At 34.6% G+C, this 144,179-nt stretch overlaps 16 protein-coding genes and 1 pseudogene across 19 annotated transcripts; 5 read left to right on the forward strand and 12 right to left on the reverse strand.

Moving 5' to 3' along the window:
* The first annotated feature begins 4,681 nt into the window (after nucleotides 1–4,681).
* Nucleotides 4,682–8,198, forward strand: LOC141695167 (rho GTPase-activating protein 2-like). The gene is made up of 4 exons (XM_074499431.1): nucleotides 4,682–5,135; nucleotides 6,075–6,195; nucleotides 6,273–6,623; nucleotides 6,725–8,198. The coding sequence occupies exons 1-4, from the start codon at nucleotides 4,810–4,812 to the stop codon at nucleotides 7,550–7,552; spliced, it is 1,626 nt and encodes a 541-aa protein (XP_074355532.1). The 5' UTR covers nucleotides 4,682–4,809; the 3' UTR covers nucleotides 7,553–8,198.
* A 12,524-nt stretch (nucleotides 8,199–20,722) lies between these two features.
* Nucleotides 20,723–25,841, reverse strand: LOC141698207 (RNA-binding protein BRN1-like). 3 transcript variants are annotated; one of them, XM_074502861.1, is made up of 9 exons: nucleotides 25,513–25,841; nucleotides 24,432–24,514; nucleotides 23,561–23,612; nucleotides 23,316–23,441; nucleotides 23,074–23,153; nucleotides 22,534–22,716; nucleotides 21,432–21,726; nucleotides 21,194–21,337; nucleotides 20,723–21,111 (listed from the first exon to the last, which is right to left on the reverse strand). In XM_074502861.1, the coding sequence occupies exons 1-9, from the start codon at nucleotides 25,670–25,672 to the stop codon at nucleotides 20,993–20,995; spliced, it is 1,242 nt and encodes a 413-aa protein (XP_074358962.1). In that variant the 5' UTR covers nucleotides 25,673–25,841; the 3' UTR covers nucleotides 20,723–20,992. The 3 variants fall into 3 exon arrangements, with proteins under 3 accessions (XP_074358962.1, XP_074358961.1, XP_074358960.1); XM_074502860.1 differs by having other exon boundaries at nucleotides 21,447–21,774; XM_074502859.1 differs by having other exon boundaries at nucleotides 21,432–21,774.
* A 2,249-nt stretch (nucleotides 25,842–28,090) lies between these two features.
* LOC141697682 (uncharacterized) lies at nucleotides 28,091–31,990 on the reverse strand. 2 transcript variants are annotated; one of them, XM_074502176.1, is made up of 9 exons: nucleotides 31,829–31,990; nucleotides 31,339–31,455; nucleotides 30,529–30,590; nucleotides 30,206–30,442; nucleotides 29,972–30,139; nucleotides 29,263–29,312; nucleotides 28,887–29,019; nucleotides 28,679–28,716; nucleotides 28,091–28,530 (listed from the first exon to the last, which is right to left on the reverse strand). In XM_074502176.1, exons 1-9 carry the CDS (start codon nucleotides 31,848–31,850, stop codon nucleotides 28,434–28,436), a joined length of 924 nt encoding a protein of 307 aa, XP_074358277.1. In that variant the 5' UTR covers nucleotides 31,851–31,990; the 3' UTR covers nucleotides 28,091–28,433. The 2 variants fall into 2 exon arrangements, with proteins under 2 accessions (XP_074358277.1, XP_074358278.1); XM_074502177.1 differs by having other exon boundaries at nucleotides 31,339–31,488; nucleotides 31,829–31,953.
* A 62-nt stretch (nucleotides 31,991–32,052) lies between these two features.
* On the forward strand, nucleotides 32,053–35,316 carry LOC141697683 (U1 small nuclear ribonucleoprotein C-like). The gene is made up of 5 exons (XM_074502178.1): nucleotides 32,053–32,195; nucleotides 32,296–32,338; nucleotides 33,047–33,088; nucleotides 33,170–33,416; nucleotides 34,745–35,316. The coding sequence occupies exons 1-5, from the start codon at nucleotides 32,188–32,190 to the stop codon at nucleotides 35,050–35,052; spliced, it is 648 nt and encodes a 215-aa protein (XP_074358279.1). The 5' UTR covers nucleotides 32,053–32,187; the 3' UTR covers nucleotides 35,053–35,316.
* Nucleotides 35,317–37,414: 2,098 nt separating this feature from the next.
* On the reverse strand, nucleotides 37,415–39,278 carry LOC141696771 (putative indole-3-pyruvate monooxygenase YUCCA10). Its single transcript, XM_074500896.1, has 4 exons — nucleotides 38,611–39,278; nucleotides 38,288–38,521; nucleotides 37,899–38,021; nucleotides 37,415–37,774 (listed from the first exon to the last, which is right to left on the reverse strand). Exons 1-4 carry the CDS (start codon nucleotides 39,226–39,228, stop codon nucleotides 37,610–37,612), a joined length of 1,140 nt encoding a protein of 379 aa, XP_074356997.1. The 5' UTR covers nucleotides 39,229–39,278; the 3' UTR covers nucleotides 37,415–37,609.
* Nucleotides 39,279–45,536: 6,258 nt separating this feature from the next.
* LOC141698402 (heat shock cognate 70 kDa protein-like) lies at nucleotides 45,537–48,407 on the reverse strand (annotated as a pseudogene).
* Nucleotides 48,408–51,907: 3,500 nt separating this feature from the next.
* Nucleotides 51,908–56,198, reverse strand: LOC141698403 (protein NETWORKED 3A-like). The gene is made up of 3 exons (XM_074503086.1): nucleotides 55,980–56,198; nucleotides 55,285–55,386; nucleotides 51,908–52,798 (listed from the first exon to the last, which is right to left on the reverse strand). The coding sequence occupies exons 2-3, from the start codon at nucleotides 55,370–55,372 to the stop codon at nucleotides 52,098–52,100; spliced, it is 789 nt and encodes a 262-aa protein (XP_074359187.1). The 5' UTR covers nucleotides 55,373–55,386; nucleotides 55,980–56,198; the 3' UTR covers nucleotides 51,908–52,097.
* A 9,153-nt stretch (nucleotides 56,199–65,351) lies between these two features.
* Nucleotides 65,352–66,143, forward strand: LOC141697532 (uncharacterized). The gene is made up of 2 exons (XM_074501951.1): nucleotides 65,352–65,357; nucleotides 65,451–66,143. The coding sequence occupies exons 1-2, from the start codon at nucleotides 65,352–65,354 to the stop codon at nucleotides 66,141–66,143; spliced, it is 699 nt and encodes a 232-aa protein (XP_074358052.1).
* Nucleotides 66,144–80,913: 14,770 nt separating this feature from the next.
* On the forward strand, nucleotides 80,914–84,529 carry LOC141695123 (protein TRANSPORT INHIBITOR RESPONSE 1-like). The gene is made up of 3 exons (XM_074499380.1): nucleotides 80,914–81,945; nucleotides 82,730–83,222; nucleotides 83,332–84,529. The coding sequence occupies exons 1-3, from the start codon at nucleotides 81,491–81,493 to the stop codon at nucleotides 84,133–84,135; spliced, it is 1,752 nt and encodes a 583-aa protein (XP_074355481.1). The 5' UTR covers nucleotides 80,914–81,490; the 3' UTR covers nucleotides 84,136–84,529.
* Nucleotides 84,530–85,674: 1,145 nt separating this feature from the next.
* LOC141695124 (bidirectional sugar transporter NEC1-like) lies at nucleotides 85,675–87,541 on the reverse strand. The gene is made up of 6 exons (XM_074499381.1): nucleotides 87,383–87,541; nucleotides 87,256–87,292; nucleotides 86,948–87,158; nucleotides 86,713–86,874; nucleotides 86,358–86,477; nucleotides 85,675–86,257 (listed from the first exon to the last, which is right to left on the reverse strand). Exons 1-6 carry the CDS (start codon nucleotides 87,438–87,440, stop codon nucleotides 85,904–85,906), a joined length of 942 nt encoding a protein of 313 aa, XP_074355482.1. The 5' UTR covers nucleotides 87,441–87,541; the 3' UTR covers nucleotides 85,675–85,903.
* A 26,043-nt stretch (nucleotides 87,542–113,584) lies between these two features.
* On the forward strand, nucleotides 113,585–116,577 carry LOC141696800 (uncharacterized). Its single transcript, XM_074500922.1, has 2 exons — nucleotides 113,585–115,896; nucleotides 116,000–116,577. The coding sequence occupies exons 1-2, from the start codon at nucleotides 113,775–113,777 to the stop codon at nucleotides 116,347–116,349; spliced, it is 2,472 nt and encodes an 823-aa protein (XP_074357023.1). The 5' UTR covers nucleotides 113,585–113,774; the 3' UTR covers nucleotides 116,350–116,577.
* A 2,640-nt stretch (nucleotides 116,578–119,217) lies between these two features.
* On the reverse strand, nucleotides 119,218–122,870 carry LOC141698276 (zinc finger protein CONSTANS-LIKE 13-like). Its single transcript, XM_074502948.1, has 4 exons — nucleotides 122,090–122,870; nucleotides 121,435–121,641; nucleotides 119,996–120,279; nucleotides 119,218–119,630 (listed from the first exon to the last, which is right to left on the reverse strand). The coding sequence occupies exons 1-4, from the start codon at nucleotides 122,642–122,644 to the stop codon at nucleotides 119,540–119,542; spliced, it is 1,137 nt and encodes a 378-aa protein (XP_074359049.1). The 5' UTR covers nucleotides 122,645–122,870; the 3' UTR covers nucleotides 119,218–119,539.
* A 6,130-nt stretch (nucleotides 122,871–129,000) lies between these two features.
* On the reverse strand, nucleotides 129,001–129,753 carry LOC141697875 (glutaredoxin-C13-like). Its single transcript, XM_074502433.1, has one exon. The coding sequence runs from the start codon at nucleotides 129,599–129,601 to the stop codon at nucleotides 129,299–129,301; it is 303 nt and encodes a 100-aa protein (XP_074358534.1). The 5' UTR covers nucleotides 129,602–129,753; the 3' UTR covers nucleotides 129,001–129,298.
* A 2,119-nt stretch (nucleotides 129,754–131,872) lies between these two features.
* On the reverse strand, nucleotides 131,873–132,589 carry LOC141698099 (glutaredoxin-C13-like). The gene has a single exon (XM_074502712.1). It carries the CDS (start codon nucleotides 132,417–132,419, stop codon nucleotides 132,117–132,119), a length of 303 nt encoding a protein of 100 aa, XP_074358813.1. The 5' UTR covers nucleotides 132,420–132,589; the 3' UTR covers nucleotides 131,873–132,116.
* Nucleotides 132,590–134,562: 1,973 nt separating this feature from the next.
* Nucleotides 134,563–135,212, reverse strand: LOC141698321 (glutaredoxin-C13-like). Its single transcript, XM_074503005.1, has one exon. The coding sequence runs from the start codon at nucleotides 135,051–135,053 to the stop codon at nucleotides 134,745–134,747; it is 309 nt and encodes a 102-aa protein (XP_074359106.1). The 5' UTR covers nucleotides 135,054–135,212; the 3' UTR covers nucleotides 134,563–134,744.
* Nucleotides 135,213–136,585: 1,373 nt separating this feature from the next.
* On the reverse strand, nucleotides 136,586–136,903 carry LOC141697533 (glutaredoxin-C11-like). The gene has a single exon (XM_074501952.1). It carries the CDS (start codon nucleotides 136,901–136,903, stop codon nucleotides 136,586–136,588), a length of 318 nt encoding a protein of 105 aa, XP_074358053.1.
* An 843-nt stretch (nucleotides 136,904–137,746) lies between these two features.
* Nucleotides 137,747–138,402, reverse strand: LOC141698407 (glutaredoxin-C11-like). The gene has a single exon (XM_074503092.1). The coding sequence runs from the start codon at nucleotides 138,296–138,298 to the stop codon at nucleotides 137,990–137,992; it is 309 nt and encodes a 102-aa protein (XP_074359193.1). The 5' UTR covers nucleotides 138,299–138,402; the 3' UTR covers nucleotides 137,747–137,989.
* Nucleotides 138,403–144,179: the final 5,777 nt, after the last annotated feature.

Here is a 144,179-nt window from a genome sequence, read left to right on the forward strand (position 1 = left end):
AAAAAGATGACCAAGGAAACTCTGGAATGGGTGGAGGTCATAGTCAAGGTAAAAGATTCTCATCAAGAAATGCTGAAATTGCAAGTCACAGGATAAGTTCTGATACTGAGAAGAGAATAAGTTCTGATACTGGTAAAAGAATAAATTCTGATGAACTTCTAGATCTTGATGAAGAAATGTCAAGACAGTTATTTCTTCAAGAAAATCCAGGAATGGACTTGGAAAGTTTAAAGGAAGAAGAAGCTGGACTTAAATCAAAGAAAGCCACATCTAAATCTGAAGCTTCTGGTAAAAAGTCACTTCCAAAACTTAAAGGCATTGTGATTAAAGAAAAGGCACAAACTGAAGCAACATTTGCTAAATCACAACCAAAGATAGATCCAAGATCCAAGGGTAAAGAAAAGGTTGGTGAACCTGTTAAAGTTTATGTACCTCCTGAAGATGAAGAAATTACTGATGACAAAGATAATCTTGCTCTCACTTCAAGAAAAGTTCTTAAAACAACCTGTGACACAGCTCAAGTTGTTCAGAGTCAAGAAATTAAAAGTTCTGATATTCAAAAGAAGCAAGTAACCTCTGACACAGCTCAAGTTAACTTGATATCAGAAGGAAGATCAAAAACACTCCTACCAGGATTCACTAAAGCAAAACAAACTCAACCTTTGAAGACTACTGCAAGTCGTTTTGAAGCTAGAGTAGTTACTGGAAAGGAAGCAAGAGATAAAACTGGATTGGGAAGTGCTGATGAAAGAAGAGTACACAACACTACCAATGATCCAACTTCCTTGAGTGAACCAGGTATTGGAGCAACTCCTGAAAGATTGAATCAATTGGAATCTGTACAAATGGTTTACCATACCTACTTGAAGGAACACATCTTGTTGTATTTCATGACAGATGGTAGGGTTTATCATATAAGACAAAATGTCATTCCATTGAAGTATTTTGAAGAATTGGAGCATGTATTATTCTTACTTCAAGTGGATGACAGATTGACAGGGACTGCTGCAAACTATTTGAAAGAACAGATTCAGAGACAGAAAAGACTTTATTCTGTTAAGTCTGACAGCATATATGTTCCAAAGTACAGAAATCACAATGGTGATATTGTTGATATGAAGCCTAATACTGCACAGATCAGAACATATCTTGGTATTAAGGGGCTTGAATTTAATCTAGAGTCTGACAAAGCTTATGTCATAAGACTAGATCAGGAGTTGAGAAAAGCAAAGATTAATGATCTCAGAGCTGCAATATTTCAAACTGGTGAAGATACTGCAGAGCTTAAAGATGTCAAACGGAGAATGATTGATGAACTCAGATATGCTGAGAAATGTTTGTTGAAGAATTATCTCAGAACAACTCCTGACATCAGAGAGATCAGAAAATGATGAAGCCAAGTCGAAGATCTACAACTGCTTAAATTCTGATGTGTATACAGACTAAAGTTGTTATCAGAAGTTGAATTGGTAAAAGCTTTAAGGACTGTAAGTTGTAGTTATCTTGTCTAATTCTCATGCATTTGTACTAAATGTTTTTGACATCATCAAATATCTGTTAAACTTGTATATTTTGCTAATTTACAAGTTGGGGGAGATTGTTAGATATATTTGATAATGTCATGGCTAATATGTTTTATGTTTAGATTTCAGATCTTATTTGAACAGGACAAATCAGTACTTAACTGTTGATCAGTACTTATACTGGAAGTCAGGACTTAAGGGATATCAGTACTTATGTTATCAGGAGATAAGCATCAGGAGATAGATATCGGAACTTAAGTGTTGAAGGACGATCAGATAAGGACAGTAGCTGATTAAAGTTAAGAATATCAAGATAAACATAAGAAGAGATATGCATGAAGCAGGAATTCCATAAAGAATGGAATACTTGGAATAAAAGATATCTGATTGATATATATTAGGAAGCAGAATTATATTCCATATCAATTAGCGATTATCTTGTAACTGTGTAATATATAAACACAGACATAGGGTTTACACTAGAAGTGTTATCATTATCGAGAATATTATTTACTGTAACCCTAGCAGCTCTCGTGATTTTTTGTTCATCATTGAGAGATAACAGTTCCAGATTGTAACAGAGTTTATTGTTTCAATAAAGTTTGTTTTCTGTTACATAAGTTCTTGAAGTTTGATTTGATTGTAATAAACACTGTATTCACCCCCTCTACAGTGAAAGTGTGACCTAACATATTCATTAATAAATTGTATACATAATATAATGAACAAAAACAGGGCATTTCTTTCATTCAGAAAGTACTTATCATCTAACCGAAGGTCATGCAAAAATGTCCCCAGAAATTTAGATAATAATACCTCAGTGTCTGAAGAGATTACCCACAAAAAGGCCTCGTTAAAATCTCCAAGAGTAAAACCCAATGAGAAAAAAGGCTCACGGAGGAAAAAAAGTGCCTTCATCAAAGAACATTTTATACACAACTAGTAAAAAACTAGTGCCTTCCGATAGAGGTAAAAATCGCCCGTGTCATCAAAATTTATGGTTAAGTTGCATTGTACTCCGAAATTCTTGGCTATATGATTGTGCTTTAAAATCTGAAACTCTTCCGATTATCGAGAAAACACCATATCATCAAAATTATAGCAAGATTGTCTTGTACTACGAGTTCCATTGTAGCTTATTACTTTATTGTCTTATAATAGAACACTCATTTCTATTTTTCAAACATCCTGAAAATGAGAACAAAATAAATAAGAAGAATATTTTAAAATAAAAGAAAAGAAAAAAATAATACCCAGTGCGTATCCGAAGGGTAGCGGCTGCGGGTTAGCTACAATAAAAAAATAAATATTTACTCAAAACGTGTAATCTAACCAAAGAAAATCTTTAGTTAGACACAAAAAGCCAACAAATTGGCACACGATTGTCTTTAAAGGCCAAAATTATGTCATCAATAAGCCACCCATAAAAGATACAATAACAAACCACTAATGGCACAAAACCTCTTCAAGGTAGCAAAACCATCTTTTATGGTCCGGGACACAAATAATTAAGAATAAAAGTTATAAAAATGTATTGCATAATTTTAAAATTTGAATTAAAGAATTAAAAAATAATGTAAAATCGTTTAAAATTTATATTTTAACAATGGACAAACAAATATCAGCAATTATGACAATAATAAAAGACAATTAAAGTCCTCTGGCTAGAACAAAATTAGATATTTTAACTATTTATTAGTCACATAAAAAGACAAAGACGCCAAACGACATAAAAGACAAAAATACCATCAATCATGGCCTCCAAAAATGGTAAAAATTTTCTTTTAAATTAAGGCACAAAGTCATCAATCATGATCCCCAATAAATATACAAATATTTCTTTAAACAAAAAGATAACACATAATTAAAATAACTATTTAAAGAGAGTTCAAATTATGAATATAAAATCTAAAGTTTAAAAAGGTAACTTATAATTAGAGATTCCATCTAATACTAATAAAAAGGTAATCAATAATTAGTCATTAATACCGTACACCTCATAATCATATTTAAAAGATCCTATTTAATAAAAGTCAAATGTATATACACTAAACAACTCGTTTATCTAAATCATATTTGGAAAGAATTCAATTTCAAATTTGAAGGATACAACTCATAATTACTAAAATTAATACTTTCCACAAACTTGCAAAGACTAAATAATCAAACTAATTATATTAAATGTTACAAATCTAAATCGAAAGTATTGAAATATTTATAGAAATAATGGTTAGTATAATTTATACAAAAATAATTTTAAATATTATTTTAAAAATAAATCTCCAAAAATATTTACTACACATTGAGATTAGGAATTTGAAAGATCAAACACTAGGGTTTATTAACAACTCTGAGAGAATATCAAGAACACAGTTAAGATTCTGATTATGGAAGATCAAAAACTAGGGTTTAATAACAACTCGGCGAGAATATCAAGGAGCACATATCACCAATTAACACCAAATATAAAAAATTGAAATATAATCAACACCAAAAAAAGAATACATAATATAAAAAATATTAAGACTTACATGCATGGCAAAACAATACAAATCATATGAACTATCTACATTTGTGCCAACGTAAATAAATAATTTATAAAAACATAAGATTAAAACAAGAAAAGCATACGTGATTCATAATTTATAAAAACATAAGATTAAAACAAGAAAAGCATACGTGATTCAGAGTTGGCAACCTAATCATATCTTTTACACAAATATGTTTAACGTACGTGAATGGCAAATTTTTGTACTAAATATGAGGATTAATTATTGAAATTAGAAGTATCAAAGCTCGAAAAAACTAACCCCTAAGATAAATCCTTATGTTTATGTAGCTTGTCTCTGCTGGATGCTCAGTGTCAATGTATTACACTTATAAATTTGAATTTTATAGAAAGCCTATGTATACAATTTTAGTTCAATGATTTAAATTTATTAAAATATATGTTTTTTCATCCGGTAGTCCTAAAAGCAATAAACGGCAAGGAGAAGTACCAAATTTGAAATGAAGTGGCCGTTTGAACTTTAAACTTACCCCTTCAAAACTGAAACCCCACACCCTCTTTTCATTAATACACTCAAGACAGACACACACACAGAAAGAGAGAGAGAGAGACAGACAGAGAGAGAGAGAGAGTGCGAGAGGGGAGAGAGAGAGAGAGGGAGAGAGGGAGAGAGAGAGAGAGAGAGAGAGAGAGAGAGAGAGAGAGAGAGAGAGAGAGAGAGATTTGAGGGAGGGAGGGAGAGAGAGAGAGAGAGAGATTTGAGTGGGAGAGAGAGAGATGACAGGAATGGTGGTGTTAACAAAGGGAGGTGGATGTGGTGTTGGGAAGATATCAAGAAAAGCTACAACTGAAGCTGAAGAGCAACAAAATCAGTTATCACTAGTGAATTTACTTCTTGATGCATTGAGAAAATCCATGTTTTCTTCTTGTAAATTATCAAGTCAAGAGGGTGGAGAAGCTGCGTTTGATTCTTCATCTTTTGAGATTGGATGGCCTACAAATGTTCAACATTTGACCCATGTTACTTTTGATAGATTTCATGGCTTTCTCGGTCTTCCTGTTGAGTTTCAAGTTGAAATCCCCTGTAAAGCCCCCAGTGCCAGGTCTCATTTTTTCCTCAAATTTCAAGATTTTTTTTTGGTTCAAAAAAATTAAATTCTTGTTTTGGGTATGCTTAGAATTGTAAATCTTGATGTGGGTTCAAGTGATAATTTGCAATACTGAATTGTAGCTATATATGTTCTACCATGTCCAAGAAAAGGGATAAAGATTGAACCTTTAGATCTGTTTAAATTAGTAAGGTTAAATTGCGGGTGCGTGTTTGTTTTGCTAGCTTGATTGAAGTTAGATTTCAGTTGGTATTTGAGTTGTGATGTTTTTAGATTATTTGTTAAATTTTTGGGAGTTGTGTGATTGTCTAATAGTTGGAAAAAACTGTCTTTCTGATATACTTAGCATACAATACAATACAAATGTGGTTAAAGAAGATAAGAATCACATTAGCTGTGTGATTTTTTGAGTGTATTGATTTGGTTGACATTAGGTTTAAAAGGGATGTTTGTGTTAAGCCAGTTGTGATTTAAAGCAACTCATAGTCAAAACCGAAAGTCCTCTCTTTTACTATTCACTCAGTACACCTGAAGTCAATTGACCAAGAAATAGTAGACTTGAAAAGGCTTATAATTGTTTGATTACTGTGATCAGCATTCTAAGGTTTGTGGTAAAAGGAGTTATACACTGCACTACCACTGAACCAGTGGGCTATCTGAGTCCATTTGTCGCATTAATGGCTATTGTATCACACTCTTCTACTCACACGTGACGCTTCCGTTAAGTTCTTGTGCGCCATTACCTGTTGCAGAATTAGATTTTGCATAGTAAGTAGCATGTAAATCTTCAAAAGGGCTTTGTTCTAGTCCTCCCTGATAATTTAGCTTGCAAATTTAATAGCTTGGAGTCATTATTTGCCTCTCTATGTTCTGTGTATCCTATCACCTGTCCTCTGTTAGTGTGTGGATGCTAAAGTATTAATATTTTTGCAGTGTTAGTGTCTTTGGCGTCTCGGCTGAATCAATGCAATGCTCATATGACTCAAGAGGGAACAGTGTTCCTACAATACTATTGCTAATGCAGGAGAGATTATATTCACAAGGAGGCTTAAAGGTAATATCATTATTTATTTTACTCTATGTAATAATCCGAAAGAAAGTCAGTCTCTAATTGCTTCATTCATTTTGTAGTCGGAAGGAATTTTCCGTATTAATCCAGAGAATAGCAAAGAGGAACATGTGAGGGAACAGTTAAACAGAGGCATTGTGCCGCAAGACATTGATGTTCACTGCCTAGCAGGTCTTATAAAGGCCTGGTTTAGGGAGCTTCCTTCTGGTATTTTAGATGGAATTTCGCCTGAAGAGGTACTGCAGTGCACTACGGAGGAGGATTCCACTGAGCTTGTAAAACAACTAAAACCAACTGAGAGAGCACTACTCAACTGGGCAATTGATCTCATGGCTGATGTCGTTGAGCACGAAGATGCCAACAAAATGAATGCTCGGAACATTGCAATGGTTTTTGCCCCAAACATGACTCAAGTAAGTCATAATGAGTATATAAAGTTTTTCAACTAACTTGTGTTGTTAACCAAATTAAACTTGTATTAGATCTTTAACTTTATTGTGTTTTGTTGGATCAGATGTCTGATCCTTTGACAGCCCTGATGCATGCAGTTCAAGTAATGAACTTGCTCAAAACCCTGATAATGAGAACAATACAAGAGCGTGATGAAGCTTCAACAGGAGATTCGCTAACTAATTATTCGCCTACTTCAAACTATTCTTCTGATAGGCTGACCGATTACGAAAACACCAGCTGTGAACTCCGAGCATCTCCTTCAGTCCATGCAGAACAAATTGATTATAATACTGACAGTGAGATTGAAGAGGAAATTGAGTCGGTCTGTGAGAAAGAAAAGTGTTTTTCGGAACAAGATGATGATGACAAAGAAAACACAAAAAACAGTTTTGAACTCAGAGGATCCCCCTCAAGCCATACTGAACAAGTTGATTACAACACTGATACTGAGAACAAGGATGATATCGAATCAATTTGTGAAACAGAAAAGTGCTTTTTGGAACAAGTTGATGGTGACAAAGAAAACACAAGGAACAGCTGTGAACTGGGAGGGTCTCCCTCAAACCATACCGGATTACTTGATTACCACACTAATAGTGAGAATGGAGATGAAAGTGAGTTGCTTTGTGAGTCAGAGAAGTGTTTTCTGAAACAAGTTGATGATGACAATGAAAACACAAGAAATAGCCCTTGTGAAGAATTAAGAGATTTGCAAGAAACAAGTCTTAGTACTCATTTGACTACAACTGGTGAAGAAGTCCTAGGGTTGAGTTCGGTAGATATTAACGAGTTCAAAGTTAACCAGAGTACATCAGAAATCGGTGAAATTACCAGTGATGTGAACAAGGTAGACAAGCTGGCGGATTTGAGTTTGCCTTTGCCTTTGTGAGTCTGAAGTAATAAAATTATCATCTGTGCTTAGGAATTGTTTGCTTTTGGTGTTTGTTCAGCTGGGGGCTGAACCTTTTGTTGCATGTTCTCAATCTCTGATAAGATCAATTAGGAGTGAAGTGTGTGCTTTGTGAATCTTTGTTGTTTAGCTTCAGTTTTAGGCTGAACCATTTGCAGTCTGTTCTCACTAGCAGTAAAATTCTAACCTCAGATGTTGCAGATCGGGTATCGTATCCAAAAGATACCACGACTGGTAGATGAAAAAAACAAGATCATTTATTTATCTGTACAAGTGACATTTTTATATTTGAATGATTTGTTTGCAAAAGTTCTCTCTTGCTTGTGCTTGAAAAAGACTTCTATAGCAGTTTGACATCAAACTGCTGCGATACCAACCTGCAGCTACTATGCATCCTCCTAGGTCCACCTTCATTGTGCGCTTTCGCATCATGCTTTGTCCTCAGGCCGTGTCGTTGAGTTGTAATGTGAGTTACCTCTCTGAGCTTGTTTGATGTGCTTAACATTTGGATTTTCAGCCAGCAGCAGGAAAAATCAAACAAATAAATATCCATATTATGTTCCTTTTGCAAGTACTAGAACCCAAGTAAGTTTCGTGAGTGATGCACAAAATTTCTGCCATGTGAGCTCCTAGAAAGATTGATCTCGTGACCTCCACCAAGGAGACACGAGCTCAACCACTGCATTAACATTTTGTTAGGCAATCTGAGCTTCTTCTGCTTTTATGTTCAAAAGGAGACATAATTATTTATCTATTAATCTATAATCTTCGTATAAGAATTCCATTTTCAGATAACATGCATAGAGAACATTACATTGGCGGGATCATGGAGGACTAACCTGCCGACCTTAAAAAACCAGTTGGAATTTTAATCGACGATCCAGTTTTCTTAAAGAAAATCAGTGAAAAGTTTCTTATGATATAGTTTTTCAGTTCCGGGTCTTCTAAATTGTTTTCCCGAACATTTAATCTACCTTCTCTAGCTGTCTCGAATAATACTCATAATGCATAAGATCTTGACGTTTAATCTACCCACTACAAACTCTGTAATACTCCATGTGTTACATTTTTGAGAGAGTGTTCGGTACTCTCTTCATCCCATTTTAGTTGTCACATTTTTTTTATAAAAGTAAAATTGACCAATTTTTGACCAAAGATTAAACAATACTCTTATATTATTTTAAAAACTAAAAATTATATATTAAAGTAGATTAAATCTACTTTCCGGTGATGTAATTTTTTTATTTTGTTCAATTATAAATTATTAATAAATTTCGGTCAAATTTAAGTCAACTTGACCGGCACAAATCCAAAGATGACAACTAAAATGGGATGGAGGGAGTATAGTTCTATATTTTTTTTATAATTTTTTTTTCTGAATAAAAATTAAAATATTCAAAAAAAAATTATAAAAATAAATTACATAACTATACATTTATGCACCTTAATGCGTTCCGGACACTTCACGTAAACAATTGGAATCACTACTAGAACGAAGGAATGTCAAAGAAGACTGCAGTATTTTAACGACTTGTACTATAATTCAAAATAGATTTCTGTACAGCCTATATATCTGATGTATATTTATAATCCCACGAGGGGCAGGTGAACAATGAGAAATGACAGCATAGTTTCATAAGAAGCAGGTGAACTTCAAAATTTGATTTCAGACTTATCATTTAACTATTTTGTTCTTTCCGAATTATAACTTACGGGTCCAGATCTCGGCAGATGATCGTAATAGCATATTTAACCGTCTTTATTATAATTAGTAACGAGCAGTAATTAATTTTTGATTTTTTATGTGAATACAAAAATTGTACCTATCTTTATCATACAACTTCAATATTTTAAATTTTCATCATTTCCGCTTTTTTACGCCGTAACGATCATCACATGGAACCACGTGCCATGATTATATAAGTCAAAACTCAAAACGTTGATTCGATAGATATTTTAAGATGATATCAACACATAACTGTTGTATAAATATATGTACAACTTCTTGTTTGTGAAGTCACAGCGATGACAAATGACTTCATCAAACCAATGAATTTAAACACAAACAAACTACTTGCTAACTTGAAGAACCAGGGGAAACTTCAGACTGAATCAAGTGAAACTAAGAATCTTATGAGTTTTTCTGCTCATAAAATACTAAGAAGGCATCAATCAAGAAGCTAAACATGTATCCCAAAACAACTTATCTTTATCTTCTTTCTTAATTGGCTCCATTTTAGAATCAACACATCCCTTGCTCTTCTTCAATGTTCTTGAAAACACACATCCTTTTTTGCTACTTTTACAGTACTGATTAATGGCACCATCATCTTCGTCGTCTTCATCTTCATCGTAATCATACCGATCCCTATACTTGGGATTATATTCATGACCATGCATGCGTTCTTGATCGCTTTTCTTGCCATTTAAGTATTCTTTAAAACAATCACCGCGATCATTTTTAAAAATCTCAGGAGGATCGGAGCAGCAAGATAGAGCATCATCAACCTCATTACCATAACTTACCTCCATGTTATTATTATCAACTGAGTACATATTTATTTCCGAATCCTTTTCGGAATCCCCAGTAGACTCAAATAGCAAGAAAGGAGATATATCAATCAAACCATGCAAATTCTTCCAATTCATTTCTATGATCAACAACCAACAAAGAACTATATATTGCTGTAACCTCTTGGTTATATACTGAACAAAAAATATCAATCTCCTCGATGTCGGACTGGGGTGTTACCGTCGTTCCGAAACCATGTGTATAAATGTATAAGAATGAAAAGGTTGGAGGTGGAAATATGAAGATGGTTTGTTTGACACTTCATTCTACTTGTGTAGCCATCCTTTTATACTTTCAAAAATGGGGACTATTTTAAAGCATAGATGTGTATGGGGGTGCATAAGCATGTGCTAGGTTGTCTATCTTCTAGATGAGGGCTGAATATAATATTATATAATATTAGCCCATCAATCATGTTAAATGAAGCAGTTATTTATTTATTTATTCTGTGACAAAAATATAAATGGGGAAATAAACAAGATAATCACTTTACCCAAATAACAGAAAGAGACAAGACGATATATATGTGATCCACGTAGTCTATCTAGATTCTAGAAGCAAATCATACTTGATTTGTTTTTGTTAGCACGGGTGGTGCAAATTGAATAAACCTCCTACTCACCAGCTAGCTCGTTTTGTAAAACTAGCTCTTTTCTATATTTTTTTAATTTTAAAGTCAGCAAAATATTTCATAAATTTTTATATTTCCTTAATATATTACAATATATTGGTAGAAAATGACTATGATGTCAAGATATCTGTTTTAATCTTCAAAAATTGTGGTAAGACTTAAGAGTAGGGTTCTAATCGGGGGTGAACTAGCCGAATTTCGAGCCCGGTGTAATTCAAACCAAGGTTAATTAAGTCGAGCTAAAATGTATCGTTTAACTTATCGAGTCTAAACATCTACCCGAACTCAACTTATTCAATTTTATACTTAATCGGGTCAAAATCTCTACCGAACCCGGCTCAATTAATTTTACGAATTAAGTCAAACCGACTCATTTAATTAAACGGAGCCGGAATCTTTACCCGAACTTGTCTCTTTTAACTAAACGAGTCGAGTGAAACCCACTTAAACAAGTTCGAGGCAGGCAAGCTCGCGAACCGCATGAGTTAAATTACAGCCCGAGATAAGATAAGAGTGAGTCGGTGACTTTTTTTAGAGAAAAATAAAATATTTTTTAGCTATTTTGAAAATAAAAAAAAGCTCATAATATTACAAATTTTAAATTTCGACCAATAAATACGGATAAAGTTTGCCCACCATAATTCACTTAAATTGAAGAACATATAATCCAAGTGTGGTGAGAATAGAATATGCAATTGAAAATCATAATATTTTAACGTGTGTCATGTACTCATGTCAGATTAATAATGAATAACATAATAATTCGAGAAAAGAAATGATGAACAAAATTCTTTGATGCATTGGAGACACACAATCATTCATTCAAGTTATTGACGACTACTATTTTCAGATGAGATGGCCGGTGGGGGTTTTTCATTATTCTTTTTTGTACTTTTTTACAATATGTATATTCCTTCTGGTGGCTTATACTGTTTTTTACAATTTACATGACCCTGACGGCTAATTATAATTAGGGATTTTTTTATGGTGTGCCCAAAAGCACACAATAGTCATTAAGGTTGTGTTTGGTATTGCTGTTGCAGACAGCAACAGCAGCTTTTCACTGAAAAGCAGTTAAAAAACTGTTTGGTAAAATTTAAAAACTGTTTTTCTGAAAAGTATTTTTGGCTTAAAAGCTGCTGTTAGACAAAGCAAGTTCCCCCATACTTTTAGAAAAAACTGCTTTTCAGCTGTTGCGGAAAGCAGATGCTGATTTCACCATCAAACCTTACCAAAAGTATCATTATTTTAATTTTTTTGCATCAAAACATATACGCCTCAAAAAAATTACCAAATAGTCATCTGATTTTTACAACAACACTTTTTCCAGCAGCACTTTTTTTAACAGCACAACATTTTTTAACAGTAATCCCAAACAGAGCCTAACTCTCATATAAATAAGCTCTTTTTATTGAAGATTGAATAATAAATGTTAATGGCCTCTTGCATTCATATCAATACCACCAATAAAAATTGCTCATTTTTATTGAAATTAGTAACTAATGTGTGCCCATTAAAAAGACCGTTATAATTAATTTTGTAACATCCAACCCCACCAACAATTCCTGTTAAAATGAGCTGCCAATTTTTTTTGCTAAATAAACTCACGTACACCTAATTTCGAAATCAAATTCTTGACGACAATGAGCTAACAATTTAATATACTCGTGTATTTCACTTAAAAACGTTTTTTAAGGACCTAAATACTCTTGCTCAGAATGATGTGCAATATTAAAAATATTTCGGGTCGAGTTTTGATTGAACTCACTATCGCTGCCCTTTAATGATATTATTTTTTAATTATTAGTATATTTATTATTTATAAATACCCTTGTGGGTGTCAATTTTAGTGTTTTTGGGTTTTGGCTACTTCCTAATTTTTAAAATGTATTCCGGAAGTGTGTGTTCTTTTACTTTATATATATGACAAAGAAGGCAATTAGTAACAACAGAAAAAGTGAAACTGAGTGCTGTTTTCAGAGGCAGCATTTAAAAAAGAACCAGTAATTGATTAAATATTTAATTTAAGACGTTTGAACTATTAACTATTAACTTTATTATTGGTTCATTTGAGTCACCGGACAAACCCTCAGTCAGTTTAATACGTCGTCTCCAAGCAATTCTATCTAAAATCATATCAGCGGTAAGATTTAAAATCACCATATCTAAATTTCCGTTCAAATTTTATGAGTTCTACCTCTTTTTCTTCCGTTACAGAAATACTTTTCACCTATCGAACCGGTGCTGATGTACACCGTGTCCGAACATGAACATACTAACATAATCGACTCTTCTATATTTTCTTATAAAATGAACACTAGCTATGTATATATAAAAAAGATAATAATTACTTTTCCGCCCAAAGTAGATTAATTTGTTCAATTGAATTGATTTCAGCGCCGAAACTGAAAGATTGAAAAGGCTAGACTAAACACAAACATATGAAAGTGGAGACTAGGGGTGTACACGGATCGGGTTGGGCGGGTTGGGAGAATTTAGCAACCCAACCCAATTAGTTCGGGTTTTCAAAATTTCAAACCAACCCAAACCGTTAAAATTTGTAACCCAAACCAATTTGTATTGTTCGGTTTGGTTCGGTTTGATCGGTTTATTAAATATACAAAATTAATATAAAAATTATAATAAAACATAAGTTTTCAAAGTTTAAAACACTTGAAAATAGTTCAAAACAATATTACAATCCTCCATATTAAATAGTCTTAAGCATCTAATTTTCAACATCAAAAATACTAATAATATTGCTTACGCTTTAAATATTGGAATGAATCATAAATGCAAAAAATATAACACTAATCAAACATCTATTGTTGTTACGAAATGAACTATGAACACGGAGGTTATAAGTTACATTTAGAGTTAGAGATATATGGATCTATGTAAATGGCCTAAACATAATTTTAGATTAACTTATTAGCATGTAAATATATATTTTAATCGGGTTGGGTTGGATTGGTTTAAAATTATCGAAAACCATATCCAAACCAATTAAATCGGGTTGACATTTTTTCAACCCAACTATATATCGGGTTGAAAAAAATCGGTTTGGATCGGCCGAAATAGGGTCGGTTCGGTTTGGATTGGTCGGGTTGACCAAACGGTGTACACCCCTAGTGGAGACTTATACAAAGCAATTGAACAGAAGAAAATAAAAGAAAAACGTGTACGTAAGTAAGTAAAACGAAGAGGGTAAAAACAAGGAAAGTACATTTTTTTTCCCTCCTGAAAAGTAGTAGTAGATGTGGTACAAAATAAAGGGTTACATACTTACAGGAGCTTCAGAATTCACATGAAACGCCTCTTATTTGATGGAACCTGGTCCCTACCACCATACCCATTAAACACAATTCTAAAAATGTACTTTTATATTATTTTGATATAAAACTCCTCTCCAACCCAATTCTAAAAATTACACTATTTTGGTGTGACGCCAAAAGTTACACCAAATTTGGTATCACCAAATTTTTAGAGTTTGTGTGTATTCGCATGTTGTACATATACTTTTTTACTAAAAATAAATTTGTTTCATTTGTATTCAACCACTTTATTACTTTTAACTTTACTTTTGTACTTTAGTAATAAAATAACATATATAGTACAAGACTGGAATAAAATATAGTATTGATGAGTTGATTTTTGAATTTAAAAATAGTGTAGTTTTTAGACTATTTTGGTGTCAAAATTACACCAATATATGGTCCGTTTGGTATTGCTGTTGCAGACAGTTACAACAGTTTTTTGCTGAAAAATTGTCAGAAAAATATTTGGTAAATTTCAAATGCTGCTGCTGCCTGAAAAAGCGTTTTTGGTCTAAAACTTGTTGTTAACAAAAACATATCCCCCATACTTTTGGAAAAAACTGTTTTTAGCTTTTACAGAAATTAGCTATCAGTTTCACTATCAAACCTTTTAAAAAATATTATTTTTATATATTATATCTCAAAATATGCATAAATTAAAAAAATTATCAAACAGTCATTTAATTTTCCTAACAACACTTTTTCCACCAGCAATTTTTCTCACAATACAACAGTTTTTAACAACACTCCCAAATAAAGCCACGGTGTGATGGGTTGAAGATGCTCTAAAATTACCTTTAAAGTCATGTCAGTTTTTAGTATTAAATTTTTCCGCTTCATATAGTTTTCATGATCGCAGGGCGAAAACTCTTTTGTGACCGTTGATTTGGTAAAACTGTAATAAAAAAAAATATAAGGTAAAATCAATCAATAAAAAAAGTAACATGTGTTAGGTGTTAGAAATATTTAAAGATTTCTTTCAACAAAAAATAAAAAATATGTATGAAGTTTATAAAATAGGCAATGAAAAATACAAGCTAAAATTAAGGAGACAAGATAAAAGCAAGAAACAAAATAAGTGAGAGAATAAAAAGAAAAGGACAAGTAGATGGATAACTGTACTCATCAACTTGTTAGGTCCTTCTAGATAGCTGCAGTTTCAGGAGGGTCACTTTAAAGAAAACACTAAGATTAAGGCCGAAAACGAATCCGAGTAATCCGGGTTCGAACCCGGATTCGACTTGCTAATATCCGGATCCAACTTGCTAATAATCAATGTAATTCGTATTTATATACAAAATGAGTGAATTCGAATTCTACTTTAAAATTCGAAGGAATATTGAGTCGAATCTCACCATTCTCATATTCCGTCATATTTATGTACTATAGTTCGAATAATTTCAGAATACTTAAATATGTATGTATTAAAAATATTTGATTCGATTTTGTTAATTATATTCATTACATATATATATATTACATGTCATACATATATATTTATTAAAATTATATCTATAAAATGACCACATTTTAGTTTTGTACTTATTTATTCGAGTATTCTTAAATTTTTTAGTATTATTTTAGACGAATTCAAATCCGAATATATAAAAACGAGTAATTCGGTATATAATTAAGTCGAACCGAATTATATACAAGTATTGGTATTCCAATTCGGGTCGAATATGAGCAAAAACTATAAATTTTAATTTGAATCTGGACATAATCAGAACAATTATTTATAAATTCGAACCGAATCTGACCTTACTACTGTTCATACCTATTCAACTTGTTTTCACCCTTAATTAAAATCTATTTTTTGTAATGAATAACAAGTTTTTCTTCATAAAAGTGTCCTATAATATTCTTTTGTAAAATAAAATAAATAAATAATATTATAAATTAAAAATTAAAAAAACCCGATAAGTTGGTCAATGAGGTGTCATTGTTGAACTGAAACCGCAAATTTGCAACACTCACCGGTCACACTAGGACGGTGCTTTCGCCACCAATACAAGTTGAGGCTCTGTTGAGAGAGTGTTGACAAACAACGTGTGGGTCACTTCATTTCGTCGTTATCTCTTTAAGGTCATTTTGTACATATCTCCATTAATAATACACTGTTGCATGTTAGGTCTTGTTCCCACTTCAACTTCCCCCACCAAATTCATCATGTTCAATTTATACTCTCAGACTCAGAGACGTCGTGGAATTGATTTGCTGCCGCCATACATTGAGCTACCTGTTGTTTTTGATCTTCTAGACTCCTCACCATTAACAAAATATCATCGCAGCGTGAGTTTACATTTCATTTTAAATGACGGATTTTAAATGATAGGTTTTAAGTTGTGAGTTCAAATTCTCATGTTTATACTAATATTTGAATGTCATGGATTTCAAATGAAATTTAAATCCAAATTTTCAAACAGCTAGCTTATTTGATTAAATCCAGAATTTTCAAATTAAATTCAGTTTTCAAACGGGCCATTAAGTAATTGATTAAGAATTTATATTATGTCGGAAATTATGGGCCCGTTTGGGAAATCTTAAAATAAGTAACTTATGACTTAAATGAAATAAGTGAATAATAAGTGATAAGTTGACAAATGCTTACAAGCTATACAATTGTTTGGATAATTTAACTTATAAGTTAATTTTTTTATTTAAATGAACTAAAATAAATAATTTTTAAATATATTATCTTAATTCTTATATTTTAAATTTGATTAACATTTAAAAAAATATATTTTAAAACTAAAATTGATAAAATAAATGAAAACGAAAATAAGTTGAGAAAAAGTACGTCATTACTAACATTCAACTTATCAGCTTATAAGTTATAAATTAAACTTATAAATTGGGTCGACAAACACTCATCAATAAGTTGTTGCGGGCTTATAAACCAATAAGCTGGCTTATAAGATTTGCCAAACAGGCACTATATATTCAATTTTCGCTTATCTCGAAAATTTATGAAAATATATACTCATTTATTAAGTTATATGTTATATTTGTTTAAAAAAATATAATCTAATATTTGTTGTTACAACATTAGTTTTGTTCAAATTATATCGAATGTATTTGTTGAAGGGAAATTTTAAGATAATTTTATAATATTTGAATATTCATTCTTAATTGTATGATTAGCGAACCGATAAAATAAAATAAAAACACTCAAAAGATTACTAAATAGATAACATACTTAAAAAGTTTAATTGTAAGAGGACTGAAATTCAAGACGTGTTTTAAATAACTTACGAGCTCTGATATCATATTAAATAATCGTAAAATAAATCATCACTTTGCAACTAGCAGATCATCAGGGTTGATGTTACCGACATTTTTATTCAACCTTATAGTAGGGATGTACACGTAAACCGCTCAAACGCATCCAACCGCTCAACCGCTCGTAACCGAACCGTATTTGCGGATAATCGCGAAACGCGGGTTTATTGTGGATTTAAATTTTAAAAATCGCTCATTCGCGGTTTGGATGCGGTATTAAATTCTTGAAAATCGCAAAATTGCAACCACAACCGCAACCCGCAACATATATTTATAATAAAATATATTTCCAAAAATGTAGTTGATATCATATAAATTAATAAATATACACATTTATCAACTAATCTTAGGTTAATGTTAAGATTGTGTTCATAAAATTCACAATTATTATAAGAGATATAACCAAACAAATGAAAAATATAATCAAAATGTAATTTTTTTAATCCTTTTCTTTTTTCTTTTCTCTCGTCTCCACATTTTTGTATGTTTTTAATATCTTTACTATACACGGAGCATTAGTTTATATTTTATTTTTGAATATAATTTATCACATAACTTAAACTTCAATTTATTAATATTCTGAATTTACTTTTTTTACAAAATATTAATTATTTTAAAATAAGTGGTTGAACCGCAAACCGATCCGCAATAACCGCAAATTCGCAACCGCAAATGACGCGGTTAACCGCCCGCATTTGCGGTTGCGGATGACAATTTTTTAAAACCGCTCTTCGCGGTTTGATTCGAATTTTACCGAAAACCGATCCGATCTGAATCGCGTACACCCCTACCTTATATGAACTAACACTTTAAGTTAACTTATGACCTTTTATGACATGCGTAAGACTATATACAACGTGTTGTTATCTTGGGAGTACGAGTGGAACAACTACAAATGCATTACATTAAAAAATTATTATTTATGCAACAATTAATTGTTCTTAAAAATATTATTTCTTTGGGCAAATATAGTATATAGAACCATGTGTACATTTTTACACCTATAATAAGAAAAAGTAGATGGATAAGTAGCCACTATAATGCTTTCTTTCCAAAAGCTTTAGATTTACAACAAAAAGCTCGCTACTTTTTTCTTTTTGTTAAATATAATAAAATCCTACATTGGAATGCATGGAGGGATAAAATCAGTGATTCATTTAAACGTTTCATCAGAATCATCACATCTATTCGTGGCCTAATTTTTAAATTATACTCCAGGGTTGTAGTTGGGATTAAACGAGCCGAATTTTGAATCGGACATAATTCGAACCGAGTTTAATCAAGTCAAACCTAGCCAATTCATCTTGTTTAACTAATCGAGTTTAAATCTCTGCTCGAACTCGACTCGTTTAATTTCACGAGTCGAGTCGAGCGGGTGCATTTAGCTAAACGAGCCAATTTCAATAAATCGGGTCAGTCGATTCGTTTAATTTTACACTTAATAGAACCTAAATCTGTAACCGAACTGGGCACGTTTAATATTCCCAGTTGAGTCGAGCCAGCTCATTTAGCTAAACGAGCCAGCGCATTTAGTTAAACGAGCCGGTTTCAATGAGTCGGGAGAGCAAACTCGTTTAATTTTACACTTAATCGAACCTAAATTTACAACCAAAATCGACTTATTTATTATTCTAAGTCCAGCCGAGCCAAGTCAAGTCGGGTCGGCTCATTCAATTAAACGAGTCAACTCGTTTAAATACGTTTAATTAAACAAGGCAAAATCTATGCCCAATATCTACTCATTTTAAATAATTAAAATGAATCGAGTCGAGCGAGTTCGTATCTGGTGATCTCGCAAGCCCCCGACTAATTGAGAGATGGGTTGGTCAATAGAAATATTTTCAAAAAGAAAGAGTAAGTTTATTTTTTATTATTACTATTATACACTATTGACCGCTAGTAGTCACACTTTTTAAGTCCCAAAACTATTTTTTAAGCGATTATTCGACTAAACAAATTCTTTTTATTTTTCAAGTATTCTTAATCTCGGTTTATGTGTCTGTTTGAGAAATTTTAAAATAAGTAAACTATTACTTAAAAAGAATAAGAGGTTTAAAAGCGATAAAAACATTAATACTTAAAGTTATATAAGTATTTGAATATTTTTACTTATAAATCAGAATTTTTTACTTAAATAATATAAAATATATTATTTTTAAATATAATTATCTTAATTCATAAATTTTAAATTAGATTAACATTTAAAAATATATATTTTTTTAAAAAATTAATAAAAAGCGAAAAAATCAAAATAATTTTAAAAAAGTACTTCGTTACCAACATTTAACGTAACAACATATAAGTTGAAAATTTAAATCGGGTCTTACAAGGGATAGGGGGGGGGGTCATAAGGGATAAGTTGCCAAACAGGCCCTCTGTTCAACCCAAGTGACCTTGTTTCAATACACCAATTTGTCCTTGAAGCTTTGAGAATCAATAGCCCTGCAGGATGTTGCCCTGAGCTTTTTCGACATCCCTGGTAATTTCTATACATTAAAAGACAGCCCTGTCCAGGAATATGATGTGCAGACGGACGCTACATATGCAGACCAAATAGATGAAGATGGTATTGATACTTCAGTGTCGAATATAGGCACACTACAAATTTTATTATCAATAAATCTAATGTCTTTCCTTACAGCCAACTTGTGGCATGTTTCTCTTGATTTTGGGTACTCTAAATTGTCAAGTGCTCTTGAGAGATATGATAACGAGACTGTACCCTGTTAAACTTTTTGAAATCTACAGCTATACAATCTCTTTCTCCGATCCCTTTCGTAAAAAGAACATCATAATATTAGTAAAAACGATGTTTTTGGCTTTAAACACTTTTTGTACTCTAAATCAACCGGACATATATTTAACACATCCATATCTTCATTGTCAGCATGAAGGCTGATCACATTCTTTTGGCCCCCGAGTCACAGCAATAAGACAGTGACCCAAGTGAGAATATCCCAAACAGGAAGCTGGGCAAGCAATGTATATAACTTTGCAGCTTGAAACACCGGTAAGGACACTGCTTCAGACCCCTGTGATTTGCAACTTGAACCCTATAATCTCATAGCAAGGTCATATATATAGTTCATGACAACAGACACAGATCGAAGAATGACAAGACAGATTTTGGAGAGTCTCGAAAACACTCAACGGAGTACATTTCGAAGCAACTATAGATACAGTCTGAGTTTTGTTGCCTTAGTCAACATCTCAAATATAAATTCAAATGGGAAAAATCAGAATTAACAAGGAAGAAAATCAATTTCCAAGTGAAGACAAATCATTTTTCTTTTTAAGTAACTTTTTTTACGAAAAAGATGATAAATGTGTATCACAAAAAACAGGTCTTGGGAGAAAAATCAATAAATTAATAATCAATGTCTAATTAAATTACATGTTACAACAAATTGGAAATTACACTTGCGCAGATGTGACCCAAGGACTAGAGCATCATGGACTTGATTACCATGCAATTAAGTAGGCCGGACCGACAGATGTAATGCAATTTTACAATCCTACCCAAAATAGCCGAGGGCTGCACTAAGTCGAGTTGCATGGATGTCATATATGACAGAGATAGCTGCTTTCTTCTTGAGCTTACCTCCGAATCAGAATGATTAATTTTGTTTATTGTCTCTTTTAAGTTGAACCTTCAACTTCTTACCACCTAACTGGCAACCATTCATCGTACTAATGGCAGCTTGAGCAGCTGCTGGTGAGTCGTAACTTACAAATCCTGTTATTAAAGGCTAGTTAGAAGCAAAAATAAAGATATCGCATACTTCAAAATCAAAAAAATAATATATGTAAACTTATACCGAAACATTTGCTCACTCCAGTTGCTTTGTCAACAAAAACTTTGGCACTTACGACTGTACCAAATGCTTGAAATGAATTTGCAAGCTCTTGATCACCAAATTCTTGAGGAATGTGATAGATAAATAAATTAGCACCAGGCGGACCTGTTTTTACGGTACATATTTAATAAATGAGGTCATATGGAGATAACAAAACATTAATGGAGATGTTTATCAATATCTAGCTAGCAAAAACAACCTTCTTGCTGACCACCTGAACTGGTACTGACACTTGAAGATGAAGCAGGGTAATTGTTGGCAGCAAGAGGTATAGGACTCGGAGGACCACTCAAGGACCTATTACTCATTATCCCCCCAGCATATGCCAAAGGATACTGCACTCCACTCACAGCTGGATAAGCAGAGGCAAGATAACTTGCTCGTGGCACAGGATAGTTTCTAGGGGTCAATCCCGGGGAAAATTCAGGTGCAGCTCCTCGGACTGCATTTCCTTGGGTTACTGATGATATCATATTATGATAAGCATGTTGATTCTGCAATGGTGGCAGGCGATACGGCATGAGTCCATAAGTTCCAGGACCCTACTAAGACATCAACTGTTAATTAAAGTGCACTTCCGTTTAATATAACTATCAATACAAGTGCAACAAACAATACAGAAAACTGGAAGTACAAACAGTGAAATTTTAAATATAACTTATGGAAGAGGACCTAGCAGCTTTTTTAAGTGTATTACCTCTGAAGTCAGAACTGCAATTTGACAACACGGAATCACCTCTCCCCACAAAATGTTTTAAACTTTATACCTCTTATTCCAGTTTCTCTCATATTCTTCTCGCTTATATCCCGACAACAATAATTCATACATCATGCTTTTCCGTAAAAATTACACAAAGTTTCCAGCGAACAATAAGCCCATGTTTGCGCAAAGTTACAATTCAGGGATTCAATTACCATGAATAATGATCCAAAATATTAATCTTAGGAGTGTTTATCCTTAAATTAAAGAAAAAAAAACGTGTTGGTTTGGTACAGGGTCTTGTGTGAGAGCATTCATTAATAATCGGACAAAAATGCCATTACTATTGTTAATAAATACGTGTAGAATAACATATTGTAAATATCTTCTTATTTGAAGGATAACAACTTTCTCAGGAGTCAGGAAAGTGCTAAATCCCTTTAAAATATTTAGCGGGAGAAAGCATCATATTCCTCCCCATTAACTTGTGTTTGGTACGCAAATAGTCCTCAATCAATCCCACACAATTTTTTTTAAGTGAGATTATATTCTACAGGATTAAAAACAGTGATCTATATGTAGCAAGTCCAAGAAAACAGACCTGGTATCCATATCCATTGTATGGGGGCATATATCCCATAGGCAAAGCTCCAAACAAAGACGAATGCTGTGGAGAGTCAGCATTTGCCATATTGAGAGGCTGTGATTGAGATTTCTGAGCCCTCCGAGCAAGTCTCTCCTTCTCAGTATCTGCCCACTTGACAACTAAAGGAACGGTTGAGCCCTAATATACAAATTTTACAAGAGCAAGTTGTTCAATTATCCACTAAAAAACAACAAAATGACAATGGAAAGCAAGCTGGAGTTCCAACATCAGACAAAAAAAATTAAAGAACATATTTGTTCAGAACTTTTATATCTACCAATCTGAATTAGGCATACGAATTTAAAGTAGATTTAAGCTAAATGTTCTACTTTTTTTTATAAAAAGCTCAAATAATGTTGGCTTCATTTTACATGTTTCAAAAAATAAATCATGCAGTACTAAAATAAACCTCAAAAGACCTTCCAGTAAAACTCTAAAGAAATTATAGTCAAAATTCATATAATTTTTATTGATAGAATGCAATTTATGTCAAACCTCCATTCTGTGATTTCCATTAAGGGCCTCTATGGCTGCAGCTGCTTGTTCTTTAGTCTCATATTTCAAAAAGGCACAGCCTGTGTTATTAACAAAACAAATAAATGAAATATCCAATCAAAAAATTAAATAAGAAGAAAGGCCTATCTTCTGAACAAGCACCGAGAAACATCAGATATGTAACAAAGTTTAAGGTTTTGACTTTTAAGATACCACTGTAAAAAAATACAAAAAAAAGGTACCTTTGCTCGTCTGCTGAGAACCTCGCAAAATTTGCAAGTCTTTTATATCCCCATATTGCGAAAATAAATCAGAAACTTCAACCTCAGTCACATTTTTTGGAAGCATACCAACAAAGAGCTTGTGCTCTGTTTAAAGTAAAACATATTTTTTTTGTTAATCTACATATAACATCATAAATTTGTTGACAACATAAATGTGTACATCTCTTACATAGAGAATTAAGTTTGTAAAATTATGTAATTACCTAATCTTTCCAATTCGCCATCTGCATACTTCACTTGCAGCGGGCTAGCTGCCTGTAAAAAAACATGGAAATTTGTCCTTTCAATTTAGAGTATAAAAAGTGCTTAAAACCAAAACACCCACAAGCCATAAATATTATGATGTTCTTTTTACCAAAGGGAATCAGAGAAGAAGATTCTATAATGTTAGATTTCAAAAAGTTTTACAGGATAGCTCATATAAAGCTCAACAGAAGGGAAATAGTTTAGTTGTCATATCTGTCCACAGCAATAGACCGTTCAGTGTGTCCACTACTCCAGTTCAGTTTCCAAATAAAAATCAACTATTATTAGTTAAAATAAAAATCCTAGTCAACTATTATGACTTACACATTTCAAATAGATTTGTTTTCAAGCTTATCACAGCTAAACACATGTTTTTTTTGCTACATGTTCCTAAAGCTTACGTTAAAATACCAACAACACAACATATGACATATAATAGTTTCATATTCTCATCTATGAACAGCAACTGTGCTGTTACTGTAATTAATTTCATTGAGTAAGCTCAATTGAGGTTCACTTGGAAATTATTTTTATTGGTTCCTGCTTTCTCTTTCCTTCTCTTGAAAGTAGATACTGATGGAGGAACCAAAATCCGATAAACTACCAAGTGAATACTTCCTTATGATACAACTGCATATTAAAGTTTAAAAATTCAAAATTTAACTCTACAGTTAGCAAATTTAATACAATTATGATAACGTGTCACTGTAGATCATATCTTAAATTTAAAATTACAACTAGTAACTTGAATATAGTTTAACATTGCCCTCAAACAAAGTCAACTACACTAATTTAACAAAAAAAGGCTAAGATATGGAAAATACTTACGCCAGGAAGAGTTTTCTTGTTGTGACAACCATTCACTGCCTTATCAGCTTCTTCCCTTGATGGACATATGAGAAAACAACAACCTGCAGCACCAAATTAGGGATCCAGAACACAATATTAGACATTAAAACAAGAAACTTAATCAACACTATTAACTGAACTAATCTCGTGCAAACTTGGCGGATGTCACATAGTCAGGAGTTAAGAATAAAAGAAACACAACAAAACAACATGAATCTTAACCAACATTAATGCACATGAATCTTATGCATTCCAACACAAATCCACTAGATATTTAGTGCACTGGCCTAAAAATTGTCATGTGCAAACCTCATGAATGTCTTGTGATACGGATTCAGAATGCAGTTATATTACTAAAATGGTCACGAATATTGATCAAATTTGTAAACTAAACTCGTGCATTGCAATCCAAATCTAGTAAATTAACTTGACAAATATGAACCAAATACATCTTCAGTGTGTGAAGCTCGTGAATGTCACCTAGTTGGGGATTTAAACCACAAATTTACTCACTAAAACAACACAATCTAATTTAACACTATTATCTAAACTACTCTAATGCATTATGATCCAAAACCTCTAAATTAACTTAACAACTTACACCAAACCCCACATTAACTCAAATCTCGCATAATTAACAATTCCGAGCACAATTACACACATCAAAACACCGCGCACCTAAATCAACACTCTAAACCAAACTAATATCGTGCATTATGAATTCACGATTCAAATCCCCTAAATCAACTTCACAACTTACAACAAACTACGCATTAACTCAAACCTCGCATAATTAACAATTCAAAGCACAATTACACACATCAAACCACTATAATTACCATGCATTATGAGTTCATGATCCAAATCCACTAAATCAACTTCACAACTTCTAATCATCTCAAACATCGCGTAAATTACAACCAAAACACAATTACAAACATTAAAACTCCGCACATCTCAATCAACACAACAAACTATCAAAATCACATACAATCACACACAAATCAACTACTTGAACCATCAAAATTAACTAATTAATCATGCTCTCGAGCATTTTCACCTCGCGAAGCTCTGGTGATCTTGTCCTTGATAATATTAACTTCATCAACAATCGCGAACTGCTCAAACAATTCAATAAGCTCCGCTTCACTCATTTGCTTCGGCACTTGACCTACGAACAGCTTCACGCTCTCTTCACCATGTCTCCTCGCTTCCGCCATTACTGTAACTGGTTTGTATGTATATGTCTTCAAAAGTCTCCTCTCTCTCTCTCTGCTTTGATCGTTTCAACAGAGTTTCTCTCTCTAACTGACTTTCTCTCTCTAGATTTGGCTTGGTTTTGTTTCTCTCTCTAAAAAGTGGGGGTTGTTTATTTATTTTTTGTGTGTTTATTGTGAAAGTTGGATCTTCACGGTGGAGTTTATTTTAATTGAATCTTTGGAAATGGGCTTGGAGTTGGGGTTTATTACGGAAGTGCCATTGATTAATGAAGTGCAGTTACAGTTAGTAACGGACTCGACAAGACATGGTTGTGAGGGAGAGTCGTGTTTGTATCTTGTGCTTGGACGATTTTACCCTTCTAGTTTTATGGTTGCATTAAATTAATTTCTTGTTCACTTGGCAAAAAAATTATTTGTTAATCAATTAAGACGAGGGAAATCTTTTGGGAAGTTTTTAATTAAGTTTACAAAACTGAACTGAACAATCCATCAAAAAATTAAAATAAACATTTACTCACACCCTTTCAATAACTTGTATTCAATACATTTTAAAATTTGTGTAGGAAGTAAAAGTAAATTTATGATATAAAATTAAAGTAGTTTGATATTAATTTTTGCACATATTAAGATTATCGGCACATATAATATTAGTGATAATTTTTATATATGATCGAGTATTTTTATCATTCACTGCGAGCAAAATGAAAAGTTTATGAAATTGTCTGCTTTCTCCATACTCTTTTAGGATATCGGGTCTTTTCTATGACTATTTTCAATAGAGAAAAATATTTGTGAGATTAATTCCGGAAACTTTTCTAAGGTGCAAATGTATTTAAGTATAAAATAGCAAGGATATTTTTGTAAAATATATATAATTTCATATAATTACTATAATACTCTTATATATTAATATGAGAAACTTTGACGATATAAAATTACCGGATAAATGTACATGAAATAATCTCGGGAACATCAATATTTTTTTAAGTGATGCTTGCAAATTAAAGATAAACATGAGTTTAACTCTAATTTAACAAACAACAAAAGAACATGAGTTCAATTAACTATCACTAAATTTGTCTAATAATGAACTTGAAGACAGACATAAGCACGTGATTATGTAGGAAAAGGACAAAAAATGACTTTGGTTTATCCATAAGAAGGGGCAAAAGCGGGAAAGAACATAAAGAGGGTAAAGTTGTAGTAAAGCGTGAAAACCAAGGCGGAGATGTAGTGACGCCAGACTGTCCCGCCAATCTCCAACCAATCACAACGTAGTCTCTCTCTTGCAACTTGCATGCATTACGGCTCCCATTATCTAATCCGGTTTTAATCAAAGACCATACGGTGCCGTTTTATAGTTTTAATAGTTTTTTTTTTCAAAATACTATTTGATTTTTATTATTTGGTAGGCATATTCAACAAATTGGAGATTAAAACGTAGTAAGAAATCCTTTATTTCTTATTTTATTTTTTTATTTTTTATCGGAGTTAACCCGCAACCGCTACCCATTGGGTACGTACTGGGTAAACTCTACGGTTTCCCGCAATAGCCTATAAAACACGTGAATCAAGATAAACCGATTCGAACTTGTGATCAAGAGGATAGTTATAGCCTCTTTAACCAACTGAGCCAACCTTACGGACTTTCTGTTTTTCTTAATTAATTTTTTATTTTTTTTAACAAGTGTTCAATTTATTTGAGTTTTGTTTGACCTCTCCTTAATTGTGAGAGTTTAAATTTTATTTTAATTTATTTTGTTGTCCATCATGTCTAGAATTGCAAATTTGCTTTCTTGAAATTAATTCAGTGGTAAGGATTTTTATTCTAATGCATCTATGTCGATTGTTCAAAACAATATTTGGAGAATTACTATATGTACATACCTGTTCAAAAAATTCTTGGATGCAAGAAATGATTCAACGACGATATAATTAACGTTTGTTCAATTTCGATTATATATGTAAATATTGTATAGCTTTTAATTATTGAATTTTTTTTTTTAAGAAAAACAAACTGAGTAAGCATTTTTTTTAATTTTTTTTATAACAGGGTGTCCGACCACAGTGGATCTCAAAATTGTTTTAAATGTCGTGCATTAATGAGTGATTCATTTCATTAATGAAAAAATAATTAAAATATTTTGACAATCAGTATTTAAAAATAGTTTTTGGAATGAATTTGAGAATTTTGAAATTTTTATTATTAAACTACCGGTTACAAAACAAGATGTAAAATAATATACTAAAGATTTCAATAATAATTGACTAAAAAATGTGCTTCACATTCTCATATCACACGATTTTTTATATTAATCTCGAAAAAAAAAATTGAACAACATTGTATTGATTTTATAAGCAAATTTTTAGTGTATTTCGACCCGGTATATACCAAAATAATACAAGAAGACATTAAGGTGCAAAAACAAGGATTTTGATTTACATTGAAGGGGAACAAGTAACTGATCAAAACTTGTTTTTACAGGAATAATGTTGACATGTACATTGCAGAGTACAACTGCCAGTTGAACACGCCTTATCCACAACAGGGTGTAATGCCAAAACCAAATTACAGTTACTTTAAATGATGTATGGTAGTTGACATTACTCAAAGAATGATTAACAAAATAACTATGACCCTGAAGACTGGGCTTCAAATTGGCTTTGCTGGTGCCAGTATGTCATTACTCGTTAGTCATTGGTAGAGAAAATATCTAAAAGGGGCCGCTGTTGTATTCTGAACAAGAATATAACGAGATAACTAGATTGCCTTTAGTCCAGCAAACTCGCGCAGCTTTTCACATAGTACAAATGTGATTGTTGTTTGCGGACCTAGTCTTGCGAAGATGGCAAACCCCCTGGCAATATGTCGAAGTTAACGCACCCCGAAATTTTTGAAAGGTATGACCAGGCATTCATTTACAATAGATGAGTTCATATACGAGAGGTTTTTTTTTCCTTTTAAATGAAATAAAAGGAAGATTAAAATGTAATAATGTATCTTACCCTTTGTAAAGTCCTCTAAGACCTTCTGTCCGAAGAACCTGAAATCGAGCATTTTAATAACATAAGACGCCAAGTCACAGAAATGATGAAGCCATTGCTACTGTTTGCAAATACTCCAAATATACTTTTGCCTTGACTCATTTTCCAAAAGGCTATATACTTGACGTAGCTAAGCCTTCAATAGATAGACCAAAGCTAGATGCAATACCTGGTATGCACAATGAAATCCATTCTGATAGGTTCCGACTACTTTAGATTCCCGTTGCAACATGAGACGGGTTTTGATCAGGTCGATTGGTGCAGTAACGAGGGTGCTGACACCTCCTGCTATTGTGCTTGAGCTTCAAAAGATGCAAACTAAGGTAAGTTGTGGCCCACAAGAAAAATAGTAGAGGAGCACCAGCATCAGTTCTCGTTTTTTTCAGCTAATATATTTTTTAATCTTCTATGCATCTTTCTGAATGTCAGTTTTCTAATCTATGTCAATCTATTTATTCAATCCAAATTTAACTAAAATAAATGGGTATACCATATAAGTGGAGGTATCATTAAAAAAGGATAAAGGGAAGGTAAAAGTTGCATACAATAGATGTAAATAAAATCCTTCTTCGAGAGGAGTCCATCTTGTCAAGACCTGTGTTGTGCAAGCTAAATTAAAATTTAAAATGGCAGGTAAAATAAGCACAAATTAAAGTTAGGCAAAAAGAAACCAGTAAAATTTTATGGGTAAAATGTATCTACAGTTCAACGATAGGTTATTTTCCTAAAGTTAGTCACTAGAACACTTGTTTTGTAGTATCTCTTAAAAAATGCTAATCACGTATGGATCACCTGAATGAAGTATTCGTGTTTTCAGTTATACATACTATCAAACTTCAATCAATCAAGAGTATATTTGAAATTGAAGGTTCAAAAGCACTAAATGATTATTTTTTTATTAAATACACTTATGACTATAAAATTACCTAGTTTTAGTAGTTACCTTTAGAAAAATAATCTACACTCAACTGTAGATACATTTTACCCAACTTTTATATAGTATAATAATATCTAATTAGATACACTAGAATGAATTATATAATTCAGAATCAAGGACAATGTTATAAATTAGTTGTTTGCATGATTCAAAATCTAATTTATTGATTTTCATCTAATCCTATATGTCGGAAAATATGATTCAGAACTGGAACAACTGAAGGGATTATTTGACAATCAAGCCATTCAGCCTAGACATGATTTATTTAAACTGTCCAGAAAATCTATTTTGAATTTATCAACATCCTTTGAACTTGCCTGCTTTGATTCATCATATGTGGCTAGTTGAGATGCAGTCAAAGCAGCAGCTCTGACCATTGCAGGACCAACTCCCTTCCAAAGAGCAGTCATTCCCTCCGTTGAAGATATTCTCCTCAACTCCTCTATTGGTCCGCTACTAGATTTTTGATTCATCTGCAACCTCACCTAAGGACGAGGAATAAAATGTAAGAAAAGGTTTGCCGGGTTTTTAGATTTTCTATATTAAGATACCTTTAGCACTTCAGAAGGGTTGGTTAATGCAGTGGCAAGGGCACCAGAGAATGCTCCAGATGCAATCTTCATCAAGATATTGTTGGACTCAAAAGCCAATTCACAGACATATTTTGATGGTTCATACAATCCTAAACGGAGACCACCATAAAGAACTGACCTCATAAGTGCAGGAGTTAATCCCCGATATAACGACTTAGCCCCTTCATTTTGAAGAACTTGAACAAAAGATTGACCCTGATGCATCCAGAGTGGAATAAATTGGGTACATAATGCTTTTATAAACCAGATATCATAAACTTTTAAGAACATTCAAATCGTACCATTCCCATAAGAGGACCCCTCTGGCCAACAAGTTCCATTTGAAGCCTAACTTTGAGAACATCTGCATTCCAAAACTAAATATCTAGATTACAGTAGCAGACAACATTATATAATTGATTTCCTATGAGTTCAATTGACAAACACTATCTGCAACATACGTGCATATAATATGTTTACAGTTTATAACATCATATACTTTGACATAAAAATGGGAGCTTCAGAATTTCACTGTATCCCATCCCCTGCAGTTTGTTGACACTCATAAACGAAGGTGTGCATTCGTTATACACTATATTGAGAGAACTAGTTAAGTGAAAATTCTTGTGCAAACACGAATATCTTCAAAATGATTACAAATACAAAAAACAAATCAAGGTCTGAAATGGATTTTTTAAGCAAGTAGATACACTAGTAATCAGGATGGAATGGTGAAAACTTCAGGATCTCAAGAGTGCACAATTTAACATGGCTGAGACAGAAACACAACTTTTCCGCATACTATAGTGCACCAAACATGTGATCTTAGCCAAGTATCCCAAATATAGATATCACTCAGATCAGCTAGGAACATATATTACTAATTTGAAACCAAATACTACCTTAAATGTCACGAAATAGAAAACAAGAGAGACTTAATTAACCCAAATAAGTCCCAAAATGATCCATTCATTAGAATTCTATTCCTTTAAAGTATACATTATTTTTATCAAATCTCTGTAAGTTAAAAGAACAACAAAACGCAAAATGAGCACATTTACGAACAAAGCCTAAAAAACCAAAATAACAACCGCTAAGAGAGAGCAACAAACCTAAAGGATGAGTAATCGCGGTAGCAGCTGCGACAGCAGTTCCACTGGTACCAAAATGATAAGCAACATTGGTTGGAGAAACCCACCAATTCTGCTTCTCATTAACTCCCATTGACCCTGTTTAATCATCCATAACAACAATATCGATATCTACATACACAAAAGACTCCAACCCAATCATCAAATCATCATAAAAATGCAAACTTTAAGCTCAAAACACTTATACAAACATCATTAAACAAACCAACTATCAAAACACATAGATTCATTAACTCTCATTGATCCTTTTTAAGCATCCACAACAACAATATCAATATCTACATACACAAAACACTCCAACCCAATCATCAAATCATCATAAAAATGCAAACTTTAAGCTCAAAACACTTGTACAAACATCATAAAACAAACCAACCATCAAAACACGTCAATTTTCTTGAAACATAACCAAAAAGATTAAATTTTTACACTTTCAAATGCAAGAACAAACCTTTTTTAGAATCCCCATCCATCACTTCAAATTCATCACCAAAAATTCATTACCCTTTTCTTGAAAAATATATACACACAATATAAATGAATCTTTAGTTCTTTACAACCATTTATCACATTTTTTTTAACAAACCCGTTTAATAATATTACAGCAGCCCAATTTCTATTTTGGGTCTTTTAAAACGACATCGTTTAGCTAATAAAAATAAGCCCACCAATTACAATTTAACCCCTTCCCCTTTAGGCTTTTTATAGCACCAATACTTACAGGTTTGTTGTGTGTATATATATCTAGGGTTCTTCTCAAATCTTGAATTTTAAATCTTTTGGGTCATAAATTTTTGCTTAATCTCAGCAATGCCAAGGTAAAATTATATAAAATTATAATTCTTGAATTTCTATTAACTTGTAATAGTTTTTATAGTACTTTTGTTTGTTTTATAATTTTTTTGTTGTTGAATTCAGGTACTATTGTGATTATTGTGACACATACTTGACTCATGATTCTGTAAGTTTTCTTGATTTTATTTGAATTTACTATCTTGGTATGATAAATTATATGTATGAACTACATATGTGTGGTTGTTTTTATGATAAAGATCGAAACTTTTAGCAGCTGTAAGATGCTAGTTGTGTTTAGTTCTGAAATAAGAAATCTTACCTGAAATTTCGATATTTATGAACTATATATGTGTGTAGTTCTATTTTTTTGAAAATGGTCAATTGCGTAAAAATAGGTTCTTCATTGTGTTTAGTTCTGATGTAAGAGATCTTACCTGAATTTCGATGTTGATTTACGAAGTTTTTTGTTTGAAATGGTCAATTGCGTAAAATTAAGTACTTGAATTGGACTATTGTGATTCCACATGGTTGAACTCTTAACCTCTTTGTAGTTGAGAGGAGAGAGGTACTTGATAGGCTGTAAGACTAGGGATTTGTTAATAACATATTATATTGATGTTAAGATAATGTAGGATTTTTTTAATGTTTTTTAGGTAATAGTTTGAACCTTCATCTTTAGAGAGTGATGGTATGTTATGTAAGAGTTGTCACTTTCGTTATTTATATTGTAATAATCTGTAACCTGAGAAGTGTATTTCTTTTCTTTCTGATCTAGTTGTGTACTTGCATATGGTACTAATTGTTTTAGTAGCCCTACTCACTGTTTTCTGCACTTTGGAAGCATAACAGTTTGCTTGTCAAGTTGTAATTTCAGCCTTCTGTTAGGAAGCAGCACAATGCGGGATACAAACATAAGGTATTTAGCTTTTATTTTTTTCTTTTCTGTATTTTTGTTAGCTAATCATTATTAGTTCTCTTACGAGCTTAATGTGTAAAGGCAAATGTGAGAGATTACTATATGCAATTTGAGGCGCAACAAAACCAATTTTTGGTTGACCAAAGGATTAAGGCACATCTTGGGCAAACTGCTGTCTACCAGCAAGTTGGTGGAGTTTACAACCAGATGAGACCCGGCCTTCCTGTTTTACCAGCACCTATGATGCCACCTATGCAAGGGAATATGCAGTTTCCTGGGAGTGCACCATTTGTCCCTGGAATGAGGCCTCCAGTCATGTATAGACCAGGTACCTTATGGTTTTAGCACTTCAAATGTTTATGCATCTCGATTGCTAGCTCTTTTATCCCTTCATAATATCTAAGAAGTGGATTGTACTTTGAATGCATGAAATTGGGCACAGAGGGAAGTGAATAGCATTGGATATGTTGAATGATATGTGGGTGATATGTATACTTTGGTTAGACCTACTCAAGAGTTTATCTCACTCGTATTGCTTAAGAACGTACCCAAGTCTCTAAGTTTGATGTGTGGGATAAACCATAATGCCAAAAATATTTTAAATATTTAATATAGAAATTAATAATTACGAGCCTCTAAAACCCAATAGAGTTGGATGACTTTAATGTTACTACGTGTCTGTGTCTGGTGTACAAGGTATCTGTTCTTTGTTTAAGTTATGTTATTCTTGAATGAACTAATAACACCATCAAGCTTGTTGAGGACATGTATAGTTATTTTTTTCCCGCACATTAGGTACATAATTAAGGGATTCCTTTTTTAGGTGGAGAATGGTATCTTTATAATAAATCTAAATATATGCCCAGTAAGGTTATAGTTGGTTCCAGTGTTCTGGACGAACTGTGTTGAAGATTGCTAACATATTTCGGTTCAAGTTCTGTTTAATTGCATTATTGCTGCATGGTCTGGATCGTAGAGATGCAATTAAACAAAGTTGATGATACAGACATACAGTAAATATCTAGGTTAGGCCTAAACCCTGCAGGAAGGTTTTACAAGGCTTATAGATGTATCAAGCATTCAATATACCTCACCACAGAATCATATGTATGATAAATGAATGGCAGACCTTCATTCTAGTGAATGTTTAATTTCGTTCTCATGCATGTAAGCTGTATGAACAGGGATGGATTTGTAGAGAATCTCTTCCAGTAACGCCATTCACTTCAAAGTTTGGATTTGAAAAAAGCAGTCTAAGAACAGGTACAAAAATCAATATTCGAATTTTCAGTGAAAATAGTCCTTTAAGCAAATGATTTAAATTTTGGAACTTGTTACATATTTACTTCAGCAGCTTTCCTCCGGATGATACTAGTTTAAAGTAGTATAGTAAGTTAACAGATTGGATTATAAACTTTTAATTCTTTATATAAAATTTTGGATCTGTTTACAGTGGAAAATTGCTTTGAAGGCTTTAACTAGATATCATGTAGAGTTATAACTTCTAAGTTATAATTAGTTGTGACCCCCCCCCCAAATAATCCTAAATCTTAGTCTATTATGACTACATAAGATTAGTACATGATCCTTCTCCTGGTATGTTTGTATATGTTCCACTAATATTATCGTGCCTAATTGTATGTTATTTCTTGACAGGTTATGGTCCTACCCCAGGCATGCCCCTAATGGCAGCGATACCTGGTCCTCCTTCATTGCCCAGTCAAGCTGATGGAAAAATGCCAATGGCAATGAATCCTCCACCAATGTTTCCAGGTAGCATTCCTGCTTCGAGTAGCGGCCCTCCAATGTTTGCACCAGCTATGCATCAAAGCAATCCAGCACCATCTATGCATCAAAGCAATCCAGCACCATCTATGCATCAAAGCAATCCAGCACCATCTAGTGGAGGCTTGGACAGTCCTGATATGGACGTCCAAACCCATGCTCCAGAAGTAAGTCATTAATCTTGTGATAGTGGGATTAGCCTTGGATGCAAAAGCTGTTCTTTATGGAGATCAAAAAAAGCAATGTTGCATCATTCACAGCAAACGTGCCAGGATTTAAGGCAAAAGTTCATTATAAGTTATCAAGGACTTTAGAATGCAATTTGCAGTTCAAAGAACATTTAAGTTTGGCATTATCTGTTCCCCTTTTTTCTGAGAGGGTGGCAGTGTGAACATTTTCTCAATTTTTGGTTTTGCATGCTAATCGACTGGTGAAGTTTCTTATTCTTGGATGTCTTGTAGTGGTAGCAGACTGTTTTTGCTCTTATGCTAAGATGTTAAGACTGTAAACATTGTGTACACTTAAAAATCATTTTCCTAAATACTTGTGTTTAAATTTTAGCACAAAAGTTTAGACACTAATTCTTTAATGTTATGTTTCTAAAATGAACCGGAGAATGGTTCATAAATTTGAATAGTATACGAAATATAGACATCAAGGATTGCTATTTTACTGGTGGTTTGTTCTTGTGTTGATCATTTAAGTTCCAGAAGTTTGTTATTCCAAGTCCATGGCATATTTTGCTATATATAACCCCAAAAATTGGCTTATGCTCTTAACAAGAAGGGAAGCTGCCAGCTGGTTATAGAATGTCTGGTATCTGATTCTCGATTTCTCTGATCTGAATATGTGATGGTATGATTTAAGAAACGAACGAGGAAGACGAAGACATAAAGATTATTAGGGAACTCGAAACTTTTAGTTACCAACTATCAAGAAGTAAATAAGGCTGTAGCAGCAAGTACTTGAAGTTGAGTAAAATACTAGTTTCTAGTGATGATTGTTATTACATATCCAACAAAACATTGATTGGGTTTTCAATCTAGTTTATGCTGCTGCTGAAACTGGTTCCTTCACTAAAACGTCTTCGGTGGTATATTACTTTTAATCATCACATGATTACAGTGGCTCCTGATTTCTCACTGTCTAAGTATGTGATGTTATGATTTGAGTATTTGTCTTGCATTTGATATTTGCTTATTGTAATGTAGAAAGCTAAATTTCTATGCACATTTACTGATTCTGTTCTCTGTATTAGTTGATGAAATTTTATCAACTTTCTGGCTTTATCTTCTGATATTTATCCTCCCTAGTTTCTGAAACTCTTTCTTATGGCTTTTCGAGCACTTCCTAGTTTCTTATGGCTTTTCGAGAGTTACCGTGTGCACAAGATTTCCGCAAAGGGTAGGGCAAATAGTAAACTAATAGATAGACTTTCTCAGAGTTTCAAACTTGCTAGTTAGCCTACACCTTTCTACAATAAGTGCTTCCCAGAAGGCCTGTTCTCGACATCGCAGTACTTGCAGCTGCAGCAGTTGACCTGGTTCAACTAAGAGCAACTCCAATGGCCGGCACCCCAACTTCGCCACATAATCATAATATTCTATTTCAATTTCTCTTTTTTCATATTATTTTTAGAACCATTCTTTCAAAAAATACTCAGGTGATAGAAATATATTTTATGCATCATTCGTACTACAATTGAAGTTGACACCCTATTTTATGGGATGCCAACTTTTGACACCCCAAGTTGGCACACCATGCCTACTTATTTAACACCTTAATGACATCTCTTAACTCTAATGAAGTGCTAACAAGTGTGTCAAACCACGGCATGTCACATGGTTTTGGCACCTCTTTTGGTACCCTCCATTGGAGAGGCTCTTATTGCATTCATCAAGGAAATCTCACATTTTAAAATATAACGCTACGACATTCATAAGGAGATCCCACAATTTAAAATACGATGTAAAGCATCATCAAGGAAATCCCGCATTTTAAAATATCACGTATGGCGTACTATATTAAAAACACAGATTACTCAACAAAATTCAATTTACATTATGAATTTTACTCCCTAACATATGGGGTAGGATAACCGTATTAAACACATTACTCCAAAATTCTTATATCTATATTTCAAGTGTTCAGATTCAATCTTTTATTCGTTTCCCGTAAGAGAGCGGAAAAAATTCGTGGAAAACAAAAAACCCTTTCCACGGAACATAAAAAAGAAAAATTGAATATGAATCTGGACCCTTGAAATATAAATCGGACACTTCTAAATCAGTGTGTTAGATAAAGTTTATCTAACTTCCAGGAAAATGACCCTTAAATTATTGACTATGTTACTAAAATTAATAATTAAAAATATTTAAGTATTCGATGCATGCACTTTCCGGTAGGTACACAAAGTTATAGTAATAATACGAATGATTTAACTGAAAGCATGATTTGTTGGTTGCATTGGGGTCAAAAGAAAACACTAGAGATCAAAAAGGAAACGGTTGAGGTAAAAACAATACAAGAACCAATAAAATATGAGCCTGAAATACTTCATAAAAGACTTCTCATACAAGTAATGTTTCAGTCAACATCTGGAGATCACAACAGAAGTAATGAACCAAACAAAGTCTTCCATAATTCCCATAAATTAAATTATATTCTAGAATACTTGAAACAATATTAAAACTTTGCTTACTATTCCCAACAGAGATAAAAAAGGCTGATCAAGGCTCAAATGAGTTTCTTGAGTTCATTAGCTATGTTCTCAGCATCCATTGCAGCTCCATACAATCCCCTTCTTGCCAATCCAACACAGTACAGTCCCTTCTCTCCTTTCCAGTGATTCGGAAAATTCGGTTTCGGAAACCCCTCATCATTCAAAAGATAGCTATCTCCCTGCAGTTTCAGTACCAAAAATTCAGTTTCTTTACAGAGCATGCAGACTCTGTTACTTAAAATGCACACTTGAAACATCATAACTTCAACTCAAAGATTGATTATAGTATAATTTGTGCGTTACCTTAAGCCACGTCTTGGTGGACCTAGTGAAGCCAGTTGCAAAAATAATCGAATCAAATTGATCTGATCTTCCGTCCTCAAACAATATTTCGCTCTCAGTTATGCTTCTCAGTCCAGGCAATACCTACACAAACAGTTCATATCGTAATTAACTTTACTTCTAAGTAACTGCATTGTACTTGCAGAATGCAGAACTCCTTATTCCATGCATTCAACTTTCGAATAAATTAGCTAATCGGTCACATTCATTAAAAATTTCGTAAAGATCTAATATACTAATGTGACCAAAATTAATCTACAAAAACTATTAAAGAAATCTACACACATGGAAAATGTTAAGAATCAAATGAGACGGAGGGAGTACTAATTGAAGAAAGAAGAGAAGTATACCTGAATCTCACCAGACTTTATTTTCTTGCATGTCCCTACATCAATAATAGGATATTTACCATTCTTAACTTTCAATGCAAAGGGGCCTTCTTGTGGCCTTTTTATACCAAACTTGCTTAAATCTCCATACTTAATCTTGCTAAGCAACACCATTAAAGAGTCTACCATGTAGTAAGGAAAATACTTCAATAACATTAGTCCCCAATACACCATTCCTCTTGACAGAACATGTGCCTAAACATTTTACAACCATAGATATGTTTAGTTTTTAAACTAGAAGCTTCTACAAAAGATAAGAAGTTTGATTATATAAAATAATTTACCGGTCGACGAACAACAATTGAAGCTTTAGCACCATAGTTGGCTAGATCCAAAGCAATCTCCATACCGGAATTTCCACATCCAACAACCAAAACATGTTTTTTTTCATAAGACTCACCACTTTTATATTGAGTTGAATGAATAACATCACCCTTGAACTTACTTAACCCTTCAACTTCCGGAATATAAGCATCACAAGTTTCACCAGTAGCAACAACCAAAAACCTACCATAATATTTCTCAGAGACACCGGAAACACCATTAGTAACCTCAACAGTCCATTTAGCAGAGTCTTGGTCGTAAAATGCAGACACAACTAGTCTTTGGTACAAAGGTCTTATGTCGAAATGTGTGACATAGTCATCCAGATATTGCAAGAATTGTTTTCTGGGCACAAAAGTAGGACAAGATCTCGGAAAGGGCATGTAGGGGAGTTGACAAAACTGCTTAGCTAGATGAAGGTGCAGGCGATCATATGCCTTTTGCTTCCATAAAGATGCAAAACAATCTTCTCTTTCAAGAATCATGTAAGGGATTGAATGTGTTTTCAAACATGCTGCTGTTGCAAGCCCGGAAGGGCCCGCACCAACTATGATTACTACTTCTTCTTTGAACTCCATAACTCAGAGAATAAAAAAGATGAATGTGCATGTAAAATGAACAAGGGTTGATGTATTTATACTCAGTGTGCTCATGAAAAGAAAATTACTCATGGATATTACAAAAAAACATTAGTGTACAAGTTAGTTAAGTCAAGTAACTCAATATTAAGACTGTTTTTCAAATCATTGACTTTGACTCTGAACAATGCCGATTAGTCTCTCGAGGTGATAAGATAATTAAAAAGTTTAAAATTCCAAAGAAACTGGTGTTTATTTTAATTTAATTATTGTAGTTCATAAATCATAATGCTATTAAATCTATATTCTAATTAAATGCCGACCATATTGTACATGAATGATAAAATATTTATAATATTTTGGCAATAAAAATATGCTGCAATAGTTTACAATACTTTAAATGATTTCGGTTGCAAGTCATATATAATTAAATATTACTTGTAGCTTATTAATACACACGTAAAGCAATATTAACCGACAATGTTTGCCTTTAAACAAGTAGGAACAAACAGAGTGGTTGGCTCTTATAAGGAAATATGAAAAGTTCAATGAATTTGTTATAGAGAAGTGTGAAATCTAATGAAATTTGAAGTACAAGTTTCGCTATCTGTGTTGTGTTGTTTATGAACTACATTGACCTACTAGGTTAATAGCTGTCTGTTTGTATTTCATTACTTTGATTTAAATGTAGCATAGATATTTTTTTTATGGAGTAAATGGTACATACATGTTAAATTATTTGATTACATATCAAATAATCATATCATATCAATTATAATTTTAAGAGATAGAATAATATTCCAATAAGTTTCATTAATTAAACAATGATCATGTTTAAACTTAATATATTTTAAATAATAATAAATAATTTAATTCTGGCAGACCAACATACCCTTTTGACTTTAAAATCAAGTCACTCCCCTCAAATCTTTAAAGTCGTTAAAAACAAATAGGACGTGGATCTATGAATTATTAGTAAAATTTTGTGGTGTATTTATTGTTAAATGTATATGTTCTTTTTGCAAAACATTTATTTAACTTGAACTTAAATGAAAGCAATAACTTCCAACACCAATTATAAAATACACTATCTTGGGGGGGGAAAGTTAAAATTATCAGATATAAGCAATATTAAAAGAATCTATTTTATTATGAAAATGTGCTTCAAATTGATTCGATTTAAGTTAACCATCAAATAAATATTAAATTATTTAGATATGATTTATTTATTTTATAACCAGTCAAATAATAATTTTCTACATAAATTTGAATTTTGAAAGTATTTATAAAGTAAAACAAGTAAAACAAACAAGACCCTTAACAAAAGAAGACAAAGCTAAAGATAACAAAGTTCTCTGTACTTGTATGATCCTCAAACAAATGGGCCAAAAAATGAGTACTACTTTAGAACCAAACAAACTGGGCCTTCCTGAAACGGGCTAGTATGCTTTCTTTTTAAATACCCATTAATTTATAAGCCCATAAAAACTGGGTCTTCCTTCTTAATCAAAACCCTAACAGTTTATATCAACTCCATATTATATTCGGATTCATAATTGCACATTGTTCCAAAACAAATACAACCCCTATTAATAGAGTATTACGTGGTATCGGATCTTATACTATTCAACACTAACCTACGTTAAATTATTTACTACTTCTTCTTTGAACTCCATAACAGAGAGAACAAAAATGATGGATGTGCATGTAAAATGAACAAGGGTTGATGTATTTATACTCAGTGTTCTCATGAAAAAAAATTACTTATGGATATTAAAAAAAACATTAGTGTACAAGTTAGTTAAGTTAAGTAACTCATTTTTCAAATCATTGACTTTGACTCTGAACAATGCCGATTAATCTATCAAGGTGATAAGATAATTAAGAAGTTTAAAATTTCAAAGAAACTGCTGTTTATTTTAATTTAATTATTGTAGTTCATAAATCATAATATTTTAATTAAATGCCGAGCATATTGTACATGGACAATAGAATATTTATAATTTTTTGGCAATAAAAATGTGTGCTACAATAGTTTACAATACTTTAAATGATTTCGGTTGCAAGTCATATATAATTGAATATTACCTGTAGCTTATTAATACATACGTAAAGCAATATTAACCGACACTTATACAAGTAGAAATAAATAGAGTGGTTGGCTCTTGTAAAGAAAAATGAAAAGTTCAATGAATTTGTATAGAAAAATGTAAAATCTAATGAAATTTGAAGTACAAGTTTCGCTATCTGTGTGGTGTTGTTTATGAACCACATTGACCTACTAGGTCAATAGGTGTCTTTTTGTATTTCATTACTTTGATAATTCAAATGTAGGGTAGATAAATTATTTTGATGGAGATACATGTCAAATTATTTGATTACATATCAAAAAATCATATCATATTAGTTATAATTTTAAAAAATAGAATAATATTTTGAAAAGTCTCATTAATTGAACAATGATAATGTTTAAAATTAGTGTATTGTAATTAATAATAAATAATTTAATTCCGGCCAAGTGCCAACCAATACATACCCCTTTTGAAAGTCAAGTTACTCCTCTCAGATAGGACTGGATCTAAGAATTATTAGTAGAATTTTGTGGTGTATTTATTGTTAACTGTATATGTTCTTTTTGCAAATCATTTAGAGTATTTAACTTGAACTTAAATGAAAGCAATAAGTTCCAACACCAATTATAAAATACACAATCTTGGGGAAAAAAGTTAAAATTATCGGATATAAGCAATATCAAAAAACTCTATTTTATTATGAAAATGTGCTTCAAATGAGTCAATTTTTTTTTGACAGGAAATTGAGTCGATTTAAGTCAACCATCAAATAAATATTAAAGTATTAAGATATGATTTATTCATTTTATAAACAGTCAAATAATATTTTCTACATAAATTTGAATTTAGAAATTATTTATAATAAAGTAAAATAAACTAGACCCTTAACTTAACTATAGATGAACAAAGTTCTCTATATTTCCCAATGTACAAATGAAAATTGTTGTATGATCCTCAAACAAATGGGCCTAAAAATCTACTTAGAACCAAACAAACCGGGCCTTCCTGAAACGGGCTAGTATGCTTTCTCTATTTAATACCCATTAATTATAAGCCCATAAAAACTGGGCCTTCCTTCTTAATCAAAACCCTAATAGCTTATATTAACTCAAATCTGAAATTATATTCGGATTCATAATTGCACATTGTTCCAAAACAAATACAACCCCTATATAATACAGTATTAGTTCTCGGATCTTATACTATTTGTTGACGGAGGATTTTTGGTAACAACAAAATTTGAGGTTCGTAGCCGGAAACAAGATCTGTGACGGTGGTTCTTTGTCGTAAACGTGAACAGTACCCGGTGGATCCGATGAACAGTATTCGTCGGGAAGTATGAACAGTGTTTGGTGGTGGAGATTATTGGGGGCTGAGATTGCTTAGTAGGGTTAGTGGTGACTCCTTTGCGCTCTCGCTTCTGACCCCTTACAATTTGCCTATGTATCCCTATTTATAGGGAATCAAGCCCACGTAGTTCCTGGGGAACAAGAAACCTAATGGGCTTAGATTTCTTATCCCGAGGCCCAATGGGAAACCCACTGGAAACCGTCTTCTACTAGCTTTAGGAATGTCCGCCGATGAGGCCCAACCACAAAGGCCCAAGGCTCGTCCGCGGCTTCGAGACTTCACGGATGAGGCATCTCCCTGGCCAAGGATAACCCTCTGCTACTAGCTGTTTCTCTAGTCCGTGGACGCAGGTATAGTCGTGGTTCACCCCAAATGTTGGACGCATCCTTGTCCCCCGATAAGGAGCCCCTACCAGATTGCAGGACAAGTGATCCCAAGCTTTTGGGTGCAAAGTGCAGGATACTCCAAAGTCTCCCAACGAGGACACCCGTTGACTACAGAGACAGAGCTCCCAAAGCACACACCAGATTTCACCCCACATCCCCAATGAGGACACTCATTGACTACAGGAGGAGGCCTTCAGTCCAGGCATACCCCTGGAGGTCTCTGACCACGGACACCGCCTTTCCTGTAGATATGCTACAGGAAGGAGTTCTTCAATAGAGTACCTGCATCAAATAGGTTAGTAATAATAATCTCCCTCTTCCGAGAATCATCCAAAGAACCCATCCAAGTACGCATGTTGAAATCCCATCCAAGTTATTTCTCACTTAGGGCGCGCCCTAATACCTTAGGGGATACTTTTAAGAATCAGTTGAACTCCTTTTTTCATATATTAATAGGGCGCGCCTCCTTCACCAACGAGGGCGCGCCTTGATTATGTAAGGCGCCAGCATTACTCTTTTCGTATGCATAAGGGCGCGCCTCCCCATACTTGTAGGGCGCGCCTTCTTCTTTTATAGTAAAATAGATGCCTTATCTTTTCTTTAATTTTAGGCACCGACATCCTAATTCTGACCAATTGACCCGGTTTTGACCCGAATAAAGTTTATACCAAATTTTGGGCATAACACTATTCAACACTAGCTCTATGTTAAATTCTTAACAAAGATGACTAAATATTATTTGCAAGACACAGAGGAAGAGGCAGAGCTCGCGAGCAAATTCGAATTTTTTTGTGAAATTGCTGGAGACCAAGAAAAATTTCAAGCCACAAAACAAAACAACATTACATCTTCTGTTGATCATTCTTCATCAGTTCTGGAAAAAATTGGCACTTGTTCATTTTTAAGGCCACGAGGATGGATTAAAGTCCCGAAGAGATCACGCAGCAAGGCCACTAGAGGAGAGGTTTTGTTGTCAGATAGTTTCTGCAAGTTAAACTTAAAAGGTTATGTGGTTGATCATGATTACTTGAACGACAAGGAAGTGTCGTCTGGTTCATGCAAGCTTAGTGGAAAGAGATCTGCAGATGATTATGATTACTCAAACGACAAGAAAGTGCTTCGTGATGTTAAAGGCAAGAAGATTTTAAGAAATTACTATGACAGTGATGAAAAAGAGTATGAATATTCTGAAAAGAAGAAGAAACCAGGGCACAATATTGTGGTGAAGAACAATAATGTTGTTGAGATAGCATCACTGCCAGTAGGGTTTGAGAATCGAATTCGAGAGTTAGGGGGTTATGATGTTAAATTGATCATTCAGAAACATATTACTTATTCTGATACTAACATAACTCAGAATCGATTTTTGATCCCTGTTAAACAGATTAGACCAGATGCTAAAGATTTTCTTACAGAAAACGAGATTTCACTTTTGCCAATTAAGGTTCCCTTGATTCAGCCAAATCTTTGTTTGACAAGGATAATGCTCAGAAAGTGGAACTGGTCGGACAAATCATCTTTCTACGCTTTGAATGGTCCTTGGACTGCGGTTTTAATGAATCATATTCTTCGAGCTGGGATGGTAATGCAGTTATGGTCTTTTCGAGTTGATGGAATATTGTTTATGGCACTAGTGAACGTCTCAAGAGATAATGAACTGGATCATGTAATTAATGCAAATGCAGGTCAGATCCATGCAGAATCACACAATCAACAACACGCGATGGAGGAAAACGAGTCAGATCGACAGGGTGCATGGGCATGTTGTTCTCAGGCTCAGGGATGCAGCAGCTCCAAGTCCTATTTTAATCAATTAGACGATATAGACTAAAAGAGTTATCTTGCTTACTAATTTGTCTTGATAGTTGAAGAGAGATTTTGTTAGATTATAATTAAGATTAGCATGGCTTAATTCTGTATCTTACTGCACTATATAAATGAAGTGTGTTATTTTCAGCTATTCACAGCATAATATTTACTGAATGTGGTTAATTAGCTTTTTTTAAAAAAGACTTGAGTTTTGTAAAACATTGGCCGAGTTTTGGCAACTGATTATGTAATGAGGAAGCTCAAAAAGCTTTGCTTTGTTAAAGACATTACTGCCTAGCAGACTGTCTCAGGAACTCTGAAGTCCGATCTTTTGGAAGGTTTTGACAGCAGCAAATGTGTCATCGCGGTCTTCATTCAAGATGACTAAATTTGATAGAGATAATCAGGTTCTGAAGCTTAGCATTCCAGCCATATATGTACTGTACAGAGTAATGTGTTTAGGTTAGGTTATTCAGGTTTTTCTCTTTTTTATCGACTTACTGGTAATGAGTTGCAGACCTAGTACAAACATCATAAGACCATGACACTGAATAACAAAAAAAACATCAACAGTTGTTTCTTAATGCATAAAACTTGTTTGAAGAAACTCTGTGAGCAATTAAGTGGCAAGCAAAAACAGGTACCATGCCAATTAAAAACACACCAAATGATAAGTCTACTGAAAAGAATCTTTTACACTGTGTTTCCGAACATAGAAATTAGTAAGAGGAATGAAAACGGTTTATATATATTTCTCTTCAAATCTTCTAAAATATTGGAGGAAGCTATAGGACACAATCTTGACGTCTGAATCACTTGAAACGACGGGGTTGCATATAGCTGCCAGTTCCCTCTTCTTGGCCTCGTACACGTATGCTTCAGCTCTCCTGTTAGCTTTAATCCATTCAATAGCCTTCTTGATAGCTTTCTCCACCTTCTTCGGTTTAGCTTTGATATCACTTCTCATTTTATATGCATACTCTTCAAACTCATTCATTGCCTTGATGTTCCTTTTGAATATCTCATCTTCAGCCCTGTACATCTCTGCATATTGTATCATCATCTCTATCTCATTCTTTGAATGCCTTGACTTGTTATTGTCTATTGTTACATCGGCCTTCATCCCAGTAATCTTACACTCAGCAGTTACATTCAGAACTCCATCTGCATCTACATTAAATGTGACCACAGCTTTAACTTCACCCCTCGGGGAAGGAGGAAGACCACGAAAAATCATCTTACCCAGTAAGTTGTTATCTGTTGCCCTCGGTCTCTCACCCTCGTAAACTTTAATAGAAAAATTAGTCTGATCATCTACTGACGTTCTGTATGTTCTTGTTATGCTGGTGGGAATTCTTGTGTTCCTTGGAATAACAATATGCACTGCATTACCCAAGATCCCAACTCCGAGTGACAAAGGAGTGACATCTACTAACACTAAATCCCTAATATGATGATTTCCCACACCATTCAGAATTGCGGCTTGGACAGCTGCACCATAAGCAACAGCCTCGTCAGGATTAATACTCCTGCAGAGCGATTTCCCATTAAAAAATTCTTGCAATAGCTGCTGCACTTTAGGAATCCTACTTGATCCACCCACTAGAACAATATCATCGATTCTACTCTTGTCCATCTTCACATCTTCAAGACACTTCGCCACAGTATCCAAACAACTTTTAAACAGATCCATGTTCAAATCCTCGAATCTGGCACGCGTGATATTGGCACAGTAATCAATTCCCTCGTGCAAAGAATCTACATCAATAGTTGCTACAGAATTCTGAGAGAGAAACCTCTTTGCCTTTTCACAAGCATTTCTCAATCTTCTAAGAGATTTAGGGTTTTGACTGATATTTTTTCTGTACTTTATATTGAATTCCTCAACAAAATGGGCCATTAAACGATTGTCAAAATCCACACCTCCAAGGTGAGTATCACCTGCAGTCGCCAGTACTTCAAACTTATCCTTGTTGATATTGAGCAGAGAAACATCAAAAGTACCGCCACCAAGATCAAAAATAAGGGCAATTTTCCCCCTGTCGTACTACTTGTAAGCTCCTTGTCAAGACCATAAGCGACTGCAGCAGCTGTAGGCTCAACAAGAATACGCAAGACATTAAGGCCAGCTATTGTCGCTGCATCTTTAGTAGCCTGGCGCTGGGAGTCATTAAAGTGTGCAGGAACAGTAACAACAGCTTTCTTTATATTTTTCCACAAGTAGTTCTCAGCAATTTCCTTCATCTTAAAGAGGACCATTGAAGACAACTCCTCAGGGAAAAATTGTTTCTCCTCACCTTTGTAATTAACAACAATCTTAGGTTTCTGAGCAGGATCACTAATTACCTTAAAAGGCCAAAGCTTCAAGTCACTTTGTACCGTTGAATCTGTGAATCTCCTTCCGATCAACCTCTTAACATCTGTATACGCACATAAGTAAAAATCTTTTCAGCGAATACCATTTAATCTTTTTAATTCTGAATTGTGGATTAATGGTTGTTTTTTTTTTTTGAAAAGTCATTTCATTAAAATAGACACTATAGTAGGAGTTCAAAACAGTACAACTAAAACATGAGAAGAAAACAGCAACTCCTTGCTGCACCGAGGATTCAGACTCGAAGTAGATTAGAACAGCTACAAGCAACAAAGAGCAACCAACTACTAGAACAAGGACTAAACTAGGAAATAACTGGAACAGGGATTAATGGTTGTTTAACATTGTGATTTCCTCTAGAAAATATAATGAGAGCACTTTGTATCAGTATTAGAGTCTACAGATACATTTTTTTTCTAGTTAAACACACTCACACACCCGCCTTGTATTTGACAAGTTTCAAACCATCGACATCTCGTAATGAGAGCAAGGGAGATATCGTTGCACCAAGAGTTGTTGGGTGAGTCTACAAACATTCTGTTACATATTCTCTATCAAAGTCAATTTCGTAAAAAAAGTTCAGGAGAAGATTCAACCACAAATTCATGATCAATTATGAGTGAACAAATCAATAACATTACTCTAATCTAGAATTTATTTTCTTAAATTTTTAAGAGCATTATTTTTCAGGCAAAAGAGGAAAACATAGAAACTTAACTATACCATCGAACTACTACAAACATAGCATCACATGCAAACATATTAATCTAGTATAAATTTAAACAAACAAAACTCCATATACATATATAAAGGGCCCTGGTCCTAACCATCAATTAACGTAACCATCAATTAACGTAACCATTAATTTGCGGAAATTTTAGTCCAACGTCGATAATTAACCATGGCATGTTATGGACCAGTGCCCATATAACTACAAAGACTATGAGAGTACCGAAAATAGTGTTAACGGGGTTGAGAGCAGCCTGATTGACAGCAGATTCGCCGATAAAACGCTCTGTTTTGGTGAAAGCAACGCATGAAGGAGTAGTTCTATTACCAAGTTCGTTTGCAATAATTTCAACTCGATTGTGTTGCCAAACTGCAACACATGAATATGTTGTACCCAGATCAATTCCGACTGCTATATCATCGTCTTTCGACATTGTTCAACAACTTGATATTCTGGTACTAATTTTTGTTTCGTATACTATATGATTTCAGCTCTCAACTAAAGCCCTAATATCAGTATATATAGCCCTGGGGTAGTGCGGAGCATTCGGTCCAAAACCGGACCGAAGAGAATAGACCGAAAAATTGAATAGTCATTTTTTCTTGGACGAACCGGACCGAAGTTATATTATGGACCGGACCGAAACGAACCGAACTAATTTCGGTTCGGTCCGGTTTTGGACCGAATAGAACAAATTTTTTTCAAAAATAAAATTGCATTAAAAATTAAATCACAAATTATAAATTTAAAAAAATGATTAAGTAATGTGATATGTAGAGTTCTAATACTTCATAAATATAAATATAAATTAAAAATTTTGATTATAATTTTTAAGATATATGTAAAATATATATAATACAAAATTATAGTATTTATGATTTGGTCTATTCGGTCCGGTCCGAAATATTTGTGAAAAGAACTGAACCGAACCGAATTTTATTTCGGTTTATTCGGTCCGGACCGAATAGACCGAATTTCTGAAAAATTTAGAACCGAACCGAACCGAACCGAATTAGTACGGTTCGGATCGGTTTTTCGGTTGCGGTTGGATTTTGCTCAGCCCTACCCAGGGATGGCAAGAATAAGATTACAATTCGGTTTTATATTCTGTCAAAAAAAAAGAATTCGGTTTTATATTTATATTTTTAATAGTTATATAGGCCAACACCCAGTGTTACAGATTTTGTAAATCAGAATTATTCGGTTGAGGTACCGATTTGCGATTTATCGGACAATTTTTAAAAAATTTAATGATTTATCGGCGATTTATTAGAAATCCGTCAAATATTTTTGACCAATTTTGAGCGATTTATCGACGATTTTTGAAAAATCGGTCGATTTCTATAACAAATCCAACATCCTATATGTTACATGGAGGTGTGGGTAAAAGCTTGTACCCATCATAAATAGTAAAATTTCATTTTAAAAAATATAAAATTTGATATTAATATAGAATAATAATTATATTTAAATATAATAAATAGTTTAACACTTAAAATTTGAAAAAAAAATTGATTTTAAATTTGATTATAAAATAGAAATTTTTTTGGACATGTATGATTCTACTAAATAATCACTTTGAGCTATTCATTAATCTTCAATTATTTTTTTAATAAAAATTGTGCAACTTCGTTATTTTGAAAGCGTACAATAAGAGCAACTTCAATTGAAGGTGTCAAGAGGAGTGTCATCGCTGCGTTTATAGACGAACCGCTCAACCGCATTAACTGCTCGCACCACTCGCAATCGAACCGTACTTTGCGGATAATTGCAAAACGCGGGTTGGTTACGAATGAAAATTTCAATAATCGCTTATTTACGGTTTGGATGCGATTTTAAATTTCTAAAAATCGCAAAATCGCAATCGTAACCGCAGATCGCAAAATATATTTATAATAAAATATATATTATATATTATATAAACTAATAAGTAAACGCATTTATTTTGTTTAAATTTTTATTGTTCAATATTATAAGGTTAATAGATTAATACTAATTCTATTGTGACTTCAAGTATAATTCATTACTTTAATGACCGAAGATTTAAACTCATTAGTCTAGTTCATTACTGATAATATTTTCTTATTAGCAGCATGTTCAGGTAACACCGAAATTTGAAGTAGTTCGATAATTTATCTTAGTTAATATCAATAACGTGAGATTTTATATTTTTTTTGAAAATATCTGAATGCTAACTTTATCAATCAAACTTAAATTTATTAATGTTTTGATCTATTTTTTTTGCGATTCTTAATATTTTTTAATAAGGGGTTGAACCGCAAATCAAACTGCAATAACCGCAAAATCACAAACCACAAATGCGGTTGTGGATGTAAATTTTCTAAAACCGCTCTTCGCGGTTTTCTTCGACTTTTACCCCAAACTCAATCTAATCTGAATCGCGTACACCCGTAGTCAACGTCATATGGCATGACTTGGCTTGGCACCCTTGTAGCACTTCATTGGAGTTGACGCCACTGGGGTGCCAAATGAGTTGACATGAGGTGCCAATTTGGGATGCCAAAAGGTAAGGTATCGTGTGCTTCTGGTTACGCATAAAATATCATTTTTTTAATACATTTCTGTTATGCATTTTCTTTATTTAAACAATGAAGTTGACATCTCGGGTCCCAATCAAAAAAGTATTTTTTGAAAGAAAAGTGTTAAAATTAATATAAAAAAATATAAAATATAATATTTTTGATTATGTGATAAAAGATGTTCCAACATAACAAATATAATACTGTACTAGCATGTGTGTGTAACGCTATCAATCCTGTTCCTTGGCTAAAAATTGCATTGGCATTTGGCAACCTAGCTGTTTTACCAGAATCATTGTCTTTTGCCACCTTTTGTTTAGCATTCCATCCCCACCAGGCCACCAAGACTTCAACTTTCCATTTCTTTTTACACCATTCAATCATTCCATCATCACTCACTCCTAATTCATCATCATTCATCCTATCTTTTCTCATGAAAACACACATTAAATCAACATACACAGACTAAACAAACATTTATAAACATGAGAGTTTCTAAAAGTTATCATCACATAATGGCTTCAAAATGGTCAATTTTCTTGGGAATGACAATGGTTCTTATGGCTTTTATAGCTTCTTCACAGTTACCTGTTTCTGTAATATCAGCAGCACCTTCAGGCTTGCCATTTGAGCCTCCTGTATCATCCCCTCCAGCTACAAGTCCATCATCATCAGCTCTATCTCCGGATATTGTTCCTCTGTTTCCTACACCAGCAGGACCTTCTCCAGCTCAGTCTTCACTTCCCCTCATTCCTTCCAGTCCAAGCCCTCCAAGTCCAGATGAAGTGATTGCTCCCGGTCCGGTAATGGCATTGCCACCATCTGGCCTTGTCCCAGATTCCTCTGCATTTGCTCTTCATGCATTTAGATGTCCAGTTTCAGTGATTTTGCTACTATTTGGGTTGGTACAGATTTTAAGTTACTCCGAGTTTCTTGGTGTTTGAATCTTTTATGATGGATTTTTCAGTAATTATGGTTTCAGTTTATATTTAAACATTTCATTTCTTACTCTTTGAGGTATATAAATGCTAATTTCCTCTGACATCTGTGATTTCGTAATAGCATGTTATATCTCAACTAAATGTGTTCTCTCTTCTCTATTTCTTCTACAGAATAGTGCAGAAAACTACTTTCTAGAGTGCAGCTTCTTTATAATGTGTTACTTTATGTTAATGAAAGATAAAAGTGCGGTGAAAGCCAAATCAAGAAGTTAAAAGATTGCAGGCATGCGCAAAGCTAAACAGGATAAACTTATCAAAAAGGGCCTGGCTAAAATATATTATCGAAGAGAACACACATTGTCGAATAAGCAGAATAGCTGGGGGTAAGAAGGAATAAAGTATAACACTGTCAACTATTACAGACCAATCTAATAGCAAGCACAATTGCAGAATAAACAGACTAGCTGGGGATTAATATGTAAGAATGAATTAAGTATATCACTGTCAACTATTACAGACCAATCTAATAGCAAGCACAATTAATATAACAGCTATAGCATTCATCTAAAGAAAGTACATATCAACATATTACATAGAACGTATATTTATATTACCTAATATGAGGTAACTACATATGAGCTTCTTCTTTGTATCAAATAACTTGCTCCTAAACTAGTTCTAAGGAGCGAACAGACCTCATTTGATGCTGTGGTGACCCATTGAATAATTTCCCCCAAAAACCTTCCTTTGATTTGATGAACTCAATGGGGCTTTGTTTCTTGGGAGTCTCTTTTGCAGCAACCAGCTTTCTGAGCTTCATATTATCTTCCTTGAGCATATCGACAGTGAAACTGAGCTGTCTTATGGCCTCCCTTTTCTCTTCATCTTTCTGCAATAAGTACTCCTCTTGAAGTTTGTTCTCTTCTCTGAGTTTAGCTACTTCTTCCCGAAGCTCCAACACTTCCTTACTTCCAGTCTCGCTCGAAATTTCATTGTCCACTTCGTCGTTGAATTTGGATTCTTCGTCTGGTTCAGGATCATCAACCTCAGAATCACCTGAATCACCTGACTCCTCAGGCTCATAGGTCTCAGAATAGCTGTCATAGGATCTTTCTGTGGAGCACATCAACTTGTCTCCTCTATATTTAGTGAATGATAAGGCTGGTGCCCAAGGAGTTGAAAGACGGCTTCCAGAATCCGACTTTACTTGATCATATCGCTCAGCCAATAAACGGTGGGATCGATAGAATTCCTCAACCATAGATATCAGCTCTGGCCGCTTTCTGTAATACATCTCTGCACGTTGAGCAAAGGAATCTGCATCTTCTTCGACGATCTTTAGCATTGCCTTCGTTTTCTCATCCAGATCTGTCAGTGTTAGCAAGAAAGCATGAAGATTTTACATAAATAGAACGTAAATTTTTAACTGAGATCAACAGAGTATTGCCCATGTCAAATTTAAGCTTTTATTTTTTCATACTAACAACATAATACTAGTGTCGATGGTCAACATGCTTAGACTTCTTCTTATACAGTTTAGTGCTTATAACATTGAAAAGGCTTAATACTAATATGAAATTTCATTACTAAACAATCATTTAAAGTAGCTGGCAAAGAAAATTAATGATCCTTGTTTAGGCCCCACGCAAGAAGTTTATCTTACATGATATAAGCATCCTTTCACTTTTTCATAATCAACTCATAGTTTTTAGATGAAAGGAATATCTTATTACCTTTAAACTACATTGTTATTGGTCTGCCAAAATTTTCACCATAGATTTTCTAAAACTTCTATAGAATGCGATAACAGTGATAGAACCACACAGGACTAAAAGGCCATCATTAACATCAGTCAACAGATGAAGTCAATAATCATTCCCGCTTCTCTCTTAACTCATCATAAAGTTTACTTATTTGTCTCCACCAGCAAACACATGAAAGCTGGAAAAGTACATATACCTTCACTAGTTCCATTTCAATTTCCAAATACTATTTTTCAGAATTATGTACATCCGAGGAAAGAACCAATGCAGCAATATTGATAAATCGACTAATGCATAGACACATCTGAAAGTTAGAGAAATGATTGACCTACTAGTCCACACCGTTGGAAATTTAAAGAAAGAGAGAAAAATGAATGATATAACTGTAAAGTGAAGTTATTAAAATTCAATTGGATATATCGAATCATGTTCTAGTAAGAGGATAAAGTTCTATGGGTGCAAGAGTAAAAACATATTGGGAGTACCAATATAAGGTGGGAAGTCATATGGATTTAAGCAGAGGCCTTCTGGTCCCAAATACATGTTGATTGTTGGGGGCTTCAAACTTCAATTTTACCACCCTTTAATGACCTTTGCAGACCCCTCCACCCAAAGATAATCATATTACTATAGATTATATGTGCAACTAAAGGTGAATGCAAATTATCTAGAAGCATCAGATACTGTGGGCCTATGCTCCAACTGTCCAACAACATATTTTGTTTAAATTAAAATCCAATTGGAAAACGTAAAAAGAGGGCCACCTCATGTATGTATCCTGATCCTACAACCACCTTCCGCTAAATTTGTAATGTCATCGACTACTTGGTGCTCCTTGAACTACTGCTTGTATATGGGGAACAAACCTCGTCACTTGATATACATCTAGAGGGAACTTTGCACCCCTAATAGGAAAACATAAAAAGAGGGCCACCTCATGTATGTATCCTGATCTTACAACCACCTTCCGCTAAATTTGTAAATGTTATTGACTAATTCGTGCTCCTAGAACTACTGCTTGTATATGGGGTACAAACCTCATCACTTGATTGTACATCCAGAGGGAACTACCTTGCACCCCCCCCCCTCCAATTCTACATCTAGATGTAACCACCTTTGCACCCCCTCCCCTGTATGTATCCTGATCCTACAACCACCGTCCGCTAAATTTGTAAATATTATTGACTAATTCGTGCTCATAAAACTACTGGTTGTACATGGGGCACAAACCTCATCGCTTGATTCTACATCTAGAGGGAACCACCTTGCACCCCCCCCCCCCCAATATAATGATAAAATCAGGAAATCCAGACCTCCTTTGAAGGAAGATAAAGATTTTGACATGACTGATGCCAACTACTAGTACTACAAATAATTGAAGGACATAATTAAAGATTAAACTGTTTTAGTAACCGCCCATTCTTCAACTCTCACTTCGTCAAATTTCAACCTGTTTTAGTTGTTGTCCATTTCTTCTATATATTTACAGATTAAGTGACGACCACCGCCACCTATTAAATTATAATATCTTTGTTCTAAGTAAGAGCATTCTTCAATTCTCACTTTCCTCAAACTTTTACCGGTTTTAGCCATTGTCCATTTCTTCGATATCAAGTGATGACTATCACCGCCTACTACAAATTACTGTATTATAATTTGTTTCTCAATAAGAGTATTTTCCTATTATCGACTTAAATCTCATAATCACCACAAAATTTCCCGCACACAGGGTATGGTTATACAATCTATAAATGACATGCTTAGAAGCAATTTGTTATCAGAAAGTAATTAAGCTAAGAAACTCAAACTAAGTTACAAACACATCAAGCCGATTTAATTTACTCTTACAAACTTAATTTCACTCTAAGTTCACTACAATCAATTTTACTGTTTACAAACAAGAGAACTATTATTCAGCATTTATCAATCTCTTTAACACCTCCATATGTCAAGAACCATCATCTCACTCAAACTAGATGATAACGTTAAATACATTAACTGAACAAAATGCAACTAAAATAAATAATAACATTTGTGCATTCAAGAGACTAACAAGCAAGAATCGTGAACATTTGTGCAAGGATTAATTACCCGAAAGAGTAGATTGAAGCCATGAGGACCGTGTTGCTTTCATCGTATTTTGATTCTCAACCAACCACCACTTGTTCTTTGCCTCCATCTTCTTTCCCTTACCTTCACCACAAACCATTCAAGAAAATTTCAAATACAAAACACACACATAAATTTATACACTTTGCTCTTTAACTATACTAAATATACCACCAAAAGGCCCCTGACACAAAGATATCAAATTCCATCTTCTTTCTTATCTAATTTGAAAGCCCATCTTTTGACACACAAATTCCCAAAAGGCCCATCTCATTATTATAACCAATCTTTTGAACACACACACACACATCCCCAAAAAGCCCAATTCATCAAGTTTTCTTATCAACACAGCACTGACAGGCAGACAGGCAGACAGGCAGACAGGCATACAAAGAGAGGGAGAGAGGGAGGGGGAAAGGGACGAAGAAAGAGGGAGAGAGAGAGAGAGAGAGAGGGAGGGAGGGAGAGAGGGGGAGAGAGAGAGAGAGGGGGGGGAGAGAGAGAGAGAGATGCAAGAACCAAGAACACAGAGTTTAATTGTTCATTTCACAAGCAAAGATTTAGAAACCACAATACACAAAAACACACATAAACACACACCAAACCAAAACACATCCACAAAACACACACAATTACACAAAAATTATAAACAAAAAAACACATAATAAATGTACTACCTTGAATGACTCCACCCCCTTCTCTTCTTCAACCCAAAACAACCACCGTGTCACCGCCGCTAACCGCCACTTCTCTCTATATATATCTCTGTGTTTAACTAAACAGAAGCAAGAGTTTTTAAACACTTGAAACTCTAGTACTTTGATTGAATATAATAATATAATTTTGCCTCGAGAGTTGTGTTTTTGTCTCTTCTTGTGTAAAAGACAAACAAGTCCCTATTTCTGGGAGTATGAAAATACAAAACAAGGGTAATTTTGAAAAGTTGCGACCTAGTCAAGGAGGAGCGTGTAAATAAAAAAAATAAAAAATAATAGTAGTAGAAAATCTGAAAAAGTAAGAATATTTGAAAAAGGAACTATGTAACGGTCGAAAATTTCTAGGTCATATTCCCTTTTCTAACATCGAGCCGACCATATTCCAGTGTTATTTATGCTGTGTACATAACTACCGCCTCCATCCGGTTGATTTGGATACTTATGCTATTTACACGTATTTTAAGGTTTAATACAAGTTTAAACATAAAATTTTTACACATAAAAAAAATTTGAAAAATATAACGGGGTTATATTTTAAAGGAGCATTGAAAAAAGTGTTGTAGAGAATTGAAAACACTAAATTACCCATGTTTTTAATATTTATATAAAAGATGTGGTTTGTGAGAATCGAATTGAAGTTATTTCATTCAACTATACAACCTCTTACCACTACAACATATTGTCACATGTGTTTTTTATCATACACATAATATGTAAGAGTGTTAAATAAATATTTTATTTAACTTTAAAGATACTTACTTGAATTCCGCAAAAAAAAGATAGTTAGTTGAATATTTGTACATTTAATTTTAAAAAATTGAATTTCAGATATAAAATTAGGCATAGTACATAAATGTATTATTATCTTATTTATTAATCATTTTTTAGTTTAAAAATATATCTCATATATTTTTAACATATTTTTTATTATAAAAAGTAATTAAAATATACATATATAATTTTTTGAAAAATATTGAATATAGAATCGTTTATATATAAATAATCTATATTGGTATTACATATTTAGATCAGTTCGAATTATAATGAGACAGTACATTTTAAAACTTGGCCCATTATTCAAAAAAAACTCGAAATTTGAATACATGACCCGACCGAAAAACATCATCACATTCTACATTTAGTAAATTTAAATTACAAGCTCGGTGAAAATATCTTACCAATGATGTAAAAAATTTCAATATCTTATGTTAATATAAATTAATGTGTTTAAGGTCTTTATATGATCAAGTCAATTGATTATTTATATTAAAATTACTAATTTCACTAGTAACGCATTATTATTTTTGGGATTTGTCCCAATTTTAAGAATATTTGAAATTTGAAATGAGATCTCACCAGATGTGTTAAAACTATGATTATATATTAAATCTATTTATTTTTCATTTTTCACTTTAAAAAACTAACTTTTTAAAAAGAATTCTTTTAGATCAACAATAGTCATTGATCAAGATAATATTGTACAAATATTTTGAATTATTTTATTATTTTGAATTATTCAAATAAAAGTTATATCTATAGTATATTGTAGATTTTGATTCAATGCATTTTATATTATTTAAGGAAAAAACATATATTGTTCAATAATTTGAAGGAATTAACCAGTTCAACTGATATTTATAAAATTTGATCGAACTGAAATTTTTTAATTTTAGAAGAATAGTATAAAATGTTATCAAATTATTATATGAAGAAATATTAGAGTCGTAATGAAAGAAACTTAAAAACGGTTTAAATAACGATATAAATATAATTTTTCTTTCGAATTCTTGAAAAAAAATCATGAATATCAATAATAAGTCTTAAAAATATATAATTCATTTTTATGTTACAACCATGATTGATAGTCGGTTGCGTAAAAAATAGATATGGATTGTTTATCAGTGAGAATGTGAATACCATATATAAATTATAACAATTTTTTTCTTACATAATTTTAATTTTTGAATAATTATAATTGCATGTTATTTAAGTAATCAATTATTGGAGTATTGTTGGTGGTGATTTGATTAACATGGTTCGTGAGTTTTTTGACTCGGGGCAATTAGTTCAGGCTTTGAACGAGACTAATATTGTTTTAATCCCGAAAAAGAAAAATCTAATCAATATGGGAGATTTAAGGCCTATAGCGCTTTGTAATGTCTCGTATAAATTGATTTCTAAAGTCTTAGCTAATCGGATGAAGCCATTACTAGATAAAGTGATCTCTCCAAATCAAAGTGCTTTTATTCCGGGTCGTCTCATCTGAGATAATATCATGATCTCTTTTGAAGTCTTGCACTACCTTAAGAAGAGACGCAGAGAGAAAGAAGGGTTTATGACAGTTAAGCTTGACATGAGTAAGGCGTATGACCGTGTTGAGTGGGACTTTGTTAAAGCTATTATGAGGAAGATGGGATTTGCAGACAGATGGGTCCATTTAATATATCAATGTTTATCTACAGTTCGATACAAAGTTATCCATGGTGGCAGGGAGATAGGTCCTATTGTTCCGTCTAGGGGTATCCGGCAAGGAGATCCAATCTCCCCATACTTATTTATTATCTGTCATGAAGATTTTACTGCACTCATAAATAGATATGTTCTTCAGGGTTGGATACATGGGTGTAGAGTGGCTAATGGAGCTCCTATTATCTCGCATATGTTTTTCGCGGATGATAGTTATCTCTACTGTAAGGCTACTGTTAATGAGGCTTCTAAAGTTTGTCAGCTGCTCCATACTTTTGAAGGTGCTTCAGGGCAACAGGTGAACCGAAGTAAGTCGTCTATCTTTTTTAGTTTGAACACTAGAGAGGATATAAAGACTAATATTTGCAATCAAATGAATATGCTGGAAGCTACTGATAATAGTAAGTACTTGGGTTTACCGAATACAATGGGGCGCAACAAGAATGCTATTCTGGGTTTTTTGAAAGATAGGGTTCGAAGTACAATTACGAGTTGGGATGGTAAGATTGTGTCGAGGGGAGGAAAAGAAATTTTGCTTAAAACAGTAATTCAGGCGCTTCCAACTTATGTTATGGGTGTTTTTTTATTGCCTATGTCGATGTGCAAGGAGATTGAGCAGCTCATGTGTAATTACTGGTGGAATTCTGACTCGAATACAAGAAAAGGAATTCATTGGGCTTGTTGGGAGAGATTGTGTGAGCCTAAGTGTAATGGTGGTATGGGTTTTCGTCGTCTTCATGAATTTAACATTGCCCTCCTTGGAAAACAAGCATGACGCCTTTTGAACCATGAGGAGCTCTTAGTCTCGAAAGTTTTTAAAGCTAGATACTGTTGTCGGAGGAATTTGGGAACAACAAAACTTGAGGCTAGTAGCCGGAAACAAGATCTGTGATGACAGTTCTTCGTCGGAAACGTGAACAGTAACCGATGAATCCGACGAACAGTATTCGTCGGAAAAGATGAACAGTGTATGGTGGTGATGATTATTGGGGGCTGAGATTGCTTAGGGTTAGTGTAAGAACCCTAATTTTTGTAATATTTTAAAACTTCTGTGAATAGTAACTTGAGCTAATTAAGTAATACGTACGGGGATCATCATAAAATGAATAGTGGAATTTTGAGAATCCGATATCATATTCTTGTTTATCGAGGAAAATAAGTGAATGTAAAAGCCGATGGAATTCGAAGATTCACAATTATACTACGTGTTTTCGTATCTGTAAAGAATGGCGTAGAACCGGGAATACTACGTGAAATAAATAATATATCAAGGTGTTTCTATGATCAAGAGAAGGGATGGAATTGGTTATAGGATTATAAGCGATAAAAGAAATCGCTACGAAACAAGTCGTTATACGTGGAAACTATCGGAATGGAACAACGATTGCGTTTACGATAAATAAACGAATGAGAAATTACATCCCATGCAAGTTGGCCATGCATAACCAAATCCTAACTAATAGTTAGGAGTATAACTAGATGATTAGAAGCTAACTAGAATAGTTAGTGGAATAGTGTTGAATAGTGATGGAAGACAAACAAGTACACAAGCCATACTTCTCCCTTTTCTCACTTCACCACACAATCAAACCAACCTATACCTTTGCCAAATTATTGTCAAATCTGCTGCATACATCCCATATATTCATTATACACTCCCACACTTTAGCCACAAAAGAAAACAACCCCTTTTTCCTCACTTAAAGCTCTCCCATTTTTCATTCCAGCAGTTCGGATTTTCTGAGCAAGGGAGAAACAAAAATTCATAACTCAAAATATACTCATTCCAATATCATGAATTTTTACCATAGCTTCTATATATCATGGGTAAGCTTCGTACCAAATTTCAGCCTCAAATTAATTGTTTCTAATTTTATAAAAATGTTTGAATGAGGTGCTGAAAGGTAACTCCGAAATTTTAACTTATTTCTTGGTTTTGTTTCTTAAGGATCTAGCTCTTCTAAGTGTTTTCTAAGCAAACCAAGCCTCAATCATCCTAGCACTAACCTTCCTAGTGTCCATGAAGGTATAACTTTCAACCCTTTAAGGTTTTATGGTTTGATTTAAGAGTTATGTTTGTTGTAGTATTAAGATCCAAAGGATTGTGTTTTTTTGAGTTTGTATTGATTATGTTCTTGCTAAAGGCTTGAGATGTTGAGTTGTAATCCATGTATGTGGTACTAGATAGAGCATATAAGGTTCATGTGGGTGGATCTTGAGAATTACTTGTGTTTATGATGGTTATAGGTAGTGATTGTGTTAAGATCAAGTAGTAGAAATTGAGTTTGGGCATTCTTGCACTTGATCTGTTTTCTGTAGGACATTCGGCCATGAAATTCATTAAAATTTGAAAACCACTGGCCTCGACTAGATGGATCTTGTTTTGTAGTTTCTATACATGTCTAGATCATTATGAGGAGATTTCTGGTTTAGGAGTTATGGTCGTTTTAGTGTAAAATATTTCTGCGATTAGCCAACTGCACTTAAGTCCACTTGCATGGTGATTTTGAAGAACTTAAAATAATTTCGAGATTCTGGAAAAATTATGAAAAATGGATATGACAGTAGAGAAGAATGTCCAAAAAGAATTTTGAGAAAATATTAATTTTTCGATTTTATAAAAATGTTTTGGTAAAGAGAGCGCAAGCAAGAAACGCATAAAAACCTAGTTTTGACGCGCGTTTTCTCACGTTCGAGCTTAAAAGCGAACGATCGATTTCAAAACTCGACCATGTTATAAAGTGAGAATATAAGTGTTGAGAATATGACGATCGGAGATTCGTTATACTTGAGTAGTTGCGAAAGTTGCTTAATAAAAGCGAGACGTTAATCGCGTACTAACTTAGACCATTGGTTCTTGTTTATAGATCTCAACCAAACACCAGAGACCATACCACTTCGATTACTCGAGGCAAGTTTTCGAAACCCTATCTCATACTATCCATGCTATATATATACTGTTGTGATATTGATGTCATGATTTACAGTTCAAATATATATGCTTGTCTATGATATCAATGCATACGAATTATGTGATTGTTTACGAAAACAAATTTCGTTTTACACGAGTATGAGAAATTGAAACGTATTTCAAATATAATATAGGATAATGGGAATCGGAAATATTTTAATAACGATTTAATTCCGGAGAGAGCCGAACGCGAAAGATTTCTATTTCGATAAGCAAAGTACGTTCGCGTAATTTATATATCAAGCGAACGATTGAGATTTTGACTTAAACTTCGAGAAATATTGGTTTATTCATTTAAGGGACACCCTTACTTGATTGATTATTTTATAAAGCGATACTTAAGAGATTATTAAATATAAAAAAAGTATTTAAAAATATACTGAATTGTTTATAAATCATTTCACGTTATTTAATAAAGATTTAACTATTCAAAGAGCAATTATAGGATACCAAATCCTTTTTTGATTATTTGATTAAGGTGTCTCCATTCATTGGACCTTATTCAGAAATATTTTGTATTTAAGGTTTTTTATTAATTCATTGAACCTTAATTACAAATACTTTGTACTTAAGATTTTATCAATTCATTGAACCTTATACAGAGATATTTTATTTATAAGATTTTATCAATTCATTGAATCCCTCTTAGATTATTATGAGACCTTAGATATTTAATATCTTCGGACTTCTAAAAACTTATTTAAAAATAGACATAGTTCCCAAGGGTACTTTCTAAATTATTCAAAACTCTTGAAAGAGATTAATCATTTGAAACGTATCAAAACCTTAGGGAACTTAGTCTAAAAGCATAAGAGTTTTGCTTCCTCGTTCAATAAAGAACAAGTTAGTAATATATGTGTAACCCTACTACAGATAGGGATTTGAAAATGATTTTAAATTCAAAACTCCGACAACTCCCAAAGATCAATTGAGTTAAAAGTGATGAATAAACATCTTATTTTCAGGTCAACTTTTAACGACCTATTCCTTCGAAAAAGGATTTTGAGCAAAAGATATAACTGTTTTGGGACTGGAATGTGGCCTGCCCGGCACAGAGTGGTATCGGGCAGTGACCAGGCGCGGAGTGGCGCATTATGTAAGCGCGGAGTGGCGCATTATACGGTTATATGGTCTATGTGACCATTGACTTTCGGACTTGCACGGCAATGGGCAACCACCGTGTAGTGTCTTGATGAGCCCAAAGGCGGCTAGGTTTGTATTCCTTCTACTAGTAGAGAAAATTTCGTATTCGGCTGATCACCGATACGTGGTTTATTCCAGTATAGTCCCTTTCTTCCATTTTGGAAAAACTGTTGTGAAATATACAACAGAGAGCCGATAAGGCTGAGTTTTAAATAAGGATATTGATGAATATATATTAAATCCATTTGAGAAATCTGCCGATAAGACTGAGTTTAAATAAGGATGTTGATCATTATATATCAAATCCATTTGAGAAATCTGCCGATAAGGCTGAGTTTTAAATTGGGATGTTGACGAATATATATCACACCCATATGAGAATCTTGGTTCGAGTAACATATTGAGATTTTGAAATAAAATGAGTACGAGTATAAAATGAATTTGAGAAAGAGATGAATACAAGTATTCAGTGGATATACTATTGTAGTTGATTTTGAGAATATTATAAATTTGATAAGCATATAAACTTTCAGAACGCTTTGGAGATACAAAGTATAATTATTGGTTTTATTTATCCTTACATACTTAATTATGGGGATATATACCTTGCTGAGCTTTAATGCTCACCCTTGCTTTTATATATCATATCACAACAGACTACCAGCATGGATCAGACCAGGACTGTTGTCCTTAGGCGGGTAAGGAACGCTCGTGAGTTCCGTAGGCTTTTTGTGCGCCAGCCCCGTAAGGTAGATAAGTGGAAATGATTTATTTAATAATGTTTCCAAGCATATAACCTGTGTGTGTGTGAGTCTGAATAAAAGGTCGAGTAATATTGTGAAAAGAGAATTATTTAATTAATAAGTGATCGTAACAACCCGAATTCACGACCTTGGATTTGGGGGTGTTACAGTTAGTGGTGGCTCCTTTGCGCTCTCGCTTCTGACCCCTTACAATATGCCTACATACCCCTATTTATAAGGGATCAAGCCCACGTAGTTCTTGGGGAACAAGAAACCTAATGGGCTTAGATTTCTTATCCCGAGGCCCAATGGAAAACCCACTGGAAACCGTCTTCTACTAGCTTTAGGAATGTCCGCCGATGAGGCCCAACCACAAAGGCCCAAGGCTCGTCCACGACTTCGAGACTTCACGGATGAGGCATCTCCCTGGCCATGGATAACCCTCCGCTACCAGCTGTTTCTCTAGTCCGTGGACGCAGGTATAACCGTGGTTCATCCCAAATGTTGGACGCATCCTTGTCCCCCGATAAGGAGCCCTTACCAGATTACAGGACAAGTGATCCCAAGCTTTTGGGTGCAAAGTGCAGGATACTCCAAAGTCTCCCAACGAGGACACCCGTTGACTACAGAGACAGAGCTCCCAAAGCACACACCAGATTTCACCCCACATCCCCAATAAGGACACCCATTGACTACATGAGGAGGCCTTCAGTCCAGCATACCCCTGGAGGTCTCTGACCACGGACACCGCCTTTCCTGTAGATATGCTACAGAAAGGAGTTCTTCAATAGTGTACCTGCATCAACTAGGTTAGTAATAATATTCTCCATCTTCCTTGAGTCTTCCAGAGAGTCCATCCAAGCAGCACATAAAAGTTGCATTTATATGTCAAGTAGAAGTTGAGGGCGCGCCCTTACATCTCTGCCTGTTGGCGCCGCCCTGTGTCACCAGCCTGTGGTCTCTTCTTATATCATTCTATATCACAGAGCGCGCCCTAAACTGTTCATCTTTAGGACTCGCTCCAATTCTGTCTAAGCCAACGAGCAAGTCTACCAAAGCAATCATGTCCAAACAATCCGTCCGAGGAGCCTTCCTTGCCCAAGGCGCGCCCTAAGGCTCACTACACTACAGGTTTCAATTAAGAAATTTCTATCCTCCTTCTCGATAACTAGGCGCGCCTCCTCCACCTGTTTGAGGGCGAGCCTTTAATACAGGATAATCACAACTGTCAATTCAGTTTCAGTCAATCGGGACGCAATCTTTGGGTGCGCCTTCTATTTATGGAAAATCAATCTCATCTTTTTCCTAGATTTCAGGCGCTCCTCATTTAATTCTGCTCATTTTATTAATCTTAATCTAAATATTGTTTATACCAATTTTTGGGCATAACAGATATTATCCCCGTTGTTCCTTTATTGAGGCTAATCTAGGAAGTAATCCTAATTTTATTTGGCGGAGTATTTTGTTTTCGCAAAATTTGATTAAAGCAGGGGTTAAATGGAGGATTGGTTCAGGTGACAAGGTCAGGATTTTAGAGGATGCGTGGATTCCGGATAGTACAAATCTGTTTGTGATTAGTAGACATCCGGGATTAGTAGATCAAAAAGTTAATGGTTTGATGAAAACAGGGCTTAAAGAATGGGACTTTGAAGTCATTCGAGATATGTTTGTCGCTTGAGATCAGAATCAGATTCGTGGCATTCCTCTCAGCAGTAATCATGAAGAAGATGTTCGTTTTTGGGGGAGGGAAAGAAATGGGTTTTACACGGTTAAAAGTGCTTACAATTTAGTTCAAGTGATGAAAGGCAGATGGGTTTCTACTGCTAACTCTTGTTTCTGGCGGAAGCTTTGGAATCTAAAAATTCCTCCTAAAATAAAAGATTTCTTGTGGAGGGCATGTAAGGGATTTCTTCCTACTCGAGTAGTTTTAAGGTCGAAAGGTGTTTCTATTTCTACACAATGTCCAACCTGTAATGTAATGGAAGAAACGACGCTTCATTGTCTTATACAATGCAGGTTTGCTCAGGCTTGTGGTAGAGTAGTGGGTCTGGATGTTTATAGTATTCCTGGGATGATTTTGCTTGCTGGTTGGATGGAATGCTACTGCAGGTTAATAGTTCCAAAGTAGATGAGATAGTTATGCTGCTTTGGGCTATTTGGTTAGCTAGGAACAGAGTTATCTGGCATAATACTTATCCTCATGTGGACGAGGTGGTTCGTGATTCACGTGTTATTCTTGATCAATGGAAAGATGCTCAGTCAAAAATTTATAAGCCGTCTGTTGGTGACTCGAATACAATGGATGGGAAAGAGCAGTGGATTAAGCCGAGTGTAGACACAATTAAGATAAACGTGGACGCAGCCTTGTTTCATAATGAGCACAGGTATGGTTATGGTGTTGTTGCTCGTGATCATAATGGCAATTTCCTGGAGGTTAAAGTTGCAGGCTTTGCTGGTAGCATGACAGCAGAGATGGCGGAAGTCCTGGGCTTCAAGGAAGCATTGAGTTGGGTTAAAGCAAAACAGTGGAGTAAGGTAATTCTGGAGATGGATTGTATCCGAGTAGTTCAGGCCATGCGGAGTGTAACTGTGTTTGCATCTACGTTCGGTTTGATTATTGAAGATTGTAAGAAGCTAGTGCATGAAATTGCAAATGCTGAGTATTATTTTGTCAAGCGATCATCAAATAGGGTGGCCTATTGCTTAGCTAGGCAGTCCTGTTTTATATCTGATTGTCACTTTACGATTCATAATGCACCTTCAGAGGTGCTATCTCTGTGTACTGCTGATGTTTTGGTTTAATGAAGTACTCTCCTTTGGTGTCAAAAAAAAGTAATCAATTATCTCACTAAATGTTAATAATGATTATACTTGTACATAAATTAGATATTTAGCATATAAATAATTGAAATTATCATAATTACTAAGAGATGTAACATACAATAATTTACATGCTAACACACACATACATATAACTTAATCTTACTTTATTAACAATATTGTAAATAAAAAACTAATATTTTCCCATACATACATACGTTGAATTTTAAAAACTATTATTTTTTATTAAAATCAACTTTAATATTAACAATAATGTAAATTTTACATTATTGTATATTATGATTGCAAGTCATTCATTTTTTATCTTTTTAAATTGAATAAGTTAATTGTAAGTTAGTAGTTTAGTAATAATATAGAGCAATACATATAATTTATTTAAATAAAATTCAAGATTTTGGTCAACTCTGTATTCAACATATATGTTAATTTGTAGTTTTTTATTTGTAAACATACTAACGGTATTCTACCGGTTAAGTTTAATCGTTTGATTTTAAACGTACACTTACTATACTGTTTGTATTCATTCATTAAATATAAAATAACGGATAAGAAAAAATATAATATAATATAATAATAGTTGAGGGGATGTTCACTCCTAAAAATGAGGAAACATTCAAAATTCCTAATGTTATAGAGGGGGACATGAAGCTTGTTGGAGAGAAATTTTATCTCCATCAAAATTTGACCAAGAGCGTATACACGGATATTGTTGGAGTTGCTCTAAAAACATTATAATTGCATGATGCATAAAAAAACTCTAGAAAATGACCCGTGCGAGACACAGATTATTATGCTAGTATTATATTATATTATACTGCAAAAATCATTTGTAAATAGGATTTTGGAGGGTAAGAATTTAAATAAATTTGGACAGAGCGATAGATGTTGGTACTGTCACTTTGGATTTTCAAATTTTCAAAATTTTAAATAAAATTCTATTGTTTGTAACTTCTTAATTTTAAGAATGGTTAGCTTGTGGTTATCTAAGATAGAGAGGGACAAGATGAGATATTTTACCTGAAGCATCCTTTTTTGAATCAATAAACAGAGGGCTAAAAAATAAGGCATTTCTACTAATTCTAGCTATAATATACTATGTCATGTCAAAACAAGGAAGCTAAACTGATCTTCAAAGAAAACTTGGTTAAATTTGCTATACTGTTTGATGTTTCTTCTCTTCAGGCTGGAGCACTGAAATTGCTTGTGTTGTTGCAGAGTTTTCTAGCTACACAATTATACCCGGGGACGGAGCCAGAAACCCGAGTTTGGGGCGGCAAATTATAGTAATGATCTATCTGTCTCGAATATATATAGACCTATTACCAACCTGAATTCAAGTGTGGAAACTGTTTTTCATGGTCTCAGGAGCTTCAGAGCTTGTGCAGACTAGTTAGATTCATGTTCTGAATATCGAATACTGTTAGTGTTCATTAGATGTAACAGCTTAGAGTATATGTAGGAGTAGACCTCTAGAATGACTATTGCAGATCGTAATTTGAGTGCGAAATAAAGAGAATATCAGCCAAATATCTCCCAGATCACTTCAGTTATTGCTGAATAATTTTCATGCATCTCAATGCTTCATCCTCCGAGGATGATCCGACAATCAAAAACCCTTAGCTCTGCTACCTAACTATCTCTGAAAAGCCTACATGTCTTGAACATCTTCTATTTTCAAAGAATTATAGTATCGTATACGTTGGGATATCCTTGAGGTCAAACAGAATTGAGTCGAGAATATATAGCAATGTAAAGATATTGGAAATAAAAGATGAAATGAGTGTGAACATCTGAATCCGTCGGAGGGCATGGAGTACTAATGACTGGGCTGTTGAAGTTCCGGCCTTAAGTATTACCTCTACTCAGGGCGGATCCAAAAATATATTTTCTGGGGAACACTGAGCAAATGAACAATTTTGAAAAGATACTTGATCAAATTTTGAAAAGACACTCTGATGATTTTGAATTTTATGAGGGCACTTTCATATATTTATAATAATTTTAATGGTAAAAAATGTAAAATTTGATTTTAGCGGGGACACGTGTCCCCCGGTGCCCCTTACTAGATTCGCCCCTACAGTTATACTAGTTACCCCTGATCTTGGAGTAACAGTTTGTCACACTGCCGGCGAGTATAACACCTTTGATAAAAAAAATATATATGGTTCAGAGTTGTGTTCTCTAAAATCTAATAACTTAAGGCACAATCTCGCTTCTAGACGAGCTCTTGGAGCATAAGTCTAGTCGTAATTGATTCCTTCCTGATAATTATACTCTTGAGTTATCAAATGAGCTTTTTTCCAGATAATGTTATCATCTTCATTTTTTTTGTTCTTGAATATCCAACAAGTACCATTGATTTTGGCAACTTTAAGAGGTGGGACAAGTTCTCGTACTTGACATCGTTCGAATTGATTTGATTCTTCCTGTATGGAAACTGACCGATGTTCATTGGCCACAGCTTCTTGAACATTCTTTGATTCGAATTCAGCAACAAAAGCATAGAAAGTACAAAAATTTTGAAGTATATTTCTTGCTAAGATTTCTTGATCCAAATATATCAGAAGATTATTTGGAGTATGATTATTCACCGTTATGGAAGATTTTTGAAGATGAATGTTACTCATTTTTTCTTACTGTCTCATTTCTGCCTGTGAAGATTTATCCGAAGGAGAGACAGTGAAATCACTTGAATGCTGGACAACAGTCCTCCGAGAACCAGAAGAATGATCTGAGCAATTATCAAAATTTTAATAATTTTTTGGTTACATTGTTTAGAAATGAGGAGTGCAACACAAAATAAATATTTTTTTAGGTTTAACAAGTTCCGATCAAATTATACGAAATCACTTTAACCTTATAAAATATACACATTTATACGATAATAATAACGAATTATGAACAAGATTTCCATGCATGGTGCCATGCCATATGCCTCTGTGCATGTAAACACCCACACCAGGCGTCTGAATAGGAAGAACTGTACCCCAAACTGGGTAGTATTTGTAAATTGTAATTATGAATGAAATTAACATCAAGACCTCCGGCCCTCTAGTTTCTGGGCCGGCCCAGCCCAACTTTTCTTAAAGGGTGTATGTAAATTTGTCAATTTCAAAATTAAGACAATAGTGACTTTTATAAGTAAGAGTGAAGCAACAAATTAGAGGTCCCCAAATTGGTCCAACCTAAGAAATGCACCTTATATCTACCAATCAAATAAATGCAAGAAAAGGGTATTTTGCTTTGGGCCCGACCCGGAGGCCCACTACTTCCCATGCACCAACTTCAATCAATTGTGCATGGCTCAAAAATTTTACTCATCATTTCCCAAACTTATGGTCCTATTTTCGGGCATCGTTTAATTTAAATTTGGAAAAAATTTCGAGAACAGTTAAGTCTAAAAAATGATGAACAAGATTTATATAAAAATTTGTATTTATCATAAGTTCATAGACACATTATAAAAAAATTGTATATAAAAATAACGGGTCTCGATATATTTATACCAGAAATCGAATTATACACGTACGTGAAATAACATCATCTAAACGAATCGTTTGTTGTAGAGGGGACTCCTCATATATTACCCTCGTCTTTGAATTCAGAATGGCGTGAAAGTCAATCGTAGATAAGAATATGTCAACTCAAAGAAAAGATAAGTTGTGGAATTACTGTTTTTAAATCATCGAATAATATTGAGAGAAGGTACATGCGATTAGTTGACAAAGAGCATATTTTTTTCTATTTCGTGGCCAATTAAGCGAACGGCTCTGTCCTATGTATTTATTTTTTAAATAATCAAAATTATGTGACTTTCAAATAAAAATTTATTTTATAGGATAAACGAAAATCGAGCTAAATTTTTAGCGGGATTTTTTTTTTTTGCAAAATTTTCGTGAAAGCTTAGAATTTATGAATTGGCACTGAATTACTTTAATTCCATCAATATTTACGGAAAAATAAATACTTGTGCAGGTTTATTTACTTTGAAGAATAACATTAACTGGAATCGGTAGCGTAAACAGTGTAGATGAATAAAATTGTGGAAATCATTGTTCCTTTGGAAATCGGCATTGTTCAGTAGAATAATTTTTCACTGATTAATCGGATTATTGATAATTAATTAGAATATTAATCGGATATGTTTAATAAAATATAAATATAATTAATTTATTAATATATATATATATATTAATTTAATTATAAATCGAATCGAGAAAATATATTAAAATGATTAATCGAGTATTTAATCAGTAAAATCGATAATTTTTAGAACAGAGGTGGAAACAAAAAATATATTAAAACGGGAATCGGTAATGTGACCAGTGTAAATAAATAAAAATGCGGAAACAAGAAAAATATTAAAACGGCAACATGCAGGGAAATTTAACGCGGATTAGTTAATGAATGAAAAGACAAGCAACAAAATATTAGGCACGTCGCAATTGTCTATTTGTCCTACTATTCATTACTTGTTCTTAAATTTTAAATCTAAATAAAAAACTAAAATTCGGATGGATCTCATGGAACTAATATTCCCGTAAATAAAAGAAAAAGTAAATATAATAATTGTAACACTATTTTACGGGGACTTTAAAAAACGTGACCGAATTTCCGTGTTGTTAAGAAACATGTCGATTTTAGTTTTAGTGTTTTAAAAAATGTCTCTCATCTAACTCCGTCAATTATCCATCCTTAACTACTAATTTTATAAAAGTACGTAAATACTTGTGATCCTAATATAAATTGATTTTTAAAATAATGACAACATTTTTTTGAGAAAATGAAATATTAATCATTTTTGACTATAAGTATAAAATACGGGTATCGCCATGTTATTTATTTTTATACAGTTAGTAGATATTCTAATGAAATTTTTTAAAACACGAAACATAAAATTACAAATCTTTTTGAGAATCCGAAATTTTAAAATATCGTTCTATGTTATACACCATTCTGTGTCATTTACTTTTCACTAAATTTGGATCACAAAAATATTGTATATGTGTCATTTACTTTTCACTAAATTTGGATCACAAAAATATTGTATCTCTCATACAACCCCTAACATGTATAGTATGTCTGGAAAAACGCTTTTGGTCTAAAAGCTGATTTTAGCAAAAGTACGTCTCCATACTTTTTGAAAAAATAAAAAAACTGTTTTCAGCTTTTGCCAGAATAAGTTATTAGTTTCAACATCAAACTTTCTTAAAAATATTATTTTTATATATTATATCTCAAAATATGTATAAATTAATTATTTTTACCAAACAGTTATCTAATTTTTCTAACAATATTTTTTATACCAGCATTTTTTCTCACAATATAGCAGTTTTCAACAGCAGTTCTTAACAGAACCTAAGCGCCCACTAAACAAAATTAGTGCTAAATTGACTTCTTATCTAACCAATGGTAATCTTAATTTTGATAACCGGTATCGAATAAAAACTTCACCACGTGGACAGCTAAAGGCTCTGACGAATAATAAATAAAATGATCAAATTTAAACAATCTTTCCAGATAAGACCACCATATAATTTTAAATGCTTCTGTATCTGATTAGCTAAGGTCTTATGTTACCCACTAATCAACTATGGGTATCAAATTACTCATTGTTAATTATATTATTCAAACTTTACAACCTCAATCACGTGTTCCTACTGTTATATTTTATGATTACGCATTAATCAGTTAAATAATTATAACTATGTTTATGATTAGGACTTCAAAACTGCATTCTTACTTATCTTTATATTTAAACTTGTACAATTACACCAGGAATACAAAAACTTGGTTTTAAAAATAATTATAAAATAATATAATATGTATAGTAAATATTTTTCTCCTAAAATATTAGGGGTATTTGATGCGTTGGTCTCGATCCCACCTGTTATAGCCAAAATTTGGTATTGGATCATCTCGGTCAAATACGGGTCAATTGGAATTGAATTGTGGCAAGAAGATGAATAATTAGGTTTTGGTCTACATTGTGTTAAGCGAAGACGCGCCCTGTATATGTAGGATGCGTCCATGATTGTGTAAGCTGTATTTTGGGTCGTCATGTAAAGAGATGAGCAGGAAGATATTGAAAGGAGGAGGATGCGCCCAAGGCGCAGGACGCGCCCTGATAAGTAAAAATAATGGGATGAGCTGTACAGGTAATAAGGTTGCCAAGTAAGGAGAATATGTGTATTTTACAAGGGGAGGACGCGTCCTGCCTCCTGGAGATGCACACTTTGGGATGGTTGAGCTTGTTCTCATTCAAGACAAAGCAAATAGAGATACTTGGAAGATATAACAATATGTGGAGTTCATAGCGTCAGGACGCGCCCAATCGTTCAGGACGCGTCCTATGTGTGAAGAATGCATGATCAAGAGTAAGTTTAAAGCAAGACAAGCGTGGAAGGAGCAATGGAGGATTATTTTCACTAACATATTTGTTGCAGGAACTCTTTGAAGAATTCCCTCCTTGAGACGGTCAAGGAGGGGGATGTCCGTGAAAAGCTTGAAGGCCTCCAGGGGTATGCCTGATGATTGAAGGTCTCCTCATGTATTCAACGGGTGTCCTCGTTGGGGATGCGGGGTTAACTTTGGTGTGTGCTTTGGGAACTCTGTTCTTGTATTCAATGGGTGTCCTCATTGTAGAACTTTGGAGTCATCCTGTACTTTGCACCCAAGAGCTTGGGATCACCTGTCCTGCTATCTGGTGGGTTATCCTCATTCGGGGGACAGGGACGCGTCTGGCATTTGGGGTGAACCGTGGCTATACCTGCGTTCGTAATTCAAGGGAGATAGTTGTAGCGGAATGTTATCCTTACGCAGGGAGATGCATTATCCGTGAAGTCCTGCGATTACAAACGAGCCTTGGGCCTTCATGGTTGGGCCTCATAGTTGGACATTCCTAAAGCTAGCGGAAGATGGATTCTGGACCGGGTCTGAGAATAAGAAGTCTAAGCCCATTAGATTTCTTATTCCCCAAGAACTACGTGGGCTTGATTCCCTATAAATAGGGATACGTAGGCAAATTGTGAGAGGTCGGAAGCGAGAGCCATAAGGAGCCACCACCAACCCTAAGCAATCGCAGCCCCCAATTTATCACAACCACCACACTCCGCTCACTTTTCAGGCGAAGAACCACCATTGTTGATCTTGATTCCGGCGACGAACCTCAAACTTTGTTGATACCAAATTCCTCCGTCAACAAATTGGCGCTAGAATGAGGGGTGCTCATCAAGATCATAATCTCAGGAGGAAGAGATGTCTCGTCACGATGAAGGTTCTTTGACGCAAGAATTGAAGGATAGCCACAGAGGAGTTGCATACAACGGCCACGAAGGAGATCCGTAAAATAAATATTTTTGGCCAGGGGGTCGAAGGAGATTTGAATGTAGTATCCACGGCCACGAGGGAGATCCATGGATGATGATTTCCAGCCATGAGGGTTGAAGTTTACAACCATGGCCACAAAGGAGCAAAGTTGGATGAAAAATTCGGATTTGGTGGGTTAAGCGATTTGCTTACACTGTTTGGGCCGTATCTCGAGTTCCGTAAGTCAGATTTGAACGATCTTACAGCCTACGCGAAGCTTATTGAATTCTCTTTAATTCAGAGATGATATGGATAGGACAATCCAAGTTGAGCAGCCCGGAAACAAAGGAAAACAGCAGCTACGAATTTTTACCAAAAAATCCTATTTGTCTTAGAAGATTGCAAGAAACCCATTCCATTAAGAGGATTGGGAGAAACCTATTTGGTATAGAAGATTGAAGAATCCTATTCTATTTAGAAGATTGAAGAATTCTATTCTATCTAGAAGATGGGAGAATCATGTTCTAATTAGAATATTGGAGAATCCTATTCCATTTAGAAGATTGGAGAATCCTACTCCAACGAGAAGACTGAACAATTCTATTTGATTTAGAAGATTTGAGAACACTATTCAGTTCAGAAGACTTAATCAGGCGCAAATCTGAGGACGATCGGGAGGAGAACACTCCAAGAAGAAGGCATTACTATCATGAGTTAGTCATCGCCTTTAACAAGATCCATCAAGGTAACACTCAACTAGTTTCGTTGTATTTTCCATTACTTGTTTTTGGGACTTGTGCAGAAAGAGGATTGGGAAAGAGATTTGGCATGGAGAAAATCCCCCACAAACTCTTAGGACGCGCCTTGATTAAAATATTTGGGGCCTATATGACTTTCAGCAAATTCCAGGAAAATTCACCGACTGGACACGTCCGTCCTTCTAGGACGCGTCCTCCAGGTAACATTCCAAGTTCCATATAATTGTGTTTATTGTAGGTAGGAAATCTTATCAGGAAAAAATCTCATGAGTTACCAAGTGCTGCGTCACAATATATTAAGGCGCGCCCTCTGCATGTGAAACATTCAGTGGAGAATTGCCCTCCCAGGGCGCGCCCTCAGAAGAAAAAGTCTATGGAAGTTTTCAATGAAGATGTCATGATAATCAGATGAGTTATAGTCACTACTTGAAGAATGGCTCGACTGGAACTAATTCCTCATCTTTCAAGACGCGCCCTTTCCTTAAGGCGCGCCCTCAAAAAAAAATATTGATGGTGAGGTGAACTTTATTGACCACAAGGAGAATCTTAATATTGGAACTTCAAGAGAAAAGAATCTATCAGAGTAGAGGTACCATGAATCGTAGGACGCACCCCTTAATTGTCAAGGTGAGGCCCCAGGACATGAATGAGCTCCTTCATCTAAGGATATAATGTTATATCCTCAACAGTTATAAGTAAACTCTCCAAGGCTATCTCTCTCAAGGCGCGCCTTTATTGAAATACCCATGTGATCTTCCTCGATATTACATACATGATTTATACATAAGCGAATGAAGTACAATGATCTTCCTAGTATGTCGAGAGTTTAGTTTCAGCGAACGCGCCCTCACATCCTCAATAATCTGAGTGAGTTTTCAGGACGCGCCCTGAGCATATTTGGCTCATATGTTAAGGCTTCTTCTTTCGATATGACTACCAAGGTCATCTGGTTGTCTTTAGCAAAAAGGGAATGTGGGAGTTGCATTAGTTCAGATGAGGAAGATGAGGCTACAAAGTACTTTTGACAAGGTGCACGCTCGGGGGGTAGGTTACCTCTCATTAGTTCTGTGGTGTTACATATTGCCACATGAGTAAGGTACATGGCTTTTCCTAAAAACAAGAGAGATGCTTAAGGTCGGAAAAATACTCATGTTTAAGGAAACTCTTAACTTTAAGAAAATGTCTCTGAGAGTGAGATGCCCTTTATCAGATGCCACTTCGTGAGATGCCTCGTTGGGAGATGTTTCAACAAGAGATAGTTTCTGCATCGCTTGAGCTTTGTTAAAGATAAAAACCTTCTAAAAATATTGATATTTGATTTAGTTTTGTTACATGAAGATTTTGTAGAAGACCCTTGTCGAGGTAGATGCTCCTCTTACAGAGGACGCGCCCTCTAAGGATGTTAGCTTGTCGAGGTAGACGCGCCTCTTACAGAGGTAGCTCCCTTAAAGAATGATTTCCCTTGTCGAGGTGGATGCGTCTCCGACAGAGGACGCGCCCTCCAAGGATGATTTCCCTTGTCGAGGTGGATGCGTCTCTGACAGAAGACGCGCCCTCCAAGGATGAATACCCTTGTCGAGATAAGACGCTCCTCTTAGAGAGGACGCGCCCTCCAAGGATGAAGACCTTGTCGAGATAAGCCACTCCTCTTAGAGAGGACACTCCAAGGATGAAGACCTTGTCGAGATAAGCCGCTCCTCTTAGAGAGGACGCGCCCTCCAAGGATGTTAGCTTGTCGAGATAGACGCACCTCTTACAGAGGTAGCTCCCTTAAAGAATGATTTCCCTTGTCGAGGTGGATGCGTCTCCGACAGAGGACGCGCCCTCCAAGGATGATTTCCCTTGTCGAGGTGGATGCGTCTCTGACACAGGACGCGCCCTCCAAGGATGAAGACCTTGTCGAGATAAGCCGCTCCTCTTAGAGAGGACGCACCCTCCAAGGATGTTAGCTTGTCGAAGTAGACGCTCCTCTTAGATAAGACGCGCCTTCCAAGGGTGATTCCCCTTGTGGAGGTGGACGCTCCTCTCATAGAGGACGCGCCCTCCAAGAATGATACTCTTGTCGACGTGGACGCTCCTCTCATCGAGCAAAACGCTCCTCGTAAAGAGGACGCGCCCTCTAATGATGTTAATTATTTGAGGAAGACGTCACCTCTTTAAAGGGTGCGCCCTCTAAAAATAGATGATTGAAGAAGATTGTAAAAGTTTTGACTTTGATTTGAATAAATGAATCACGTTATTTGTCGAAAAGATGAGATCAGCGGTTTGGAGTCATGATTTGGAAAGAAGCAGGAAATCAAATATCGAATGGTATTGTGTCATCGGTGGAAGGATCACTATCACCAACAAGGCACGTCCTCCTTGCGTCAAATATTATTTATTACTTGAAGATCAGAGAGCTAGTGTTTTATTCTGGTCGCGCTTTCCTTAGTGCGCACCCTCATATGATGACCCTTTCAGTTTAAGGCACGCTCATGGGAGACCAATATTGGGATGAAAAAGTTAGAGAACCCTCAAACCTTTGTTAATGGATTGTGTTTTTCCAAAGTATGTGAGGCGCACACTTTTGTATAAATTCTCTTGTTTCTTACGCCAAGTTAGCTCATGTAAGCTTAGAGATATGGTACATAGGTGGTAAACCTCTCTAGACAAACCAAGGTTAAAGTTATCAGAAAGAGAAGGGGTATTCATAGGTGAAGGCGGGAAAAAATGTGAATAACAATTGTGAACGCGGTAAAGAGTGAGAGCGCGCCGTCTTGGTCAATAAGGAGGATAAGATTCCGAAGACGCGGCCTTAATTGAGAATGCGCCCTCATAGAGGAAGATGTAGAAGACGCATACTCATACGAGTGGAGGATGACACAAATTTTTGCTTGGATGTAGATATTAGAATTCCAATTTTGTTTCCAACTTCATATAGAATTCAGGGGGTAGTTGTTATAGCCAAAATTTGGTATTGGATCATCTCGGGTTAAATACGGGTCAATTGGAATTGAATTGGGGCAAGAAGATGAATAATTAGGTTTTGGTCTACATTGTATGAAGCGAAGATGCGCCATGTATATGTAGGATGCGTCCATGATTGTGTAGGCTGTATTTTGGGTTGTCATGTAAAGAGATGAGCAGGAAGATATTGAAAGGAGGAGGACGCGCTCAAGGCGCAGGACGCGCCCTGATAAGTAAAAATAATGGGATGAGCTGTACAGGTAATAAGGTTGCCAAGCAAGGAGAATATGTGTATTTTACAAGGGGAGGACGCGTCCTGCCTCCTGGAGATGCACACTTTGGGATGGTTGAGCTTGTTCTCATTCAAGACAAAGCAAATAGAGATACTTGGAAGATATAGCAATATCTGGAGTTCGTAGCGTCAGGACGCGCCCAATCGTTCAGGACGCGTCCTATGTGTGAAGAATGCATGATCAAGAGTAAGTTTAAAGCAAGACAAGCGTGGAAGGAGCAATGGAGGATTATTTTCACTAACATATTTATTGCAGGAACTCTTTGAAGAATTCCCTCCTTGAGACGGTCAAGGAGGGGGATGTCCGTGAAAAGCTTGAAGGCCTCCAGGGGTATGCCTGATGATTGAAGGCCTCCTCCTGTATTCAACGGGTGTCCTCGTTGGGGATGCGGGGTTAACTTTGGTGTGTGCTTTGGGAACTCTGTTCTTGTATTCAATGGGTGTCCTCATTGGAGAACTTTGGAGTCATCCTGCACTTTGCACCCAAGAGCTTGGGATCGCCTGTCCTGCTATCTGGTGGGTTATCCTCATTCGGGGGACAGGGACGCGTCTGGCATTTGGGGTGAACCGTGGCTATACCTGTGTTCGTAATTCAAGGGAGATAGCTGTAGCGGAATGTTATCCTTGCGCAGGGAGATGCATTATCCGTGAAGTCCTGCGATTACAAACGAGCCTTGGGCCTTCGCGGTTGGGCCTCATAGTTGGACATTCCTAAAGCTAGCGGAAGATGGATTATGGACCGGGCCTGGGAATAAGAAGTCTAAGCCCATTAGATTTCTTATTCCCCAAGAACTACGTGAGCTTGATTCCCTATAAATAGGGATACGTAGGCAAATTGTGAGGGGTCGGAAGCGAGAGCCATAAGGAGCCACCACCAACCCTAAGCAATCTCAGCCCCCAATTTATCACAACCACCACACTCCGCTCACTTTTCAGGCGAAGAACCACCATTGTAGATCTTGATTCCGGCGACGAACCTCAAACTTTGTTGATACCAAATTCCTCCGTCAACACCACCCATTATACTTGATTAGGTTGAAAAAACTTTAAACTGATTTAATTGAATTGGGATATAAATTTGACTCCAACCGATCAACTAGAATTCTTAACGAGGCGGCGAAAATGAGAAACACGTCCCAACCCGACCTAAATGGGGTTGTCCCATCCCATCCTACTTGAATAGAAAATGAAACATTGAATCGAGAATCAAAATTTTACTTGTTTTAATATCGGGCGGGTATGATATTTGTGTGAACCCCGTGGAGAAAATCCGTCACACCCCGAATATAATATAATATATATTTTTATAATATATTATTATATTTTATATCGCGTGGTATATATTTATAATACCTAATAAAATATAAATAATTTATTTCAGTTGTATACATAATATAATAAAAATGTTGCATGATATTCTAAAAAATAATATTTATTTATTAATTTTATAAAAGTTAATTATTAAACTGGGTGATGGCGTAGGACGGGGAATAAGTTTTACCCCGTGTGTGATGAAAATATTTTATAAATCCCCGCATGGGAAATAAGGTGGATATGAGATATTTTTTTTAATATGGGGTGAACTATGGATAATATCGATCACTGTCCTAAAACCGCCCCGCTGAGAATTCTACGATCATCCTGATTCATGAACACTCCACTGACGAGATAATCCATTCTATGTTATTCTTAATTTGATTCTCAATCTTTCTTAAATATAGTGGAAAAGAAATTTCAATTGAACCGAAATTTAAATGTTACACTGTTTTAAACTAACAGTACTATTTTATTGAAAAAGTTAAATATGATAATTAATTTGTGATGGAAGAAACAAGTTATATTTTAGGCAACAAGTACAATAAAAAAATTACTAACAATCTTATATCATGAAAAATTTAATAATATTGTGCCGGTAAAATACATTATGAAAAATCTAATAATATTATGACGGTGAAATATAATGCCGACTCTTTATACCAGGAATATACAGATTCAACCGCTTGTAATTCAATCGTATTTTGTGCACGTGCAGGCCCTAAATTTATACGTATACTTGTACATGTATTCTTTCAGCTGGCCCTAAATTTTGGCTGCCCAGCACATTGAAATGTGCAGATTTGGGCTAAAAAAATAATAAATTTACAGCTAGTTCAACCCATCCCCACTCGAGGGGGAGAGAGATTCCCGGAGAACCATGCGTGGGGTTGATAATTTAATCCACATTATGTTTTATTTTAATAAACATGCGAATATTTATTTGTGTTTCTTAACGTATTATTCTTTTTAAAATACAAAAATGAAGATTACGTGCATGACTTACAGCTCTAATCGCCAATAATTTATTGCTGATATTAATCAACTTTCCGACTATATTGCCACATTATTTACAAATAAATTTGATAAACGAGATCTGCCTCGGATCATTTACAAACGATTGTTGTAATATTACTAGTTTATAACCTGTGCTTTGCATACGGATATTTCAAAAATTATTTAATAAAATAAATAAATAAATTTATAATTAAAACTGAATAATATAATTCTGAAAGATTAAGTTATCTATTAATAATATAGTAAGTGTATTGCATCTGTATATTATGATAAATTTATTTAAGAACTACTTTCGTTATATAAGTTATTTTTATGTTATATATTTTATGAAATTATTTCTATAAATAGATTTGTCAAAATTTAAAGTTTACTTCAAATTTATATTAAAAACTTACCATAAATAACATAATTCATATTTAAAATTGTATTGCAAAGTTTCTATAATTAAAATGAGTCATAATAAATATATGGATCTTTTATAAACTTAATATGGATACCAAACCTAAAAATGGATAGTCCACGGGGTCAAATTAAAGTTAAAAATTATATCTGAATCAAAATATGGATACCAAACCTTACGAAAGAGTTATCCATCAACAATCAAAATCATTATAGCGTGAACATTTAAGCCAAAATGACGTGATTTCTAACAATGTTTTATCGTTGATGACCCAATTAATCAACAACTAATCACAAACTATCTCGAAATTTAACAATTTTCTAAAAATTATTCACCTCTATTTGAAAATAAACGAATAATTTTTAATCAAATCCAACTCAAATCACAATTACGAACCTTCCTTACGAGTAATTTCATATGATAGAAATATTTTATTATATATTAAAATTAATCGAGATGTACTTAAACTAAACCAGATCAATATCTCGCATCGCGCCGGCCGTAAACTCCATCAAATTTTCTGCGGTGGATAGTCATAACGGATAAGACTCCACCCCCACAACTCCACATCTTCAAAAAGCACTCTCAGTCAAATCCAACGGCCAATATCAATCCATTCCACGTGTCATTAGATCATCCATCCATCATCCTCGTGGACCCCACATTCACTCTCTCCCTTTATTATACCTTTTGACACAACATAACACAACACATTAATCTCATCTCTCTCCTCAATCTCTCTCATCTCCCTCTCTCTCTCCCTGTTCCTCCCAAACTAACTTCAACAACGAACACAAATACACATACAAACGTACATCAGATCTGTATCTACGTATAAGCTGTTTGAACTACTTCTAAGCTTATATAATTATATATGCTTGCACAGCAGATCTGTGAGTATATCTATCGAGTAAAATTGTTCATTTCTTAGTGGCATATTTGTAATTTCACTGTTTTTACTATGTCAAGTTAAATTGTGTGTGTTTTTAGTGTGTGAACTGGTGTTTTCAGACAAGAAGTGTTTGAAGACTTGAAGTAGTTGTTCTAGTTCCCAGGGGTAGTTTTGTAATTTCACATGTTTCTGGAAGTGTGTTTTTGGTGTGTGTAATAGTGTAGCTAGAACTAGAAGCAATGTGGTTTTGAGTTCGATAAATTAATAATCTCGATAAATCAATAATCTCGATAAATTAATAATCTCGATAGATTAATAAAATTATTGGTTGATTTAGAGAGGCGTTGTAATTTTAGTTACATTAGTGTGTGTACTGTTGAAATGGCATATTCATTTCCAGAAGAAGTGTTAGAATACGTGTTGTCGTTTATAAAGTCCGATAAGGATCGAAATGCTGTTTCATTAGTGTGTAAATCTTGGTACGAGATTGAGAGGTGGTGTAGGAAGAGGGTTTTTATAGGGAATTGTTATGCGGTGAGTCCAATGATTATGATTAGGAGGTTTCCGGAGATTAGGTCAGTGGAGATTAAGGGGAAGCCACATTTTGCGGATTTTAATTTGGTTCCGGAAGGGTGGGGAGGGTATTTTTATCCGTGGGTCATTGCGATGTCTAAGGCTTATCCAATGTTGGAGGCGATTAGGTTGAAGAGGATGGTTGTGAGTGATGAGTGTTTGGAGATGATTGCCAAGAGTTTTAAGAATTTTAGGGTCTTGGTTTTGTCGTCTTGTGAGGGGTTTTCGACAGATGGGCTTGCTTCTATTGCTGCTAATTGCAGGTACAAAATTACTCTATTTTGTGTGTTTTTACTTGTTTTGGTTGATTGTGGATGTATTGATCTGTATTAAAGTTTGGATCTTTGGAATTGAACTTGTTCAAGTGAAGATAAAAAAGAATTTAATAGCAACATAATACTTGGAAAACCAGTGTATGGTTAGAAATTGTATTAATAAATAAAAAGTTTTAATCTTTAAATATCTGGATGTTAATTTAATAAAAAGGTATTGCTATATATTAATCGTTATAGGATTTAGCGGTTGCACTGCACACACCGATTCATGTGATTTTGGCTGTTTAGAATATCACTAACCTGATTAATGTAGAGGAGTTTGTGACTTTATTAAAAAAAGTGAGGTAGAGGATAGTATACCAGTTGGAAAGTGTGTTTTTATGTAAAGAAAGTTTGAATCTGGTGATCTTAATTTAGGCTGGTGATCCTTCTTCATTTTTTCCCTTTCTCTTTTGAAATTTGAGCTCTCATTGGTGAAGTGGGTTATATTCTGCTTTAACCGGGACTCCGGGAGGAAACTCTCTTAGTTTTAGTTATAAAAAACACAGTCTTGGCTGTTGGCCCTAACTTGAAAGTTTTCTTTTATGTTGATGAAAACCTATTGGTTATTGCATCTGGTTTTCCGTTGTGTCCCTTTAATTTGTCAACCTTAGGAACTGTAATCCCATGCTTTTCCCACGTAAAGAGTGGTTGGCCTGAAACTAAATGTGTAGTTCCTTATTTTTTTATGATTCTTTACTTTGAACTGACGATACAATGGTTGTTGGAACAGGAATTTGAGAGAATTGGACTTGCGTGAGAGTGAAGTGGAAGATTTGAGTGGACATTGGTTAAGCCACTTTCCTGATACTTGCACATCGTTGGTATCACTAAACATAGCTTGCCTAGGTTCTGAGGTGTGTTTCTCATCCCTAGAGCGCCTTGTTTCTCGGTGTCCCAACCTGAGAAAGCTTCAGCTCAACCGTACGGTTCCTCTTGAGAAGCTACCTAACCTGCTCTGCAGAGCTCCTCAACTAGTTGAGTTAGGTACAGGTGCGTATTCGGCAGAACTCAGACCAGAGTCACTATCAAACTTAGTAAATGCCTTCACAGGTTGCAAGAAACTAAAAGCTTTGTCTGGGTTTTGGGATGTGGTACCGTTATATCTTCCAGCTATTTATCCAGTCTGTTGTGGACTCACATCTTTGAACCTGAGCTATGCTAATATCCAAAGTCCGGATATTATCAAGCTTGTTAGCCAGTGTCAGAATTTGCAGCGCTTATGGGTATATCTGATTTCTTAAATATATGACTATATTGAATCTTCTTACATATTTAACCAGTGTTCAAATTTCTTGCAATGTTTTTTGAATTTTAAATGGGTAATTACTTCAGGTGTTGGATTACATTGAAGACAGTGGCCTAGATGTCCTTGCTTCTTGTTGTAAAAATCTGGAGGAATTAAGGGTATTTCCCTCTGATCCATATGAGTTGGAACCAAATGTGCCCTTAACAGAACAGGGGCTTGTCTCTGTTTCTGAAGGCTGCCCCAAGCTCCACTCTGTTCTATTCTTCTGCCGCCGGATGTCAAACGCTGCACTGGTTACCATTGCTAGGAATAGTCCGAACCTAATTCGTTTCCGTTTATGTATTCTTGAAGCCCGTGCTCCAGATTACCTAACTAATGAACCGCTTGATGCTGGTTTTGGCGCCATAGTGGAGAACTGCAGAAAACTGCGAAGGCTTTCGTTGTCAGGATTTCTCACTGATCGTGTGTTTGAGTACATTGGCAAACATGCAAAGAAATTAGAGATGCTCTCTATAGCATTTGCTGGAGATGGTGATATGGGCCTCCATCATGTATTGTCTGGGTGTGATAGCCTTCGTAAGCTTGAGATTAGGGACTCCCCTTTTGGAGATCAGGCTCTATTGGCGAATGCTGCAAAGCTGGAGACAATGCGATCCCTTTGGATGTCTTCTTGCTCGGTGAGTTATGGAGCATGCAAGCTGCTAGGACAGAAGTTGCGTAGGCTCAATATTGAAGTAATAGATGAGAGAGGAACCCCCGAGTCGAGGCCTGAAAGCTGTCCTATTGAGAAAATTTATATTTACCGGACACTCTCAGGGCCAAGATTTGACACGCCCAACTTTATTTGGACTATGGACGAAGAAGGCAATTCACCATTGGGGATTGCATGAATTTTTTTCCAGTCTATGTAATGGAATTGAAAGGTACACACTTATGTGCACAACTCATTTGTTCATTCATCGTAATGATGCTGTATATTTGCAGTGGAAGACGATCGGGAATAGTCGTTAAGAGGCTATGTTATAAAGGCTCCAGAGATCGTGCACCCAAATATGCTGTTCCTGGCTGCCTTATATTCTAGTTAGTATAGTAACTAATAAACAGTGAAACACCCTAGCTATGGATTATGTATCATGTATTCATGTATACAACATGTTCTCATGGTTGCACTTTGTTCTAGCAAAACTGATTGCATGAACTAGTGACAACTCTTTCTATAGATTCATGTATGATGTATAAAACACCTGCCATGTATTCACTCTATCTCCAGTTTTTGTTCTTAAACATTGGATTCTAAATTCATTTACACACGGGTTGCAACTATTATAGATTCTTGTAACATGAACAAGGTTCATGTTAGAGGATGAGATAGTAGTCCGGCTGCTGTGCATGTGATAGGTTAGAAGAGATTAGTGCAGAAAAGATTTGCATAACTTTTAAGAGTTGTTCACACTCACTTTATCTTACAAACACCAGATTACAGCTGAGTTATTAAAAGAAAAGACTAGAAGAGCAGCACAACAGAGACATAACATTAACCCAATAAAACACAAAGTCTTGATGTCTCATAATAAAGCTGTACAGCTATTTTCTTGTTTAAAGACATCAGTAACAGTATCAGTATCAGAACTTTGGCTGTAACTAATAAATCTGTACTTACATTCATATGATTTGATAATGCCTACACGTTTTGATTCACTTGTATTGATGGTGATCATCATTTATATTCTCCTACTCTCCCTGCAGTTATGATTTCATTGATGGATTCCTTTTCCTCTGTTTTCATCTCCCTAATGATTTTACAGCATGCTTTCTTCAGTTATTTTCCCAGTAGTAATGCTTGGTATATCACTTTTTGGCCCACTTTCTGTGATGAATATATGTGTAAATTATGGTCAACTGATTTTTAAAACGCTAGTTGGAACGATGCAAAATCATAATGCATATTCTCATGCACCATAAGATCTTAACACAATGAGAATTTTCTGATAATATGCAAATATAAAGTACCTAAGATTAAACACAGATGCAGAATTGTTGCATATCTAAACCTTATTTAATATCATTACTCCACAAGAAAATTTCTCATTCAAATTTTGCATCAAGTATCAACTAATCTTAAGTTTATTTTATGCAGGTGCCTACTGCCTAGTGCCTTCCAGTGTAACCTTAAAGAAACAATTAATTCAACTGAATGCCCTTCCCCTTTAATAAAGTTTGATCCATTGGACTGTCATTTTATTAGACCAACACTCAAAGGCTCAACTTGTTCAAGAGTATACTTCATTTACAGTTTATACAGCACAGAGGCCCAACTTGTGTAGATTATTTTTGAAAAAAATGAAAAGGTTTCATAAACCACATTACCAGTATATTCTTGCCAATTTAGAATGCATGCAAGCTGAAATGAACTAGAAAGAAAATGAATGTAAGCAAGAAATAGTATAGTGTATTTCATATAATTTCCCTTTTAGGGGAAGTCAAGATTTAAGTTCATTACAAATCAAGGAGTTTTTGTTTATATTATGCTATATGAAGAGGAGACTGATACATGCATTTTGGTGCCAAACTTCATCTTATGTTTGTTTGTTTCCTTCAATGCTCCTCTAGATTCCATGTCCATCTCTTCTGATTAGTACAAATTTGCAACTGAATTGATTAGTATTCCACAGCTAATACTGTGTTGCATTGGACATGATCTTCTTCATCATCATGATCAGTAGCTATAACTACTGATACCACAACTTCTTGATGATCAGCCGGTCTCGAGTTTTGTTCATTCCTGTTTGTGTCATCCTCTAACATTTCTAACTCGATCTTCACATTTTTCTTCATGTCATCCTCTGGCATTTCTGAATCAGTCTTCTCGAGGGAGGGATTTACGTGTTTGTTTACCTTCATCTCCATATCGATGTTCACAATGGGAAGAATTTCGTGTTTGCTTTTGTCCTTGTAGATCATGTAGAGTACCATTTGGAGTATCCCGAAACTAAAACCAAGCACATTTGGTGTCTGATCATGCAACAACAATCTTCAGTAATAATTAGTAGTCAAGCAATAGAATCTAACTGAATTTGATGTGGTATCTAGCGAAAAGATTAGCATTACTTACCGCGATGAAGTAATCATCTTCCAGAACACCGTAAAAGAACCAGATGACAGCACAGATAGTAAGGAAGAAAGACAGTGAAACTGGCATAAATTCCACACTCTTTGTTCTAATAACCAGCCTCTGCATCAGTAACATGTATAATATTAAGCTATTTTTTCTGAATTATATTTTTACTGGATTTTTACGGGTGCTGATCCCTGACAATCATGTGCACTGCTTCCTGACCGTTGGATCGTTGATCCTTGATCCCTGAAGCAGTGTGTTGGATAACTGTTCCACGACACATGATTGTCAGGGAACACGACCCATTTTTACGAGTACAAAATCTGTACAAATCTGCAGATTTCTTAGTTACCATAATGCTGAGAGGAGCAACAAAAACACAAACAGAAAACACAGCACATATCCATCCAACAACCGTGAGACGGTCATTCCCTCCGAAAAATTTCAATGTTGTAAATATGATTGTACCGAAAAGAACTCCGTTCATCAGAACAAGCAGTTTGGCAGTAAATTTCTGTCCAAAATAAAAAGGCGATCAAATTAAAATAAACATAATTAAGTTCGAAAATAGAGTATATTCACAATACCTTGGCATCCTTTGGTGCATAAATCATGAAGAGCAAAATATATGCAGATTCAATAAAGATTCCAATGGTGTTAATAGTGATTAACCAAACACCATTAGGCTTAAGCTTTCCGTAATACAAAGTTAACATGGCACTGAACAATGCTACAACATATGGTATTGCTTGAAACCCTTCTGTTGATTTCTTCCTGTAGATTCTCAGAAATGTAGGTCTGCATATAAAGAAATATTGATGTATGAGTATGACATATTTAACAATGTGTGAAAATGAAGTTAAAATTTAGTAGCTAGTTGAGAATAAGATCTTACAATGGGGCCAAATACACGAAGAAAGAAACGATGTTTCCTGTCGATGATCAAGTACATTTAACTAATTTAGAAGTAGATAATTAATCGAGAGAAGAATTGAAGACGGGACAATAACAATGAAGTTTACCTAGAATGCCGAAAACAGAAACCATCTCAACGTCGAGATGATGGTTAATGAAAGCCATATCTGGAGAAGCTCTCCCTCTAAACACTCTCAAGTTGAGAGGATCTTAAGGTTTGTTTGGAAACTGAGCTTGTGAAACTCTGATGCATTTGCAACATTTATATAGTGGCCCAAAAAGTGAAGCTAACTATTGTTAGCAAGTTCTAGTGGAGACTCCTGGCTTTGAGTTTGAGTTGAGCTGCTTCTAAACTCATCTTCTGCATGTTTTTGCCAAAATAACAACATTTTAAGGACTATTTTAGGGCTTTTATTGTCATGCATGCGCATGCCTCGTCTCTCTCCCCCTCACTCCCATGAAATTAACCGAACGTTCAACAATTTTTTTCTTGTTTCGAATCCTCAACATCGTAAAAGGAGCGTATACCAATAAATTTGATAATAATTTATCAATACGACAAGTGTTTTTAGCTGTTTCTGCCAATTTGTTTTTTCTTTTAAAAAATGTAATATTTATTATAGTCCGCTAACAATATGATTTGATCGTTCGAGTTCGGTCTGATTCGATGATTGATAATTAAATTCGAGAAATTTATCCTATTTTTCGGGTGCATATTTGGCAAAAGCAACGGAGCTTTTCCTGTAAACCTGTGGAAACACACCAATATATGATACAGAGTTTCAATATAATTAACTTCTTATTTAGTGATAAAATGACTAAGCTAAACACATAAGATAAAACTGATTTTTTGCTCATATAAGCAAAATTGAGTACAAGACAAAACAAATTAGAGTTGGAATGATGAGGTGGAAAGTGGAGCCCATTTCAGTTACATTTTATATCAAGGAGCTACACTTGTATGTATGCATTCTTACACGGCTTGCTCTTGCTTTGTAGTTTATACCATGTCTTTTCTTCATTCTATGTATGTATTGAAGGCCATTATTGTATTTTCCCTACATAAATTTATTTTTATACTATCTTTATAAAACTAATGAAGGTAATGATTGGTTATGAAAACCAATGGAAGCCGAGTAAATTAAAAGGAAAATGATAAAGACTCCAAATTTTTATACCAAAAAATTTCCCAAATCTGACGTGTCATAAGAATATTTGGCACATTTTTAATAATAATACGAGACCCGCCTGAATTTATATGCGCCCACGAATTAAAATCAGTCATATGTCAGTTTGGTAAATTTTTTGGGGAAAATATTTGGGTTACCTAGCATTACTCAAATTAAAATCATACTCCATATGTCCCATCTAATTGTATACAATTTTTTTCAATATTCGATACAAGAATATAAATTATATCTTCATAATTTATTTTTTTAATTTTTTTTTATTTTAAAATTCAAATATCAAATTTTTATTTAGAAGAAAAAAAATAAAAACTATTTATAAAATTACACTTTAGACGAGTATTAAAATGCGTGCCCAGTAATTAACTTATAATCTTAAAAGTAATGTTAATTAATCAAGTTGCTTATAACGGAACTATATTAATTTATAGAATTCAACCTATTATAGATTAGATTGAACCCAATGTATATATACTTGCCTGGTTGAGTGAGGAGGTACCTTAAAAAAATGCTCAACAATCTACATACTTCCTTGCTGTAAACTGCAAAATTTGTTTGTTTATTGCCCTACAGCTACTTTGTAATTAAGCATTCTGTTGTTCCCTGTACATTCTTAGTTGTATCCTCTACATTCTGTTCATGTCCATGCATGCTCTTGTATTTATCTTCTTTAGATTGCACATATACAAGGTCAAGGAGGGCGTTGACCAAGTCGAAATCAGTTTATATGAATCTTTAAGGATTGGGAGTAGGGGTGTTTATGGATTCGCCAACCAGATCAAACCAACCCAATCCAACCTATTTTTAGGCTGATTAAATTGTTTTAAAAAAACCCGATTCATGGTTGGGTTAAAAAAATTTCAAACCGTATTAAATAGGTTGGGTACGGGTTCAAGATTTTTTCGACCAATCCAACCCAACCCGATTTAACTTAAGCCTCGTTCGATAATTTAAATATAATCTATACATTATATGCAATTGTACATTATACAATATAAATATTTTCATTTATAGTTATATTTCGTGTATGTGTATATAATTTATGATATGATATACATTACTAAAATTTCAATTCAATCACATTTAAAGAATAATACTATAATCGTAACTTCTACTATTCGAAATTAGCAATTATGTATGGTATTAAAACTTTTTTATATATAATCATTCAATCCGTTCAAACCAACACAACCCGACCCTAACCGATGTATGACGGGTAGGGTTGGGTTACGATTGTATATTTTACGGGTTGGATCGAAAAATTTCAAACCGATTTAATTGGGTTGGGTCATAAAAACGCCTCCAACCGAGCCAACCCGACCCATGAACACCCCTAATTGGGAGCCCATTAATAATTACCCTCTCTGTCCCATTAAATTCTATACATTATTTTTCGGCACGCTTTCAATACTCCTTTAAAATATAACTCCATAATATTTTTAAATTTTTTTTTCTAAAATAAAAGTTTTATATTTAAACTTTTATTTAATTTTTTTAAAAAAAAATATATTATAAAGTTATACTTTATAGAATATTCAAAAAACGCGCAAATAGTAAACGTAGAAAACCCGGTGTGACGGAGGTAGTAATAAAATTAGGAGAATTGAGACGTCGGGGGCGGAATCAAGGACGAACCTATGTTAAAGTCTCGGGTTTTAGTTTTTTTTTTAAAATCTCGATTTTTAGTTAAAAGTTGTTGCTAAGCCTGAAATTTCGATTTTTCAGTTCTGCCGCCATTAATATTTGATTTCAGTTAAAATTTGGTGCCAGACGTCGGATATTGGATTCATGTTGCATACTGGCACTTGGTAGAAACGTGTGGATAATATACATTCAATAATTTTGGGCTGTAAAGATTTAGCGAATTTAGAAGTCTGGTTAGTCGGAAAATACAATGAATAGGAAGGTAGGAGTGTACAGACGAACCGTTCAACCGCATCCAACCGCTCAACTGCTCGCAAGTGAACCGTATTTTGCGGATAATCACGAAACGCGGGTTGGTTGCGGGTTTAAATTTTAAAAACTGTTCATTCGTGGTTTGGATGAGGTTTAAATTTTTGAAAATCGCAATCGCAACTCGCAACATATATTTATAATAAAATATATTTCTAAAAATGTAGTTAATATTATATAAATTAATAAGTATACACATTTATTAACTAATCTGTTAGATATATTTGATAATGTCATGACTAATATGTTTTATGTTTAGATTTCAGATCTTATTTGAACAGGACAAATCAGTACTTAACTGTTGATCAGTACTTATACTGGAAGTCAGGACTTAAGGGATATCAGTACTTATGTTATCAGGAGATAAGCATCAGGAGATAGATATCAGAATTTAAGTGCTGAAGGACGATCAGATAAGGACAGTAGCTGATTAAAGTTAAGAAGATCAAGATAAACATAAGAAGAGATATGCATGAAGAAGGAATTCCGTAAAGAATGGAATACTTGGAAGAAAAGATATCTAATTGATATATATTAGGAAGCAGAATTATATTCCATATCAATTAGCGATTATCTTGTAACTGTGTAATATATAAACACAGACATAGGGTTTACACTAGAAGTGTTATAATTATCGAGAATATTATTTACTGTAACCCTAGCAGCTCTCGTGATTTTTTTGTTCATCACTGAGAGATAACAGTTCCAGATTGTAACAGAGTTTATTGTTTCAATAAAGTTTGTTTTCTGTTACATAAGTTCTTGAAGTTTGATTTGATTGTAATAAACACTGTATTCACCCCCTCTACAGTGAAAGTGTGACCTAACAAGTGGTATCAGAGCCTTCTGTTAACACACATACAGTTAAAGATCCAAACACAATCATGTCTGACACAGAAACTCCAACTAAGCCTACCAAAACTGAGGAATCATCAAAGACATCAATTCAGAGTCGATATGAGACTATCAGAGTTCCCATATTGAGACCATCTGAATATCCCATATGGAAGGTAAGGATGACCATGTTTCTGGAAGCAACAGATCCAGAATACCTTGATAGAATCAAGGAAGGGCCTCACAAACCTACCAAGCTCGCTGTTGTAGTTGCAGGTGAAGCAGCAAAGACTGTACCAAAGGAAAAGAGTGATTACACTGCTGAAGATATAGCATCTATTGCTAAGAATGCCAAGGTACGACACTTACTGCATAGTGCCATTGATAATGTAATGTCAAACAGGGTAATCAACTGCAAGACTGCCAAGGAGATATGGGATGCACTGGAGACAAGGTGTCAAGGAACTGAAACAGTTAAGAAGAACAGGAAGACAATACTCACTCAAGAGTATGAACATTTTGACTCAAAATCTAATGAGTCATTGAATGATTTATATGATAGATTTGTCAAACTTTTGAATGATTTGTCATTGGTTGATAAAGAGTATGATCTTGAAGATACCAACCTAAAATTTCTGTTAGCTCTTCCTGAATGCTGGGATTTGAAGGCAACAACAATAAGAGACAACTACAATCTTGATGAAACAACTCTTGATGAAATCTATGGAATGCTCAAGACTCATGAACTTGAGATGGAACAAAGAAGCAAGAGGAAAGGAGGAAAGTCAAGGAGAGTTGCTCTCAAGGCTGAAGAGGAATCCCCCAAAGCACCTTCCTCAAAGAAAGACAAGGGTAAAGCTCTTTTCATAAAGTCTGATACTGAGTCATCAAGTTCTGAGAGTGATGATGACTCAGATTCTGAAAGCTTGCCTGAAACTGATGCTGATGAGGAGATGATGAAGCTGTGTGCTCTTATGGTGAAAGGAATCACAAAGATTGCATACAGGAAGTTCAGGAAGGGAAAGAAGTTTTCCAGGAAAGGCATAAGTTCTGATAAGAAGAATTTCAGAAGATCTGAAGGAAGAGGAGAAAAGTCTGACAGAGGAGATTACGCCAATGTTAAATGTTATAATTGTGGTGAGAAAGGCCACATATCTCCTGATTGCAAGAAGACCGAGAGTGACAAAGGCAAAGCTCTTGTCACAAAGCAGAAAAGTTGGACAGACACCTCAGACTCTGAAAGTGAGGAGAACTATGCATTGATGGCAAATGCTGATAAATCAAGTTCTGAGAGCAGTTCTGAAGCTGCTGAAACAAAGGGCAACAGGAAAAATATTTTAGTTCTTGACAGTGGATGTTCAGGACATATGACTGGAAATAAGGCCCTGCTATCAGACTTTGTGGAGAAAGCTGGCCCAAGTGTTTCTTATGGAGATGACAACATTGGAAAAACTTTGGGATATGGCAATATCAATCTTGGGAATGTCATCATTAAAGATGTAGCTCTGGTCTCAGGACTTAAACACAACTTACTGAGTATAAGTCAAATCTGTGACAGAGGTTATCATGTTGATTTCTTTGCAGACCATTGTGAAATAGTTAGTAAATCTAAAGGAAAAGTTGTTCTGAAGGGATTCAGGCGTGGTAACATTTATGAAGCTAAGCTTTCAACAAGTTCTGATGGTTCTGCAATCTGTTTAGTGAGTAGAGCCTCAATTGAAGAAAGCTGGAATTGGCACAAGAAACTATCTCATTTAAACTTCAACAAGATAAATGAACTGATCAAGAAAGATCTTGTGAGAGGACTGCCAAAATCAGTGTTTGCTCCTGATGGTCTTTGTGACTCATGTCAGAAGGCCAAACAAAGAAAATCTTCATTCAAGAGCAAGACTGAATCATCAATTCTTGAGCCTTATTATCTACTTCATGTTGATCTATTTGGTCCAGTGAATGTCATGTCTATTGCAAAGAAGAAATATGCGTTGGTCATAGTAGATGAGTTCACCAGATACACATGGGTGTATTTCTTGCACACAAAAAGTGAAACTACATCTATCTTGATTGATCATGTCAAACGTCTGGATAAATTGATCAAAGATTCTGTGAAAATTTTGAGGAGTGATAATGGCACTGAATTCAAGAATCTGATAATGGAAGAGTTCTGCAAAAATCATGGAATAAAGCAGGAATTTTCTGCTCCTGGAACTCCACAGCAAAATGGAGTTGTTGAAAGGAAGAATAGAACTCTCATTGAAGCTGCACGAACAATGCTTGAAGAAGCAAAGCTTCCAACCTATTTCTGGGCTGAAGCTGTGCAGACTGCTTGTTTTACTCAAAATGCAACACTCATTAACAAGCATGGACAAACACCATATGAGATGGTGAAGAACAAGAAGCCAAATCTGAAATACTTTCATGTATTTGGATGTAAGTGTTTTGTTCTCAAGACTCATCCTGAACAGCTATCCAAGTTTGATCTAAAAGCTGATGAGGGAATCTTTGTTGGATATCCACTTTCCACAAAAGCCTTCAGAGTCTATAATTTGAGAACAAAAGTGGTCATGGAATCTATCAATGTCTCTTTTGATGACAAGAAGATCACTGGACTTGAAGATTGCATTGATCATGATCAGCTGAGATTTGAAAATGAAGATTCATATTCTGATACCTTAAATCCTGACAGTCTAAGTTCTAATACTGTAAACTCTGATGGATTAAACTCTGATGTTATTGAAACTGTGGTGACTACGTCAAAGGAAGATGCACCAATGCAGGGGGAGCATACTCAAGATATTATCACATCTCAAGAAGCATCAGAACACACATCTGGCTCTTCAAGTTCTGATTCGTCAAGTTCTGATAAGCCAAGTACTGATAGTGCTGAAAATCTAAATGCTGAAGAATCCAACTCAGAGAGCATAATTTCAGGGGGAGCATCAGAAAATGAAAAAGAAGACATCATGAATCATGGGGGAGCATCCAGTTCTAGAGAAAACCTTCCATCTGCAAGGAAGTGGACAAAATCACATACACCTGATTTGATAATTGGAAATCCTGATGCAGGTGTCAGAACTAGAACAGGTACTTCTAATGAATGTCTTTACAATTCTTTTCTCTCTCAGTCTGAGCCAAAGAAAGTGGAAGAAGCTCTTCAAGATGCTGATTGGGTGCAAGCAATGCAGGAAGAGTTGAATGAATTTGAAAGAAACAAAGTCTGGACCTTAGTGCCAAGACCTAAGAATAGATCTGTTGTTGGTACAAAATGGGTATTCAGAAATAAAACTGATAGTGATGGCATAATTACAAGGAACAAGGCAAGGCTGGTTGCAAAAGGATATTCTCAACAGGAAGGAATTGACTATGATGAAACATTTGCGCCAGTTGCTAGGTTAGAAGCCATAAGGATATTCATGGCTTATGCTGCTCACAAAAAGTTTACTGTCTTTCAAATGGATGTGAAAAGTGCTTTTCTCAATGGAGAATTGGAGGAGGAAGTATATGTTGAACAACCTCCAGGCTTTGTAGATTCCAAACATCCAGATTATGTCTACAGGCTTGATAAAGCACTTTATGGACTTAAGCAAGCTCCTAGAGCATGGTATGAGACTTTAGCTCAGTTTCTTCTGGAAAGTGGATTCAACAGAGGAACTATTGACAAAACACTGTTCTATCTCAACCATGGCAATGACTTACTTTTGGTCCAGATTTATGTTGATGATATCATTTTTGGGTCTCCAAATGACAAACTTTGCAAAAAGTTTGCCAAACTAATGCAGTCAAGATATCAGATGAGTATGATGGGAGAACTTAGTTATTTTCTGGGCCTTCAAGTCAAGCAGAGTGAAGAAGGCACTTTTATTTGTCAATCTAAGTACACCAGAAACTTGCTGAAGAAATTTGGAATGCAAGACTGTTCAAGTGCATCCACTCCCATGGCCACTGCAACAAAACTGGATAAGGATACTGGTAATTCAGTAGATATTACTGATTACAGAGGTATGATTGGCTCACTTCTCTATCTAACTGCTAGTAGACCAGATATCATGTTTGCTACCTGCCTTTGTGCAAGATTTCAAGCAGATCCAAGAGAACCTCACTTAACAGCTGTAAAAAGAATCTTTAAGTATCTTAAAGGAACAGCTGATCTAGGATTATGGTATCCTAGAGAATCAGATTTTAAATTAATAGGTTACTCAGATGCAGATTTTGCAGGTTGCAAAATTAACAGGAAAAGCACAAGTGGAAGCTGCCAATTTCTTGGAGGCAGATTGGTTTCTTGGTATAGCAAGAAACAAAAGTCAATTTCCACATCAACTGCAGAAGCAGAGTATATTGCTGCAGGAAGCTGCTGTGCACAGATTCTTTGGATGAAGAATCAGTTACTGGATTATGGGTTAACATATTTCAAAATCCCTATTTACTGTGATAATCAAAGTGCTATTGCTATGACAGGTAATCCAGTTCAACACTCTATGACAAAGCACATCAGCATCAGGTACCATTTCATCAGGGAACATGTGGATGAAGGTACAGTGGAATTGCATTTTGTTCCCACAGATCAACAAGAAGCAGATATCTTCACAAAACCACTGTGTGAAGCTACCTTTACAAGATTGGTAAATGAACTTGGAATGATTTCAGGTTCTTTCTCTAAATCTGCTTAAACTTGTTCTATGTTATCAGACTTTATGATCAGTATTTACAGAATTAATCTCTTTGTGTATTCTGTGCTTAATTGATAAATGTTTTTAAGTACTGACTGTTGTCTGATATATATCTCTTAACTCTAATAAGTGATATATCTGTTTAAGTAATCATTCAATCCTATGAGGATAATTGTGCTAAATACTGACCTACTAGTCTTCAATAAACAAATGATCCCATGAAAAAAGTAATTATTTCTGTGGAAATCTTATGACACAAGCAAATTCTGATAATTGAGCTTAGTTTAGTTTACTTTATTCATCTTATTACTAAGTCCCAAATTAGAATAATGCTACTCATCTGTTTAAGTTCTGATTCTAGTAAAACTGCTGAATGTACTAAGTGCTGATAAACCTCACTTATCAAAAGAAGAATAAAAAGAATCAAAGAATAATATCAGGTACTCCTTTGAGATCTAGAGTAAAAATGTGAATGGGACGACCCAAGTGCATAGCTGGTATTAAGTAAATATGCATTAGAAAAGCAAAATATTTTCTTGGTGACTTTTCACACTCTATGATTACTGGAGAAATACTCTGATAATAGCATAAATTCTGATAAGCAGTCGTAACTCACTTACACTGAGAAGCCACTGTAAAATAGAATTTAAAAAGATGCATAAAATTAGCACAAAAACAGTTGAGGTGGACTCATGCATGAACTCATTTATCAGTAGGTTTCAGGATAATGACAGCTCTTTAGCAAAATTTTAATTATGACTTATTTCTAAGATGTACTGAAGTAAATCAGACTTTACTCTTTATTAGTTATTTAGCTTACTGCACACACAAATCACTCCATATGAATGATGAAATTTTTGTGGTGGTCTATGTTCTTTTAGACAAACAGTCACTGTGTCACCTTGCACAAATTCTGAGGACACGTTCTAGTTATATGTTCTGATGATTAAGTTCTGAAGACTATAACTCAGAACTTGTATGAAAACTTACTAAGATAGATATTCCTTGTTCGAATTAAGACATTATGTTCTGATGACTGTTAAGTTCTGGTATAGGTCTAAGTTCTGATTTTTCAGTCTAACCCTTTACTTGACTTATCTGTGAGTAAAATTTGGTAACAGTCTCAGATTAATTTAGAATATGTTGAAGTGGAAGATTAATAGTCTATGGTTAGGACTAATGGCACTCGTCCTTGAACAGTTCACTCTTGTTACCTGTGCACATTCCTTTTCAAATGATTGTTATTCTTTTTCAAGTCTAGGGAGACGAGGTAGACTTAACTCTATCTGTCAGCATTAAATATCTTCGCGTCTCCTGGCATTCTCTTGCCTATATAAACAGCCACTTCACATTAGCCTTTCCATCAATTTTTCTTACAATTTTAACTTCATATTCTTTTTCAAAAACATCATGGTCCGATTCAACATGTTTTTGAATTACCAAAATTTTCATATGGAGCTAAGTTGCGCCGACTGGCAGCAGGAGTGGCATGTAACTGCCATTCCTGAAGAGATATGGGGCTCTGTCCCACAGGCGGTGCTGAACCGACTTCTGTTCTTCGAGATGGACTACCAGCTTCATCTTGATCGATTGGAGGAGGAAAGGCGGGAAGCTATCCGTCAGCAAGAGCGAATCATTCGACTCGCTATCTTGTTTGTCGAAGATAGGAAGAGGAAGATGACTTAATCTCGTCTTCTTCCTGTTCTTCTTCATCCTCAGCTTTGTCAGGCTTCTTAGCTAGGACTAAGGCTGTTGATGTTAGATTTAGAAGTTTAGGACAAGATTGTAAAAGTTCTGATATAATTTCAATTTCATCAATGTATTATTTTGATATATTAATGGAATTTGTTTTTGTCTTATGATCTTGTCTCTGAGAAATTTTGATACGCATTGATAAATCCTGATAAATATTCGGATGATCGTATAAATTGTGTCTGACTTTAAGTTCTGATAATGTTTTATCAGTACTTACTTAACTGATTGATTTTACTCATTCTCACTCACAGTTTTTTTTTCAGAATATTGATATTGCAGAGTAAAATATTTGAATTAGTAGGAACAGTTTCAATTTTAAATTAAAACTGATTCACCTTGATTAATGGAATCTAGGTAAGTGGAACGGTTTTTCCTTGAAAAACTGCAAGTGGGTGGTAATTATTCCTTATTTACCGTGCCCATTACTTTTTGCCTTCTCTATGTATAACAGGTGTCAAGGTATTTACCACTACTTTTAAATGCATGTCTGCCATGTGTCCTCAACTGTTACTTTTTGTGTATAAGTAAAAGAGAGCAAAGATTGTCAAATCTTTTATTTACCTTTATATTTTATCTCTCTCTTTACTTTTCAACTCTCTCATCTACTGACAATTTTCTTTTAAGAGGCATTTTCTCAAACACATTACAGGTTACCGATTTCTTTCCAAACATAATGGCACCCAAGGACATTCTCTTTGATGGAGCAAAGTTTGTTCCTAATAACTTCTCTGCGATACTAAACACTACAGAGGCACCCTCTGAACTTCATTTCATTCAGGACTTTCTCACTAGTTCTGATATTGGGTTTGCTCTAACTGAGCCTACATCCATTTCTGGAGTTCAAGTACTGGAGTTTTGGAGGAGTGGAGTATATGACAATGGTGGTGCTCAAGGGTCCCCAAGTATAATATTTTCATCAGGGGAAGATGAGTATGTTGTGACTTTGTCTACAGTTAGACAGGCATTACAGCTACCTGAGGACTGTGTTTATTCTACTGTTGATGACTCAGTTCTTCAAAACATGACGGTTAGTCTGGGATATGAAGGAACATTGACCAAGCTTGGACAGTTGAAGAGATCTTTCATAAGGAGGGAATGGAGTTTCTTCTTTGATTGCATTACCAAAGCTTTCGCCAACAAATGTTCAAATTTTGATGCAATTCCCATATTCAGCCAACAAATCGGGTATGCACTTCTAAATCACACTGATTTTGATTATGCACGAGCAGTCTTAGGTTTTATTGGGGATAGGATGACAGAAGATCGCAATACTGTATATTTTGCAAGATTTTGTCAGCTTATTTATAGTTTTTGTTGTAATCCGCCCCAAAATTTTGGTGATCTAATTCCATCTTTCAGAATAGCTAAGAGAGCTTTTACTGATTTATTATCTTCTGATACTAAAAAGGCTGTGTTAAGACCCCTCTTAATACCTTTATCTGTCAAACAAGCCTTAATCACCTATGATCCTGTTAAGTACACTGCACTTTATCCTGATGTTCAAACATCAGAACCTGGTTCATCAGCACCTACCACCTCTACTCAGCCACCTCAAACCTCTCAACCATCTCTCAGAACATATCTCAAGTCCTATGTGAAGCCTACATCTTCTAAGTCAAAGAGAACAAAGATTGTTTCTCAAACACCTCAGAAGAAGAGGAGGATTACTTTGAGAGATGAATCAGATTCTGAGGAACAGATTCTTTCTTCAGAACCTGTGGTAACTGCAGCTGAGAAAAAGATTTCTCAGAAGGATTCTGAACTTGGAGGATCTAAGCTTCTCAAGAGGCTTAGAAAAATGACAATTCCTGAAACTTCCAAGGACTCTAAATTACCAAGGAAATACAAGAAACAGAGGGCAAAAAGGCCAGTTTCAGATGATGAGAAGGAAGCAGCTAAGGAAGGGGATCAGGAATCTCTGATCTCACAAGAAAAAGAATTTGATCCAGTTACTTCTTCTCCATCTACTCCATCTCAGGAAACTGTATCTGACAAGGCTAATTTCCCATCTGTGTCTCTTGGTAATCAAGGAACAAGTGCTGATAATGCTGATCAACACTTAGTTGTGCCTGGAGTAATTTTCTTAGAAGCTCCAACAGCAACAAATTTTTTGCCAACACCTGTTACTGATGCTATTCAAACTCCGGAATTATCTACATCACCTTCTCTGCATCTAGACACTGATGATCAGACTTTAGGTGAGCATCAGGATATGGCTGTTGATCAGAACTTAGCATCAGATCAGCAATTAGAGGATGCTGACGCCTCCATTGCTACTCACACTGCTATTATATCAGATGATACTGATTCTATAAGTTCTGATGCTGCACATGCTGGAGATACTGGTGATGCTGCTCCAACTGCAGATACTGATGCAGCAGGTCCTTCAGGACATATTCCTCTTTCTAAGTCTGAACTAGTAAAGAAGTTTGTTACAGAGGAACCACCAGTGCCTTGGAGTGAAACTCCTGCAGGTCAGGAGTGGACTAAGGAATGGAACTCAGTCTCATGTATTCCATCTGCGTTACATCTTACTGAGCACTTGACTAAAGCTGATGAAATGTTAAATTCTGATGATTTCAAAACTCAGCTTCGTGTCACTGCATTGAGTACTAAACATCTACAAGGTCTTCATTCAACCACTCATGCAGAAATACACAAGATTCAGGAGAACTTTATCAAACAAGAACAAGTTTGGAAACTTGATAAGAAAAAGTTCTTTCAACCATCTATGGACACGATTGCTTATATTGAGAAGACTCAAGATCGTCAACAAGCACAGATTGATAAAATTCTGCAAAATCAAGCTTCTCAGCAATCACAACTGACTGAAATCCAATCTTCAGTGGAATTGCTTATCTCTCTTCTACTTCCTGCTGATGCCAAAAAGGGGGAGAAAGTGATTAAGTCCAAATGCAAGGATGACAAGACACTGCAAGAAAAGGATGATAAAAAAGATTACCAAGGAAACTCTGGAATGGGTGGAGGTCATAGTCAAGGTAAAAGATTCTCATCAAGAAATGCTGTAATTGCAAGTCACAGGATAAGTTCTGATACTGAGAAGAGAATAAGTTCTGATACTGGTAAAAGAATAAATTTTGATGAACTTCTAGATCTTGATGAAGAAATGTCAAGACAGTTATTTCTTCAAGAAAATCCAGGAATGGACTTGGAAAGTTTAAAGGAAGAAGAAGCTAGACTTAAATCAAAGAAAGCCACATCTAAATCTGAAGCTTCTGGTAAAAAGTCACTTCCAAAACTTAAAGGCATTGTGATTAAAGAAAAGGCACAAACTGAAGCAACATTTGCTAAATCACAACCAAAGATAGATCCAAGATCCAAGGGTAAAGAAAAGGTTGGTGAACCTGTTAAAGTTTATGTACCTCCTGAAGATGAAGAAATTACTGATGACAAAGATAATCTTGCTCTGACTTCAAGAAAAGTTCTTAAAACAACCTCTGACATGGCTCAAGTTGTTCAGAGTCAAGAAATTGTAAGTTCTGATATTCAAAAGAAGCAAGTAACCTCTGACACAGCTCAAGTTAACTTGATATCAGAAGGAAGATCAAAAACACTCCTACCAGGATTCACTAAGGCAAAACAAGCTCAATCTTTGAAGACTACTGCAAGTCGTTTTGAAGCTAGAGTAGTAACTGAAAAGGAAGCAAGAGATAAAACTGGATTGGGAAGTGCTGATGAAAGAAGAGTACACAACACTACCAATGATCCAACTTCCTTGAGTGAACCAGGTATTAGAGCAACTCCTGAAAGATTGAATCAACTGGAATCTGTACAAATTGTTTACCATACCTACTTGAAGGAACACATCTTGTTGTATTTCATGACAGATGGTAGGGTTTATCATATAAGACAAAATGCCATTCCATTGAAGTATTTTGAAGAATTGGAGCATGTATTATTCTTACTTCAAGTGGATGACAGATTGACAGGGACTGCTGCAAACTATTTGAAAGAACAGATTCAGAGACAGAAAAGACTTTATTCTGTTAAGTCTGACAGCATATATGTTCCAAAGTACAGAAATCACAATGGTGATATTGTTGATATGAAGCCTAATACTGCACAGATCAGAACATATCTTGGTATTAAGGGGCTTGAATTCAATCTAGAGTCTGACAAAGCTTATGTCATAAGACTAGATCAGGAGTTGAGAAAAGCAAAGATTAATGATCTCAGAGCTGCAATATTTCAAACTGGTGAAGATACTGCAGAGCTTAAAGATGTCAAACGGAGAATGATTGATGAACTCAGATATGCTGAGAAATGTTTGTTGAAGAATTATCTCAGAACAACTCCTGACATCAGAGAGATCAGAAAATGATGAAGCCAAGTCGAAGATCTACAACTGCTTAAATTCTGATGTGTATACAGACTAAAGTTGTTATCAGAAGTTGAATTGGTAAAAGCTTTAAGGACTGTAAGTTGTAGTTATCTTGTCTAATTCTCATGCATTTGTACTTAATGTTTTTGACATCATCAAATATCTGTTAAACTTGTATATTTTGCTAATTTACAAGTTGGGGGAGATTGTTAGATATATATGATAATGTCATGGCTAATATGTTTTATGTTTAGATTTCAGATCTTATTTGAACAGGACAAATCAGTACTTAACTGTTGATCAGTACTTATACTGGAAGTCAGGACTTAAGGGATATCAGTACTTATGTTATCAGGAGATAAGCATCAGGAGATAGATATCAGAATTTAAGTGTTGAAGGACGATCAGATAAGGACAGTAGCTGATTAAAGTTAAGAAGATCAAGATAAACATAAGAATAGATATGCATGAAGAAGGAATTCCGTAAAGAATGGAATACTTGGAAGAAAAGATATCTGATTGATATATATTAGGAAGCAGAATTATATTCCATATCAATTAGCGATTATCTTGTAACTGTGTAATATATAAACACAGACATAGGGTTTACACTAGAAGTGTTATAATTGTCGAGAATATTATTTACTGTAACCCTAGCAGCTCTCGTGATTTTTTTGTTCATCACTGAGAGATAACAGTTCCAGATTGTAACAGAGTTTATTGTTTCAATAAAGTTTGTTTTCTGTTACATAAGTTCTTGAAGTTTGATTTGATTGTAATAAACACTGTATCCACCCCCTCTACAGTAAAAGTGTGACCTAACATAATCTTTGGTTAATGTTAAGACTTCGTTCATGAGATTCACAATCATTATAAGATATATAACCAAACAAATGGAAAATGTAATCAATATCTATTTTTTTTTATCCTTTTCTTTTTCCCTCTCCTCCATATTTTTGTATGTTTTTAATATCCTTTCTCCACACGGAGCGTTAGTTTGTATTTTATTTTTGAATGCAAATTTATCACGTAACTTAAACTTGAATTTATTAATATTTCGAATATATTTTTTTGCAAATTATTAATTATTTTAAAACAAGCGGTTGAACCACAAACCGATCCGCAAGTGTAACGCCCCCAAATCCGGGGTCAGAGGATTTGGTCGTCACGATGAAATCTCAATCCAAAATAACCTGTTAAATCAATAAATAAATGACAGCGGAAGATATTTATCATTTATGACCCCAAACTAATCCAAGATCTTTTAAGGTTACAGTTCTAGAAACAAGATATCCAAATTCCATAATAAATATTTCTCTTTCTTTTAAAACTCTTTTCAATAAATTCCAACTCAAAACTAAACTCACTAGTATAACATCGAAATGAAGTATACTAGGCCCAAATAAAATACAAAACTATAATATAATATAATATAATATAAACAACTTTACAGAATAAAACTTACACTAGTCCGCAAACCCTGGATCAACCACCTTCCAAGAGCTTCTTCTTTGCTTCCTCAAATTATGCAGCTAAACAGCGCAAGCTAATCCTCACTGGAGGTTAAATTTAAAAACAGGCAAGTATGAGCGGAAGAAATGCTCAGCAAGATCATTATGACATATATGGGGTCGTTTTGATATAAAACCTACATCTGCATTAGAGCAGAACATTTAAAATCATAGTTGCTGAATCATAAAATTTTAGTTGAGGAATCCCGGATTTAATTCCTTAATTGTATTCAAAACCAATTTGATATTTTTGAGCGAGATACTTCAGCAATACTTTGAATCTTGACGAGAATAAAATTCGTAAAATAGTATTTACGGAAATATCGTAAACCACAATAACATGAGACAATGATTATGGATTGAATCATAAACTTTATTCGAAACCGAACTCTTCAAATTAATACCTATTTTGCTGTCATATCAAATTAGATATCAATATGAACTTTGATGCTCACAACATTCCATACTGAAGTCAACATCATTCATCTATACTAATACCACCTTTGATATTTAACAACGTAAGTATCAGCATAAATCAAAATCTGAATTAAAACCGCACTTTACCATTATTCCAAAATAGAAACAGTTGATAAATCATTTATTCTATGAATATCAAAAATAATATGATAATTTAGATTAGGATCATCCTCCGACGGACGTACTATCACATGTTGATCAGCCCGTGTGATAGCACAAGGTCAGGATTCATAGAAATGTGACCCCAAAAACACGAGTACTCAAATAAAAGGCAATATACATGCCTGTGGCAAAAGTTGTGTCATAATATTTCATATGGCACTTAGAAATAGCCCTCCGCTGGACCGTCCGTCCCGGTCACTTACGCAATTATGATCCAATCTTAAAACCTTTTATTGAAATGGGGTCATAATAATTGACACCTGAAATAATTTTATTCCCCCAATCACTTGGGCATGAATACTTGCAACAAAATCATTTTTTTCAAAACCCAAAACATTTGTAAATCGATTCTAAACATAGAATAGCAGAGGGTACTTGCATAAACAGAATTATTTAATTCAGCGATATATAAAACATTTATCTATCTTGAACTGAGAATAGGAAAAGCAATACTTGCATGATAAGATTTTAAATAAATATCACTTGAACAATAAGTGATGATAGGGATACTTGTCTTTGGGTTTTAGCAGTTAGTCACACTCGCAAACACGCATCTATTCTGACATTATGTCTCAAAACATCACCATCTTTCTTTTCAACACTTCACCGATATGCTGCTCCTGCGATTGCTAGAAGCCAGATATCCAATGTCATTCCATCTTATTCTTTATCCAACGTCTTGTCCCGATCAGCTCGAATGATCCGCATCTATAATTAAAAGATATAGCTTTAATTGTCTAAACGATAATCACTCCATGATCTACGCGTCAAAATCCTATCGTCTACCCATACGATAGCCCACACATAAATATAACAGACAATCACAGGACTCTTGATCCACATACACACATAATTCATATAACACGTAATCACATAACTCACGTATCACATAATTCATATAACACAGGAGTCGTTACGTTTAAAACTGAAATTGGGTCAAAATACGATTTATCGATCAATAATCGACTTAGAATGATTCGTAAAACAAGCGACCTTTCGAAACAAAAGAATTTGAGTCTCGAAAGTATTTTTAATGAAAGCGAAATATTTTTCTGAGTCTGTACGCGTTCGTTTCGTATTAAACGGACGAACGGTTGATTTATTATGAATTTTTGAACATTTTTCGGAATTAAACGTGTCTCCGAATCATTTAATAATTAAATAATAGGGTTCGAACACTCGAAAATAATTTTATAAGAATTATTGAGCCTGGAAAATAATTTAAAATAATATTTTAAAGCTCGAACTATTTTTCGGAATTTTTAAATCAATTTTAACTAATTAAATCTAATTAAATAATCAATTAAAATTAATTAATCACTAATTAAATTAATTAATCAATTAATATTTAAATTAATTGACTAATTAAATAATTAATTATCAACTAAAATTAATTAACTAAATAATTTGGATTTATTTTTAAATTAAAATAAATTTTCAGAATTAAAAATAATGATTTTCAAAATAAAAATGAGTTTTGTAAATAACAAAAAGAATTTTGAATTATTTTTAAATCTAAAAAGGCAGAAACAGATTCAGGGTTGGGGTTTGTCTTCCCCATCGGATCAAACAGTGGCCAACTCAAGAACATAGCCGGAATTTCAAGAACACCTCACCGGAAATCTGGAAACCCAGAATCCGGCCGACATCTCTGTATTTCCGGTGAAGTCCCGAGAACAGCCAAAACAACATGGTTTGCCACGGTTTCAACACCAATTCATTCCTCGCACTTCCAGGAATCCATCCTCGCCATCACCTTCTTCAAACCACTCCGGGAAAGCATTCCCCGGCCAAAACCCACCCCAACTCCGGCGACATCACCAAAATATTGAACTCCATCAATTCCGAACCAAATTCGATGATTTGACCACCAAAATAAAGCTTAAATCATTTAGAAACTATCCCAATCATTAAAAATCATCAAGAACATCACAACAATCTCAAAAAATCGACTTGAAAAATCTGAAAAATTTTAGAACTCGAACTTACTCAAATCATAACCAAAATTAACGAAATAATATGCTAAACCACTCCTTGTAATCCCAGGAACAATTATCAATCATCAAAAACAACAAACAAGTACCCAAGAATCAAAAGCGAATTCCAAGTTCAAGAACACAAAAATCGATTTTTCCCAATACTTACTCTCAGATCGTGATTTTGGTACCAATAGAACGGGCTCGAAACAAGGATCAATTTGGTATGTAGAACGCTTGATTTGGTTTCCTAGAACTCCCAAAATCATCAAATCTTTGTTCTTGAAGAAATTTTACCCCAAAAATATTCTTGATTTTTGTTTTTAATAAAAATAAAATGAAATAAATGAAATTAATAGGCTATTTATATTTATGGAATATTGGATCGTTCTGGATCGTTTTGGATCATTAAATTAGTTGCTTAGCCGCTAAGTAACTGCAATAACGATCCGATTCAATACCAGAATTGGATAATTATCCAAACCGGGCTTTTTATAAAACACTATATACGAAAATAACGTAAAAATATCCCGTCTCTCGAAAATACGGGTTTTATTGATTACCGAAATGGTTAACGTATCGAAAATATTGCGCCGGGCCGCATACGGGTCAAACCGTAATCCGGATCGAAAAAGTGAAAACACGGAAAATGTCCGGAATTACCAGATTAGGTTAGGAAGGAGTTTTCGGAAGAGTTTCGGGTTATAAAAACGTAAAAACGGTTGAAGTTGGACGATTCCCGGCTTTATAAAATAGTTTTTGTAATTATTCAGAAAATAATTAATAATTCATAACTCAATATAAAATCATCTAACAATCCAAAAATTACCAGAAAAATATCACAATTATCTATATTTTATTCTGGACATATAAAAATTCAAATACTCAAATAATATCACATCTAAACACCCAAACATCAATTCCACTTATCAGATAATTCACTAAAATTCACCTAAAATCACATAAATAATTCCAAATAATTATAAAAATAATATCTGAAAATATGGGATATTACAGCAAGAACCGCAAATTCGCAACCGCAATTGACGCGGTGAACCGCATGTTGCGAATGCGGTTGCGGATGATAATTTTCTAAAATCGCTTCTCGCAGTTTGGTTTGACTTTTACCCCAAAACTGATCTGATCTGAATCGCGTACACCCTCAGGGAACGGTCCCGTACAACGGTTTGTAAGGGAACCTTATACAATAAACAATTTTATAGGTGTTTAATGGTTAATTCAACAATGTTATTAAAAAAATTAGTCACAAATGTCAGCGGTCCGGAGAAATTACTTTTTGCCCTTTGGTCACGGACCGCGGACATTGTCTGCGGTTGGGACTTTAAATCGTTTGTTGATGTTAATGGAGGGGAGTTTATTGTAAGTCTCAACTGCTGACAATGTTCGCAGTCTGTGAATAGGGACAAAAAGGTAATTTCTCCGAATCCTAGATAATATTCGCGGTCTCTTTAATTATTTTTTTTAATCTCTGCCATTGAATAATTGATCCAACGACTAAAAATTTATTTGTTGTATAAGAGTCCTAACAAACCGTTGCCAATGACCCCTCCCGTGATTAGGTTCATATTGCATTAAACTTCTGTCTCATATGTCTATATATAACCCGTATCCGACAAAAACCTTTAACTAAAAAGATGTCAAATATATCAAAAATAATTATTATAGATATTATGTAAAAAATTATCATCTCCGATCTGTTTTCCCATTAATTATAATTTTAGCTATATTTGTCGAACATATATAAAACTGCAATGAAATTACACATCATCTATTATTATAATAAAACAAGATATTCTATTTATAATAACTTGCAAAAATAACAACATACTATTTAAAAAAAATAGCCAATCGTTATAGTCAATTTCATCACAGTAAATGAGCTTACGGGTTCAACAAATTTCACATAATCATTATTTTATTTATTTTAATCAACCATTTTAATAAGAAATTTGCCCAAAATAACAAAAATTCAGAGGTGGCTGCCCAAAATACCCACGCTCAAAACATGTGCCAAAAATAACCATTTGAACACGCATACAGCATATGCGTGTGTCTTACACGCATACATCAAATGCATATAATTTCAAAATTTTCATGTGAGCTGACCTAGCACAAGGAGCATACGCATATTCCGTTTGCGTATAGCTTGCATACGCATATAGTGTATGCACATATCTTTAAAATTTTGAGAATATGTGCATATGTTGTATGCGTGTATTATACACGTATTTCTTGTATGCGTATCTGTCTAGTTATTTTGGGCACCTATTTTGAGCGTGGGTATTTTGGGCAGCCCCCAATAAAATTTGGTTATTTTGAATTTTCACCCCATTTTAATTAACATCCGTTGAAGATGCTCTAATACTATAGTATATAACGAGAACATCTGTATTTATAATTCAGTGTACGCAATTTATATGATTTTTTCAGCCTTTTTCATCAACGAGCTGTATATTGTTTATAGTAACTATTCCTAAAATAACTTATTTAATTATAATAATTATATATAGCCATATAGGACATAGTTTAAAAGTGTTAGTTTCCCAAATTGCCCTTACATTGGAAGTAAAATGAAGAAAAGAAAATTGAAATTAAAATAAACGTGCATGAATAAAAGGGATCTGACTTTTTATACAGGTTCATGAACAACAAACAAACTAAAAGAAACAAGAACAAATTGACAATCATACACTTAAAAGGTGTAAAGCAACAACCAAATGTTTTGAATAAATTTATAGGAGTTTGGAATTTTGTAGAGTTCATGGTCTTTTTTTGTCTTTTATTTGTTGCTTTTTAAATTTCTGTTTCTAGAGTGACATACTTGCCTTCAACTCTCTTCTTAATTTATTATTTCTGTTATATTTTTTGTTTTGTTTTGATACTTTTGTTTTGTATACAACAAGTATACCCAAAGTATTAGTAATTATGATGATGATCCCATATAAAGAATGTGAGAAATAATTTATCTGTCTAGGTTTGCCAAAAAATATACTTAAAATTCAGACAAAAAAGAAGCTATAAAAAAATAAAAAACTATTGAAATATAATTATAATATTTTCTATATTTCTACTAATCCTACTTCTTTTAATTTTCCAATGAAGTAATAAATTTGCAAAATAAATTAGAATATTTAATGTTATGATAAATACATTGTAGATCTATATTCTATCACATTTCATATTAAATATTAAAAAAGTTTTTTTTGCATATACCTTGTAGTGCGAGAAAAAGCAAAGCACCTAGGGAGGAATGTGAAGGGCAAATCCATTTCTCAAATATACATTGATAAGAATTTTAAATATTTACAATTTTTTTTTATAAACTTTTGAATTGTACTATTAATGAAGCTAAGCTCGCCCCAAGCATGTCGACTATTGATGGTCGAGTGTTATTCATAAAATAGGTTTATTCATAAATCTTGTAAACTATTAAGTATCTATACTACTCATTTCGTAAAAGAAAAATATTTCAATTATGAATAGTTTTCATCTATAAATAGGTAATTATATAGCTAAAGTACAACATATTCATCACCAAATAATGAATATCGCACACACCACAAAATCTCGAAAATTTAAATTTTGTAGTAGAACATGACCCGTGCCTCGCACGGGTTTTCGTGTTAAAAAAGTTGGGGGCTCTAATTTTGTTTTAGAGGAATTAGGGTGCGGCCTTAGTAAAAAAAACCCGGCCTTGGGCTTAATCATTGTATCATTATGAATAACATGGACTCAGCTATGTATTTCCGGTGTATAGCTTCTCTTTTCTAAAGTCCATTTACAAGCTTTGAGTTGGAGGCCCAAAAGTATAGTGAAACACATAAATGCAAGTTATGCAACATTTTATAAGGAGAACTAATGTACCATTGTTACTAAGCAAATAATCTTGTAATAGGAGATTTAACGGAAGATGATAAATATTTGTAAGATTATAATTTGTTTACTTGACTAACAAATCTGGGGAGGATTATGTATTCATTATTATTCTGTCTGTTATTTAACGATATTACATGTAATTTTCAATTGTGATAAAATTTGCATACACAATAATTCTCTTTTCATTCTGTTTTACGAGCAAGATATATTGAATATATTTGATTTCTTCTTTATAAAGAAGTTGATCGAAAATCGCAAGTTATGAAATTCGAAATTTTTTAGTATTGATCACTTGATTATCACTAATGGCATCAGATTAATAGTCTCCCTACAGTCTTAGCCGTAAGAATCTTAAATAGCCTACAATACGTTTTCGGAGTTCGTAAGTCAAAATATCTGCAAACCCCAAATTATAAAAGTTTATTGCCGAAAGCTCAATTTCCATAGGCCGTTGGACCCACAACTCAATCTTATCCTTTAAATTTTACACATGTCATTCACCACAGTTCAAGTTATGCCTTTATCACCCCTCTATATTCCACGTGTCGAAGTAGTCTATAATAATCACCCCCTATTAAATTAGAGGACAATTAGCTAGTCATGGAGGATAAAAGGAAAAAACCAAAAGGGAAAAAGAGACACAATAAGACAACTAAAATACACACATTCCCTACGAACAATACCTAAAACCAGGATACAGACTATCAAATAAACCCAGCAGATATAGTACATTACATAATTCGTGTATGAAGTTTCATATTTCATTTTTAACTATTCGCCTAAATAAAATTTGCGTACACTTTAATTTTCTCTTCATTCTATTTTACGAGCCAGATATATCGAGTATATTTAATTTCTTCTTTATAAATAAGTTGATCTAAAATCACAAGTAATGAAATTCAAAAAAGTTTATTATTGATTACTTAATTATCACCATAAAGATAAAAATCACTAAGTACCTAACAACTTGGTTGCCATGCAAAGTGTAGAATATCCAGTACGAAATACAAAACTCTTAACCGTCGTGACCAAAGAGTTCACTTTAATTCTTATTTATACTTTTATCCGGGAATGACCTATGTTATTGAGATTCTTTATTTCATTTTCGAATATTTGCATGAAACACTTGATACTTGAACATCGTGAACAATGAGTTCACTTTAATTCTTATTTATATTTTTATCTAGGAATGACCTATGTTATTCGGATTCTTTATTTTATTTTTAAGTATTCGCATGAAATACTTGATACTTGAACATGAACATTTATTTTAAGTCAAAAATATGCATATTTTCTAAAATATTGCCGAATACTTGAATATGTGTTCATGTGAGACACTTTTAGCCGAGTCCGAGTGACACAGAAAATGACTAAAGACGTGTTAACATATACATTATCACAAAATACGTTATCAATAAGTATAAGACTTGCAGCTTAAATTTTCGAAAATCGAAATATCATAGAAATTATTCAACCACAAAGAATCGGCAATTTGGTAACTTAATCATCCATGTAGAGTAAAAAAACATAGTATAGTTACAACAGTTAAATTCTTCTTGTCTGCATTTTTTTAAAGTTTGTTCAAATTCGATATGAGTTCAAATGTTAGTGTGCTTATATGATTAAACTACTTATTCTTGCAGTACTCAAATCTGAATTTGTTTCAAGTATTCAAAGAAATACTATTAATATTAGAATAATTATGACTTTAAATTAAGAAAATAATTGTTCAAGTTTCTCGATTTTTCTTTTTAAAATTATTATTGAAATGTGTTGACGGAGAAATCTGGTAATTACAAAAATTGAGATTTTTTGCCGGAATTAAAATCTATGACGGTGATTTTTCGCCAGAAAATCAAGCGGTGTGTGGTGGTTGCGTGTTAATTGGTGGCTGAGATTGATTATGACAAGTGGTGGCTCTTTTTCAGCTCTCAACTTCTTACCCCTCTCAATGTGCCTACGTACCCTTTATATAGGGATCAAATCTGACGTAGTTCTTGGGGAACAAGAAATATAATGGGCTTAAATTTCTTATTCCTAGGCCCGGTGGAAGTCCATCCAGAATTCATATTCCGCTAGCTTTAGAAATATCCAACTATGAGGCCCAACCGCAAAGGTTCAAGACTCGTCCGTAATCGTAGGATTTCACGGATAATGTATCTCCCTGCGCAAGGATAACACTCCGATACAGTTATTGGGGGTATCCCTTAAAAGATGGGTTCCTTATTAATTAGTAATAACACTGTTTTAAGGATTCCATTTTATTATGTTAATAAAAAATAAAAAGAATTATACGAAAAATAGAAATATTATAATTATAATATGATTCCAATCTATATTTTGTTAAAAAATAACATAGAACTCTACATGAAAGAGAAATATAGGGGTGAAACCAAAATACAGCGTAATCAAAATACAGTTTTATAATCACAGAATTGTAATCATATTACAGTTTGAATAATTTTATTATTTTCTAGTGGTGAAATCAAAATACAGTTTTTATAATATTCATACCATTTTATTAAAATGAAATTCTACCAACAAATTAAAAAATTCTAAATTATAAAATTCTAATTTAAACATATGACCTATTTACTTGGTCGTGGTTTATATTTCTCGGAACCTATTTAGTTGAGCCAATTTATAAATTTATTTATTTTAAAATATAATTAAAAATAGGATTCGAACCTATAAAAATAATGAAAAATCATGGCTTATAAAAATTTAAAAAATGAGAAAAATAATACATATAGAATTATAAGTTATATAGAATAAAAAATGATAAAATTAATATACTTACAGTTATAACATTAATCATAAAAAGTGAAACCAAAAGGTGGTTTGACTAAAAAATAAGTGAAATCAAAGTATCACTTAAAAATATGTTTCGTTTATTAATAAAGAAAAACGGGTAAAAATAATACATATAGAATTATAAGTCATATATGAATTAAAAATGATAAAAATATTACACTTGGAGTTATAACATGAATCATAAAAACTGAAAATAAAAAGTGATAGAACCAAAAAATAAGTGAAAAAAGTATAATTTAAAAAATTTATTAATAAAAAAAAACGAGTAAAAATAATATATATAGAATTATAAGTCATATAGGAATGAAAAAAGATAAAAAAAATAATACAGAGTTATAACATGAATCATAAAAAGTGAAATGAAAAGGTGTTGATACCAAAAAAGAAATGTAAAATCAAGATACCACTTTAAAAGAGGTTTAGCTTATTAATAAAGATTATTAACTCATGTAATTGTAAAATCATAACACAACAAATTTGAGATATCAATATTAAATTAGTGTTACTTATGGAGTAAAAATTTTCGAACAACGTAAATCTTTCTTTTGTATAATTATTATTTATTTTCTTATTATTTTTTATTCGTTTTGAATTTTGTTTTCGTTGTTGAATACTCAACAGTTTAGAATTAATAATGAATTAATAATATGAACTAAGCTTTTTTTAATTAAGTCAATTAATCCCGTCTAAAGATTCCAAGACACCTTAGCATTGACTTGCAAAAACGATAGATGAGCTTCAAGTCCACCGGACAATCTTGACTACTATATACATCCAAATTGAAGTATCAAATACGTTAATTTAAGCAAAAACAGTTATTCAAAATAGCACTTGGAAGCCTTGCAGACTGTTCAAAGTTTAAGTATCATAGACGTTTGTGACTACAAAAGTCTCTGCATCACTTTTGTAGCAATAAGAACAATAGTAATGAATCCACTCAAGGATAACAGATCAACAAAGATGCTGTCTTACTCGAGAATATGTTATGTTCTCATAGCATTAAGTTTAAGGCCGACAGAGGCTTCTAATTCATCACTGATAACAAGGGAAGCAGAAGCTCTTGCCACCCTCGGCTGGTGGGCTAATCAAATTCCATCAAATACGATATCAAATCATTGCAGCTGGAAAGGCATCAACTGCAGCGAGTCAGGGAGAGTCATTTCTATTGACCTCGGTTCAGGGGAGAATAATATAGGAGATGAGCTGGGAAAATTTAACGTATCTTCATTTCCGTACCTTGAAAGACTTGATCTCGGTGACTGTGGTCTCATTGGCAGCATACCTTCCCAAATAGGAATGCTTTCGGAACTCAACTATCTCTCCCTCACCAACAATCATCTGACAGGCCACTTACCTTCTTCGATGGCTAGTTTATCTCAACTCAAGGTACTTAATCTTTCAAACAACAGTCTTAGTGGCTCAGTCTTTCCTGAAATAAGTAGACTCAAGAACTTGCTTTCTCTAGACCTTAGCTTCAATAAATTCACAGGGTTCATCCCTAAGGAACTAGGCACTCTGACTAATTTGGTGAACTTATTCCTTGAACAAAACAAACTGACAGGCACAATCCCGTCGTCTTTAGGCTCCTTGACTAACCTCAGGCGACTGGACCTCAGTCACAATCAATTCAACAACAGTTTACCATTTCAACAATCTAACCTAACTCAGCTGTTGCTGCTTGATGTCTCTAACAATTTTCTCAGTGGTTCCATGCCCGTTTTCAATAATTGCGACAACCTAAGGCAAATAGACTTCTCCAACAATCTGCTGAGTGGACACCTCCCAAAAGAACTTAATATCTGCCATGCTCTGGAGGATGTAATACTAAGTAGTAATCATCTGACTGGTGTCATCCCGTGGGAACTAGGAAATATGAGTAATTTGGTTAACCTAGACCTTGGAAAAAACCAACTCAGAGGGACTTTAGGAACTGCTTTGGGCACTTTGACTAAACTCCACCAACTAAAACTTAGTTCCAATCAGTTCAATGGCTCCATACCTGTCTTCAAGAACTGTGACAGTCTATATTATCTAGATTTGTCACATAATTTGCTGACAGGCAATATCCCAATAGAACTTGCATATTGCCGTACTTTGGCCCAAGTGAAATTGAGTTATAACAATTTGAGTGGAGTCATACCTATCGAATTTCAGTCCCTACGTTTCACAGACTATGATCTCTCACATAATAATCTTTCTGGCACCATTCCAAAAAGCAACAACCAAGTTCCTTCTCCACTTAGCAATTCACCTAGTGACGTGTCTGATGACGGTTTGAAGTATCATCCAAATCAAGATGTCTCTGATGATGGATTAAATAAGCCAGGCTTTCCCATTCTTTACATTGTTCTTCCCTTTGTTATTGGCCTTCTCATCTTAATACTTGCCACCGTGTACATTTATCGTTGTGTCACTAAAGAAAATCAAGAAAATCAAGTTACAGGGGATGTAAAGAACGGTGACCTTTTCTCAATTTGGAACTATGATGGGAATATTGCATTCGAGGACATCATAAGAGCGACAAAGAATTTTGACATTAAATACTGTATTGGAACTGGCGGCTATGGCAGTTTATATGCAGCTAGGTTGCCAAGCGGTAAAACTGTAGCAGTCAAGAAACTCCATTGCCTTGAAGCCGAGGAGCCAGCCTTTGACAAAAGTTTTAGGAATGAGGTTCAAGTGTTGTCAAATATAAGACACAAGAATATCGTGAAGCTCTATGGTTTTTGCCTGCATAGCAGATGCATGTTTCTGGTCTACGAGTACATGGTGAAGGGAAGTTTGTTTTGTGCTCTCAGAGATGACGCCCATGCCATGCGGTTGAACTGGAGTAGGAGGGTGAACATTGTGAAAGGTATAGCACATGCTTTATCTTACATGCACCACGACTGCAATCCACCAATAGTTCACCGAGACATCTCAAGTAATAACATATTATTGAACTTTAATATGGAGGCGTCTGTTGCTGACTTTGGTGCATCAAGATTGCTGGACTCTAATTCATCTCTTCAAACTGTAGTTGCAGGAACTTGCGGTTATACTGCTCCAGGTTCTCAAATCTTCCCCAACTCTTTTGATTTTGTTTGCATACTTTCCCATTTTATTATGCAGGGCAATCTGTAATTTTCTGTTTTCTTTTTGTGATTATGCAGAACTTGCATACACCACGGTTGTAACTGAGAAAAGTGACGTGTATAGCTTCGGGGTGGTCGCATTAGAAATCATGATGGGAAGGCACCCCGGAGACCTCCTCTCAACATTCACAACTCTGAGAGCCACTGAAAATAGAATGATGAATGATATTTTAGACAAACGCCTCAGGCGTCCAACAAGACTCCAAGAAACTGAAATTATAATGGTTTTGACGCAGGCATTTGCATGTTTGCAGCCTAAACCTAAATTTCGGCCATCTATGAGATCTTTATCTTATAAGTTTCTAAGGACTCCAAAGATCTTTGGAGCAAGTTCAATATATACAACTCCAATCGAGCCACACACCTGAGTTACTGCATTATTTGAAAGCATGATTACAAGCTACATGATTTACGCTCTATTCTTCTGCTCGCCTTCAGAAATTCGGAAAATTCTTTTAGCCTCATGTCTTCTTAGTCCTGGTTCTGCCACAGATTAAAAGAAGTTCTGTTTAAAGGCATGTGATTCTGTTCCACACACATATATTTAGAATTATTCTGTATGTTCATTGCAAATTATATAAACATAAAGAGGGAAGTTTCATCATCATATACTGCATTTTGAACCAAATTATTTCACATTAAACCTGTACAGCGGGAATGCAGGTACATATTCACTAAATTTTTTCCAAGAATCCTTACTGAATCGAGGCATCGAAGAGAACTATCTCAAGGTCTTTTAAGGAATATGCTCTGCAGTGTTTACTGCAAGTCAAGACCTGATGTGCTTCTCGTACCTGTAAGGTACAAACTGGGGATATCCGATAAACGTGATTCCAGGATAATTTGTTAACTTTTTAACTACTGATATATAGGTATTATTGCTATAACATATAACCGTTTCCTGAAACTAAACATTAGCGTTTAGGGATGTAGTTTAATCCATGTTTAACTTTTATTTGGGGTGTTTTGGGATTGGATATCTTAGATTAAGTGTTTTTAGTCCTGAATACAATGTTACAGATAGCTTTCTTCATATATCCTAATGTAATTTAAGAACCGAGAAGCCCCTGTATCACCTGCAAACTTCGGGAGTAGCTGCAACTGCAAGGACTGTGGCAGGTGTTGGTGATTTGTTTAAAGGAATTTAGAGGGATTAGAGGTAAACCAGTATATTCTACTCAAAGTTTAAACATGCTGAAATTGAGGTTGATTTTCTTGCCTCTAAATAAAAAGCCTCATGTCCATATAATTAAAACTTGAAGCATTATAGCCGGGGCGGAGCAAAATAATTCAGGATCAGTGCGAAATCACAAAATTGGGTACACAGTGGGTACACAGTTTTTATTTTAATATAAATTTAAAGGATATATATTCCTACAAATAAAATGAACTATCAAAATATGTTAACAAAAATATATTTCAACAATTTAGTTAAAATTAGAGGCTCTTCTCAGACATTAAAAGATACCATTCTTGTTTATTTTATTAAAAAGTCATCTAAAACAATTTCAACGTTCACTTTAATCAAAAATGCACTTTCGGTTTTCATCAAAACAAGTCCATTTTGCATTATTTTGATATTATTGTTTGTATATATGTATAAGGTCTTTAAAAATTTAATGGCCTTTTACTTTCGGGGGCCTAGGTCTTTAAAAATTTGGTGACCTTTTACTTTTGGAGGCCCTTTGCGGTGACTCACCCGCACGTCACGAATGTTATTTCAGATGTTATCCAAAAATTCTTAGTTATAAGGTTCTGGGCTAGGAAATTTGTGATACTGATACCTAAGCTTTATAACCTATAAAGATCAAACTCACATTGTTATGAATTTGATAAATAAACTTTATCGACTGGATCTTGCTTGGCATATAGTTTGAATTGTGCTCATATGGCCTAATTGCTTTCTGGAATCGTGCAATACATTTAAATCTGATTTGTCAGTGAGAAACTAATGCAAAGCACAACCCTAAGAAACGTAGGAGTCGAACTCATGATATTGAACGTCGTGTTATTAAATCACCGGAAACGTGATATTTATATACTTATTGTACATGTTTCCTGGAGAGCAAGTCAGCCGATCAACTAAACTAACCTAGGAAACAATGTAAACTGGGTAAATAAATAAACTAGGCAGCTACATAAACTAGGAATAACTACTTCAGGTAACCAAATGTCGAACTAAATATCATATTCACATATATGTTCCTCTCCTGGTTTAGTTTTCCTTTGGCTTGCCAGGGCTGCCAGGGACGCCACGACATCGCTGCGAGACCTGACAACCTCTGTCATAGGGATTTGCTGGAATGTCTGGTTCAGTACAACCTGCAGGCTGGGTGCATACTCTTCCATCACCTTGCAGTGCACCATATGATATGAACTTTGCATCCGCAACATCTGCCACTAGCGCAAAATACACAATCATGCTTATGCAGAGTAAAACGCTTGTTTTTGACAATGCCATTGTTGTTACTATAGTTTTGTTTCTTTAAACAGAAAGCCAAACACCTCTCGAGATTAACCTTGTCTTAAATTACAAGCATTGACATTTTATTACCGAGGTAAAGCTTATATACAGTTAGGACGGTCAATAGATAGGATTTATATGTACTAATTTAAATGGATAGGGAGAAAAAATATTCAATCCGAAACACGATCCGATTACAGTCAATAGATAGGATTTATTCGTACTAATTTAAACGGATAGGGAGAAAAAATATCGATCCGAAACGCGATCCGATTAGGACGATCTTAATCATAAATATGTTAGATAAAAAATTAGTTCATTCCGATCCATTTATCCACAATTTTATCTGTTTAATTATATATATATATATATATATTTAACATTTTATATATATTATTTTCAGGACAATTAGCAAAAACTAATGTTGTTTTTTTGGCCTAATTATTTTAAACAATTTTTTTATCCGATCCATTTATCCACAATTTTATCGGTTTAATTATATATATATATATATATATTTAACATTTTTTATATATATTATTTTCAGGACAATTAGCAAAAACTAATGTTGTTTTTTTGGCCTAATTATTTTAAACAGTTTTCTTAGAATTTTATTACTTAAAATTAATCGTTACGGTCCTAACTATTTTACAAATATATTCTAAATAATCTTAGAATTTTATTACTTAAAATTAATCGTTACAGTCCTAACTATTTTACAAATATATTCTAAATAAAACACCCACTAGAAGTATTTTTAATGATCTTTCCATCTCAGAAATCCAGTTCAGTGTTCTATAACTCGAGTTCAGTGTTTTATAGATCGGGCTGAATCATTATTCAGAAGCAATGTACAAGCAAACCAGGTTACATTTGTGAGCTTTTTAAGGATTCTGCTAATACAAACTTGTGCTAAGAGGGTCAATACACTTTGGTTGATAATGCAGAACATCAAGTAGCATAAAAGAACTCGAGCTCACGTACTGCAATTTAAACCAAATTTTTTCATATTAAACTTGTACATCCGGAATGCAGATACGTAATCACTTTAATACGTAAACCAGAGAGAAATGGTTAAGTATCATCACAGCACTTTATCGATCTACCTTTGCAAACCGACCCTTGATTCTAGCTCTACTCTCTGCACGGACCTTTCTCGATTCATATCTGATTTGCTTCTCGTACCTGTAATGTACAAACTGGGGAGATCAGTCTAAACAATTCACATAATAGGCTTGGCTCTCTAAATTGTAAGGATAAACTTCAAAAGTGAAATGTATATTAATGCAGATAAAAAATCACCTTCTTTCTCTGATCTTGTACTGAGATTCTTAAAATAACATGTGATAAACTTTTAGATGTTATTTATAGAAGTACATAAATTGCATGCCCAACCAATTGTTCTTGCATACTTCTAGATGTTTCAAATTTCAGGTTTAAATTTTTTTAAAACTTTCAAGCGCAGACCAATAATAAAATGAGCTAACCAGTAATTAGAAGTGTGGGATTTTGTAGGTTTCGACTTCTTGGAAACCATAGCATATACGTACCTCCTAGATTTCCTCTTCTCCTTGTATCGTGTGATTGCAGAGTCTCTGTGCTGACTCGAAAATTCATATGGAGCAGCTTTAGGTGTGATTTGTGAGGCCTCGGTAACAACAGGATTCTGTAATGGTGTTTCATGCTTATTCTCTTCGTGATGTAAAGTAGTATCAACCTCTGGATCTTTATCAGGCACTTGACAGTCTGTGTTGAAATAGTTCTGGTATGAGGTATTGGGAAGACTTTCATCTGCATCCTCCACAGTATTATTACACCACTGGAAAGCACTTGCCTGTAAGAGCACATGATATGAATTACTTTTCTCATTCCATTTACCTTCATCTAGAGATAGATAAATAGATAGATAGATAAGTTTTTGATGGTGTGTTGCTGGAGGGCACAGATATGAAGGAGACCTTTTCGATCTATTTTGAGCTTGCTGTAGCTTATTCTCTGGAACCTATCGTGTCTAAGGGAGTTTAGTTTGGTAGTGTAGTTAGTCATTATTTTATTTCTGTTTCTTTGTTCTGGTTATGTAGCAGTTGTCTGGTTGGACTTAGTGCAGGAGTTACCTAGTACGGTTGTCGTTTAATCTATGTACCTTTCCCTCCTGCTATAATCGGAGGGTTTATTTTCTTTAATGCATTTGCATTTCAAAAAAATAAAAATAAATCTAAAGCTAGATAAACGAGGCAATGGGATCTCTTTACTATTCTTTTTCATGTCTAATACTCAATCATTAAGAAATGTAGAGCATGATTGTTTATCTATTGGGTTATGTTTGAAAACTGTAAAAACGCTACACATACTTAATCAGTTCAGATTAAAATACAGGTTATTTACGCAGATAAACTGCAGTGTACATCACCTTAAACGCTCCAGAGTTCCTAGGTCTGAAATAAAAAATGGTGAGAATTTCATAGTCCTGGCTCTGCGTCATAGTCATAGTGATGGGAAAAATCGTAGTGTTAACAGCTGTATATTCATGGACTTAGCTTAAACACATTTCTATTACCATCCAACAAGGGCATAACATCTGCTAATGCTTAAGATACGAAAATTCACCAAAAGACAGAACATAATGGATGATTTAGCAGCAGATCGACACGTAGTCATAATTCTCCAAACAAAAAAGTAGCTTAACATATTAAAGATCCTTGAGCAGATTTTAATGTCAAACAATTCTAGCTATTCTTCTACCCTACAAGTAGTGATACTTATGCTTGAAGCACTAAAGCGATAAAAGTTGCAGTGATAAGCCTCTTCAGCAGGACTGTATCTCCATCTTATTTCACACAGTTCTCACCGGAAAAAGGTTCCTTTCCAACTATAAGCCATTGCCCTTTCTTTTTACATTGTTTGGGGTAGCAAATTTACAATTATTTATTTTGCCAACGAAATAAAAATTTAACCACAAGATCAAAATGAGAAATGTAAAGGAACTAACCTCGTATGAAGGATAGAAGGTCGGCTCTTTCTTGCTTTCAAAGCCTGTATACAGCTGTCGGCAGGCATGATCAGGCACCAGGGACTGGAATCCAGAAGAAGGCTCTACATCTTCTTTATCTTGATAACAGCCAGGTTCCAACTTCACCATTTCACGCAGCTGACAAAGTATCTCTTCTTTGCGTTGTCCACAAACAGTGTTTCGGTTCTGAACATTATTAATGTTTAATCAAACAGCAAATACAAAAAGAAAGTACATCACTTGAAATAATTTTTCCAATTCCAACTTCATCAATTAATTTCAGTTCGATTATATATCTTACATTAATGGACCCTAAGACCCTAAGAAGCAACTTAAATTCATAAACTGCATAAGACTATGTCAAACAGAGACTTGTAAGCAAAGAATCAATATCCAAGACAAGCGCGGCCATGAGCAATAACCATGAGGACTCATAAGTCTTGAATATGAATAATCGAGGTACTATCAGCTGGAAAATTTAGATGCCCATTTTGTAAATCTACAAATACCAGTGCTATTCAAAACTACAGAGGCTTAAGGAAACCCACAAGGGGAAAACAAGCAACAAACCAGTTACAGAATCTAACAAAATATGCACAGTACAGACAAATACTTAATCAATACAGAAACCAACCTTAGGCAAAGGAGGCAACCCTGTAGTTTGAAAATTATGGTCAGAGCCATCAGAAGAAATCAAATCATCAAGACTAATAACAGAAGGAGTTTCCCAAATCAAATAATCCGAAAACTCGAAATTCTCAGACTCCTCAAGCCCATCACTCTTATCATCATCATTCTTCTTCTTTTTTCCCAACTCATCAAAACCAAAATTAGCCAACAACTCAGCCACAGAAGGACAACCAATAAACCCTTCAATAGGCCTTCTGTCATGAACAGTTGACTGAGAAATTCTATGACTTTCCCAATCACAGTTCTGACAAAGAACAGAACAGTGTGTAGAACAAAAAATTGAAGAAGGGGATTGATCACATGCATCACATAACACAGAACGTGTGTGCTTAGTGAAAAGCTGATTAGTTGAGTGAACTTTATGATCACACTTTAAACAAAGCTTAGCAGAATCAGCTCTGCAGTACAAAACAGCTCTTAAATCTCCACAAAAATCACAAAGACTTTGTTTTTCTTGGACATTTTTGCTACTATTTGCAAGTTCTGAAGAATCAGTCATTTTTTTCTTTAAAGAAAATATAAACAAGAAAGGCGTTTTCAAGAAAAAGAGGCTGAAAATATCATATTTAGCAGACTAACATGCAGATTTTTCAACCAAAACAAAGTTCTGGTTTAATTTTGGAGGGGGAAAAGAGTGATACAGAAAAATCTTATCACTTATAAATGCTGTGGACCCTTATATCTAGTGTGAACTGTGAAGTATCTATTCTCATGAGAAAAAAGTGTAGTCATTTTTGTTTTGTATACCTTTCTCTCTTCAGCAACTGTAATGCTCACGATTTACTTGCCAAAAAGGTTGGATCTATAATTGTGATAGCAAAAGCAAATGTTCACATGGTGCCTAAATGTTCATTAAATAGTTTTCAAGAAAAAAATTATTATGTACTTTAAAATCAAACCAAACCTAGAAGTAGATAAGATAAAGATGAAATGTACCCATTTTGTTTCGGATGGACATCTACAAAGAGGGTATTATTACCCATTTTGTTTCGGATGGACATCTACAAAGAGGGTATTATTCCGGTAAAGATCAAGACAATAATAGAAACAGTTGTGGAGTTGGTACCGTATATTATCATAGTTAAAATTCAAAACGTAATCATATATAATTTATTTTAAAATTTTCATCATTATTTATAATATTTTTCAACAACATAATGTATATGTTAAAATTCACAACGTAATCATACGCGACCTATTTAAAGAACTCCAACATATCTACTGATATAATTCAATAACATAATGTATATTATCAGATTCAAAATTTACAACATTATCTTATGCAATATATTTTAAGAAATCCAGCATTTCTCATAATGTTTTTCAACAGAAGAGAACACCTTTGTGTTGAAACTAGGAAGACAATTTTTTTAAAAAAATTATTATACGAATATATAACATCAAGAAATATATAATATAAGTTTGGTGTAAATTTCATACTTAAATGAGGATCCCGAATGCCGGGGACGTTTTTTGTTGTCAGGCACCGGACTCCTCCAAACTAATTATGAGTTACTAGGTTCAGCAACAAGAAAATGCTCCTAACAGCCAAAACACAGGCATTAAATGAGCAAGTTATTATGCACTCTTAGTTCCATTGAACATAGCATAACATATTAAGATACCAGAATCACTCTCTGAACTGAATACACTATCACCCGTAGAGGGGGTCATCCGATCGGGCCGGGCTGAATAATATCCGGGCCGATTTGATTAAAGCTAAATTCGTGAACGGACCGTTATGAACTACGGGCCGTGCCGGTTCGGGCTGAATAACGAGAATAGTGAACCATGAACAGACCGTGAATTGAACGAATAATTCGGTTAATTGAGAGGAGACGAACACGTGTGAGTTATTCGCGAATTGGCGAATTAAACGAATAAAAATACATACTTTACTTGTACTTGAGCAATTCATTTGTTTTTTAATAACTTAGCACATAGCACAGTTAACTGATTTTGCAAACTCAGTTTAGCAAATTCATTCATTTATTTTTGTTTATTCATTCATTCATTTCTTGGTTCCGTCCAGTTTAGCAAATTTATTCATTTATTTTTGTTTATTCATTCATTCATTTCTTGGTTCCGTCCGATCTTTTTGTTCTTATGTACACCTTCTTTTAACTTGGATTAATTTATTTTCATAAATTAACTAATTGATATAATTAATTAATAGAGAATTAAATCAATTTCTTGATTCGGGTCTCTAAAAAAATTGTGTTAATTTTCTTTCACGGATTTGTAAAACTAAAATGTGTTAAAATAAAATAAGGAAAAGAGGACGGTACCTCTATAAATTTTATTAATTTAAAAAAATGTTATAATTGATTTGAGAGGACTCCTCTCCAAAAAAACCGGAACAAACCATGTTTACATTTTAAAGAAAATATAAAATATAACAAATTCTAAAAATACATGGCAAAAATATTTTATTAACTCTTCAAATTCTTCTTCTTCTTGTGGATCGTTCGCTAACGTGCCCGATTCCGATGAAGTGTCCATCGTCATCCAAGTATCCTCTTCACCGTCCGAGTCATCTTTTTTCTTCCCTTGTTGTCTCTTTGCCGCTTGATCCCAATCCTTTTTGCAAACACATATCTTAACCACATCCGGTGTAAGACTTGATCTCTTTTCGTCCAACACTCTTCTACCGGCACTGAAAGCAGACTCGGAAGCAATGGTAGAGGCGGGAACTATTAAAATGTCCTTTGCAATTTTAGCTAATACCGGAAATTGGTTCTCATGTCCAAAAATATTAATGAACAATCTTTATAAGTAAACCTATAAACAATAATTTGTGAACAACACCTGATTATTCATTTCAAACATTTTCACCCCTCTAACTCTCTAGAAAGCTTAGAAGTATCCTGTTTCTAGCCCGAAATGGTTATAAATATGCTATCAGATCAGTTACCCCAACACTTGCAATTGCAAATAAATAAAAACCTATTTCAAAACAAATTTAAAAAAACAAAAATTCATAGATATTTTACCAGTTTCGGGTCGGGGGGTCGCATCGTATGTGCTTGATTCGATCCTTGAGATGATTGTGTGTCCCATCCTTCTTCCATTTGCTCGAATATGCTTGCCTGATTATTTTCGGTTTCGCCGGAAAATTGGCTTCTTCCGATTGTACCGTGTGATTGTGAATTTGTTATTTATTTGTGATTGTGAGTTGTGATTTGAATGTGTGAATGTGAGTTGTGAGTTGCAAACTTGCAGCAGTTGTGAATTGTGATGTGAGATCGAGAGAGATTAAGAGTGAAACGAGAAAGAAAGAGAGAGATCGAGAGAGATTAAGAGTGAAGAGAGAAAGAAAGTTTGGACTAATATTTATAGGTAACAATAGGTGAAGAACGTTGAAGAATTGAACGTTGGATGACCGTTGTGTTGTTGTCGTTGGAGAGCAGAACTGCAGAAGGCCAGAGGGAGGCAGGTGGTCGTTGGAGTTTGGAGGCGCGTGCACTGCAGGCGAGTAGGCGAGTAACGATTAACCGCGGGCCGGTTAACCGCGAATAAATGGTTACAGTTCTGCTGGTTCGTTGGCGAATTAACCGGTTCGGGCCGGTTCGGTTGCGGGCCGGTTCGGTTGCGGGCCGGTTTCGACAATGTTATTCGTATTCAGTTCGTATAACTTCACGGTTTGTGCGAATGATTAACCGTTCGATTGGCGTGCCGAATTAGACGAATTTTAACGATTCGAATTGCGAACGGGCCGAGGCAAACCGCTCGTTTGGCCAGCTCTAATCACCAGTTTACTCTAGTTCCTCTTATTGTCACTTTGGTTTTGTTCATGCGAAAGACAGAATGATAATTTACAAGTTCACCCTAATATGATCACAATCACAAAAGACTTCCAACAAAAACACAAGAATTTGAACATACTCACAGTAACCTGCTAGTTAAGTTGGATAGCAAAAGCTCAATCTTTGAAGCCAATTCTAAATTCATTACATTTACACAAATTCAGTGCATACTCATTACACGCATTCATTTTTAATTCTTAAGTAAAGTAAAATTCAGTGAATCCATAGATCAAAAACAGAGTAAAAAATGCACATTTACACAAAAAGCGAAAATGAAAGACCTTTTTGGCTCAGAACTTTGCTCAGAATCTCCGAGATCAGGGTAGTCAACAGGGACAACATTCGGATCATAAGCGATAAGATTAGCACTTGTAACATCCAAATGCTGATCACCAACACACTTAACACTCAAATGAAACTCAACTGAACAAAACTCACACTGACCATCACCATCACACGCATCACAATCACGCGATAAGCGCATACTCATTGCGCGATCACTCGTGAGGAATGAGCGGAATGAGGCCAAGGCGATGAGCAATGAACTCATCATTAAGAACTGTGGAGTTCACTTCGATTTCAACTAAATCAATGGCAATGGTGGGGACTTCAGAGATCATTACTCGACGCGGAGTTTTCAAATAATTTTGTGATGGGCTTAAAAATAAATAATATATATTTTTCTGCAGTTCATTGAATGAGAAAAGTAATATGCTCTATTCCTACTGCTCAAAATCGACCACCTTTGCAAGACACTATCTAAACAATGCAATTTTAATATTGTTGTGAGCTTGACCGCTCAAAATCAACCATCTTTACGAGACGGTAGGGGTGTTCACGGATTGGTTTGGTCTGGTCGGGATTCTTGTTTTCTCGAACCGAACCTGTAAAAACGGTTTTTTGAAAATCAAAATCAAACCATACCAATTAAACGCCGAGGCCAAACCAAGCCAGATCATAAAATAACGGATTGGTTCGGTTTTGAACCACGGTTTGAACTTAATAATTTATTTTTGTTTCGTTTTTGTTAAATGTAATATAAAGTTTATTAATATTATATATTACATAAAAGTACTATGATATATATATTTATAAATATTTAGTTTAGATATGACCTTCATATACTTTAATTTAATTTAAATAATACTAAGTATATGGATTAGAGTATAACTGCTACATATTAACTGAAGTTTTTATTTAAAAAGTAATTTGATGTTTTTAATATAATATACACCCACACATAAATAAACCCATAATTTATAATCTTAACTTGTAGGTATATAGTAGAATTTTTATATATTAATATATAACGGTCCGGTTTTGTCTAAACGGTTTTAATTTATTCGAAACCATAACCAAACCATTTATGCGTGAACGGTCCGGGTCCGGTTAACCGAACCATTGAAAACGGTTTTAGCGGTTTCGGTTTTTCTTGGTTCGAATTGCCGTGGTCCGATTCGGATTCATGGTTTGACGGATTTTTTGAACACCCCTACGAGACGGACTGTCTAAACAATGCGATATTAATTTTATAACGGGTTTAAGAATGTTTTTTCTGCAAACTCTTTAGCTAAATTCAACGGATTGTAAATATCGATTCGAGTCTGGTCTCTCTCTTGGAGACGGGATTTCATTCGTATTGGTTACAATTTAATCGAATTTGTAGTTTGCTTGTAATTATATTTTTTGTTGTATCAAAGAGATGCATACTGTATACTCTAAAGTGTGGGAATCTATGAGTTATTAAAACTCCCAGTCCACAGACACATAAATATTGTTCTGCAGAGAAAGCAGAATGAAGATTCAGATGCATGTCTCCATTTGCAATATTCGAATCTGGTGATTCCAATCGTCTTGTGTCAACTTGTCAACCGAGATCTTTTCTGAATTACATAAGTATTCTTTTTTCTTGTGTATGGCAGGCATGGACCATTTTATTGTTCCTTGTTTGTGACTAAACCTCATTATAATCTAGCTTCTAAACAGAATCTAACAGCTTAACCTGGGATAAACCAACACTCTGTATGAAAATTAGACAAGAGATGGAAATGCTAAGAAGCAGGGACACTTGGGTCGCTGCCGAGTCCCCGTGTCGGATTCTCGGACACACGTATCCCCGTCGTATTGGACGCACGGATTCTTCCATGATACTAATATGATATTTATTCTTTAGAAATTGTAGTTAAAATCTATTTTAGCAAACTACATTTACAAAATTTAGTATCCACGTCTATTATTTACTACAAAAGTATTGATTATCATATTCATTTTGGTATAAACTAAAAGATTTTACATGTATTTTTGTGTTTTAGATTAATAAATGATGCATTTGATTCATTTTTTATGCAATTTTTGGTTTTGTTAGTAAGTTTCATTATGTTTAACATGAAGTATATGTGAAATTTTTGTTTATTTTTCCCGTGTCCCCCCGCAGTCGTGTCCTTGCTTCCTAGTGGAAATGTAAAGGAGTAAGCAGAGAAATGGAAAGACAAAAATAAGGAATTGATGCTCATCTTTATCTATGGAATAAAGCTACACTGGCACCTCCTACAGTCTTACTGCCGAAAAGTGGAGTGTGAAAGAAGAGGTCTTATGCCTGGAATCAAGCATGCATGTCACTCCTACTGATCGAACAGAGTGTGATTCTGCTCGAGCACTGCCCCTTAAGTTCTGTTTCTATCTTCTCTGCTAATGAATTGTTACAAACTTTGACTGGTGTTAGAACAGTTTATAGGTTTTGTTTTCTCAGAAATGATCTATTGCAGAAATGATCTATTCAACCAGTTTCACATATTACCAGGAGAAAATGCAGTTAAATGCATTGTCAACTCTTCATCTTGAAGTTAAAAATGTCAATTATGAAATGTCACTGCAACAACCAACTGCTGAGGGTAATAGACAGACCGTGTTCTTAATAGATTAAACTGCAATAATGTGATAAAAAGACGATGATTAGCAGTTCATCGATGATCAGTACACTGTACACATTGTGTTGTTGGTTGGTTTTGTCACATATTAGTCATTCACCTGATGGCCAAAACAACCTTAGTTATAGTGTCAACGAAATATATTCTTCATAGAAATGATGCAATAATGTTTTGCCAAATGGAACATGGTACATAAGCTAAGTACAGAAAAGAAATCTGATGGACTCCACACAATTTTTTTACTTGGAATAAAAGATAGGCTACACAATTTTTTACTTACTAGGAAAGCATACTACTTGGTTAATTAATACATGTCGACACAAGGTCTAGAGGCAACTACTAGTAGTGAGCTCAGAGGACTGCTGAGCCAAGCTTATTCGCCATCTTGATAGAGTAAATTAAAAGAGAGCTGCAATAGACTTAAGACTGATATTGCTTCAGGAGAGGAATGAGAGAGCCACTTAGGTGGAGGGACATGACTTCATTGGTGGAACCAACAAGCTTTCCATTTATAAACACTGCTGGCACTCCCGGGCTATTGCATCCCATCCTTAACAGAGCCTTCTCTATCTCCCTACCCTCAGGGTCTTGATCGATTTCATGAACCACGGGGTTTACCTTAATTTGATGAAAAAGCATGTGCACAGCATAACACAAGCAACATGTAGTCTTGCTAAAGATCACCACACCATTCTCTGAGATCAATCGTGATATCTTTTCCATTTTCACGATTTCTTACCTTGTATTACTATGATCAACCGAAAACAACTTTCCTAAAGAAATAATGTGTTCAGTTATGCTTCTAATGGGGAAGGAGATAGTATCTTTTGAAGGGGGAAACTGAGTTTGAAGCTTTAATTTGCTTGAACTTGGAGATATCGTTCTGCTCTATTTATAATCATCGTAAGGTGGGCTAATACATGCAGAAAAGAACATTCAAAAGCCAAATGTGCTGTTCTTAGATTCCAAAAACTACTAAAGTTACTTTTCAAGATTGATACTATTATTTATGTTCCACAGACTGATGAACAAGTTGGAAACTACGTATATACTGCTTTAGCATACTTGAACCAATCTACATTATAACTACTGGAAACATCTTATACGAGGACTACTCAGTACTTTTCTCCTTGCGCGTTCCTGAATACAAGGATCAAGGCATCTATGGATATGCTCGACACATACGTATGCAACCTAATGACCGCAAGTTCAATATATGCAGATTTCATGGAATCTAATAATGTTGAAGAAAGTGTATAAGAAGTCAAATATTCAATAAAAAAGGTCAGTCCCAAGAGATTCTCGCAATTTACCTTGTTACTTGATTCTTTCATATAAATATTGATTTGTAAGTATGAATCTTTTCAGTTTGCACTTTTAAAACGTAAACCCCAACACTTAAACGTAAACACTAAGAATTCGTTATGTTACACTTAGCATGAGCATAAACTGTTAGTCTTCCATTTACATTTGAACATATTTGAATAGCAAAACTCGTATATCAGAGTTATGCAAGGCTAGAAACCTATGCTAGAAATTACGAGTAATATTTGTTAAAGAGTATAAGATCCTGTTCGGGCCTTCCTCTACCACCTTAAGGTTTTAGTGCGATTGGTTACTTAATTGAGGGGGAGTGTTAAAGAGTATGGTTACTTAACAATATTAAGCAGTGAATTGAACGGAGATGATTTCAACTAGTCTGTCTGTCGTATATAGTGACATTCCCCCCTCCCCCAGTGAATTATTTTCTCCTCTTTTTGATCCACCACTATATTCCGATCAATGCCTCAACTCTAACTTTGGAATCTGGTGATTTCACTTGTCCTGTGTCAACTTGTGAGATCTTTTCGAAATTAACATTAATATTCTCTCATGATTCATATCAGAATATGGCAGGGACCATTTTTTTGTTCTTTGCTTGATTGTAACTACCATCACTAGTCTGTCTAACAAGTCCAATAGTGACTAAATTTCATTATCAGAGGTTCTTAAGAGAATCTAATAACAAAACCTGGAATATTACTACCAAATACAAAACCAAATTACAAATTAAAGTTAATGTAATATATTTAAAAAAAAGAAAAAAAGAAAACCAAAAGTATATAACGAAACTGAAAGACAAAAGTAAGGTATTAGTACTCATCTTTAGCTTAGAATAAGATGCATTGGCTCCTCCAACAATGGAAAAATGGCGCATCCTATGCTAGTCACACACACGTCCCCGTCACTGAGGAAGAGATTGTGATCCTATTCTTGCACTGATTTTTGGCTCTGTTATTAAACCGCATACACTAAGACAAGGGTTCATGAAAAAATTAGTCTTATGTTTATTTCTACCTCAAAGAGTTAAGCAAAAGAAACATTACAATAATATTAACTTTTGACATTAGTCTATTTTTGCTAGTGTGTCTTTCATATATCGTTAATGTCAAGGAACCAGTCGCTCAGAGGAAGGTCCAACCGATCACGGGCGCCCATCTTTGGGGCATAACTTTGCCTTCGTGCCACGATAAATCTTCCCGCTAGCCTGAGCTCAAATATCATGTCAATAAACCAGTCGCTCTAAAACCTCAAGGTGTTAAAGGAGAGTCCAATCGTATCTATATTCTAACAGTTAAATCTTCCTCTCGTGAATAAAAATTACAAGTATGAAACCAATTGTTGCGAGTAACATACAAAACCATTTTGTGTTCTTAATTAAACTGAATTTCTGTGAAGCATACAATCTTAGCAGTATCTTTCAGTTCTTCAAGGATGATTAATACACATTATGTAATTGGTGTTAGGTAACCAACTCTTCTAAAATCTTAAGGTGTTAGAGGAAGATCCTAATCGATCATATATCAATCAACAATTGGATCAGGAGGTTATTACGAGAACTTCTATATGATCAGATTTTTTAGCTGAACTGTCTTTCACCAGATGACCATAGCATCCTTTTAGAGTTAGAATTCTTTTGCTTATTAGAAAATGATGCAACAAAGTCCTCCATGATGGTTATTGTACATAATGCGATATTCATTAAGGAATTCAAATGGACTACAGGTTCTTCTGACATAAATTAAAAAAAGAGACTACACAATCTCCTATTTGTGTTTCTTTACTAGGAAAATACAATACTTGCTTGATTAGTACATGAAGACACAGGGTACAAAGCCAACTACTTAATAGTGAACTCATTTAATTGCCGAGCCAAGCTTATTATCCATCTAAATAGAACTTAAGAGCTATGATAGACTTAAGTCTGATACGGCTTCAACTGAGGAATGAGAGAGCCACTTAGGTGGAGGGACATGACTTCATTGGTGGAACCTACAAGCTTTCCATTTATAAACACTGCTGGCACCGCGGGGCTATTGCATCCCATCCTCAACAAAGCCTTCTCAATTTCCCTGCCCTGAGGATCTTGATCGATTTCATAAACCACAGGGTCCACTCTAAGTTGATGGAAAAGAACGTTTACAGCATAGCATAAACAGCATGTTGTCTTGCTAAAAATCACAACTCCATTTTCTGAGGTTACTCGCATTATCTTGTCCATCTTTTTGATTCTCAACTTAGTATATACTACGACCAACAATAAACAACTTTCAAAAGAAAATTAGTACTAAAAATTATTGTTTAGACTATGAAAAAAAGGTTTTTTCTAGGAAGATCTCAAGGGGGAAGGAGAGAAAGTATCTCGTCAAGGGGGAGATCAAGTTCGATGCTTTAAGTTGTTTGAACTTGAAGTTCTCATGCTGCTCTATATATAAACGGCCGAAGGTAGACTACTGCATTCAGAAAAGAACCTTGAAAAGCCAATGTGCTTTTCTTAGATGCCAAAACTACTAAAGTTACTTTCAAAAGAGATACTATGTTCCGCAGATTAATGAACAAGTTGGTAGAAAATACATATATACTGATCAAGCATACTTGAACTCGTCTACATGAGACAGTTTTAAGCATTTATTTTGAGGTCTATTAAGTACTTTTCTCCTTATGCATTCCCTAAAACAAAGATCAAGGTATCAATGGTTAGGTTCGACAGATACATGTGCTAGTAGTGTCCGTGATTTCAATATATGCAGATCTCATGGAATCTAATTTATCTCCAAGAAAGTGTAAAAGATGTAAAATTTGATTAAGATGGTCAAGTCCAAAGGGATACTGAATATCATTTTGTTTGATTGGTTATTGTAAAGAGTGGTTTAACAAGTATGATGAGTCTTTTTAGATTGCACATTTATAACTTAAACCTCAACACTTTAACAAATAAAAACCTAAAATCATCTTGACATTGTATGAACTTAAACAATCAGATGGGGATATCTGTTGTTGCTTCCTAATGCTACACTGAGCATGTAAATAACCTGCAACAGACGACTTTCATTTTCGTTTGAACAAATTATAAAAGCAAAATTATTCACTAGTATACATGTTGATGACAATTGGGACTGCGATTAATATTAGCCAAAAACTTGAATGGAGATGAATTTTGGTGGTTTTAGATGATTCAGAAGCCTGCACACCTAAAACTTAATGCTTTTCCTCTCACATGAGAGCAAGTCCCAGTGAATCCTTTCTTTGGATCCGCCACTGTATTCAGATGCACGTCTCCATTTGTAACTTTGGAATCTGGTGATTGCACCTCGTCCTGTGTCAACTTGTCAAGTGAGATCTTTTCAAAATTACATATATATTCTCTCATAATTCACATCAGAATATGGCAGGGACCATTTTGTTGTTCTTTTCTTGTATTACAACTACTATCACTAGTCTGTCCGACGACTCAAATCCAGAGTTAAAGATTTGTTTCAAAAAATAATTATTCAAGGCCTTTAACAGAATCTGATGACTAAACTTGGAACAGAACCACCAATCATAATTTTATGCAAATCAAAGCCAATGTAATTTACAGACATAAGAAATGCAAAGGTAACAGTACATAAGGAAACCAAAGACAACGGTAAGGTATATAATGCTCATCTTTATCTCAGAATAAATCTGCACTTGCACCTCCTACTGTAGCAAAGTGGAGCATATTTCCGTTTCCAACTACTTATTTTTTGTAAACGCAAGCTGAATTTTTATAGACGTCTCCTCGCCCCTAGCCACGCCAACAAATCCTTTTGGTTATGGTTCCAGCTTTTCTGCTATTGAACATTTAAATTGACGCGACCTTAATGAGCTGTTAAAACATCTTACAAGTTTAATTTTGGAAATGATCAACTGCAGAATTTTTTTAATACTCAAACAGCATGCTTCTGTTCTACCAGAAATTATCAGTAATTTTTTTGGTCAATTTTGTTTCTTGTGTACAAATCGAGTTGAATATGTGAGTTGCATTTCAACCCATATCTCTTGCATCTACTGTTAAATATTCCTCTTGTAGCTGTACTTCAGAATCTTGAAACTTGCTGCAGAGACCACTTTGAGGGCTCACGAAGAGCCTTTTTTTTGTGTTCTTGATTACTATTAGCTTATGCAATCAACACATGATTCCCAGCAGTGTCTTTTAATTTTTTTTACTGATAATTAGAAGGCATTATGCAGTTGGAACATAGCTTTTTATGTACAGATTTTTCACCAAACAGTCTTTCATTAAAATGGCCATAACATCCTTAGTTATAGTTTGAATGAAGTATGAACTCTATAAAAAAATGATGCAATAAAGTTAACACAAATACACCTTGCAGGTAAAGCTGAATTCATTTAGGATTTCAAATGAACTACACGTTCTTCTGACTTCTACTAAAAAAGAGACTATACAATCTGCTGTTTATGTTTCGTCACTAAGGAAACTCCCTACTTGCTTAAATGCATGCAGACACAAGGTACAAAGACAACTACTTAATAGTTAGCTCAAAGAATTGCCTAGCCAAGCTTATACTTCAGACTGATATGGCTTCAGCAGAGGAGTTAAAGAACCACTTAGGTGGAGGGACATGACTTCATTGGTGGAACCCACAAGCTCTCCACTTATAAACACTGCAGGCACCGTGGGGCTATTGCACCCCATCCTTAACAAAGCCTTCTCAATTTCCCTACCCTCGGGATCTTGATCGATTTCATGAACCATAGGGTCTACTCTAAGTTCATTAAAAAGGAAGGTCACAGCATAACATAAACAACATGTAGTCTTGCTAAAGATCACCACCCCGTTTTCTGAGGTCATCCGCAGTATCTTGTCCATCCTTACGATTCTTTGCTTAGTATATACTATGATCAGTAAAAAGCGAATTTTTATAGAAATCAAGTATTAACTTAAGTTTTTTAGACTAGCAAATTTTAAATAGGCTTTTTTGCTAGGAGGGAACCAAGGGGAAGGAGAAAGTATCTGATGAAGGAGGAAATTGATATTGAAGCTTTAAATTGCATGAACTTTGAATTTTCATGCTGCTCTATTTAAATACAACCAAAGGTGGACTACTGCATTTGCAAAGAACATTTAAAAGAAAAAAATGCTTTTTTAGATGCCAAAAAAATACTCAAGCTACTTTTTAAGATAACTATAAGTTTATGTTCCACAGAGTGATGAACAAGTTGGACTACTCAGCACTTTTCTCCTTGTGCATTCCTGAAAACAGTGAGCATGGCATCAATGGTTGGTTTCAACACGTACGTGTGTAACTTAGTGACCATAAGTTCAAAATTTGCAGATCTTGTGGAATTTAATAATTTCCAAGATAGTGTAAAAGTTGTAAAAAAATTCGATAGAGATGGTTAAGTCTCAAGAGATTCTCATAATCATCTTTCGGTCTGTTCTTATCTTGAATCTTTTCATTTTTCACATTTATGACACAAACCTCAGAACTTAAACCTAAACAATATTAATAAACCTTTAGATTATGTAAAATTTGGCCACTCTTCTTTATAGATTATGCAGACAGACTAGGCTGTATCTGAAATGATTTTTCGGGAGGAAGTGATTAAATAAAGAAGCAAGTTATATCAGTAAAGATAGAGTTGTAATTGTAAATTTGTATAATGGATTTGATTTGTTTCCTTATGTTTTCTAATCCAAACCTGGTTGTGAAGGCAGTTACATTGATGTCCTCGGATGCAATATTTAGCTTTTTATGATTGAATTTTGTAATCTTAGCCTCTAGACCAGAAGATAACATAAGTACAAGGTGAAGAAAGAGTACAGTTTCTAGTTTCTACATTACAATAGAGTGCATCTATGCTGTCAACATATTCACAATTGTTGTTGTAGCTATGCATATGTATGATTAAGAATTGTAGCATAACGGAGTCCAACATTTTATGAACAATATGATATGAAAGTAGACGGGGCAGACTAGAGGATTTTTCTAGCTTCGTCTTAGTTTCTTTTTCAGCAGTAGTTAAATGCACTTGGCTTCAGATAAGCAACTATCAGTTGCTAAAGTCAGGTGCTACAGAAGATTACTACTCCTTTCTTTACGGAGTCCTGAAGATTTTTGTAAGCACCATCACCGAAATGTTGCCTAACCATGCACATAAACATAAGAAATACATGGTAACATCTAAAAACACAGAAGGGAAGGGGGACAGAGGTGACTCTGAGATTCTGTTTTATATACAAAATCGAAATTACAAGAATATGTAATTTCGGAAGACACTTTCATCAGCTGTCCTAAGCCACATTTAAGAAAACAACTCATAAATTATAACTTCTCACCAGAGCTAACAACTAGAGAAATCCCCGGTGCAACCTCATTTATGAAATATTTAATATTTGAGTTACAATTTTGAACGAACATTCCAACTGGCTTGGATGAGCTTGTCTTTTAGAGACCCATGTACATGTAGAGATATGACATCTTTGGCAGAGCCTATAAATTTTCCTCCTATGAAGACCGCTGGGACAGAAGGAGTACAGCCTAGCCTTTGAAGAGCGTATTCCATCTCCATCCCATTTGCCTCCTGATCAAGTTCATGAACCGCGGGGCTTGCACCAAGTTCATAAAAGAGTGCCTTAATGCTATGGCACATGCAACACGAGCTCTTGGTAAATATCACTGCAGCCTTCTTTGATACAAGGTCTCTTATTGTATCCATTATGCTAAGAAATTGAGTTTTCTAAATAGGAAATGGTGTAATGCAACCGGAAACTAGGTCTAGGAACCTATAGTATTACAGAGAGTTATATAGTCTCTGAATTTGAAAGGTAAAAGGACAGCTTGTGTGTGGTGGTGGCCGTTGAGATTTCATCACAGCATATTTATAGCGGCTCGCTAAGGTCATTGGCATATTTTTTAATCCATAAAATAGAAAATTAACAATAAAATTAATGTATGAAATGCAGAAGAATAAGTTCTATTAGATATTTGTCCGGATAAGTAAAATGCCAAATGTGCTAAACTATTAGAGTATAATGTATGATCCTATTGGGGTCTGCCTTTAACACCTTAAGGTTTTACATGGACCGGTTACTCAACATGGTATCCAGAGCTCGGGTTGGCAGAGGACTCAGGTAGAATCATGGCATAGAAAAAGAGTGCATAAAAAATTGGGTGAAGAAAGGGGAGGAAGGTGGGATATATTCTTCTGATTTCTAGAAAATGCTTTGTCAAGAGGGACACTTTCGGTGAAAGAAAACAAATATAATTGTCTCTTGATAAGGGATAGAGATAAAAAATGTTCTCAGATGTTAACGTAGTTGTATTGTTTGCGGAGAATTTGAGGATTCCTATGGTAATTACTAAATATGTCCTTGTTTGTATTCGCCAGAGGCCAAAACTTAAATAATGCCGGCCAAAGTTAAATGGTCGAATAAGTTGCAGATGAATTCAATACAATGATTCATTTTATTGCCATTGCAAGATGCAGCACTCTAATATTTTATTTGCATTCATACAAAACAGTCAAGAGGATCAAACAAATAGCAGAACGGATATGAACAGCGCCTAGTATACAACAAAAATCTGAAACTAATGATCTCATTTCAGAAGACTTGGCGTATAGGTCCAGATGTGTGTGTTTAATAGATTTTCTATAGTGAGATTTTTTCGACGTTTTTCCTTCCAATTTACTTCAAAGAAACTTTGCAATGTTATTTCAAAATGATATAAGACTGTAGGTGCTAGTGCTAATATTAAGGAAAATTAACTCTCGTTAGTTCACATTATGTATGAATTAAGGTGTCTACAACCAGATAGCTTTGGCTTCGATGAGCTTGTCTTTTAGAGACCCGTCTACATGTAAAGATATGATGTCTTTGGCAGAGCCTATATAGTTTCCACCTATGAAGACTGCTGGGACAGAAGGATTACAACCTAGCCTTCGGAGAGCATATTCCATCTCCCTTCCGTTTGCAACTTGATCAAGTTCATGAATTGCGGGGCTTGCACCAAGTTCATAAAAGAGCGTCTTAATGCTATGGCACATGAAACACGAGCTCTTGGTAAATATCACTGCAGCCTTCTTTGATGCAAGGTCTCTTACCTTATCCATAGTGCTAAGATATTTGAGCTTTCTAATTAGAAAAATGGCGTACTGCAACTAGAAACTAGAAAGCTATAGTATAGAGAGTAATGTAGTTTTTGAAGTACAAGGCAAGCTTGTCTGTAGTGGTGGACATTGAGCTTTCATCACTGCATCTTTATAGGGGCTCTCTAAGGTCATTGACAGATTATTTAATCCGTAAAAGAGAAAAATTAACAATAAGATAATTGCCTGAAACGCAGAAAATGCAAAGTTCTATTAGATATTGTTCAGATAAGAAAAATGCCTTGGAAGATCTTGAAATTCGATGGCTCGATAGATAAAATAATATTCTAACTGTCAAGGCAAATGGGACAGTCTCTTATGCAAATGGGACAGTCCCTTTACAAATGAGACAGGGTATGGGACAGTCTCAATTACACTGCAGAAAATAAACAACAGAAATAAAATGCAGAATGCTGAAAAACTGAAAAGTAAAAACACCAGAAGTTTTCACTTGGTTCGGCCCCTACACCTAGTCTATGGCCTACATCCAAGTCCCCATGCCAACTAGCATAGAGAATGTATTATATCAACTTTAATAAAAGAACTTACAATCTTTTCCTTGATTACAAATATAGCACCTGAAAGAAACCCTTTCCCAAGCTACCTTGCTACCTAGCCCACTGCTATTCCTTAGCCTTCTAGCTACCTTGCTATACTTTGAAATCAAGCTTGCCACAACCCGGCACAAAGTTGATATGAATACACAAGTATAAGAATAAACAAATTGATTACAACTCAAACTAGGTTTCTTGTTTTTCTGGATATGAATATCTCGGGTATGAAACAAGAAAATGATTTCAGATGATGAAAGATTCTCGTGAAAGTGTTAGCTACAAATCTGAAATGAAGAGTTGTATTTATAAGCAAAGTTCTAACAGATTTATTTTCAAACACAAGATAAGATTGGAAGATAAGTTTGTTTGAAAATATTTGAATGAATCTTTGAAACTAATCTGTTAGTACGTTTGAAAAAGATAAATCAAGTAAAGAGATAAGGCTTGAAAGATTTAAACTTGATTTATAAGATAAGGTGGTGAGTTTGTTTGAGATAAGGTTTATCCAGATAAACAAGATTAACACAAAACCCTAACAAACTTAATCCTGAGAAATAGCCTCCTGGAAAATCTGAATCACTGCAATCTCTGGACTCTAAACTGCTGTTATGTTGCAATCTGAATATCATCATAAACTCGTAGATTAACATTCTCCCCCTTTTATGATGATGACAAAGAAAGCATAAATGCTCCCCCTATCAAAAACACTAAAGGCCTGTAAAACAAAGTTAGAACCAACAGAATATATTGCAGTTTATGATATATGCAATTATATGAGAATGAGACAACTAAAGAGTGAATGAGACACCAGAACAATATGCATAAAACCGTCTCAATCATTAAATACTAAAAACGTAACAACCCATCCCTAAACCAGGATGTCCAGTTGTAACAAATCCACAAATCCAGAATATCAGTCAATCACAAAGTCATCCAAAAATATCCATCAAAAACATAAACCAACCATTCAGAATCAAAAACACCCATTCAGAAACATAGTCTTAACCAAAATAAACCCATCATCGTCTAAAAAAAATATAATATCAAACATCTTAAATTTCTCCCCCTTCATCATAAAAGGGTCCTTCAATCAGAATCGTCAACGTTAACTGGAGCTTTCCCCTTGCCTGAACCAGAAGCTCTGTTCTGGGATGAAGGAAACACCGGAGCTGAGCCATACTCTGAAAAGAGCTTGTCAAAAGCATCTTTAGCTGGTGCCTTCCCGTCCCTTTCACGGAGCCAGTCAAAAATCTTAGCCTTGTATTCTTCTCTGGTCATACCAAAAACTGAAGGTGGAGGAATGGCAGAGGAGCAGTGATTTCTTCTAGAGTACAATCTCCAATCCAGTCTCTTTTCTTGTGCCAATACATCTTGCTCTTGTCTTGCATGGCTGACAACTGCTGAGATAAAAACTTAGTCTCTGACCCAAGCTTAAAAAACAACTTAACAAATTCCTTTTCCCATGCCTTAGCAGAGGAAATCATCCCTTCCTGCAGAGTCCCAAACTCAAAATCTATGGTCTTAGACAACTTGACATCAGAAGTATGCAATACAGAGAGTTTAGCATTGATATCATCCAAAGATGAACAAACATACTTCCTAAACAACTCAAAAGAAGCATTTAGAATACTAACTTCAGAAGTTAGTGATCCAAGAGTTTTGACAGAAGCAAAATGCTGATTAAGATTAGCCAAAGCAACAGAATTTTCATTTAATTTGATCAACAGAGAATTAAGAAGAGTATTGGTAGGCTGATCAAAGGGGTCTGAGGCATAATTAGGAGACTTAGGAATACCACCAACATTCCTAGAAGCATCATCAAACAACAAATCATTTGATTCAGTAACTACGAGACCATTCGCAGTTAACACAGACAAGTCAAAAACAACATTCAAACTTTCTGATTTAGCAGTCTCAAAAGGAACACGAAAATACTGAAAAATCTTTGTTAACAAAGCAGGGTATGGAAGATGCATGGATTCATGTTTAGCACAATGATTCATGTTGGAAATAATCAATGAAGCCAAATTACAAGGGGTTTTCTTAACAAACACTGACAGAAGAATAGAATCCTGAAATGTTACTCTATCACGACCAGATTTACGAGGCAAAACATTCGAGTGAAACAATTTAAACAATAATAAGCACATAGGAGTTAAATCAGTTACCAATGGTTTGACAGACACAGAAACAAAGTTGTCACCGAGAATAGCTTTGAGTTGTTTCTCATATTGCAATCCAGGAATCTCGTCAAACGCCTGATGAGTGATAAACGGGCAGGGACCTTGATCGGATACGCCTGTGAGTCTGGCCAGCAAATCCGCCTTAAAACAAACTGGACTACCTTTCACCGAAGAGAACACAATATTGTCGGCCAAAATCGAAAAATTCGCATAGAACTCCTTCACCAAATCTGGATAGATTACATCTGACGGCGATAATAACCCAGCACACCCAATAGCTTCAAACAATGATGATACGCCAATCCTGGAGAGAAGATCAGTATCACACAACCTTTCTTTTAGAATGGACTTGTTCCATGCCTTAGTAGTGCTTTCCTTTGCATGGCGTTCGGAAGAATTAGGAGATGCTTCACTAGATGCTTCGGAGACGACTGTGGCCATACGACGACGCTTCGAACCAGACGGAGCAGGGGTCGGGGTTTGGTTAGCGGTGGATCTCGAACGGCGAGCCATGGAAGAAAGAAGATTTTAGGGTTAAGAGAGAAAGGATAGAATTTTGAGAGAATGAGAGAGTAGAGTGAGAAAAGAAAATGAAAAGATTAAGAAAGAGAGTTTAAAAAGAAGTAGAAACTGAAGAGTTAGAGATGGAAGAGGAGATGAAGAGGTGCAAAACAGAAGTGATGTATTGAATGAATGATACATGCACGAGTTTCAAGGATATGAAAAGTCTAATCAAAAGATTTACAAAATCTAATGCTATATACACGCATAAACACACGGACAAATAAAATAACAAACCACAAATTTATAAACAGGAACCTAATAACTCAAATAATAAATACACAACATATATTTAAGTATTATGACATAATTCATATTTAAACACATAAATTACATAAAATCACGTAATAAATTACAGAGAACACATACCTAATTCTCGACGCATTTTACAAAATCTATCTTCAGCTAAAGGCTTAGTGAAGATATCTGCACGCTGTTTCTCAGTAGAAATATAAATAAGCTCAATATTACCTTTAGAAACATTATCTCGTAGAAAATGGTGACGAACATCAATATGCTTAGTACGAGAATGCATAACAGGATTTTTAGAGATATTAATTGCAGAGGTATTATCACAATATATAGGAATATTTGAGTAAGAAATACCAAAATCCTGCAATGTTTGTTGCATCCACAAAATTTGAGCACAGCAACTTCCAGCTGCAATGTACTCTCCTTCAGCTGTAGAGAGAGCTACTGAAGTTTGCTTTTTACTATGCCATGCAACTAAACAATCTCCTAAAAATTCACAAGCACCACTTGTGCTTTTTCTATCAACCTGTGACCCTGCATAGTCAGCATCTGAAAAACCGATTAAGTCAAAGGAAGAGGAGCTTGGATAAAATAATCCCAAGTCACTCGTACCTTTCAAATATTTAAAAATACGTTTAACGGCATTCAAATGAGATTCTTTAGGTTGAGATTGAAAACGAGCACACAAGCATACACTATACATAATGTCAGGTCGTGAGGCAGTTAAATATAACAATGAACCAATCATACCTCGAAATTTAGTGACATCTACAGGTGTACCTTGTTCATCCTTAGTAAGCTTAACTGAAGTACTCATCGGAGTTGATTTAGGTGTGACATGATCAAGTGCAAATCTTTTGAGTAAATCCTTTATGTACTTGCCTTGGTGAATAAATATTCCTGCATGAGACTGATTAATTTGCAAACCTAGAAAGTACTGCAATTCACCCATCAAACTCATATCGAATTCCTTATGCATGCAATCAGAAAACCACTTACACAAAGATTCGTTAGAAGATCCAAATACTATATCATCAACATAAACTTGTACTAAAAGAAAGTTATCACGTTTATGAAAAATAAAGAGAGTTGGATCGAGTGTACCACGAATGAAACCATTGTTCACAAGAAATTGACTGAGACGTTCATACCAACAGCGAGGAGACTGTCTCAATCCATAGACAGATTTCTTGAGCTTGTAAACATAGTTAGGGTACTTCTCGTGAATGAAACCTGGAGGTTGCTTCACGTAGACTTCTTCCTTGAGATAGCCATTTAGAAATGCGCTTTTGACGTCCATCTGATAGAGCTTGAACTTCTTGTGAGCTGCAAAGGCCATTAAGATTCGAATAGCTTCTAAACGAGCTACTGGAGCATATGTCTCGTCGTAATCGATTCCTTCCTGCTGGTTGTATCCCTGAGCAACCAACCGAGCTTTATTTCGAATGATATTTCCATCTTCATCTTTCTTATTCTTGAAAACCCAACGAGTTCCAATGATCTTGGCATCCTGAGGAGGTGGGACGAGTTCCCAAACATCACACCGCTCGAACTGGTTCAATTCCTCCTGCATTGCAACAGACCAGTGTTCGTCTGCAACTGCTTCTTGAGCATTCTTTGGTTCGAACTCAGCAACAAAAGCACAGAATGCACATAGATTATGAAGTCTGCTTCGAGTAGAAATCCCTTGATCTAAATCAGTGAGAAGATTATCTGGTGGATGATTCTTCACAGTCCTAGAGGACTTAGGAAGTTGAATATTACTCATTTTTTCCTCATTAGAATTGTCTGCCTGGAAATGAATAGGAGTTGTCTCATTCAAAAGAAACTGCCTCATTTCCGCTTGTGAAGATTTATCCAGAGGAGTAACATAATTCAAATTTGAAACACTATCGGGAGTCTTTGGATAGCCAGAAGATTCATCTGAAGCTTGAGTAGATTCTGCAGAATTATCAGAAGACTGAGATGGACCTGGAGAGTCTTGACTGTTTGATTTGTCAGAATGAGACTGACTCTTTTCGGAATGAGACTGTCTCATTTGGGAATGAGACGATAGATCCGCAGTGTCTTCATCAATTTGAGATATATTTCTTGAAGATTCATTGAATGAAATATTGATGGATTCTTCTACTTTGTTCTTGACAGAATTATAAACACGATAAGCTTTGCTTGTTGTAGAATATCCCAAGAAGATTCCTTCCGTAGATTTCGCATCGAACTTGCCTCGATTATTTTGAGTATCTAAAATAAAACACTTGGAACCAAATACTCGAAAATAACTAATGTTAGGAGTCC

Source organism: Apium graveolens, chromosome 11 (assembly GCF_009905375.1).
Source record: "Apium graveolens cultivar Ventura chromosome 11, ASM990537v1, whole genome shotgun sequence".
NCBI lineage: Eukaryota > Viridiplantae > Streptophyta > Magnoliopsida > Apiales > Apiaceae > Apium > Apium graveolens.

Coding starts and splice junctions, on each gene's coding strand:
- LOC141696771 (XM_074500896.1), bottom strand. CDS start 39,228: ATGGAGTTCAAAGAAGAAGTAGTAATCATAGTTGGTGCGGGCCCTTCC. Junction 38,022..38,287: donor TAAAGTCTGGTGAGATTCAG/GTATACTTCTCT, acceptor CTGTTTGTGTAG/GTATTGCCTGGACTGAGAAG. Junction 37,775..37,898: donor CCACCAAGACGTGGCTTAAG/GTAACGCACAAA, acceptor CTGAAACTGCAG/GGAGATAGCTATCTTTTGAA.
- LOC141698276 (XM_074502948.1), bottom strand. CDS start 122,644: ATGACTGATTCTTCAGAACTTGCAAATAGTAGCAAAAATGTCCAAGAA. Junction 120,280..121,434: donor CCTTCTATCCTTCATACGAG/GTTAGTTCCTTT, acceptor GTGCTCTTACAG/GCAAGTGCTTTCCAGTGGTG. Junction 119,631..119,995: donor GAGAAGAGGAAATCTAGGAG/GTACGTATATGC, acceptor TGTACATTACAG/GTACGAGAAGCAAATCAGAT.
- LOC141695124 (XM_074499381.1), bottom strand. CDS start 87,440: ATGGCTTTCATTAACCATCATCTCGACGTTGAGATGGTTTCTGTTTTC. Junction 86,478..86,712: donor TTGCTCCTCTCAGCATTATG/GTAACTAAGAAA, acceptor TTACTGATGCAG/AGGCTGGTTATTAGAACAAA. Junction 86,258..86,357: donor AAGATGATTACTTCATCGCG/GTAAGTAATGCT, acceptor TTGCATGATCAG/ACACCAAATGTGCTTGGTTT.
- LOC141698407 (XM_074503092.1), bottom strand. CDS start 138,298: ATGGATAAGGTAAGAGACCTTGCATCAAAGAAGGCTGCAGTGATATTT.
- LOC141695167 (XM_074499431.1), top strand. CDS start 4,810: ATGACAGGAATGGTGGTGTTAACAAAGGGAGGTGGATGTGGTGTTGGG. Junction 6,196..6,272: donor ATTCACAAGGAGGCTTAAAG/GTAATATCATTA, acceptor TTCATTTTGTAG/TCGGAAGGAATTTTCCGTAT. Junction 6,624..6,724: donor TTGCCCCAAACATGACTCAA/GTAAGTCATAAT, acceptor TTGTTGGATCAG/ATGTCTGATCCTTTGACAGC.
- LOC141697533 (XM_074501952.1), bottom strand. CDS start 136,903: ATGGATACAATAAGAGACCTTGTATCAAAGAAGGCTGCAGTGATATTT.
- LOC141698321 (XM_074503005.1), bottom strand. CDS start 135,053: ATGGACAAGATACTGCGGATGACCTCAGAAAACGGGGTGGTGATCTTT.
- LOC141697682 (XM_074502176.1), bottom strand. CDS start 31,850: ATGGATGGGGATTCTAAAAAAG. Junction 29,313..29,971: donor CATATGATGAATCAAAGCAG/GCAAGTTCAAAG, acceptor TGCACAACACAG/GTCTTGACAAGATGGACTCC. Junction 28,717..28,886: donor GATTTCATTGTGCATACCAG/GTATTGCATCTA, acceptor GCTCGATTTCAG/GTTCTTCGGACAGAAGGTCT.
- LOC141698403 (XM_074503086.1), bottom strand. CDS start 55,372: ATGGAGGCAAAGAACAAGTGGTGGTTGGTTGAGAATCAAAATACGATG. Junction 52,799..55,284: donor GCTTCAATCTACTCTTTCGG/GTAATTAATCCT, acceptor TAACACTGACAG/ATCTGGATGAGAAAACGAAG.
- LOC141698099 (XM_074502712.1), bottom strand. CDS start 132,419: ATGGACAAGATAATGCGAGTAACCTCAGAAAATGGAGTTGTGATTTTT.
- LOC141697875 (XM_074502433.1), bottom strand. CDS start 129,601: ATGGAAAAGATATCACGATTGATCTCAGAGAATGGTGTGGTGATCTTT.
- LOC141695123 (XM_074499380.1), top strand. CDS start 81,491: ATGGCATATTCATTTCCAGAAGAAGTGTTAGAATACGTGTTGTCGTTT. Junction 81,946..82,729: donor TCTATTGCTGCTAATTGCAG/GTACAAAATTAC, acceptor TTGTTGGAACAG/GAATTTGAGAGAATTGGACT. Junction 83,223..83,331: donor AGAATTTGCAGCGCTTATGG/GTATATCTGATT, acceptor TAATTACTTCAG/GTGTTGGATTACATTGAAGA.
- LOC141698207 (XM_074502859.1), bottom strand. CDS start 25,672: ATGGCGGAAGCGAGGAGACATGGTGAAGAGAGCGTGAAGCTGTTCGTA. Junction 24,515..25,512: donor GATCACCAGAGCTTCGCGAG/GTGAAAATGCTC, acceptor TTGGTGCTGCAG/GTTGTTGTTTTCTCATATGT. Junction 23,613..24,431: donor ACAAGAAAACTCTTCCTGGC/GTAAGTATTTTC, acceptor GTTTTTTTACAG/GCAGCTAGCCCGCTGCAAGT.
- LOC141696800 (XM_074500922.1), top strand. CDS start 113,775: ATGAATCCACTCAAGGATAACAGATCAACAAAGATGCTGTCTTACTCG. Junction 115,897..115,999: donor TTGCGGTTATACTGCTCCAG/GTTCTCAAATCT, acceptor GTGATTATGCAG/AACTTGCATACACCACGGTT.
- LOC141697683 (XM_074502178.1), top strand. Junction 32,339..33,046: donor CATACTTGACTCATGATTCT/GTAAGTTTTCTT, acceptor TTGTAATTTCAG/CCTTCTGTTAGGAAGCAGCA. Junction 33,417..34,744: donor TCCAGTCATGTATAGACCAG/GTACCTTATGGT, acceptor ATTTCTTGACAG/GTTATGGTCCTACCCCAGGC.